Source organism: Aptenodytes patagonicus, chromosome 18 (genome assembly GCF_965638725.1).
Source record: "Aptenodytes patagonicus chromosome 18, bAptPat1.pri.cur, whole genome shotgun sequence".
NCBI classification, from domain to species: Eukaryota; Metazoa; Chordata; class Aves; order Sphenisciformes; family Spheniscidae; genus Aptenodytes; species Aptenodytes patagonicus.
In genome coordinates this window covers 13,513,571-13,655,981 of record NC_134966.1, presented here as the reverse complement: position 1 = coordinate 13,655,981, position 142,411 = coordinate 13,513,571, and the positions used below count along the sequence as shown (strand labels likewise).

At 43.7% G+C, this 142,411-nt stretch overlaps 4 protein-coding genes and 1 long non-coding RNA gene across 24 annotated transcripts; 2 read left to right on the top strand and 3 right to left on the bottom strand.

Moving 5' to 3' along the window:
* Positions 1-25,683: 25,683 nt before the first annotated feature.
* On the bottom strand, positions 25,684-32,771 carry LOC143168640 (uncharacterized). Of its 2 annotated transcripts, XR_012996756.1 has the most exons (5): positions 32,677-32,771; positions 32,104-32,294; positions 31,895-32,005; positions 26,952-27,144; positions 25,684-26,571 (listed from the first exon to the last, which is right to left on the bottom strand). It is a non-coding gene; the product is annotated as an uncharacterized LOC143168640 (long non-coding RNA). The 2 variants fall into 2 exon arrangements; XR_012996757.1 differs by lacking the exons at positions 25,684-26,571; positions 26,952-27,144 and adding an exon at positions 27,681-27,834.
* Positions 32,772-41,186: 8,415 nt separating this feature from the next.
* On the bottom strand, positions 41,187-49,314 carry LOC143168758 (uncharacterized). Of its 8 annotated transcripts, none has more exons than XR_012996773.1 (5): positions 49,020-49,048; positions 48,535-48,610; positions 47,943-48,052; positions 42,913-43,088; positions 41,187-41,571 (listed from the first exon to the last, which is right to left on the bottom strand). XR_012996773.1 is itself a non-coding variant. In XM_076355538.1 (5 exons), exons 1-4 carry the CDS (start codon positions 48,968-48,970, stop codon positions 43,039-43,041), a joined length of 336 nt encoding a protein of 111 aa, XP_076211653.1. In that variant the 5' UTR covers positions 48,971-49,002; the 3' UTR covers positions 41,187-41,571; positions 43,024-43,038. The 8 variants fall into 8 exon arrangements, 5 of the variants coding, with proteins under 5 accessions (XP_076211653.1, XP_076211649.1, XP_076211652.1 ...); XR_012996772.1 differs by lacking the exon at positions 49,020-49,048 and adding an exon at positions 48,871-49,002; XM_076355538.1 differs by lacking the exon at positions 49,020-49,048 and adding an exon at positions 48,871-49,002 and having other exon boundaries at positions 43,024-43,088.
* Positions 49,315-60,317: 11,003 nt separating this feature from the next.
* GARNL3 (GTPase activating Rap/RanGAP domain like 3) lies at positions 60,318-123,359 on the top strand. Of its 7 annotated transcripts, XR_012996787.1 has the most exons (31): positions 67,329-67,474; positions 74,562-74,631; positions 76,981-77,055; positions 78,488-78,587; positions 79,019-79,137; positions 79,948-80,012; positions 82,484-82,547; positions 82,811-82,837; positions 83,246-83,321; positions 83,942-84,040; positions 84,586-84,689; positions 85,825-85,861; positions 85,967-86,071; positions 88,520-88,565; positions 92,923-93,029; positions 93,875-93,996; positions 94,794-94,898; positions 97,373-97,447; positions 98,417-98,528; positions 99,254-99,352; positions 106,693-106,809; positions 107,476-107,648; positions 107,953-108,111; positions 110,110-110,176; positions 112,195-112,302; positions 112,743-112,861; positions 113,274-113,406; positions 114,527-114,736; positions 115,050-115,161; positions 115,911-116,648; positions 123,313-123,359. XR_012996787.1 is itself a non-coding variant. In XM_076355712.1 (30 exons), exons 1-30 carry the CDS (start codon positions 60,517-60,519, stop codon positions 116,065-116,067), a joined length of 2,967 nt encoding a protein of 988 aa, XP_076211827.1. In that variant the 5' UTR covers positions 60,318-60,516; the 3' UTR covers positions 116,068-117,460. The 7 variants fall into 7 exon arrangements, 6 of the variants coding, with proteins under 6 accessions (XP_076211827.1, XP_076211824.1, XP_076211823.1 ...); XM_076355712.1 differs by lacking the exons at positions 67,329-67,474; positions 123,313-123,359 and adding an exon at positions 60,318-60,521 and having other exon boundaries at positions 115,911-117,460; XM_076355709.1 differs by lacking the exon at positions 123,313-123,359 and having other exon boundaries at positions 93,875-93,990; positions 115,911-117,460.
* On the bottom strand, positions 122,874-130,769 carry SLC2A8 (solute carrier family 2 member 8). 4 transcript variants are annotated; one of them, XM_076355723.1, is made up of 10 exons: positions 130,542-130,769; positions 130,171-130,330; positions 129,219-129,425; positions 127,177-127,276; positions 126,821-127,032; positions 125,942-126,085; positions 125,245-125,353; positions 124,352-124,525; positions 123,569-123,714; positions 122,874-123,394 (listed from the first exon to the last, which is right to left on the bottom strand). In XM_076355723.1, the coding sequence occupies exons 1-10, from the start codon at positions 130,598-130,600 to the stop codon at positions 123,257-123,259; spliced, it is 1,449 nt and encodes a 482-aa protein (XP_076211838.1). In that variant the 5' UTR covers positions 130,601-130,769; the 3' UTR covers positions 122,874-123,256. The 4 variants fall into 4 exon arrangements, with proteins under 4 accessions (XP_076211838.1, XP_076211841.1, XP_076211839.1 ...); XM_076355726.1 differs by lacking the exon at positions 123,569-123,714; XM_076355724.1 differs by lacking the exon at positions 125,942-126,085.
* A 113-nt stretch (positions 130,770-130,882) lies between these two features.
* On the top strand, positions 130,883-141,044 carry FBXW2 (F-box and WD repeat domain containing 2). 3 transcript variants are annotated; one of them, XM_076355729.1, is made up of 8 exons: positions 130,883-131,160; positions 131,444-131,535; positions 132,739-133,248; positions 135,451-135,645; positions 136,418-136,551; positions 137,188-137,274; positions 137,908-138,077; positions 139,547-141,044. In XM_076355729.1, exons 3-8 carry the CDS (start codon positions 132,759-132,761, stop codon positions 139,833-139,835), a joined length of 1,365 nt encoding a protein of 454 aa, XP_076211844.1. In that variant the 5' UTR covers positions 130,883-131,160; positions 131,444-131,535; positions 132,739-132,758; the 3' UTR covers positions 139,836-141,044. The 3 variants fall into 3 exon arrangements, with proteins under 3 accessions (XP_076211844.1, XP_076211843.1, XP_076211845.1); XM_076355728.1 differs by lacking the exon at positions 131,444-131,535; XM_076355730.1 differs by lacking the exon at positions 131,444-131,535 and having other exon boundaries at positions 130,886-131,160; positions 132,831-133,248.
* Positions 141,045-142,411: the final 1,367 nt, after the last annotated feature.

The window sequence follows — 142,411 nt, the reverse complement described above, 5'->3', positions numbered from 1 at the left end:
CAGACACAGGCTGGAACTGCCTGGCCCTGCCCATGCTACCATCATGATGACTAACCCGCTCCCTTTACCTTCAACTATTCCTGGACAGTCCTCACCCCTACACTGACTTCATAACCGCTCCTTGCAATTCCCAACCTTGTTCCCTCCCATGCCCTGGTCCCTTAACTTAGCTTTCAGAGGGCTGGGGATCTGAATACATCCTCAAAAAACAAAAAGCTAACTGGGATGTTGCTGCAGTCACCCAGTTCCTCTTCTTCATCTGGGAAAAAAGCCACAAAACAGTGCTGGTATTCAGCATCACACTGGTTACTGCCAACCTCTTCCACAACACCCTCCTCCTCAAAAATGCCACAGTGCTCTGCTCACCAGCTCCATGCCAATTCCAGAGTCAGATGCTGCAATTGTCACTCATGGCACCTAAGATGCCAAGAGACAAAGTTACCATTGCACTTGTGAGATATCACCAGTCCCGTGCTCCTCCTCTCTACTACCCAGCTCACCTCTAATGATTCCAAACACAGCCAGCACAGCTCCCGCAACGCCAAGGGGTAAATGCTTCATCAAGATGCCATGTAATACTTTGCTACTAAATGTTGACCCAGCCCACAAACACCTCACCTTCTCAGACCGCTCCTTAGCAGGTGGCTACACCCCTCCGAGGCTGCCCATGACACGTGGAAAAACTAAAGCAAAAGGCACATGCTGAGATACTGCCCAAAACCGCAGCCTGCCTGCGGCAATTCCCATCTGCCGCTCCTTTACCTTGGCCACTTTAGCACCCAAACTCCATCATTTGGGGCTACCACATTGAAGCTTGTGTACCACCCGTAAAACCCAAACAACAGGCTATGTTTCTAACTATAACCAGCAATACAACGCCTGAAAAATAACTGCTACTTCAGCTCACTAGTCATTGCTCACCTTGCCTGAGTCTGCTCTAGTACCCATATCCCGCTTTGCTCATTGTTTTGCACCTTCAAAAAACAAAAACCATTATGCAGTCATATAGCCACAAGACTCATCTTCCCTCCGACACCACAGGCTGACCCACCTTATTCATAGAATCATAGACTACCAGGTTGAAGGGACCTCAAGGATCATCTAGTCCAACTTTCTTGGCAAAATCACTGTCTAAACAATATGACCCAGCACCCTGTTCAGCTGAATCTTAAAAGCATCCAACGTTGGGGAATCCACCACTTCCCTGGGGAGATTATTCCAATGGATGATTGTTCTCATTGCAAAATATTTTCCTCTTGTATCCAATCGGATTCTCCCCAGGAGAAACTTGAACCCATTACCCCTCATCTTTTCCATGTGACTCCTTGTAAAAAGGAAGTCTCCATCATCTTTGTAGCCACCCTTTAAATACTGGAACATGGTGATAAGGTCTCCTCTAAGTTTTCTTTTCACGAGGCTGAACAAACTCAGCTCTCTCAGCCTTTCCTCATATGGCCAGCTTTCCAGTCCTCTGATCATTGTTCTGGCCCTTTTCTGCACTCTCTCCAGCCTGTCCACGACTTTTGTATAGCAGGAACCAAAGCTGAACACAGTATTCCAGGTGTGGCCTGACAAGCACTGAGTACAGTGATATAAAGACTTTATCTCTGCTGGTGATGCCCTTGTTCATGCAGCCCCACATCCTATTGACTTTCTTTGCCACAGAAGCACGCTGTTAGCTCATATTAAGCTTGTTCTCCACCAGGACCCCAGGTCCCTTTCCACAGCAGCTCCCCAGATGGGTAGATCCCAGCCTGTGCTGCACTCTGGGATTATGTTTTCCCAGGTGAAATACCCTGAATTTGTCTTTGTTGACCTTCATAAGGTTCTTGTTAGCCCACACTTCTACCCTATCCAGGTATTTCTACAGGGTGGCTCTCCCCTCTAAAGTGTCTGCTTCCCCACTCAGTTTGGTATCATTGTCCGACTTCAGAGTACACTTGATCCCATCACCAAGATTACTAATTAAAATGTTAAACAGTGTCAGGCCCAATATCGATCCCTGGGGGACCCTGCTTGTGACAGGTTGCCAGTTTGAAAAGGAGCTATTAACCACCACCCTCTGGGTGGTGCCTGTCAGCCAGTCCCCCACCCACCGCACAGAAGGCTTGTCTAGACCGTAACACATGACTTCATCTAGGAGGAGGTTGTCAGAAATAATATCAAAAGCCTTGGAGAAATCCAGGTAGACAGAGTCCACTGCTCACCCCACATCAACTGAACAGGTTACTTTGCCTTCTATGACAATCAGGTTTGTCAAGCAAAATTTGCCTTGGTGAATCTGTGCTGGCTTGTCTTAGTCACATGCTTCATTTGACTTCTGATAGACCCCAGCAAGATTCATTCCACAGCCTTCCCAAGGACTTAAGTATGACTGACGGCCCTATAATTTCCTGGATTCTCCTTTAAGCCCTTACTGTAGATGGGGGTGACATTAGCCTTCTTCCAGTGTTCTAGCATAACCACCAATCTCCACAACTTCTCAAAGATTATGGAGAGTGGCCTTGCAATGACCTTCTTACAGTGCTCTGCTTGCCACCTCTGTCACTATTCTGTGCATGGCACATACCACTGGATCTGCAAAAATACGAAATGAGTCACCGGTATGTAGCGCTATAGCTTAACAATTCCAAAGGTCTTGCTCCCATGTAGGAATACCCTCTAGAGTCCAACTACAGCCTGCCATTAAAAGCAAACTCACAACCTTTAAACCCCCCACAAAGAAGCCTTAACACTTTGGAGCTGCAATCTGCTTCACTACCCCTGAACAGCCCCTCCCATGTGGCTCTGCTCTTCCCCATACAACACTCCTGAAAGAGCCGTCCACACAACCTGCTGATGGCTACTGGATCTGAGATGACTGTATGCCCTTTGCCTCAACAGTCTAGGCATATCAACATATTAACCACAGACTCTTATCACTATTCCACCTACCCCTGACTCTACACCCCCGGGCAGGGCAGCTCCAAGCCAAACACACACAGGCACAGACCAACACTATACAGAACACTACAAACATGCCTCAAAGAGGAGAGAAAACTCTCGGCAAGAAGAATGACAGCCGGACGGAAGGTGCTGTTTGGCAAGACCACCTCTGAGACCGTGACGGTGACGTGAGGAGGCTCTGTGGCAACCCCAGAAAAAGAGGAGAACTTGTCATGGCCCGTGACAAGAAGTTACTCTCAGAACTGAGGAGACATATGCGCAAGAAGGCTGGCATCAAGACCTAAGAACATGACGATGCAGGGAAGAAGTCCCAGTCAGCGGAAAATGGATGGCTAGGGAGCAGAGCTGCTCACGCAGCCGGGAACAATGCCCCAGAGGAGGACCATCTGGAAAGTTCTGAGATGCGGGACTGATCCGCACTTTAAGCTTGTAACGCAAGAAAAGCAGCACCCGATTGGCACTATGCCGATGAGTACAGGCACTTGAGACCCTAGGGATGGCGCCCGAGGCACCTGCCGTGCTCCTTGAGTGCCAAGAGCACATTGTGACCCGAGGAAGGCCTAAGGCACAGAAGACAGACCACACAAACTACACAACAGACACAGGCTGGAACTGCCCTGCCCATGCTAGCATCACACTGAAGAGTAACCCGCTCCCTTTACCGGCCCAAAGGGGACTGTTCCCAGACAGCCCTCTCCTTTGCACTACCATTAAAACCCCTTCATGCAATTGCCAGCCTGGTCCCCTCCCTCCCCCGACCCCTCTCCAGCATCAGTGCCTCAACTTAGCTTTCAGAGGGCCGGGAGCCTGAATCCATCCTCAACAAGAATAACCACAAATCAGCCCACTAGATTAATCCTGCAGTCGCCGGGTTCCTCTTCATCATCTGGAAAAAAAAAAACAAACAAACACAAAACACCACACAGCCAAAAAAACCCCAAAACACCCACATACAAACCAATACACACACACGCCACCCCCCTGCCAACGCCCTCAGTCAGCATCACATCGGTCAGAGGCCTTTCCCGCAAAAATCCCCCACCTCGGACGCACCGTGGCATTCTGCTCACCTGCTCCATGCTGATTACAGAGTCGGACTCTGTGGCTGTTGTCACTTGTGGCACCTAGGATACCAAGAGACACAAAATTACTGTTGCACTTGCAAGAAGTCACCAGCCCCGTGCACCTCATCTGTCCTACCCAGCTCACCTCAAACGCTCAGCCAATTCCAGAGGCAGCCCGCACAGAACCTGCGACACCAGAGAGAAACACTTCACTGAGTTGCCGTATAATAATTTGCTAATAGACATCAACCCGGCCCACAACCTGCTCACCTTCACGGACCGCTTGTCGGCATGTGGCATCGCTCCTCCGAGCCTGCATGTGGCACCTGCAGAAACCCAAGCAAAAAGGCACAAGGTGAGACAGTGCCCAAAACCACAGCCTGCCCGCACCAATCCCCGTCTTACACTCGCTTCCCTTGACAGCTCAGCCGCCCGGCCCCCATGAGTTTGGGTTGCCACGTTGAGGCTTGCGCACCACCTGTAGGACCCAAACAACAAGGGTTGCTTATAAATTCACCAGCAATTGCAACACCTGAAAAACCACCTCTACTTCAGCCCACCAATCACCACTCACCTTGCCTGAGTCACCTCCGGTGCCCATATCCCACATTACTCCTCGCTTTGCGCCTTCAAATTAAAAAAAAGCCATAACAGAGTGATATAGCCACCAGTCATCTCTCACCTCTGACACCACAGGCCGACCCACCTTCTTACGGCACTCTGCTCAGCTCTCCTATGTCACCCTCAGGCACGCGGCTCATCCCTCTGCATCTGCAAAAACAATACTGAATGAGTCACCCAGATGCAGAGCGAATGCTTAACAATGCCAAAGGCCTTGCTCCCATTCAGGAGTACCCTCTAGAGTCCAACTACAGACTGCCATTAAAAGTCAAACATTAAGCCCTACACATACAAGCCTTAACACCTTGGAGATTCAATGTGCTCAACTAGCACTCTGGCTGCCTCTCCCAGATGGCTCTGGTCATCCCCTCGACACCTACAAAATGCTACAGAAGTGACTCTCCGCACCTGCTGCGGACCTCTACTCTATCCAAGGTGACACTACACCCTTTGCCTCAGCAGTCTAGGCATACCAACATATTAGCCATAGACTCTTATCGCTATTCGACCTACCCCTGACTCTACACCCCCGGGCAGGGCAGCTCCAAGCCAAACACAGACAGGCACAGACCGACAGTACACAGAACACTACAAACAACGTGCCTCAAAGAGGAGAGAAAACTCTCGGCAAGAAGAATGACACCTGGATGGAAGACGCCATTCTGCAAGACAACCTGCAGGACCATGATGGTGACATGAGGGAGGCTCTGTGGCAACCCCAGAAAAAGAGGAGAACTTGTCATGGCCCGTGACAAGAAGTACTCTCAAAAGTGATGAGACGTATGTGCAAGAAGGCTGGCGTCAAGACCTAAGAACATAAGGATGCAGGGAAGAAGTCCCAGTCAGCGAAAAATGGATGGCTAGGGAGCAGAGCTGCTCACGCAGCCGGGAACAATGCCCCAAAGAAGGACCATCTGGAACATTCTGAGATGCGAGATCAATCCACGCTTTAATGCAAGAAAAGTGGCACCCGACTGGCACTATGCCAATGAGTACAGGCACTCGAGACCCTAGGGATGGTGCCCGAGGCATCTGCCGTGCTCCTTGAGTGCCAAGAGCACATTGTGACCCGAGGAAGGCCTAAGGCACAGAAGACAGACCACACAAACTATACAACAACAACAGACACAGGCTGGAACTGCCCTGCCCACGCTAGCATCATGCTGAAGAGTAACTCGCTCCCTTTAACCTGCCCAGAGAGGACTGTTCCCGGACAGTCCTTTGCCCTGTAGTAACTTTAAATCCCCCTCCTGCAAATTGCCAACCTTGTCCCCTTGGCCTACTCCCCAGTGGCAGTCCCCTCAACTTAGCTTTCAGAGGGCCGGGGGTCTGAATCCATCCTTGACAGAAGACACATCAGCCATCTGATATTTTCCTGCAGTTGCTAGGTTCTTCTTCACCATCTGCAAAGAAAAAAAAACCAACACACAACACCAGCAGTAAGCGTCATGACACTAGACACCAACCTCTTCCACAACACCCTCGTCCTCAGAAGTGCCATGGTGTTCCGCTCGCCTGCTCCATGCCGATTCCAGAGTCGCAGGCTGCGGCCACCATTACTTGCGGCACCTCAGGTACCAAGAGACACAACAATTACCATTGCGCTTGCGAGATATCACCAGTCCCGTGCTCCTCCTCTCTACTGCCCAGCTCATCTCAAATGCTCATCCAATTCAAAGGCAGCCTGCACAGCACCTGCAAAACCAAAAGAGAAAAGCTTCACCAAGTTGCCATAAGATACTTAGCTCTCAGATGCTGACCCTGCTAACAACCGCCTCACCTTCTCAGACTGCTTGTCAGTGGGCTGCTCCAGTCCGCTGACACCATGTGCATCACCTGCAAAAATCAATGCCAATAACACATGCTGAGATACTGCCCAAGACAAGAGCTTGCCCACACCGATTCCCATCTCCAAATCCTTTACCTTGGGCAGTTGCGTGCACTGCCTCTGCTGTTTTCAGGTTGCCATGTTGAGGTGCGGGTACCACCTGTAGAACACAAAACAACAAGGGATGCTTATAACTTCACCAACAATATGACACCCAAAAAATAACTGCTACTTCAGCCCCCAGTTGTTGCTCACCATGCCCGAGTCAGCTCCGGTGCCCATATCCCACACTGCTTCACACCTTCAAAATAAAACAAAAAACCCAAAACATAAGCTTCTCATATAGCCACCAGCCAAATCTTGCCTCTGAACACCATGGGCCGACCCACCTTCTTACAGTGCTCTGCTTGGCTCTCCTACATTGCCCTTAGTTGTGCAGCTTATACCACTGGATCTGCAAAAACAATACCAAATGAGTCACCGGTATGTAGCGCTATAGCTTAACAATTCCAAAGGTCTTGCTCCCATGTAGGAATACCCTCTAGAGTCCAACTACAGCCTGCCATTAAAAGCAAACTCACAACCTTTAAACCCCCCACAAAGAAGCCTTAACACTTTGGAGCTGCAATCTGCTTCACTACCCCTGAACAGCCCCTCCCATGTGGCTCTGCTCTTCCCCATACAACACTCCTGAAAGAGCCGTCCACACAACCTGCTGATGGCTACTGGATCTGAGATGACTGTATGCCCTTTGCCTCAACAGTCTAGGCATATCAACATATTAACCACAGACTCTTATCACTATTCCACCTACCCCTGACTCTACACCCCCGGGCAGGGCAGCTCCAAGCCAAACACACACAGGCACAGACCAACACTATACAGAACACTACAAACATGCCTCAAAGAGGAGAGAAAACTCTCGGCAAGAAGAATGACAGCCGGACGGAAGGTGCTGTTTGGCAAGACCACCTCTGAGACCGTGACGGTGACGTGAGGAGGCTCTGTGGCAACCCCAGAAAAAGAGGAGAACTTGTCATGGCCCGTGACAAGAAGTTACTCTCAGAACTGAGGAGACATATGCGCAAGAAGGCTGGCATCAAGACCTAAGAACATGACGATGCAGGGAAGAAGTCCCAGTCAGCGGAAAATGGATGGCTAGGGAGCAGAGCTGCTCACGCAGCCGGGAACAATGCCCCAGAGGAGGACCATCTGGAAAGTTCTGAGATGCGGGACTGATCCGCACTTTAAGCTTGTAACGCAAGAAAAGCAGCACCCGATTGGCACTATGCCGATGAGTACAGGCACTTGAGACCCTAGGGATGGCGCCCGAGGCACCTGCCGTGCTCCTTGAGTGCCAAGAGCACATTGTGACCCGAGGAAGGCCTAAGGCACAGAAGACAGACCACACAAACTACACAACAGACACAGGCTGGAACTGCCCTGCCCATGCTAGCATCACACTGAAGAGTAACCCGCTCCCTTTACCGGCCCAAAGGGGACTGTTCCCAGACAGCCCTCTCCTTTGCACTACCATTAAAACCCCTTCATGCAATTGCCAGCCTGGTCCCCTCCCTCCCCCGACCCCTCTCCAGCATCAGTGCCTCAACTTAGCTTTCAGAGGGCCGGGAGCCTGAATCCATCCTCAACAAGAATAACCACAAATCAGCCCACTAGATTAATCCTGCAGTCGCCGGGTTCCTCTTCATCATCTGGAAAAAAAAAAACAAACAAACACAAAACACCACACAGCCAAAAAAACCCCAAAACACCCACATACAAACCAATACACACACACGCCACCCCCCTGCCAACGCCCTCAGTCAGCATCACATCGGTCAGAGGCCTTTCCCGCAAAAATCCCCCACCTCGGACGCACCGTGGCATTCTGCTCACCTGCTCCATGCTGATTACAGAGTCGGACTCTGTGGCTGTTGTCACTTGTGGCACCTAGGATACCAAGAGACACAAAATTACTGTTGCACTTGCAAGAAGTCACCAGCCCCGTGCACCTCATCTGTCCTACCCAGCTCACCTCAAACGCTCAGCCAATTCCAGAGGCAGCCCGCACAGAACCTGCGACACCAGAGAGAAACACTTCACTGAGTTGCCGTATAATAATTTGCTAATAGACATCAACCCGGCCCACAACCTGCTCACCTTCACGGACCGCTTGTCGGCATGTGGCATCGCTCCTCCGAGCCTGCATGTGGCACCTGCAGAAACCCAAGCAAAAAGGCACAAGGTGAGACAGTGCCCAAAACCACAGCCTGCCCGCACCAATCCCCGTCTTACACTCGCTTCCCTTGACAGCTCAGCCGCCCGGCCCCCATGAGTTTGGGTTGCCACGTTGAGGCTTGCGCACCACCTGTAGGACCCAAACAACAAGGGTTGCTTATAAATTCACCAGCAATTGCAACACCTGAAAAACCACCTCTACTTCAGCCCACCAATCACCACTCACCTTGCCTGAGTCACCTCCGGTGCCCATATCCCACATTACTCCTCGCTTTGCGCCTTCAAATTAAAAAAAAGCCATAACAGAGTGATATAGCCACCAGTCATCTCTCACCTCTGACACCACAGGCCGACCCACCTTCTTACGGCACTCTGCTCAGCTCTCCTATGTCACCCTCAGGCACGCGGCTCATCCCTCTGCATCTGCAAAAACAATACTGAATGAGTCACCCAGATGCAGAGCGAATGCTTAACAATGCCAAAGGCCTTGCTCCCATTCAGGAGTACCCTCTAGAGTCCAACTACAGACTGCCATTAAAAGTCAAACATTAAGCCCTACACATACAAGCCTTAACACCTTGGAGATTCAATGTGCTCAACTAGCACTCTGGCTGCCTCTCCCAGATGGCTCTGGTCATCCCCTCGACACCTACAAAATGCTACAGAAGTGACTCTCCGCACCTGCTGCGGACCTCTACTCTATCCAAGGTGACACTACACCCTTTGCCTCAGCAGTCTAGGCATACCAACATATTAGCCATAGACTCTTATTGCTCTTCCACCTACCCCTGACTCTACACCCCCGGGCAGGGCAGCTCCAAGCCAAACATGCACAGCCTGACAGTACACGGAACATACAAACGACATGCCTCAAAGAGGAGAGAAAACTCAGCAAGAAGAATGACACCCGGATGGAAGATGCATTCCGGCAAGACCACCTACAGGACCGTGATGGTGATGTGAGGGAGGCTCTGTGGCAACCCCAGAAAAAGAGGAGAACTTGTCATGGCCCGTGACAAGAAGTTACTCTCAGAACTGAGGAGACATATGCGCAAGAAGGCTGGCATCAAGACCTAAGAACATAAGGATGCAGGGAAGAAGTCCCAGTCAGCGGAAAATGGATGGCTAGGGAGCAGAGCTGCTCACGCAGCCGGGAACAATGCCATAAAAGAGACCATTCAGAAACTTCCAAGACACAAAACCGATCCACACTTTAAGCTTGTAACGCAAGAAAAGCGGCACCCGATTGGCACTATGCCGATGAGTACAGGCACTTGAGACCCTAGGGATGGCGCCTGACGCACCTGCTGTGCTCCTTGAGCACCAAGAGCACATTGTGACCCGAGGAAGGTCTAAGGCACAGAAGACAGGCCACACAAACTACACAACAACAGACACAGGCTGAAACTGCCCTGCCCACACTAGCTCCACACTGAACAGTAACTTAGTCCCTTTACCTGCCCAGAGAGGACCGTTCCCGGACAGCCCTTTGCCCTGTAGTAACTTTAAATCCCCCTCCTGCAAATTGCCAACCTTGTCCCCTTCCTAGTGCCCTTTGGTGCATGGCTCATCAAGACAATAATCAATGAGTCACCTGGATACAGAGGGATAGCTTAACAATTCCAGAGGTCTTGCTCCCATTTAGGAATACCCTCTAGAGTCCAACTACAGCCTGCCATTAAAAGAAACATAGGTCAAACATTAAGCCCTACACATACAAGCCTTAACACCCTGGAGATTCTATGTGCTCAACTAGCACTCCAGCTGCCTCTTCCAGACAGCGCTGGTCATCCCCTTAGTGTCTGCAAAAATGCTATGGAAATTACTGTCCTCACCTGCTGCCGATGCCTACTTGCTCTGAGATGGGCTGTACGGCCTTTGCCAAAACAGTTTAGGCATATTAAATTAACCATATGCTCTTATTGCTATTCTTCCCCTGACTCTACCATTGCTACACACCCAGGCAGAGCAGCTCCAACCGAGACACACAAGCACAGACTGACCCTGCACACAAACACTACAAACAACACAACCCAGAGACCCAAGAAAACTCTCGGCAAGAAGAATGACTCCCAGCCCAGAGATGCTGTCAGGTGAGATTGAAGGGGCCATGAGGAATAATCTACATCAGCCCCCCAAAATTCAAATGCTGTCACCTGTGATAAAGGGATATGTCCACAACCGGGACAATGGATGTGTGAGAAGCTAGGCTTAAAGACTTAAGAGTGTTAAGACACAGGGAAGAAGTCCCAGAAAAGGGCTCCAGGAAGACAGACTGCTCCTGAGCAGCAATGCTGATGCTGCCTTAATCACCACTGCAAAAAGATGACCATCCATAAACTTCTGATACATGAGACATGCACGACAGGTCTGTGTGTTGGACTTATAACGTGAGAAAGGAAGTGCTCAGTGAGCATTACAGTGATGAGCCAAGGCTTGTGAGACCCTCGGTATTGCTACTGTGCCCACTGGGCACAGAGGACAACAGAGACATCAAGACCCAAATAAAGTATGGTATGGTACACAGAACACAGACTACAAAAACTACACAATACTATAGACACAGGTTGTAACTGCCCTGCCCGGTAGACTCTTGTGTTTTCTGCAAAGAACCCCACACCCTCTCTCTGCCCAAATGTGTCCAATCTCAAACCGCCTTTTTGGCTACACCAATTTTAAAACCCCTGCCTGCCCAACCTGCAGTTTCCCCACCCACCCAACCACACAAAGATAGCATCGGCCCCTCAACTTGCCTTTCAGAGGGATGGGGTCAGAAACCAACCTGTGCAAAGACCACATAGGCTACCTAGGATGTTGCTGCAATCACCTGGATCCTCTTCATCATCTGCAAACATGGAGTGCCATCAATCAGCATCACACCAGTCAATGCTGACCTCTTCCATAACAATGCCCTCAGAAGCGCTGTGGCATTCCGCTTGCTCCCCGTCTAATACCGGATGTTGCAGCCAGCATCACCCATGGCACCTAGAAACCAAGAGATACAAAGTCACCGTTGTGCCTGGAAGCAGTCACCTGCTCACAAACAATTCTACACCTCAAAAATAACTGCTACTATGGTTTGGCATTCATCACTCACCTTGCACCACAAACTCAGGGGCAGACATCCAGCTTTGCATGTATTTTTGAGAGTCATTTCACACCTTCAAAACACGGCGTTAACTAGTCTCATAGGCACTCATAGTGATGTGTTCCCTCCATCGTCACATGCCAACCTACCTTCTCAAGGTGTTCAACTCACCTCCTCCCTTTGGTGCATCTGCAGCAACAATAAAACAAAAGTCAACTGGATGCTGACAAATACCCTAACAAACAGTGAACCAGCCCCATTCTGACTTCTTCGCTCCACTAACCTTGTTAATCCATGCTTTGCACTCTGATCTGCCACGCTGAGTCAGCAACATCAGCAAGTTAAAAAAAGACAAACAGTAGTACCCATAAGAAGTATACACCCTTCCCTCTTCTTTCCTCTACCAATAGCCACACCCCCAACTCATCCTTTCCCCCAGCAGGCTAACATGGGTCCTCTCACCTCCCGTGCCATGCCTCCAGGGTCAGTGACCGCATCAGGCACCTGCTTGTATAGTCAGTCCATCTCTGATGACTTGGGAACAGTAACCTTTGATGCCAAGCCCACCTCAGGAAAATGCAGAGATGCACACAGATGTTATATACTGCTTTCCAAACAAGAGAGCCCACCATGCAAAACAGACTAACAAATCCCTGTGACTGACTTACATACTCGGGCACCACAGACAAAGCACAAAACCTGAACAGTCAACCTCATCCCCCGTCATGGCCCACAACACCATCTGCTTCCTTTATGGATAAATAACTCCTAAATTACTCCATGAACTGCAGCATGGAGAACCCCTCAGTAGACAGCATGCTCAAATGAGAGCACTGACATATACAGCACGGGAGACTGGACTGCCGGAACCTGCTTGCATACAGAACACTACTATTAGTTAACGCTGCACTATAATGTCTTAATCCAAAACTGCATAGCAGTTACAGGAGACCCAAATGCAGACAGATACTGAATATGACTTGATGGTCACAATATCTAATGGGGACAGGTGCCAAAAATCTAACAGAGACCCTTCAGACCCAAATACTTGACGAGATGCTTCTTGCCAAACTACAAGCTCCATGAGGAAAAGCCAAACGCAATGCAGACCAAGCTATTCAAATCTCAGTACAGAAGTATGCATTACTTCAGGTGGCAGGATGGCTCTGCCAGGTTGGTCCAACCCAAGCACCTGGTTCTAATGCCTGTCCAGCAATATCTGTGATCTCTCACAGCCTCCCATGTAGCGGACAGCTCCCCTGTCCAGGACCATGTTTTGCATGTTCCAGCCCCACTCTGCCCCTGTGATGGAAATCAAGCAAAACAAATAAGGACTCTGCTTCATCACCTCGGCCTCCAAAAGAAGTTTCCTTCCTCTACCGACAGTCAACACCGATAACCTTATGCTGTTCCTTGAATGCAGGCTGGCCCTCAGATGCCTGTACTGCCAATGACATACTAGAGCAAACCTCATTGGACACTTAAGGATAAAAGCAAAACTGCAATAGTAGAAAAAAGCTTGCATGCCCAGGACTGCAATAAGAGAAAGACCCCCAGCTGGAGATTGTTACAAGCACAAATAATATGCATCCTCTTCTCCAAGAAATTCCAGCTAAGACAGTAACAAACGTGCGCTGGAAATAAGTGCCTAGTCAATGCCACTAAGTAACAATGACTGACATCCACATAGATGGTGAAGGGATGGATGCAAAAACTAAGTTGGGAATGAAATAAGTAAAAGGCACAGAGAAGCAGAGACCTCAGAGTTCAGGAGGGTGTATTTTAATGTACCTAATGCTTTCCAAGATGAGACTAATCAGACATTCAGCCCTGCATACTGTGATACGGAGGCCTGGGTGGTTTACACTGTGTCTCTAGTGACTTTGTCGTACCTCCCCTCAGCTGCAGAGAGACTAAAACAAAACAGACCTCATTGACACCCAAAACCAACTGCAAAAACAGTCTGAGAAAGGCTGACAAACCCTCCTCCCTTTCCCAAACATCCCCCAGTCCCAAAACTTTTGAAACCCCTTCTCTTCTCCTGAACTATCAGGGAAAGAGTCCCACTCCTTCCTGACAGCTCCTTCCCTGTATTTGCATCACCTGAACCCCCTGCATCGGCCGCTCCTCAGGAGCTACTCTTCTGAGCTGTACCCTACATTCTGCAGGCACCTCCTATCTTCCATCTTCCTACAGACTCTGGGCTCTGCTACAGGCCCACAAGATAAATGAAGTCCTGATGCTTATGATCTACAAGGGGCCTGCCGCAAGCTGCAAAGGTTCTAGAGACAACACGGTACTCTGTGGGCAATTGGAAAAAGGCAATAAGCCATCCCATACCCTGAAAGACACTACGCCTTAAGTCCCTGCCACTTTCTCAAGTAACACTAAAGCTCCATATGCAGATGTACTTAAGATGCTCACCCTAAGCCCTGCTAGATAATCTCACTATCAGTTCTATTAAGACAGATAATACCAGCGGCTTACAGAGTACACAGCAAAACTGGTAAAAAGACAAGGTTCCATCTTCAATAAAGTCAGGAATTCTAAAAACATGCAACGCACCTAGAATAAAAAAAAGCATACTATTAAGCCATCTTGCTACCCCTGAATGCTCAATACAAAATTATTGACCTGAAAAAAGAAAGCTAGACACAAGTATACTTTCCACTATATATGCTGCATAACCTTGGCTTGTCCCGGAGCTCTTATGCAGATGCCTCTGCTTCTCTAAATGTCAAAATACATCTGCCCAACTGCCCTAACCAGCTCAAATCCTGCAATTAACTGAAGGAACAGCAAAGCACTGACACCAGAGAAGCCCAGGAGCAGGATGAGCTCCCTAACCAGAGGCTGTGGCTCATATACCCTGGGATCCACCCACCACCCTTCCCACAATCCACTGGGAAAGGGGAGGGGTGAACCACCCAAAGGCATAAAGGCAGCCGGAAGGGTGGTGGGGCGGTTTCTCATCTGCCTTAAGTTTACAGCATGCAAAGCCCTGAACAGAGAAAGCGACCCTTACTGGAAATGATGATACCTGCTCTCTTACTACAACTGCATCTATTGCATCAGCAACACAACCAGGTACGGAATTAAGCTTAAATTTTCTGGGGGTAGATAGAATAAGATAGATGTTATACTAAGCTATGTAGGAAAGTAGCTCATTAAGTGCAAAAATAGTGTTGTTATCAAAAATTATGTGCTTTAGTTTCCTATAAAAACCCCAAAAAGTCTATGGGGCTACACTTCATTTCTAGCAAGACCACACATGCTACCTAACTTCTCCCAGAACTACGTTCTGGATAGGACTGAATGACAAAGCAGAATTAGATCCTGTAAAAATCCCTTCTCAGAAATATCTCTGGTTGCAAAGTAAATTATTTACTGTAAATGAGCGATGATTTAGAGTCACCTCAACGGCCTCTCCGACTAACTCCCTTAACAGATCTAGATGAGTCTCAAAGGACAGAAAACACAAAAACCCCATGGAAATACAAGAAACTTATCAGAAGCTGTATGAAGCAGCATGAAGCAGCCTAATTAACACCTGAGTAGCTAGAACAAAAGTGAATTGCAAAACATGACAAAAAACACCCCAGGAGCTGCGTCGATAAAAATAGATGAAGGCTATCGCCTTCTCTGAAAAACTCAAGAGAAGGGCTGAGCTGACGGTAGACATCTTTGGGTACCAGATACCACATAGAAACATACTATAAGACAGAAAACAAAGACTACTGTGGAGCACAAAGGTGGCTTCGGAAGAGGTTCTGACAGAACAAGAGGCATCGTCACAGGGATTAGAGAGGTCCCGAAGGGGCCGGAGAGACCAAAGGAGTCTTGGGGATGCAATGAGCGGAAAAGGAAGTTGAACAAAGTACAGATGTTCTCAGGGGACCGAATGGAGGCGCACTGAATGCTTGAGAGGACAGAAAGACCAACCGGGGTGACAGATGTGGACTCGGGAAGGGTTCTGATGGGAAAAGAGGGGTGCAAAGTGCCCTCCCGAGCTAGAACAGGGCTCTGGGATGTAGGGGATGTCTCACGAGAGCTCGGCAACGGAAGCAGAGGAGTCCTGAGGGGGCCCGAGAGACCAAAGAAGCCTCACAGGTAACAATGAGGAATTCTGCAGGGATTTCAACAAAGTACAGATGTTGTCAGGGGGCTGGGGGCTGAATGGAGGCATCCTAAATGGCAAAGAGTAAGATAAGAGTGCTCTGTAGTGCACAAAAAAAAATCAAAAGGGAGCTACAAGAGTGCTGTGGAGTATAAGAAAGGACTCGGAAGACATCGTTAGAGAGAGTAGAGGAATTTGGAGGGGGCAGGGCAAGAAAAGAAGGCTTGGAGACACAGTGGGGGCCTTGGAGTCTCAGGAGGGCATCTAGGCAAACTACAGATGACCGAGTGAGAGAGGAACTGAATGGAGATGCCATCGATGGCAGAGAGAAAGATAAAGGAGCGCTGTGCAGCAAAGAAACATGGCAGGCTCTGACAGAACAAGAAAGATGGAAAGGGAGATGAAGTGCTACAAGGTGCTGTGGAGAACAAAGAGGGTCTCAGGAGGCATCGTGACTGTGAGGAGAGGGGTGTTGAGGGGGTCTGGTGGACAAAAGAAGGCTCGGGGACACAAGGAGGAACTTGGGTGATCATTTGAGCAGAGTACAGATGGTCTCGGGTGGGCGGGGACTAAACACAGGAATCCTAGATAGCGTAGAGGAATAAATGAGTGCTCTACAGCTCAAAGATGGCCTCACCTAAAGTGCTACAAAATGGATGTGGAGCACAAGGAAGGTCTTGGGAGGCACCATGACTAGGAGAAAAAGTGTCTCGAGGGAGCCAGAGAGACAGAAAAAGGACTGGGGACATGATGATTAAATCCAGAGGCGATCTGAACTGAGAAAACATGTCATCAGAGGGCCAGGGAATGAATAGAGGCATGGCTAGAGGGAAGAGAGGACCGAATAACTGGACCGAGTCACCGATACAGACTCAAGAAGTCTTCTGAGGGAATGAGAGGGGTGCGAGGTCCGCTACAAAGCTAAAAGTGTGCTAAGGGCAACCTTGAAGGCAACGATAGGCATCGTGACACCACTAGAGGGGTCCTGAATGGGCCAGAGAGACCAAAGAAGGCTCAGGGACACAAGGAGGAAGTCTGGAGGGGATTTGAACAGAGTACAGATGTCCTTGGGAGGCCGGGGACCGAATGGAGGCATCCTAGATGGCAGACAGGATGATAAGAGCGCTCTGAGGCACAAGCCAACCCGAGGACGGGGTTCAGAGGTAACGAGAGAGGATCAAAGTCCGCTACAGAGCTAAAACAGGGCTGTGGGACACAAAGAAGGTCTCAGGAGGCACGGTGACTGGGAACAGAGGGGTCACGAAAGGCTCGAAGGATAAGAGAGATAGAAAGGGAAGTAAAGTGCTACCAAAATGCTGTGGAGCACAAGGAAGGTCTTAGGAAGCATCCTAGACGGCATAGAGAAGAAAAAGAATGCTCTTTTTGGGGAATGGAGATCTTAGGAGAGGTGTGATTGCAACAAAATGAGTCCAAAGGGAGCTTACGGAGCTAAAAGTGGGCCACGGGGTGTCCCGATCCAATGTCGGGAGAGGTTTCGATATGATCCCGAGAGCGAGATTAAGACACAAAATGAGGTCAAATGCCGTGTACCCAAGACAGCTTTTTATTATCAAAAGTAGAAAAGAGAAGTTAGTAGCGACAGGATAGAATGGAATAAAAAGACAGAAGTTAAGCAAGCATTAGGGACAGAGTTGCAAGGATAGTCACCACCATGGATCCATGGCATCCCGAGGGTCCAAGTCTTTTGATGTTTCGGCAGTGGGCAATCGCGCCGGGCTTGTCTTGGCAGTCCCTTTTATCCTCATTCCAGGGCTGCAATTTCCATGACAACAACACGTACCTGCATATCTCCGCATTCCTGCATATGCGCACATGTTTCACGCAACCCCAGGACCCCAGCCCCACTCTTCACGCGACTGGCGCCTGACTCGGCAGGATGTCTTCAAATGTTTTACAGTTCAGTCTCCCACTTGTAGCCGTTATCTCTGTGGCCTTGTAGCAGCCAGAGGATTCTTCGCTTAGACAAACAATCTTTGAGACAAATGATTTACAGTTCAGTCTCTCACATGGGGAACATCTAAGACCTCAGGAGGCATCGTGACAGTAGCAGAGGGGTTCTGAGAGGGACAGAGAAAAGAAGGCTCGAGGACACGATGAAAAAGTCCAAAGGGGATCTGAACAGAATACGGATGTCCTCAGGGGATCAGGGACTGAACACAGGTATCCTAGCTAGCATAGAGGACACCATGTGCATTCTGGAGATGAAAGATGGCATGTGGAAAGGTTCTCGGGGAGCAAGAAGGGTGCAAAGTGCGCTACAGAGACGAAAGAGGGCTGTGGGGCAGGAGGACGGCCTCGGGAGGCATGATGACAGGAGAAGGGTGCTTAGAGTGAAAGAGAGACAGAAGGTGGCTCTGGGACACAATGCAAAACTCAAGAAGGTGTCCCCCCAACAATGTACAGACGTCCTCAAGGGATGAGCAACTGAATGGAGACATCCTAGATGGCAGTGAATAAGGTGAGAGAGCTCTGGGCACAGAGAAAGCCTGAGGAAGGGTTCTGTCTGAATAAGAGATGCAAAGAGGACTGCAGAGCTCAAAGGGTGCCGTGGGGCACGAGGACAGTCTCGGGAAGCGTTGTGACAGGAACGAGAGGGCTCTGGGGTGTGGGGGGAGTGTGGCCATAGAGACAAACAAAGGATTGCTGCTGCAATGAGGTATTGGGGAGGGGATTTGAACAGAGTACAGATGTCCTCAGGGGACCGGGGACCAAACAGAGGCATCTGACATGGCGGAGGGAAGGTAGAGTGCTCTGGGGCAAAATGAAAGCCTGAGGAAGAGTTGTCTCTGAATAAGAAAGATACAAATCCTGCTGCAGAACTAAAGGATGGCCACGGAACACGAGGATGCTCACAGGAAGCATTGTGACAGAAATAGAGGGGTGCTCAGGTGGCCGGAGAGACAGAAGAAGGCTTGAGGGCACAAAGGTACTTGAGAGGGGATTTCAACGGAGTATAGATGTCACGAGGGAGATGGAGGAGAGGACAAAAAGACTGTTCTGAGGAAGAGGCGTGACCTGAGGAGATGTTCTGACAAACCAACAGAGGTACAAATTACGCTCCAGAGATAAAAGTGTGCCAAGGAGACCCTCTAAAGTCTCAGGATGAACCGAGAAAAGAGGAAGGAAAAAAAAAAAGACACGAAGAAAACTTAAAAAGCGACACAGTATGTGACAAACAAGAAAGAATTGAAAAATAGGGATAGACAGCTTAATAAAAGTAGATGTAGAAAGAAAATCTAAAAAGCAAAAGGGTACAAGGCAGAGGAGAAAAAAATTGGAAAATAGGGCCAGAAAACTAGATAAAAGTAGATATATAAAAAAATTGGGAGAACGAAGGCATTAAAGGAGGAAAAAAATAAAATATAGGGACAGCAAACTAAAAGAAAATTGAAAAATTGAGCGAGTACCCAATAGACAAGAAAGAATTAAAAAATAGGGATGGGAACTAGATGAAAGTGGATGTAGAAAAAAAAAGAAAAACACAACAAGATTAAGGAAATAAAGGAAAAAATTAAAACACAGGAACAGCAATCTAAATAAACTAAGACATAGAAACAAAATTTAAAAAGCGACAGGGTACAGCACAGACTAGAATGAACTAAAAAATAAAGACAGCGAACTGGATAAAAGTAGATATAGAAAAAAATTTAAAAGCAACGCGACGTAGGAAAGATGGGAAATAATAAAAAATAGGGTTAGACATCTGGATAAAAGTATACAGAAAGAAAATTTTTAAAGTGACAATGTAGATGACAGAAAAAAAGTAAATAACAGAGACAGAAAAATACATAACAGTGAACATAAAAACAAAAATTCAAAAGTGAAGACATTAAGAGAGGAAAAAATTAAAAAATAGCAAAAAACCTAAATAAAGACATACAAAGATAATTTTAAAAGCAACTGGGTACAGGACAGACTAGAATGAATTAAAAAATAAAGATGGCAAACTGGATAAAAATAGATGAGGAAAGAAAATTTAAAAGCAACGGGCTACAGGACAGACAGGAAACAATTAAAAAACAGAGAGAGACATCTTGATAAAAGTAGACATAGAATGAAAATTTTAAAAGTGACAGGAGACAGGAAAAAATTGGGAGAGACAGAAAACAAGATAAAAGTACACCTAGAAACAAAATTTCAAAACTAAAAATTATGAGAGTAAAAAGTTGAAAAATAGGGACAGTTAACCAGATAAAAGTAGACATAGAAAAAAAATTTAAAAAGCAATGCGGTCCATGACTGACAGGAAAGAATGAAGAAATAGAAACAGGAACTGGATAAAAGTAGACATAGAAAGAACATTTTAAAAGTGACAGGATTAAGGAAATAAAGGAAAAAAATTTAAAAACAGGGACAGCGAACTAAAACAGAGACATAGAAAGTAAATTTAAAAACCAACAGGGTACACAACAGACAAGAAAGAATTAAATAGGGACCTTGATAAAAGCAGACATAGAAAGAAAATTTAAAAAGTGACGACACTAAGGAAACACAAGAAACAATTAAAAAATAAAGACAATGAATGGGATAAAAGTAGACAAAGAAAGGGCATTTCAAAAAAGGATTAAGAAAATAAAGGAAAAAACCTGAAAAATAGGGACAACAAACTAAAACGCAGGCATAGAAAATTTAAAAAGCAAAGGTGTAAAGGACAGACGAGAAAAAAATTAAAATACAGTGAACTGGATAAAAGGAGAAATAGAAAATATTAAAAGCAACCCGGATTAGGGAAATAAAGAAAAAAAATAAAAAATAAGGACAGTGAACTAAATAAACAGAAACATAGAAAGCAAATTTTTAAAGTGATGGGGATTAAGAGACAAAAAGGTTTAAAAATAGAGACAGAAAACTAAATAAAAAGATGTAAAAAAAGATTTAAAAGCCATGGGATTAAGAGAAGAAAAAATTAAAAAATAGGAACAGCAAACTAAATAAATGGAGATGTAGCAAGTACATTTTAAAAGCGATGGGGTACATGAGAGACAGGAAAGGAATAAAATATAGGGATAGGGAGCTTGATAAAAATAGACATGGAAACAAAATTTGAAAATCCAAGGGATTAAGAGAGGAAAGAATTAAAAAATAGGGACGGCGAGCGAAATAAACAAAGACATAGATAATTTAAAAAGTGAGGGCACTAAGGAAATGCAAGAAATAATAAAAAATAAAGGCAGTGAACTGGATAAAAGCAGATGTAGAAAGAAAATTTAAAAGCGACATGTTAAATGACAGACGGGAAAGTATTAAAAAAAAAAGGATAGGCCTGTTGATAAAAGTGGTCATGGAAAGAAAATTTTAAAAGCCATAAGGTACGGGACAGACAGGAAAACATTTAAAATAGGGACACCAAAGTAGAGAGAGAGAAACAAAATTTTAAAAGCCAAGGGATTAAGAGGTGAAAAGCTTAAAAAATAGGGACAGCAAACTAGAATGGAGATGTGGAAAGAAAATTTTTAAAAGGGTGGCACTAAGGAAGGACAAGAAATAATTCAAAACTAAAGACAATAAATGGGATAAAAGTAGACATAGAACACTTTAAAAGTGACAAGGATTAGCAGATGTAAAGAAAAAAATTAAATAGGGACAACAAAATAAATGGAGACATACAAAGTGAATTTTTAAAGCGACAGGGTACATGACAGGCAGGAAACAAATGAAAAATAGGGATAGGGAGCTTGACAAAAGTAGGCGTAGAAGGAAAATATAAAAAGCGATGAGCTACAGGACAAACAGGAAAGAACTAAAAATAGAGACAGCAAACTAGATAAAAGTAGACATAGAAGCAACATTTTAAAAGCCAAGGGATTAAGATAGGAAACAATTAAACAGTATTGGTAGCAAATGAAAACGCAGACACAGAACGAAAATTTTAAAAGTGAGGCCACTAAGGCAAGACAAGAAATGATGAAGAAATAAAAGCAGCGAACAGGATAAAGGTAGAAAGAAAGAAAGATTAAGGAAATAAGGAAAAAAAATTAAAATGGCAACAGCGAACTAAAACGGAGACGTAGAAAGAAAATCTAAAAAGTGGTGGCTCTAAAGAAAGAAGAGAATGAAAAGAAAAGAGAGCGAATTAAAGACAGCCAACGGGGTAAAGGCAGGAAATATAAAAAAGCAATGGGGAATAGGGAAATAAATGGAAAAAATTGAAAATAGGGACAGCAAACTAAAACAGATGTAGAAATAAAATTCAAAAAGCGAGGGCACTAAGGAAAGACAAGAAATAATTAAAAAATAAAGACAGCGAATGGAATAAAAGTAGAAAATTTTAGAAGCAAATAGGATTAAGGAAATAAGGAAAAAATTAAAAAGTAGTGATGGCAAACTAAAACGGAGTCATAGAAAGAAAATTTAAAAGTGACAGCACTAAGGAAAGACAAGAAATAATTTTAAGAAAACAGCAAAGGGAATAAAAGTAGGCATAGAAAGAACATTTAAAAAGCAATAGTCATTAGAGAAATAAAGGAAAAAATATGAAATAGGGACAGCAAACTAAAACGGAGACATAAAAAGGAAATTTAAAAAGGACTGCAGTAAGGAAAGACAAGAAATAATTAAAAAAGACAGTGAATGGAATAAAAGCAGACAGAAAATTTTAAAAGTAATGGGTTTAAGGAAATAAGAAAAAATTAAAAAGTAGCAACGGCAAACTAAAACGGAGATGTAGACAGAAAATTTAAAAAGCGAAGGGATTAAGAACAGAGAGGAAAAACATAAAATATAGGGATAGCAAACTAAATAAATGAAGACGTGACAACAAAATTTAAAAAGTGATGAAGTAGAGGACAGGCAGGAAGAAATAAAAATCACAGAGAGGGAACCAGATAAATGGAGACATAGGGAGAAAATTGGGAAAGCAATGGGGTACTGGCCATAGGGGTAAGAAGTTAAATATTGGGAAAGGGAGCTGGGTAGACAGCCACAGGGAAAGGACATGGGAAGAGTGACCAAGTGCAGAGCAGAGGGAGTCACTGAAAACAGACAGGTGGCTGTGTAGAGGGAGACCTAGAAATGCAGTTTTCGCAAGCAAGGGGGAAGAAGGCAGTGTGGGAAGAATGAGATAATAGCGGGTGGGGAGCTGGAAAGAGAGAGGCATAGAAAGGAAATGTAATGTACAGGGCAGTGCTACCACAAGAGCAAAAAGCTTCGGGGAGCTGGACAGCCCAAAAGGGAGACGGAGGCAGGGACAGGCAAGGAGGCAGGCAGAGATCTGGAGAAGCATGGCCAGGATACACGCAAGGGGATGCACGACTCACCACAGCGAATGGGATAAAGGTAGAAAGAAAGATTAAGGAAATAAGGAAAAAAAAATTAAAAATGGCAACAGCAAACTAAAATGGAGACGTAGAAAGAAAATCTAAAAAGCAATGGCTCTAAGGAAAGAAGAGAAATAATTAAAAGAAAAGCAGCAGCTGGCAGCAGCTCCTGGCACTGGCAGGAGACCTTCACTGCCCTGATGCTTCTCTTTCTGCCTCTGCCCCTTCCTCCTCCGCAGTGCTGCCTGCCTGACCCTCACCGACTCAGCAGCATGCAGTGGACTCCTTGATGCTCCTCATCTGCAAGGCTTCCTCGATACATGGCGGCTCACACACGCAGCCGATGGAGGCACCAAGCTCCCAGCACCGCACGCTGGTGGTCTGCTCTGTTGGGGATGGCTCAGGGGATCCTTCCTTGCCACAGGAACTGGCCATTCCTTGCTGGAGGCAGCTGCCTGTGGGACCCCATTGGATTCACTCCTCAGCCAGTTCCCCTCCATCAGCTCCCTCAAGCAGGTGTGCCCAGGCAGCCCCCTTTACAGCTAGAGCCCCTTCACACAGCAGGGCCAGCCCCATCCTCAGCCTCACTGGCCACACCTGGGGCTGCCCCAGCTCCAGCCCCAGCTGGAGCCCATTGGGAACAGGGGGCCATTGCCAAAGCCCTGCAGCACATCACCCCCTCCCCTGCACCTGTCCACAGGCACAAGCTCTGCATGCAGAGGCTGCAATCACATCCAGGGGCACAGAGGAGGCAGGAAAAGTTTATTCATTAATGCACCTAAAAAATCCTGGCAGTGAGTTGGCTACAAGGCTCCGTGCCCAAATACAGCAGGACAGAGGGAGAAAAGGGAAGAGAAAAGCAGGAGGAAGGACAGAGGGACATAGAGAAGAGGTGTGGGACAGGGAGCCAGAAAATGGGATGCTGTGAACAAGAGAGGGACGGGGAGCAGGGCAATGGTGTAGAGAGAGGAGAGCAGAGAGATTGCGGGGGGAAAACAGGGACAAAGAGATGGAGGAATAAATAAGAGAGGGAGCAGAAGAGAGAGGTGGAAGGGACCAGCAGGACAAGAAGATAGAGACAAGACAAGGGACGGGGAAAAATTCTAAAGTGATAGGGGAAAAGAAACATAGGCAAGAAATAAAAAATAGAAACAGGGAGCCGGATAGAGGTAGATGTAGAAAGAAAGTGCAAAAAGTGACAGGGTACAGGACAGAGAGGGAAGAATTAATTATAGACAGGAAGATGGATAGAGGGAGACATAGAAAGAAAATTTTGAAAGCGACAGGATACAAGAATTAAAAGATAGGTACATGGAGCTGCATAGAGGGAGATGTAAGAAGAAAATTTGAAAAGCGACAGGGTACAAGAAACACCGGCAAGAAATTAAAATCAGGTCAGGGAGATAGAGAAAGGTAGGAAGAAAATTTAAAAAGCAACTGGGTTCAAGAAACATATGCAAGAATTAAAAAGATAGGGATGGAGAGGTAGAAAGTTTCAAAAGCGATGGGGTACAAGAAACATAGGCAAGAATTAAAAAATAGGGACAGGGAGCCTGATGGAAGGAAACTGTGGTGGGTTGACCTTGGCTGGCCGCTAAGTGCCCACCGAGCCGCTCTATCACTCCCCCTCCTCAACAAGACAGGGGGAGAAAACACAACAAAAAAGCTTGTGGGTCAAGATAAGGACAAAGAGATCACTCACCAGTTCCTGTCACAGGCAAAACAGACTCGACTTGGGGGAATTAATTTAATTTATTGTCATTCAACATCAGAGTAAGATAATGAGAAATAAGAACAAATCTAAAAAACAGCTTCCCCCCTCCCCGTTCTTTTATCTTGGGCTCATCTTCACCCCTGACTTCTCTACATCCTACCCCCGAGCAGCGCAGGGGGACAGGGAGCAGGGGTTGCAGTCAGTTCATCACATGTTGCCTCTGCTGCTCCTTCCTCCTCAAGCTCTTTTCTGCTCCAATGTGGCCCTCCCTCGGGGCCACAGCTGCTGACAGGAGCCTGCTCCGGCACAGGTTCTCCACGGGGCCACAGCTTCCTTCAGGCACATCCACTTGCTCTGGCATGGGGTCCTCCATGGGCTGCAGGTGCATGTCTGCTCCACCGTGGACCTCCATGGGCTGCAGGGGGACAACCTGCATCACCATGGTCTTCACCACGGGCTGCAGGGGAATCTCTGCTCTGGTGCCTGGAGCACCTCCTCCCCCTCCTTCTTCACTGACCTCAGTGTCTGCAGGGCTGTTTCACACTCACATTTTCTCTATCACACCTTCTGCACAGCATTTTTTAGCCCTTCTTAAATGTCCATCACAGGCACTACCAGTGCTGCTGATGGGCTCAACTTTGACCAGCAGCAGATCCATCTTGGAGCTGGAACTGGCTGTGCCTGACATGGGGGTAACTCCTGGTGTCTTCTCACAGAACCCACCCCTGCAGCCCCTGCCCCCCCACCCCAGCTAACAAAACCTTGCCACGTAAACCCAATACAACAGCAACTGGCTACAGGGCAGAGAGGGGGGGATTGAAAAATAGGGAAAGGGAGCCACGGAGAGAGAGAGGCAGAGGGGAAAAAAATAGTGATGGGCTACAGGCCAGAGAGGAGGAAGGGACGGGGAACCAGACTGAGAGAGATGGAGCAAAACAAAGAATAGTGATGGGCCACAGGGCAGAGAGGGAGGAATTAAAGAAGGGGACAGTGAGGTGGACAGAGATAAACTGAGAAATACCAAAAAACCTCCATGAGCTGAATGGGAGAAACAGAGGAATTAAACAATAGGGACAGGGAGAGAAAGACAAAGATGGGCTATGGGACAGAGAGCAAAGAAATTAAAACATAGGGACCAGGACCTGGAACAAGAGAGTCTAAGAAAGACGACATATCTCTAGAATACAGGGCAGAGAGAGAGGGATTTAAAAATAGGGACATGGAGCCAGATGGCGGGGGGGAAATTGTGAAGGGCTAAAGGGCAGGCGGGGAGGAATTAAAAAAAATTGGGATAGGAAGACAGACAGATAGATGGAGAAAGACAAAAATAGTGATGGATTGCAGGACAGAGGATGAAAAAAAAAAAAGAGGGACAGGGAACAGGACAAGTGCAGAGAGAAAAAGGAAACAGAGAAGTAGAACGACAGAGGAAGAGGGGGGCTTGGAGAACGAGAGAGGGAGAGGTGCAGGGAAACAAAAAAATGACAGCGGTGAAAGAGAAGGGGATGCAGAAGAGGGACCGGGATGCAGAAGAGGGACGACACGGCCCCAAGGGTCCAGGACTCTCCACAGCTCCCGCTCCTGGAGTTGTGGGGAGAATTTGACAGTTCCGACATCTCTTTCTCTGTCTCCCCCTCTCTTCCTCCTCTGTAGCTCCGGTCACTTGACTGTCATCCACCTAAGAGAACAGATTGGTGTCTTACACCTCTTACAATATGAGGCTTCCCAGATACATAGTCTCACATGTGCACACACTACATGGCTGTACTGTGCTTTTGGTTATGCATACAGACCCTGCTGTGCACATTGGTGATTGGATCTGCTGAGGACTACACTAAGAGGGATCCTTCCTCACCCAGAGAGGCAGGCTGCCTCCTGCCTGCAGTGGGAGGCAGCTGCCGGCTGGATGCCCTTTATTTTATTCTTCAGCTGCTTTACCTTTCTCTGGCCTCTCCAGCTTCAGCCACGGCAGCTCCTGTCCACAGCCAGTAAGTGCTCCGCCTGTTCCTTTTTGCCCATGCCGCTAGGAGAATGAGGCCAAAGGCAACCCACACAAACCTGAGCCAGATGCAGTCAACAGCATCCCCAGAGAGGAACCGACAACTGAGTCCTCAGTGCTTCCTCTGGGAGAGGGAAAGAACAAGCAACTGCTATCCACAGTGCTGACTGTAGCTCTCCTCAGGCAGGAACACCTCCTTCTGCAGGAGCTGCTGGAGATGCTGCTCCTTCCCCGAACTGATGCTAATGGCACCTGCATTTATGGAGAATAAAGCATATTCAAGGGCCAGCGTGCTGCTGTGAGGACAGGGTTTGGGGGCAGTCTGTGGCTATGGGACAGGCTTCAGGGGAGGTGCTGGAGCTGGGGGCAGCTGCATGGGGTGAGCAGGGCTGGAGGAGCTTTGTTGAGTTGGGGAGGCACCCAGCGCCTTTTCCAGGGGGTGGGAAGGCCTCCAGGTACCCGGGGAGGGGGGGCAGCCATCTCCTGCCACTCTTCCTGCTTCCTCTCCACTAGCTCTCAGAAAATCCCTGGGAGCTGCCCTGATGAGGCCTGACTCCAACTGACTGTGAACCTGTCAGTTGGAAACATCCTTGCAGCTCATCAGCATTCTCAGACAGGCATGCCCCAGCAGCACCATCCCCTGGGGCTGCAGCCCTTTTACACAGAGGGGCCATCACCATCAGCCTCACTGGCCCCACCTGGGGCTCCTCCAGCCCCAGCCCACAGCTGCAGCTATGGCCCCTTACACCCACTATGTAACCTGCTCCCCTAGACTCTCTGACAGCCCCTCACCAAGTACAAAGGACTACAAACACAGCCATGAGTGCAAAGGAGACAGCAAGTGTTTTATTCATTAATGTGTATAAGTCCTACGAGTGAGTCTGCTCCAGAGCTCGGTGCCTGTACACTCACCCTTCCCCTGGGACAACTCGGCAGTCATTACTGGAGCAGCAGGTACAGAGAACAAAAATACAGCGATGGGGAGCAGGATAGACGAACAGAAAGAGAAAAATAAAATGAGGGAGGAGGACTGAGGAGCAGAGAAAGAAAGGTACAGGGAAAAGGACAGTGAGATGGAGAAATCAATAAAAAAGAGATGAGGAGCCCTGCAGCGACGTGGCAGAAGAAAAACAGGGTCAGGGAGCAGGACAGAAGGAAAGAGAGAGAAAACGATGAGTGAGGAGCAGAACAGACGGATCAAGGGAGAAATTGAATGAGAGGAATAAGGAAGGAGCGGGGGAGAGAAAAAGACAGGGAACATGCCAGAGGAATCGAGGGGAAAAAAGAGGGAGACCGATCAGGACAAAGAGATGGAGAAAGAAAAAACAGTGCTGGGCTGCAGGATGGGAAAAAAGGCCAGGGAGCAGGACACAGGGGAATAACGGGGCAGCGAGCTGGACAGGGGGATATAGCGAGAAATGATGGGAGTGGTATGGAGGTGTATGGACAAAAAGTTAGGGGGAGGATGGAGGACAGAGAGAATAAGAGAAAAGGGACAGGGAGCAGGTCAGAGATGGAGAAAGAAACATTCCAGACAGAGAAAGAGGGACAGGCAAGACAACAGATAATTGGAGAAAGAAAGGAAAGGAAACAGCACAGAGGGTCACAGAGGAAAAGAGAGGGATGGCAGAAAGAGAAAAAGAAGACAAGGGAAAAGGACGGAGGAGCAGAGAGAAAAAGGTACAGGGAAAAGGACAGAGCTGGAGAAAACAAAGAAAGACTAGAGGCAGAGCAAAGGGAAAGATTGACAAGGACAGGGAGCAGGACAAAGGGATGGAGGAGGAAAAAAATTGTGATGGGCAGTGAATAGGACAGAGGAAGAGAAAGAAAAAGAGCAAGAAGAGCAAGAGAAGGAGAATGACAGAAGGATGTAGACAGAAAGACCAGGACACGTAAAAGGGGGGGTGGGGGGTGGGGGGACACACATCAGAAGGGTAGAAAGAAAAAAGAGAGGGATGGGGAGCAAGACAGTGTGATAGGGAGGGAGGGAGGGAGGCAGTGGGATGCAAGGACACAGAAAAACGGAGGTACAGGGACGAGGAAAGAATGACAGAAAGAAAGGGGAGCATAGGGAGCAGGAGAGAGAGACAGAGAATGAAAAATGCAATGGGCAGAAGAACAGAAATACAGAGAATTAAAAAAATACTTCTAGGGAGCAGGACAGAGGGATAGAGCAAGAGGAAAAAATCAACAGGGAGAAGGACAGGTAGCACACAGAAGGATAGACACAGGGAGTGAGAGGGAGGGAACACAGAGCAGGACAAAGGGATGAAGAGAGGAAAAAAATAGGGACAGGATGAAAAGCAGAGTAACCAAGAGAGGAAAAAAAACCAGAAAGGGAACTGGACAGAGATGAGCAGCAGGACAGAGAGATGGAGAAAGAAAAAACAGGGACAAGGTCAGGGACAGAGAGACAGAGAGGCAAAGAGAGGGATGGGGACCAGGACAGTGGGATATAAACAGGGAGGGACAGGGAGCGGGAGACAAGATTGCAGAGAGAGAGGTACAGGGAAATGGAAAGAATGACAGAGAAAAAGAGAGGAGTGGGGAGCAGGTGAGAGAGCTGGAGAAAGAAAAAGTACTGCTGGGGAGCAGGACAGGAGGATAGAGCTGAAAGCGATGATGCAGACAGCAAAAATTATGATAGGCAACAGGACAGAGGGATTGACAGATAAGTAAGGGACAGGGAGCAGGACAGAGAAACGGAAGGAAAAAATACCAGTGAGCAACAGGACAAATGGATGCAGAGGAAAAGAAAGAGGGAAAAGGAAGGAGGCGGGGAGAGAGAAAGAGGGGGATAGAGCGTGGGACACGGAGAGACCACAAGCAGGGCAAGGAACAGGACGGAGGGACTGGGGATGGGGGGGAGGGAGGGACAGATGCAGATTAAGACAAAGAGATGGAGAAGGAAAAAAAGAACCGATGACAGGCTGCTGGACAGAGGCGGAGGAAGAAAAATCAGGGCCAGAGTAGGGAAGAGAGAAAGGAAAAAAGGGACAGCTGGCTGGATGGGGTGATATAACTAGAAACAATGAGACAGGCAGTGGGACAGAGGGATAAAGGCAGAATAACCAGGAAGAGGAAGGAGGACAGATGGCCAGCGAGAGGAAAAAAGGGGCAGGGAGCAGGAACCTGACTGAGAGGTGGAAGAAGATGCATTAGGGGCAGACGGATAGAGAGAGGGAAATAGAGGTTGGAGGAAGGACAGAGGGACAGAGAGAGAAAGAGAGCGACAGAACTCAGAGAGCAGGAGAAAGAAAAACCAGTGACAAGCAGCAGGCCAGAGGCAGGGGGGAAGGGGGAAGGAAGGACAGGAGGAAGGAGAGAGGGATACAGAAAACAAGTGCGGGACAGCGAGCAAGAAAATGGGATACAGAGAAAAAGAGAGGGATGGGGAGCAGGACACTGGGAGAGAGAGCAAGCGAGAGCAACACAGAGAATGACAGGCAGATGAAGCCAGAGGAAAAACAGGGACCGAAAGCAGGACAGAGAAATGGAAAAGGAAAATTAGGGATGGGGAGCAGGACAGAGGGATGGAGAGACAACAAGGGATGCAAGGATAATGACAGGGAGGGAGGGACAGGGAGCTGCACATAGGTATGGAGAAAGAAAGAAAGAAAGGGAGGGGGAGCACGGCAGAGAAATGAAGAAAGAAAATACAGTGATGGGGAGCAGAACAGAGGACTAGAAAGAGAAAAATAAGACAAGGGAGAAGACCGAGGAGCAGAGAGAGAAAGAAAGGTCAGAAGGAAAAGGTCAGAGAGGTAGAGAAATCAAGAAAAATAGGGACGAGGAGCCCTGCAGAGAGAGTGAGCAAGAAAATGTCGGGTCGGTGAGCAGGACAAAGGGATAGAGAGATTGTGGGGGCGGAGAGAGGAAGAAGAAAGAAGGGTCAAAGACGGTGACAGGGTGCAGGACACAGAGAGGGAAAAAGGACAGGGAACAGGACAAAGGGATTGAGAAATAAAGAAAGTGTCAGATTTGTACAAAGAGACCAAGAAGGAAAAGAAAAAAAAACAAACCAGCAATGGGCTAGAGGACAGAGACAGAGGAAGAGAAAAAAGGGCCAGGAAGCAGGGGAGAGGAGGAGAGAAAGTAAAAAAGGGAGAGCCAGCTGGACAGGGAGGTATAGCAAGAAATGACTGGACAGGCAGCAGGACAGAGAAATAAAGACAGAAAAAACAAAGACAGGAAGCAGGACAGAGGAAAGAAGGGGCAGGGAGCAGGACAGAGTTGGAGAAAGAAGCATTGGGGCAGAAGGATAGAAAGAGAAAAAAGAAAGGCAGGAAGAAGGATGAGGGATGACGGGGGAAGAAGGATGGTGGATGATAGGGGAAGAAGAAGGACAAGGAACAGGACGCAGATTGTAAGAGAAAGACAGGGACAGGGAGCAAGACAAGGTGACACAGAGAAAGAAAAAAGGGACAAAGAGGCAGGACAAAGTGAAAGACAGGCAAAAATAAGAGGGAGCAGGACAGAGATGGAGGGGGAAAAAAACCAGCACTGGGCTGCAGGACAGAGATGGAGTGAGAAAAAACAGTGACAGGGAGCAGGACAGAGTGACAGAGAACCAAAAAACCAAAGAGGGAACAAGACAGAGAAATAAGGGGAAAGGCAAGGAGAAGGACAGAGAAACGGGGGGGGGGGGGGGGGGGGGGAGGGGTAGGGAGCAGGACAGAGAGATGGAGCAAGAAAGGAAAAAAGGACAGGAGGCAGAACAAAGGGAAAGAGACAAGGACAGGGAGCAAGACAGATGGAAAAAACAGTGATGGGCTACAGGACAGAGACAGAGGATAGAAAAAAAGGAGGTGGAGCAGGACAAAAGCGCAGAGAGAAAAAGAAAAAGGAGCAGGACAACAGGAGAAAGAAAGGGAGAGAGGAAGAGGGAGCAGGACAGAAGAATAGGAAGAAGAGGAGAGGTACAGGGAAGCAAAAAAAAAAATCACAGCAGTATGGGAAAGACAGGGGGACAGGGGAGGGGCAAGGAGGGCCTGGGACTCACCACAGCTCTCGCTCTCAGCGCTGCCGGAAGAATTTGCCCGTTCAGATGCTTCTTGTCTCCTTCTCTCCTCCCTTCCTCCTCTGTAACTCCAGTCGCTTGGCTGTCCTCCACCTAAGAGAATACATGGGTGTCTGACAGCTCTTACGAGATGAGGCTTCCTGGACACGTAGCCTTGCTCGCTTGATGGCCTTTGATTTCTTCTTCTTTACCTTTCTCTGGCCTCTCCAGCTTCAGCTGCGGCAGCTCCTGTCCACAGCCAGTAAGAGCTCCACCTGTCCCTTTCCGCCCCCATGCCGCGAGGAGTGAGGCCGGGCAGAGACAACCCACGCAAGCCTGAGGCAGGTGCAGTCAAACGGCATCCCTAGGAGAGGAATGGAAAACTGCGTCCTCAGCACAGCCTCTGGGAGAGGGAAAGAAGAAGCAGTGCCTGTTATTACTGTACATCATCCCTGGCCAGACCCCCTGCTTCTGCAGGGGCTTCTGGAGACGCTGCTCTTTCCCCACACTGCTGCTAACAGCACCCACATTAAGGGAGAATCACGCACATTCGAGGGCCAGCTTGCAGCCTTCACTACAGGGCTTGGGGGTGGCCTGGGGATATGGGACAGACTTCAGTGGAGGTGCTGGAGCTGAGGGCAGCTGCACAGGGCGAGCAGGGCCTGGGGAGGCTCAGAGGGAGGTCTGGTGAGTTGGGGAGGCGCCCGGCGCCTGCACCTGCGGGGGTGTCCACCTCCTTCCCCTCTTCCCTTCTATCAATTCTCGGGTAAGTCCCTGGGGCTGACCTGACCCAGCTCGCCTGCAGTGGATCGGGAGCCTGACAACAGCAGGCGGATTAAAGCTTCCCGTCGCACCACCCTCGGGCAACCAGCGCGCAGGAGACACACCCGCATCTGCCGAAGGGGCTCGCTCACCACACCGGTAGCCAGCGCGCCGCCATGCTGCTCCCGGGCAGAGCGCCTGGGCGGGACGCCGACGGCGTGCCGGAGGGGTCAGAGCCGGCGTGCGATCGCCGGGCTGCAGTACCGCATTTTGGGCAAGAGGGGGCAGCAGGGAAGGCGGCGGCGGCGCTCCTGGGCAGTGGAGGCACTGCAGTACCAGGCTTCGGCCACGAGGCGGCAGCAGCAGGGAGAACCCACCGGGCAGCGCGTGCTCGGGGGCGGCACCAGCGCTGCAGTTCCGCGATTTGTGCACAAAGCGCCGGCCATCACTGCGCACGTGGGGCGGCAGCGACGTTTTCTTAACGGAAGGCAGCAAGGAGCGTGGCAGCATCACCTCGCAGGCACCGCAACATCGCATTGCTGTTAGCGGCAGACGACAACGTGGAGCGCGGTGGCGCCTCCGCGCACGCGCAGCGCCTACCCGCAGTACCGCTCTTTGGTCGCCGGGCGGCAGCAGCGAGCGCGGTCCGGTGCGCGCCACTGCGCATGCGCGGCACCTGGGCTGCAGTACCGAGTCGTGGTCGTTGGGGGCAGTAGCGAGCGCGGTCCGGTGCGCGCCACCGCGCATGCGCGGCGCCTACCCGCAGTACCGCTCTTTGGTCGCCGGGCGGCAGCAGCGAGCGCGGTCCGGTGCGCGCCACCGCGCATGCGCGGCACCTGGGCTGCAGTACCGGCTCCTGGTCGTTGGGGGCAGCAGCGAGCGCGGTCCGGTGCGCGCCACCGCGCATGCGCGGCACCTGGGCTGCAGTACCGAGTCGTGGTCGTTGGGGGCAGTAGCGAGCGCGGTCCGGTGCGCGCCACCGCGCATGCGCGGCACCTGGGCTGCAGTACCGACTCTTGGTCGTTTGGGGGCAGTAGCGAGCGCGGCGTGGCGCCCCCACCGCGCATGCGCATCGCTCCACCTGCAGTACCACGTTCCGGCCGCCCGGAGGCAGCAGCGAGCGCGGTCCGGTGCGCGCCACCGCGCATGCGCGGCACCTGGGCTGCAGTACCGACTCTTGGTCGTTTGGGGGCAGTAGCGAGCGCGGTCCGGTGCGCGCCACCGCGCATGCGCGGCACCTGGGCTGCAGTACCGGCTCCTGGTCGTTGGGGGCAGTAGCGAGCGCGGTCCGGTGCGCGCCACCGCGCATGCGCGGCACCTGGGCTGCAGTACCGAGTCGTGGTCGTTGGGGGCAGTAGCGAGCGCGGTCCGGTGCGCGCCACCGCGCATGCGCGGCACCTGGGCTGCAGTACCGGCTCCTGGTCGTTGGGGGCAGTAGCGAGCGCGGTCTGGTGCGCGCCACCGCGCATGCGCGGCACCAGGGCTGCAGTACCGACTCTTGGTCGTTTGGGGGCAGTAGCGAGCGCGGCGTGGCGCCCCCACCGCGCATGCGCGTCGCTCCACCTGCAGTACCACGTTCCGGCCGCCCGGAGGCAGCAGCGAGCGCGGTCCGGTGCGCGCCACCGCGCATGCGCGGCACCTGGGCTGCAGTACCGGCTCCTGGTCGTTGGGGGCAGTAGCGAGCGCGGTCCGGTGCGCGCCACCGCGCATGCGCGGCACCTGGGCTGCAGTACCGACTCTTGGTCGTTTGGGGGCAGTAGCGAGCGCGGCGTGGCGCCCCCACCGCGCATGCGCGTCGCTCCACCTGCAGTACCACGTTCCGGCCGCCCGGAGGCAGCAGCGAGCGCGGTCCGGTGCGCGCCACCGCGCATGCGCGGCACCTGGGCTGCAGTACCGAGTCGTGGTCGTTGGGGGCAGTAGCGAGCGCGGTCCGGTGCGCGCCACCGCGCATGCGCGGCACCTGGGCTGCAGTACCGGCTCCTGGTCGTTGGGGGCAGTAGCGAGCGCGGTCCGGTGCGCGCCACCGCGCATGCGCGGCACCTGGGCTGCAGTACCGACTCTTGGTCGTTTGGGGGCAGTAGCGAGCGCGGCGTGGCGCCCCCACCGCGCATACGCGCCGCTCCACCTGCAGTACCACGTTCCGGCCGCCCGGAGGCAGCAGCGAGCGCGGTCCGGTGCGCGCCACCGCGCATGCGCGGCACCTGGGCTGCAGTACCGGCTCCTGGTCGTTGGGGGCAGTAGCGAGCGCGGTCCGGTGCGCGCCACCGCGCATGCGCGGCACCTGGGCTGCAGTACCGACTCTTGGTCGTTTGGGGGCAGTAGCGAGCGCGGCGTGGCGCCCCCACCGCGCATGCGCGTCGCTCCACCTGCAGTACCACGTTCCGGCCGCCCGGAGGCAGCAGCGAGCGCGGTCCGGTGCGCGCCACCGCGCATGCGCGGCACCTGGGCTGCAGTACCGGCTCCTGGTCGTTGGGGGCAGTAGCGAGCGCGGTCCGGTGCGCGCCACCGCGCATGCGCGGCACCTGGGCTGCAGTACCGACTCTTGGTCGTTTGGGGGCAGTAGCGAGCGCGGCGTGGCGCCCCCACCGCGCATGCGCATCGCTCCACCTGCAGTACCACGTTCCGGCCGCCCGGAGGCAGCAGCGAGCGCGGTCCGGTGCGCGCCACCGCGCATGCGCGGCACCTGGGCTGCAGTACCGGCTCCTGGTCGTTGGGGGCAGTAGCGAGCGCGGTCCGGTGCGCGCCACCGCGCATGCGCGGCACCTGGGCTGCAGTACCGACTCTTGGTCGTTTGGGGGCAGTAGCGAGCGCGGCGTGGCGCCCCCACCGCGCATACGCGCCGCTCCACCTGCAGTACCACGTTCCGGCCGCCCGGAGGCAGCAGCGAGCGCGGTCCGGTGCGCGCCACCGCGTATGCGCGGCACCTGGGCTGCAGTACCGGCTCCTGGTCGTTGGGGGCAGTAGCGAGCGCGCGGCGTGGGGGGGTGGGGGGATTAGAAATTTAAAAAAATAGGGACAGCAAACTGAAGGGAATGGAGAAAGAAAGTTGAAAAAGCAAGGGCACTAAGGAAAGACAAGAAACAAAGCATAAATAGAGGAAAATAAAGACAGCAAATTGGATAAAAGTAGACAATTTTAAAAGCACTAGGGAGTAAGGAAATAAGAAATTAACAAATAGTAACTGCAAACTAAAACAGATGTAGAAAGAAAATCTAAAAAGCTACAGCACTAAGGAAAGACAAGAAATCATTTTAAGAAAACCATAAAGGGAATAAAAGTAGGCATAGAAAGAACATTTAAAAAGCAATAGGCATTAGGGAAATAAAGGAAAAAATACGAAATAGGGACAGCAAACTAAAATGGAGGCATAGAAAGAAAATTTTAAAAGCAACTGCACTAAGGAAAGGCAGTAAACAAAACATAACTACAGCAAAATAAAGACAGCGAACAGAATAAAAGCAGACAGAAAATTTTAAAAGTCACAGGGATTAAGTACATAAGAAAAAATTAAACAGTAGCAACAGCAAACCAAAATGGAGATGGAGAAAGAAAATTTAAAAAGTGAAGGGACTAAGAACAGAGAGGAAAAACATAAAATATAAGGTCAGCAAACTAAATAAATGAAGACATTGGAACAAAATTTAAGAAGTGATGAAGTAGAGGACAGGCGGTAAGAAATAAAAAACACAGACAGGGAACTGGATAAAGGGAGATATAGGGAGAAAATTTAGAAAGCAACAGGGTACCGGCCATACAGGTAAGAAGTGAAATATTGGGAGAGGGAACCGGACAGACAGCCACAGGGAAAGGACACGGGAAGAGTGACGGGGTGCAGAGCAGAGGGAATCACTGAAAGCAGAGACAGGTGGCTTGGGTAGAGGGAGACCTGGAAATGCAATTTTCACAAGCAATGAGGAAGAAGGCAGTGTGGGGAGAATGAGAGAATAGTGGGTGGGCAGCCGGAAAGGGAGAGGCATAGAAAGGAAATGTAGAAGGCGACAGTGTACAGGGCAGTGCTAGTGGAAGAGCAGAAAGCTTTGGGGAGCTGGACAGCCCGAAAGGGAGATGGAGGCAGAGGCAGGTAGAGATCTGGAAAAGCATGGCAGGGATGGGCTGCGGGGACGCGTGACTCGCCACAGCTCCTGGCGCCAGCAGGAGACCTACATGGCCCTGAGGCTTCTCTGTCTGCCTCTTCTTCCTCCGCAGTGCTGGCTGCCTGACCCTCGCCCACCTGGGAGGAGGCAGCAGGTGCCTCGATGCTCCTCTTCCAGAAGGCTTCCTGGATGCAAGATGGCTCGTATGTGTGGCCAACGGAGGCACCGAGCTCCCGGCGCCATGTGCTGGTGGCACGCTCTGTTGAGGATGACTGGGAGGGATCCTTCCTCGCCATGGGGACTGGCATTTCCTTGCTGGAGGCAGCTGCCTCTGGAAGCCCTTTGGTTTCACTCCTCAGCCAATTCCTGCATGCAGGTGTGCCTAGGCAGCCCCCTCCCCAGATAGAGCCCCTTGGCACAGCAGGGCCAGCTCCATCCTCAGCCTCACCAGCTGCACCTGGGGCTGCCCTGGCCCATCCCCACCTGCAGCCTTTTTAAACCCTTGGCCCAGCCCCATCTTCACCTCATGGGTCCCACCTGGGCTGCCCCAGCCCACAGCTGGAGCCCATTGGGAACAGGGGGCTATCACCCCAGCCCCACAGCACATCACCCCCTCCCCTGGACCCAACTGCAGTCACTGGCCCCAAGCCCAGCAGCTGGAAACACATCCAGGAGCACAAAGGAGGCATCAAAGGTTTGTTCCTTCGCGCGCATCAGAAATTCTAGCAGTGAGTTGGCTACGAGGCTCAGTGCCCAAAGGCAGTGGGACAGAGGGAAAAGAGGGAAGAGGAAAGTAGGAGGAAGGACATAGGGAGGTAGAGAAGAGGCATGGGACAGGAAGCCAGAAAACGGGATACTGGGAACAAGAGAGGGATGGGGAACCACACAAGGGTGCCGAGAGACACAAATGGAGTGCAGAGAGGAGGAGGATAGCGAGATGGAGTAGAGAACCACAGGGAGATGGAACAATAAATAAGAGGTGGGGGAGCAGAGGAGAGAGATGGAAGGGACCGAGCAGGACAACAGAACAGCACGGAGGTGTAGCCATATGGTTGGGTTAATACCTAGACTGTAGTCTTCATTGTACTAGCCTGATTACCTTGTATAAGGCAATGTATGCCTTACGATGGCTATACCCTTGAAGAACTAAAAGACTGCTAAAAGGGGAACATCCTGCCCTAGAAGGCATCGGAGGCTAGATGATTGCCAAAAAAACAAGTCAGCAAAAAACTGTGGTAACTAGAGGAAAAGTAAAGGCAGCAGGGAGAGATTGTGACCACCAACTCAATTCAAGACTGGAAAGACTTGCCCCCCCCCATGCAAGGAGCATGCATGCTAATTTGTATGGCAAGCGAGGCTAATTTGAACATAACTAATCAAGGAGCATGAACTTAGGTGGGCTTTTACTAATCATGTAACAATATAAATATGTTGTAGTTCTTTTGTGTGGCGTGCTAGCTTTGTGGAATTGCCACCTAGCACCCATCTTTGTGCAAACATGAGATAAATAAATACCTCTGCTCTGTGTGTAAGACTGGCTTATTGCACAACGGGTAGCGGACCCCGCTTGTGGGACAACAGAGGGACAGAGAGAATGAGACACACAGACAGGAGTCGGGGGAGAGGATTTTAGAACGATAGGGAACTGGATAGAGGGGGGGAGAGAGAAAACTACAAAAAGAGAACAAAGCAGAAAGAATTTAAAAAAATAAACCAAAACCAGATAATTCGGATAGAGGCAGTTATAGAAAGATGGGGGGGGGGTGTGTGTGCATGCACCCAAAGAGGCTGGGGAGGGGGCACGAGAACAACCAAACAGGCCAAGGGGGGGGGTCGCACGCATCAAAATGGGTGTGACATGGTGACTCAAAGGTCCGAAATGGACACCTTACAACTACAGAGACTGGTGCTAAAAACCCAATAGACACATAGAAAGAGAAACTAGAAAGCGGCGGGGTACAGGAAACACAGGAAAGATTTTTAAAATAGGGACAGGGAGGAAGACATAGGTAGAAATAGAAAGAAAATTCAAAAAGTAATGGGGTACAGTTCACACAGGCCAGAATTAAAAAATAAGGCCAGGGAGCTGCAGAGCGAGAGACATATGTATAAAGAAAATTTTAGAACCAATGGGGTAAAGGAAAGAGCAAGAAGGAATAAAAAAATCGGAAAAGGGAGCCAAACGGAGGGAGGCATAGAAAGAAAGTTTGAAAAGTGATGGGGTACAGAGCAGAGGGAGGTATTAAAAAATAGGGTCAGGGAGCCAGAGAGGGGGAGATAGAGAAATGAAATTTTAAAAGTAATGGGGTACAAGGCAGTGTGGACAAACTAAATAAAAGGGAGAGGGAGCCAGTTAGAGACATAGAAAAAATTTAAAAGGCAACGAGGTACTGGGCAGAGTTGGCAGAAGAGTAACAAGTTTTGGGGAGCAATACAGGTAGGTGGGCAGGCAGAGAGACAGAAGAAGAGGGGCAGGCAGACATCTGGAGAAGGGTGGCAGAGATGGGCCAGGACACAGAGGAGGGGACACGCGACTCACTGCAGCTCCTGGCGCTAGCAGGAGACCTTCACCACCCTGATGCTTCCTTTTCTGTCTCTGCCCCTTCCTCCTCCGCAGTGCCGCCTGTCTGACCCTCGCCCACTCAGCAGCACGCAGTGGACTCCTCAATGCTCCTCATCTGCAAGGCTTCCTCAATACATGGCGGCTCACACACGTAGCCAATGGAGGCACCGAGCTCCCAGCACCACACGCTGGTGGTCTGCTCTGTTGGGGATGGCTTGGAGGGATCCTTCCTTGCCACAGGGACTGGCCATTCCTTGCTGGAGGCAGCTGCCTGTGGGACCCCATTGGATTCACTCCTCAGCCAGTTCCCTCAAGGAGGCGTGCCCTCTTTACAGCTAGATGCCCTTCACACAGCAGGGCCAGCCCCATCCTCAGCCTCACTGGCCACACCTGGGGCTGCCCCAGCTCCAACCCCAGCTGGAGCCCATTGGGAACAGGGGGCCATTGCCAAAGCCCCAAAGCACATCAGCCTCCCCCCTGCACCTGTGCACAACCATGAGCTCTGCACCCAGGGGCTGCAAACACATCCAGGGGCACAGAGGAGGCAGAAAAAGTTTATTCATTAATGCGCATCAGAAATCCTGGCAGTGAGTTGGCTACAAGGCTCAGTGCCCAAATGCAGCAGGACAGAGGGAGAAAAGGGAAGAGAAAAATTTCTTCCTGATATAGACTAGATATAAGGAAGAGATTTTTTACGCTGAGGGTGGTGAAACACTGGAACAGATTGCCCAGAGAGGTGGTGGATGCCCCATCCCTGGAAACATTCAAGGTCAGGTTGGATGGGGCTCTGAGCAACCTGATTTAGTTGAAGATGTCCCTGCCCACGGCAGGGGGGTTGGACTAGATGACCTTTAAAAGGTCCCTTCCAACCCAAACTATTCTATGAAGAAGCGGGAGGAAGGACAGAGGGATGCAGAGAAGAGGCGTGGGACAGGGAGCCAGAAAACAGGACGCTGTGAACAAGAGAGGGACAGGGAGCAGGACAACAGGGTAGAGAGAGGAGAGCAGAGAGATTGCGGGGGAAAACAGGGACAGAGAGATGGAGGAATAAATAAGAGAGACAGGGAGCAGGAGAGAGAGGCGAAAGGGACCAGCAGGACAAGAAGATAGAGACAAGACAAGGGATGGGGAAAAATTCTAGTGATAGGGGGAAAGAAACATAGGCAAGAAATAAAAAATAGAAACAGGGAGCCAGATAGCGGTAGACATAGAAAGAAAATTTTAAAAAGCAACAGGGTACAAGAAACATAGGCAAGAACTAACAGAGAGAGGAAGATAGAAAGAGGTAGATGTAGAAAGAAAGTGTAAAATTGACAGGGTACAGGACAGAGAGGGAAGAATTAATTACAGACAGGGAGCTGGATAGAGGGAGATGTAGAAAGAAAATTTTGAAAGCGACAGGATACAAGAATCTTACACAAGAATTAAAAGGTACACGGAGCTGCATAGAGGGAGACATAAGAAGAAAATTTGAAAAGCAACGGGGTACAAGAAACACTGGCAAGAAATTAAAATTTTGTCAGGGAGACAGAGAGAGGGAAAGGTAGCAAGAAAATTTAAAAAGCATCTGGGTCCAAGAAACATATGCGAGAATTAAAAAGATAGGGACAGAGAGGTAGAAAGGAAGTTTCAAAAGCAACAGGGTACAAGAAACAGGCAAGAATTAAAAAATAGGGACAGGGAGCCTGATGGAAGGAAACTGTGGTGGGTTGACCTTGGCTGGCTGCCAGGTGCCCACCGAGCCGCTCTGTCACTCCCCCTCCTCAACAAGACAGGGGGAGAAAACACAACAAAAAAGCTCGTGGGTCGAGATAAGGACAAAGAGATCACTCACCAATTCCTGTCACAGGCAAAACAAAGTTGACTTGGGGAAATTAATTTATTGTCATTAAAAATCAGAGTAGGATAATGAGAAATAAGAACAAATCTAAAACACACCTTCCCCCCTCCCCACTCTTTTATCCTGGGCTCATCTTCACTCCTGACTTCTCTACGTGCTACCCCTGAGCAGTGCAGGGGGACAGGGAGCGCGGGTTGCAGTCGGTTCATCACACACCATCTCTGCCGCTCCTTCCTTCTCATGCTCTTTTTCTGCTCCAGTGTGGGCTCCTCTCCATGGGGCCACAGCTGCTGACAGGAGCCTGCTCCAGTGCAGGCTCCCCATGGGGGTCATAGCTTCCTTCAGGCACATCCACCTGCTCCAGCATGGGGTCCTCCATGGGCTGAAGGTGCATGTCTGCTCCACTGTGGACCTCCATGGGCTGCAGGGGGGACAAACTGTGTCACCATGGTCTTCACCACAGGCTGCAGGGGAATCTCTGCTCCAGTGCCTGGAGCACCTCCTCCCCCTCCTTCTTCACTGACCTTGGTGTCTGCAGGGCTGTTTCATACTCACATTTTCTCTATCACAGCTTCTGCACAGCATTTTTTTGCCCTTCTTAAATGTCCATCACAGAGGTGCTACCAGAGTTGCTGATGGGCTCAACTTTGACCAGCAGCAGATCCATCTTGGAGCTGGAACTGGCTGGTCCCGACATGGGGGCAACTCCTGGTGTCTTCTCACAGAACCCACCCCTGCAGCCCCTGCCCCCGCACCCCAGCTAACAAAACCTTGCCATGTAAACCCAATACAACAGCGACCGGCTACAGGGCAGAGAGGGGGGATTGAAAAATCTCCACAGCTCCTGCTCTTGGAGCTGCGGGGAGAATTTGACAGTTCCAGCATGTCTTTCTCTGTCTCCCCCTCTCTTCCTCCTCTGTAGCTCCGGTCACTTGACCGTCATCCACCTAAGAGAACAGATTGGTGTCTTACAGCTCTTACAATATGAGGCTTCCCAGGTATGTAGCCTCACATGCGCACACACTACATATGTGCACATAGTGCACACACTACATTGCCCCTGTACTCGGCACTGGTGAGGCCGAACCTCAAATACTGTGTTCAGTTTTTCAAGGACATCGACATGCTGGAGCGTGTCCAGAGAAGGGCAACGAAGCTGGTGAAGGGTCTGGAGAGCAAGTCTGATGAGGAGCAGCTGAGGGAACTGGGGTTGTTTAGCCTGCAGAAAAGGAGGCTCAGGGCAGACCTTATTGTGCTCTACAACTACCTGAAAGGAGGTTGTAGGGAGGTGGGTGTTGGTCTCTTCTCCCAAGTAACTAGCGATAGGATGAGAGGAAATGGCCTCAAGTTGCGCCAGGGGAGGTTTAGATTGGACATGAGGAAAATTTTCTTTACTGAAAGAGTGGTTAAACATTGGAACAGGCTGCCCAGGGAAGTGGTTGAGTCACCACCCCTGGAGGTATTTAAGAGACATGTAGATGTGGCGCTTAGGGGCATGGTTTAGTGGGCATGGTGGTGTTGGGTTGACGGTTGGACTCGATGATCTTAGAGGTCTTTTCCAACCTTAATGATTCTATGATACATGGCCATACTGTGCTTTTGGTTACACATACAGACCCTGCTGTGCACATTGGTGATCGGATCTGCTGAGGACTACACTAAGAGGGATCCTTCCCCACCCAGAGAGGCAGGCTGTCTCCTGTCTGCAGTGGGAGGCAGCTGCCAGCTGGATCCTCTTTATTTTATTCTTCAGCTGCTTTACCTTTTTCTGGCCTCTCCAGCTTCAGCCACGGCAGCTCCTGTCCAGTAAGTGCTCTGCCTGTCCCTTTTCGCCCATGCTGCTAGGAGAATGAGGCCAAATGCCCACACAAACCTGAGCCAGATGCAGTCAACAGCATCCCCAGAGAGGAACCGACAACTGAGTCTTCAGTGCTGCCTCTGGGAGAGGGAAAGAACAAGCAACTGCTATCCACAGTGACGACTGTAGCTCTCCTCAGGCAGGAACACCTCCTTCTGCAGGAGCTCTTTCCCTAAACTGACGCTAATGGCACCTGCATTTATGGAGAATAAAGCATATTCAAGGGCCAGCTTGCTGCCATTAGAACAGGGTTGGGGGACAGTCTGTGGCTACAGGACAGGCTTCAGGGGAGGTGCTAGAGCTGGGGGCAGCTGCACGGGGTGAGCAGGGCTGGAGGAGCTTTGTTGAGTTGGGGAGGCACCCAGCACCTTTTCCAGGGGGTGGGAAGGCCTCCAGGTACCCAGGGAGGCAGCCATCTCCTGCCACTCTTCCTGCTTCCTCTCCACTAGCTCTCAGAAAATCCATGGAAGCTGCCCTGATGGGGCCTGACTCCAACTGACTGTGAACATCTCAGTTGGAAACATCCTTGCAGCTCATCAGCATTCTCAGACAGGCATGCCCCAGCAGCACCATCCCCTAGGGCTGCAGCCCTTTTACACAGAGGGGCCATCAGCCTCACTGGCCCCACCTGGGGCTCCTCCAGCCCCAGCCCACAGCTGCAGCTATGGCCCCTTACACCCACTATGTAACCTGCTCCCCTAGACTCTCTGACAGCCCCTCACCAAGTACAAAGGACTACAAACACAGGCAAGAGTGCAAAGGAGACAGCAAGTGTTTTATTCATTAACGTGTGTAAGTCCTGGGAGTGAGTCTGCTCCAGAGCTTGGTGCCTGTACACTCACCCTTCCCCTGGAACAACTCGGCAGTCATTACTGGAGCAGCAGATACAGAGAACAAAAATACAGCGATGGGGAGCAGGACAGAGGAACAGAAAGAGAAAAATAAAATGAGGGAGAAGGACTGAGGAGCAGAGAAAGAAAGGTACAGGGAAAAGGACAGTGAGATGGAGAAATCAATAAAAAAGAGATGAGGAGCCCTGCAGTGACGTGGCAGAAGAAAAACAGGGTCAGGGAGCGGGACAGAAGGAAAGAGAGAGAAAACAATGAGCGAGGAGCAGAACAGACGGATCGAGAGAGAAACTGAATGAGAGGAATAAGGAAGGAGGGAGGGAGAGAAAAAGACAGGGAACAAGCTAGAGGGATTGAGGGGAAAAAAGAGGGAGACAGATCAGGAAAAAGAGATGGAGAAAGAAAAACCAGCGCTGGGATGGGAAAAAAGGCCAGGGAGCAGGACACAGGGGAATAATGGGGCAGCGAGCTGGACAGGGGGATATAGCGAGACAGGCAGTGGTATGGAGATAAACAGACAAAAACTTAGGGGGAGGATGAAAGAGAGAATAAGAGAAAAGGGACAGGGAGCGGGGCAGAGATGGAGAAAGAAACATTCGAGACCGAGAAAGAGGGACAGGTAAGAACAGATAATTGAAGAAAGAAAGGAAAGGGAACAGCACAGAGGGTCACAGAGAAAAAGAGAGGGATGGCAGAAAGAGAAAAAGAGGACAAGGGAAAAGGACTGAGGAGCAGAGAGAAAAAGGTACAGGGAAAAGGACAGAGATGGAGAAAACGAAGAAAGACTAGAGGCAGAGCAAAGGGAAAGATTGACAAGGACAGGAAGCAGGGCAAAGGGATGGAGGAGGAAAAAATAGTGATGGGCAGCGAATAGGACAGAGGAAGAGAGAGAGAAAGAGCAAGAAGAGCAAGAGAAGGAGAATGACAGAAGGATGTAGAGAGAAAGACCAGGACACATAAAAAGGGAGCATGGTGGCACACACATCAGAAGGGTAGAAAGAAAAAGAGAGGGATGGGGAGCAAGACAGTGTGATAGAGAGGGAGGAAGGGAGGGAGGGAGGCAGTGGGATGCAAGGATACAGAAAAACAGAGGTACAGGGAAGAGGAAAGAATGACAGAGAGAAAGGGGAGGATGGGGAGCAGGAGAGAGAGAGAGACAGAGAACGAAAAATGTGACGGGCAGAAGAACAGAAATACAGAGAATTAAAAAAATATTTCCAGGGAGCAGGACAGAGGGATAGAGCAAGAGAAAAAAATCAACAGGGAGAAGGATGGGTAACACACAGCAGGACACACACAGGGAGTGAGAGGGAGGGGACACAGAGCAGGACAGAGGGATGAAGAGAGAAAAAAAATAGGGACAGGATGAAAAGCAGAGCAACCAAGAGGGGAAAAAAAACAGAGTGAACTGGACAGAGATGAGCAGCAGGACAGAGAGATGGAGAAAGAAAAAACAGGGACAAGGACAGGGACAGAGAGATAGAGAGGCCAAGAGAGGGACGGGGACCAGGACAGTGGGATATAAACAGGGAGGGACAGGGAGCAGGACGCAGGATTGCAGAGAGAGAGGTACAGGGAAGCGGAAGGAATGACAGAGAGAAAAAGAGAGGGGCGGGGAGCAGGTGAGAGAGGTGGAGAAAGAAAAAGTACTGCTGGGGAGCAGGACAGGAGGATAGAGCCAAAAGCGATGATGCAGACAGCAAAAGTAATGATAGGCAACAGGACAGAGGGATTGACAGAGAAGTAAGGGACAGGGAGCAGGACAGAGGAACGGAAGGTAAAAATACTGATGAGCAACAGGACAAAGGGATGCAGAGGAAAAGAAGGACGAAAAAGGAAGGAGGGAGAGAGAGAGAAAGATGGGGATAGAGCGCGGGACAGAGACACAAAAAGCAGGGCAAGGAACAGGACAGAGGAACCGGGGGTGGGGAACCAGATGCAGATTAAGACAAAGAGATGGAGACGGAAAAAAACAGTGATGGGCTGCTGGACAGAGACAGAGGAAGAAAAAGCGGGGCCAGAGTAGGGAAGAGAGAAAGGAAAAAAGGGACAACTGGCTGGATAGGGGGATGTAACTAGAAACAATGAGACAGGCAGTGGGATGGGGGGATAAAGGCAGAATAACCAGGAAGAGGAAGGAGGACAGATGGCCAGCGAGAGGAAAAAAGGGGCAGGGAGCAGGACCGAGAGATGGAGAAAGAAGCATTAGGGGCAGAGGTTTAGAGAGAGGAAAATACAGGTTGGAGGAAGAACAGAGGGAGAGAGAGAGAAACAGAGTGACAGAACTCAGACAGAGAGCAGGAGCAAGAAAAAACAGTGACAAGCAGCAGGCCAGAGGCAGGGGGGCAGGGGGAAGGAAGGACAGGAGGAAGGGGAGAGGGATACAGAAAATAAGTGAGGGACAGGGAGCAAGAAAATGGGATACAGAGAAAAAGAGATGGATGGGAAGCAGGACACTGGGATAGAGAGCAAGCGAGAGCAACATGGAGAATGACAGGGAGATGAAGCCAGAGGAAAAACAGGGACCAAAAGCAGGACAGAGAAATGGAAAAGAAAATTAGGGATGGGGAGCAGGACAGAGGGATGGAGTGACAAAGTGAAAGACAGGCAAAAATAAGAGACAGGGAGCAGGACAGAGATGGAGGGGAAAAAGCCTAGGATGGGCAGCAGAAGGGATAGATGGAGAAAGAAAAAACAACACTAGGCTGCAGGACAGAGATGGCATGAGAAAAAACAGTGACAGGGAGCAGGACAGAGTGACAGAGAACAAAAAAAACGAAGAGGGAACAGGACAGAGAAATGGGGGGAAAGACAAGGAGTAGGACAGAGAAACAGAGAGAGAGAAGGGGGACAGGGAGCAGGACAGAGAGATGGAACAAGAAAGGAAAAAAGGACAGCAGGCAGAACAAAGGGAAGGAGAAACAAGGACAGGGAGCAGGACAAAGGGATGGAAGAGGAAAAAAATAGTGATGGGCTGCAGGACAGAGATGGAGGAATTAAAAAATACACACAAAGGAGCATGACAGAATGACAGAGAGAGAAAAAAAGGGACAGAGAGCAGGACAGCATTGGAGGAAAAAAACAACTGCGATGGTCAGTGGGAGAGAGATATGGAGAAAGAAAAAAATACTGAGGAAGAGAGAAATAAAAGAAGGGACAGCCACCTGGACAGGGGGATACAGTTAGAAAGGATGGGAGAGAAAATGGGACAGAGAGAGAAAGACAGAAAATATAGTGAGAGGAAGCAGGGCAGAGGGACAGCAAGGAAAAAAAAGGGACAGGGATCTGGGCAGAGATGGAGAAAAAAGCAGCAGGGACGGAGGAGAAGAGACAGAAAGAACGACAGGGAGCAGGGCAGAGAAACAAAAATCAGGGCAGCAGCAGGATGGAGATGGAGAAAAAAACCTGGGATGGTCAACAGGACAGAGGAATATGAATATGGGCAGGGAGCGGGACAAAGGGATATAGCGAGAAATGATGGGACAGGAAGCAAGACAGGCGAGAAAAATGATGATGAGATAGAGAGAAAGACAGAGACGGTAAGAAGCACAGGGGGTTGGAGAAAGAAAGAGAGGTATTAGGAGGCCTGCAGAGAGACGGAGGACGAAAAAAAATGGTCAGGGAGAAGCACAAAGGGTCAGAGAGAGTAAGAGATTAACTGGAAGAGGGACAGGGACAGTGAGATACAGAATAAAAAAAAACAGTGACAGTGAGCAAGACAAAAGGATAGAGAGAGAAAGAGAAGGAAGGGGAGAGAGAGGAAGGCAGGGACACAAGCAGCACGTATAGGCACAGAGAGGAAAAGAACGCCAGGGAACAGGCCAGAGAAATTGTGGGGGAAAAGAGACAGATGCAGATCAGGACAAAGAGATGGAAAAGGAAAAAACAGCAATGGACTGCAGGACAGAGACAGAGGATGAAAAAAAAAGAGGGAGAGGGAGCAGGACAGAAGAATAGAGAGGAGAGGTACGGGGGGAGAAAAAAAAAAATCGCAACAGCATGGGAAACAGAGGGGGCCAGGGGAGGGGCGGGGAGGGCCCAGGATGCACAAGAGGGGAGACAGGGCCCCAAGGGCCCGGGACTCACCGCAGCTCTCACTCTTGGCACTGCCAGGAGACTTTGACAGGTCAGATGCTTCTTTCTCCTTCTCTCCTCCCTTCCTCTTCTGTAACTCCGGTCGCTTGGCTGTCCTCCACCTAAGAAAATACATGGATGTCTCACAGCTTTTAAGAGATGAGGCTTCCTGGACATGTAGCCTCACTCGCTCGTGCACTACGCAGCTGTACTGCACTATTGGTGACACACACAGACCCTGAGGTGCACGTTGGCAGCCTGGCCTGCTGCTGACTACGAAGAAGAATCCTTCCTCACCCAGAGCGGCAGGCTCTCTCTTGCCTGCAGCAGGAGGCAGCTGCCGGCCGGATGGCCTTCGATTTCTTCTTCTTCACCTTTCTCTGGCCTCTCCAGCTTCAGCAGCAGCAGCTCCTGTCCACAGCCAGTAAGCGCTCTGCCTGTCCCTTTTTGCCCCCACGCTGTGAGAGTGACACCGGGCAGAGACAACCCACGCAACCCACCCTGAGGCAGGTGCAGTCAACGGCATCCCCAGGGGAGGAACGGACAACCGCGTTCTCAGCGCAGCCTCTGGGAGAGGGAAAGAGGAAGCAGTGACTGTTATTACCTGTAGCTTGCCGAATCCCCTCCTTCTGGAGGCTTCTGGAGATGCCGCTCTTTCCCTGCACTGCTACTAATGGCACCTGCGTTAAGGAAGAATCAAGCGCATTTGAGGGCCAGCTTGTCACCTTCACGACAGGGATTGGGGGCAGCCTGGGGCTACGGGACAGGCTTCAGGGGAGGTGCTGGAGCTGGGGGCAGCTCCATGGGGCAAGCAGAGCCGGGGAAGGCTCGGGGGAGCTCTGGCAAGTTGAGGAGGTGCCCAGCATCTGCGCCTGGGGGGGTGCCCGCCTCCTTCCCCTCTTCCCTTCTATCAGCTCTTGGGTAAGCCGCTGGGGCTGACCTGACCCGGCTTGCCTCCAGCAGACCAGGAGCCTGCCGCAGAGGGCGGTTTGAAGCTTCCCGTCCCCCGGGCGGCCAGCGGGCAGGAGACACCCCCGCATCCACCGAAGGGGCTCGCTCGCCTCACCGGTGGTCCCGGCCCTCACTCACCGCCGGGAACCGCGCCCGGCACACCGCCATGCTGCAGCACCAGCCAAGGCGGCAGCTGCGCACCCGTGCCGTGCCTGCGCTGCAGTGCCGCACTTCGGCCACCAGGCGGCAGCAGCAGCAGCGAGCACCCGCTGAGCGGCGCGTGCCCGGGGTCGGCACCGGCTCCGCAGTCCCGCGCTTTGCCGAGAGCCCGGCGACACCGCGCACGTGGGGCGGCAACGGCATTTCCCTACCGGGAGGCAGCAACAAGCGCGGCGGTATCACCCCGCAGGCACCGCAGCATCGCATCGCCGCTACCGTCGGACGGCACGTTGAGCACGGGGACGCCACCACGCATGCGCCGTTCCCTGGCTGCAGTACCGATTTTTGGTCGCCGGGCGGCAGCAGTGAGCTTGGCAACTCGCGGCACTGCGCATGCGCGGCTCCCGAGCTGCCGTACCGACTTTTTGTCGCCAGTGTCACTTTAACTGCCCTAAACTGGGTATTAGTAGGATAAGAAATGACTGACTTCTCAGCTCAGTTTACACCACCCGAAGACGGTAACGACTTACTGGGAGTACAGGGGTTAAATTTCTCTGCCCTTCTCCCACTCGCGGCCGAGGCAGTAATATTCATTGCCTCTGTACCGAAAAGCATCCAAGCAGCTCAGGCACGTCAGCGCTTTGCATTTGGCTGCTTTAAAAGTCTGGCAGTTGTTTCTGTCCATGGTCTCCGCCCCATTACCTAGGGAGGAGAAGCAGCCCAGGGAACCCGTGGAACAGGGTTTTTTTCATCCCCCAGAGTAAGCCCCAGGGATTGCTGTATGGGTCCACATGCAGCATCAGCAAGTCAACAGATGCTGGGTAGAGATTTAAAAAAAAAAAAGCAACACGGATGACATCCTGAAGGCAGGAGAGGGGCAGCTATGTTTATTTGGAAACAGCACATCTGAACAGACCAGATGCAAGTGACTGATCTGCAAATGAGCGATACACTGGTGATCCTTGGGCTTTGTTGTGTTGTTTACACCTTTCCTCATTTCTGTGCTATGAGTACTCTGCTCTCCTAACCCTGCATACACACAAGGCTTCCTGTGCAGGGCTTGTCACTCAGATAAGAGACACTGCAGGATGTTACTCACCACCCTGCCCTCGAGCATGCAAAGTAATTAGCCATGAAGCAGGGAAAGCAAAGAGGCATGTTGGTATATTAGAAGTCCTCAGCAGATGACCGCAGAGCCCTGGAGGTTCCACCTTTGCTCTGTACAGGTGCGTAGCTCTGCACTCCTTGCCGCTCCTGCCAGAAAGCATCACAGTTGCACTTTGGTGCCTGCAACATGCAACACTTAGTAGGCTGGATGGGCTGTTATGCCAATGTGTCGGGTGAGTAGCTCAGTTCCTTTGGCTGCTTAATTCACCTCCTTAAAACAACCACTTCGACACTCGGTTTCTTTATTTCAGACCCCTCTAAACATCTCCTGGCCTGGAAGCCATTCTCAGCTAGCAACACAGCTGAAATACAGTGCTGGTAGAAATCTAGCTGTCATCTTGCTTTGATGTCAAAAGGCTTTTGTAACTTGAACCCCTTATTGTTTTGGCATCAAGGCTGCAAGGCAAGAAATATGACTCTACTTGAACAAGCAAGACACCTGCCAAATAGCTGTGCACAGTGATATATGACTGCCCGTGACTGGCACCTTTTTCTGCTAAAACCAGAGCACAGTTCCCTTGTGAAGGGCCATTGGCAGTGCAAAATGTACCTCAGCTTTCCCTGCACCGGGTCTCCAGAGAACAGCATCTTAGACTGACTGGAGTGTGCAGCAGCCTGTTGTTATCCCAGATGCTTGCTCTTGAGAAAGTGTCTGCCTGTAGGAGACAGGAATGACTTGGTGTAAAGCTCTCCAGGCTGCTTGTGTCCCATGCAGAGTCGATGACCTCGGCAGCTTGTACACAGGGCAAAGGTAACAATCTGAGAAGCAGACACAGTGTAGCAGTTTCCGCAACAACTGCACTTTCCAGCCTAGCTGGACAGAGTAAGAGGCAAGGGAAAGGGGCCTGCTGGGTCTCTTGAGAGGCAGAATTGCTGTAGATCGTGCCGTGGCTGTTTTGCTCTTTGTCTTTGGCAGAGTTACTTCCCAGAGGTTGGGAGACAGGTACATTTGCACAGCATGAGTACTGCTGTTTATGGAGCAAAAGGCACTATACAGCAGCAATGAAGAACAAGGATGGCCTATCAAGATGGTAGGAATAACATGGAGAGCCTAAAGCATTAGCCAGGCAGGGCTTGAAACTAACCTTGTGTCATGGTTTAATCCCAGCCAGCAACCAAGCACCACACAACCACTCACTCACTCCCTCTCTGCCCAGGTGGGATGGGGAGAGAATCAGAAGGGTAAAAGTGTGAAAACTTGTGGGCTGAGATAAAAACAGTTTAATAATTAAAAAGAAACAGCAGCAACTTGTAAGGAAAAGAGGAAAAAAATAACAGAAAAATAAAACCTGCGAAAGACAAGGAATGCAAATGAAAACAATTGCTCAGCACCAACCAACCAATGCCCAGCCAGCCCCCTGAGCAGCCCTCTCCGCAGCACAGACATAGCATTTGCCCCTCAACTTAGCTTTCAGAGTGCCAGGGGGGTCAGAACCCATCCTTGACAAGGACTACATCGTCTAACCAAGATGTTCCTGCAACCACCAGGTTCCTCTTCATCATCTGCAGTAATAGAGCACCATCAGTCACTGTCACATCAGTAACCACAGACCTCTTCCTCAGGAACACACTCCTCAGAAGCACCATGTCACTCCACTCACCTCCTCTGCTCTGATTCCGTGGTGAGATGGTGCTGTCGGTATATTTCCTGTAGTGCCTAGAAAACTAGAGTGACCATTGTGTTCAAAAGCAATCACCAGCCATGCCACTACTCTCTCATACCCAGCCTCACCTACTCTTCGCTGGGTAAAAAAATGGCTGGACGGTCAGGCCCAGAGAGTTGTGGTGAATGGAGTTAAATCCAGTGGGCGGCCGGTCACGAGCGGTGTTCCCCAGGGCTCAGTTTTGGGGCCGGTCTTATTCAATATCTTTATCGATGATCTGGATGAGGGGATTGAGTGCACCCTCAGTAAGTTTGCAGACGACACCAAGTTGGGCAGGAGTGTTGATCTGCTCGAGGGTAGGAAGGCTCTGCAGAGGGACCTGGACAGGCTGGATCGATGGGCCCAGGCCAATTGTACGAGGTTCAACAAGGCCAAGTGCCGGGTCCTGCATTTCGGCCACAACAACCCCATGCAGCGCTACAGGCTTGGGGGAAGAGTGGCTGGAAAGCTGCCTGTCAGAAAAGGACCTGGGGGTGTTGGTCAACAGCCAGCTGAACATGAGCCAGCAGTGTTCCCAGGCAGCCAGGAAGGCCAATGGCATCCTGGCCTGTATCAGAAATAGTGTGGCCAGCAGGAGTAGGGAAGTGATCGTGCCCCTGTACTCAGCACTCGTGAGGCCGCACCTCGAATACTGTGTTCAGTTTTGGGCCCCTCACTACAAGAAGGACATTGAGGTGCTGGAGCGTGTCCAGAGAAGGGCAACGAGGCTGGTGAAGGGTCTGGAGCACAAGTCTTAAGAGGAGCGGCTGAGGGAACTGGGGTTGTTTAGCCTGGAGAAAAGGAGGCTGAGGGGAGACCTCATCGCGCTCTACAACTACCTGAAAGGAGGTAGATGCGGCACTTAGGGACATGGTTTAGTGGGCATGGTGGTGTTGGGTTGACTGTTGGACTCGATGATCTTAGAGGTCTTTTCCAACCTCAATGATTCTATGAAATCCTCAGCCACTTCTGAGGACAGCGCTCCACTGCGCCTACAAAACCAAAGGGACAAACATCACTAAGTTGCCTCATGCTAATTTGCAATTTGACCCCAATCTGGCCAACATCCTTACCTCCTAGGACTGCTCATCAGCATGCAGCTTTGCCCCTCCAGGACCATGTAGCACCTACAAAAAATAGAGGAAAAAGCACATGCCTTGTACATCCCCTACTTCCTTAGGATACAAAGGAACTGTGGATGCAAGTGTAGAGAACATGCTTGCCCTTACTACCACTATGTTCTCTTGAGTCCTACAGAAGATGTTGATGATCCCTGCTTTCATCACCTCCAACAGATCCAGTAAGAAAACAACATTCATTCTACAGTAATCTTTGAAGTTCAAGAAAATATAATCTGTATTTGTAAAAAAAAAAAAAATGTAGCTGTAGCATCCTCCATCTCAAACATCCTTTAGTCATTTATTGACTTGCAAAAACAACTGTACCCTATAAGCATGCTTTGTGCTACACCCGCTACTCAGCCTTAACTCATCCCGTTAGCCTTACTTCAAAGAGGAGCCTCTGCTTCCCTGAGCTTGAAAACATATCTTTCCAAATATCTTGATTAGCTTCAAAGACTGCTATTGACAAAAGACAAACCCAGACCACTAACCCCTTTGAAAGCCACAAGCTGAATGAGATCCCTGGGCTGAGACCTGAGGTTGATATACCACTAAGCCCCACCTACCACTCCACCTAAAATCCCTTAAGAAAGGGGAGGGGAAAACCAGCAAAATGCATGAAGACAGCTAGCTAGGCAGAAGTAAGTCTTTTACTCTGCCTTAGGTTTACAGTATGCCAAGCCCAGGAAAGAAACAGACTGCTGCTATGAAAGACTATATCTGCTCTTTTACTATGACTGTGTATATTGCAGCAACAATATAAACAGGTAGGTAATTTAAATTTGCTTTTACTCTGACAAACACAAACCTTTCTTTTAAGCTGTTAAAAGCATTTGGGGTTCTTGGAGGCTATGCTGAAAAACAGTTGATCTAAATTTGTAACAGTACTAGCAACAGAAGCATGAGGCTGCCCTTCATTTCTGTTAGGCCACAAATGGTACTAAAGCTACACCAGGAATGCATTCTGTATAGTGTTGAATAAGACAACAGAAGTGTGTCTTGGAAGAAGCCTTCACTTCCTGGGGGAATTGTTTTCTGTATAGCACCTACAATTCCATGTCACCAAGACTCCTAGGATGTCTTTCTGACCTAGTCACTGCAGAGAACTAGAAGAGTCCTCAAAGGACTAGACAGGCAACAGAACACTCTGGGGCACAAGGGGGCCTCCAGACAGCTTCTCTCTGTGCAGCACAAGAGATCCTAGAGGCCAAACCAGGGATCTCAGGTGGGGTAGAAGGCTAACAGAGTGCTCTGGGGCACAAGGGAAGCCTGATAATGAGTTGTGAGGGAACTCAAAGGGTCTAGAGGGTGCTACAATGCCAAACAAAGGCTCAGGGAAGAGACTTAGGAACTTGGGAGGGGGTTAGAGCAGAGCACAGATGTTTTCAGAGGGCCAGGGACTTAATATGGGCATCCTAGATGGCACAGGTGAAGAACAGAATGCTCTAGGGTACACAGGCAGTCTCAAGAGGGATCCTGAAGGAGCTACAAAGACTAACAGGGGCTACAGAGGTAAAAGAAGGCTGAGACGCACAAAGAGAACCTCTGGAGGGGATATGAGATGAGTACAGATATCATTGGGGGAGAAGGGACTCAACAGAGACATTCTAGATGGTGTAGAGGACAATAAAAGTGCTCTGGGGCACAAAGGTGGCCTCGGGAGGGGTCCCAAGGGGGGGGGGACTGTGGGGATTAAATGGCACGGACTCTGGCAAGCATCAACCAAAGACCTTTATTGCTCTTTGTTAGCATCTTTTATAGCAAGCAGAAGTATACACGTGCTACCTGCAGCTTGCAGATAGGTTATAGCCTTGTGTTCACACACATCTATGCTCTAGCAGATTGGCCTGTTCTTCCTGATCATGCGAAATGCCCTCATAGCCTTTATCTTGTTTTTCTCCTTCCAGCTGCACGCTCCTTTCTCTGTTATCTTCTGCTTATGTGCCTTCTTATGCCAGGTGGTACAGTGCTTGCTCATTAAAATCAAACTCAGGAATGTCTGTTAGTGAGATTCTCACCCCCACAGGGGACTAATGTGGCCCAAAGGGAATAAGTGAGTAAACAGAAATCTCTGAGACAGAATAACAAATGCAGGAGGGGTCGTAAGAGGACTATGCAGGCAGCAGAAGGCTGGGGGGCAATCTCCCAGCATGCTGCACAGAACAACATGGCCGACCGGAAGCTCTGCGCAGTACAGAACAACATGGCAGGCTGGAATCGTGGTACCGGAGGACTACAACTCCCGGCATGCCGCGGTGCGTACTGCTGTGTGAGGTGTAACCCTACATAGAGGTGGTTTCTTCTGCCCAGAGCCGGAGCCACTACGGGAGGCAGAGCGCCACTCTGTGATCCCCAACACTGGCCCGGGGCTCCATGGCAGTGCTGCTACCGGCCTGTGGTCTAACAGTGCTCGAGCTTTGCTGCCACCACCCACCGCTATCTGGCACTGTGCTGGGCTTCCAGAACGGCCCTGAACTGCTCCAACCCTCGCCCCCGGGACCCTCAGCTTTGACACAGCCCCGACCTGGTCTGTGTCTAACTCAGCCGGGGCTACTCCAACTCCCGAGTAAGCTTCTCGCTGGCTGCCTCTGGCACAGTCCCAGGGCTCCAGCAGCTTTGCACAACTCCAGTGTGGCCTCACCATGACTGCAGCCCCTCATTGCCACTATGCACGCTCCCTGCCACCTGTGGACCTGGTACCACAGCCTCCCACACTGCCCCAGCCCAGTTCTCCCTTTGCCCCTTGCCTGCTGGGCTCCCCACTGTGTATACCACAGGACTGGCAGCCCACTCACACTCACCTTACTCTCTGGTTGCAGCTGTAGTTCTGGTGCCAACTGGTGATGTTTGACTCCCCTGCATGCAACTGCCCCCCAGGAGCAACAGAGCACACGTTCATTTACCCCCAGTTGCAGCCTGGCCCACCAGCACCTTGGTTCACAGCTGCAGCCTATCAGGAACACGGAGCCCGTCACCATTATCTCCATCAGGGAAAGCTGGGCCTGACAGGGCAGCAGAGGTGTGTGCCAGCTCCTGAGAACAGCTTGCTGGAAGCTAAAGAGAGCACCCGGGAGTGTGCAAATGGGAAGGAGAAGTAGTCTTAAGTGGGCAAGAGAACAAATGGGGAGCCTAGCAGTGCAACAAAAGGGAGGAAAAAAAAAACCAAACACACACACACCATGCAGCGATGGGTCAAATGGATGACTCTGGGAGTGCAGAAGGGCAAATGGAGGGCCTTGGTATGCACCAAAAGGTTCCTAATGTATGCAGTGGGGCTCAGCGGAGCCAATGGGAAGTCAGCTATCATCATGGAAACTCCATTTCCCACCCCTGCCAGCAAAGGCTGCACCCCTTGCCACGAGACACACCAGGACCATCTCAGGATGCTAATAGCAAATCCAGGGGCAGCCTCAGGACCTCACACAGCACTGAGGAACCCTGGTTGCCTCCAGGATGATGCAAGCCATTTCTAACAGCTGAACGTTGGATGGCACTGTGAGAAAAATCCCCTGCAGCCCTGTGAACAGCACTGGGGTTGTCCTGGAAGGTTGAGGAACCTTAAAGTGGTCCAAGAGCCCTTGGGACTGGTCCCTAGCCTCTCAGACACAATGTGTAACCTTCTCCCTGGAGCACTGTGTTGAGGCGCTTTTTACTGAACACAAAGGGACATGGTACAGTGGTCATGGTCATGACCTATGAAGGTTACCTGACCCACAGGTGTGTACAGATCATGACCGTGGGGTTCTCAGGATTCTGCAATACACAAGGACATGGAGGTCTGGGTTTCTGAGAATTTCTTATTACAAACTACTACAAAACTACTATTATTAAAAACAAATATATATACATATATAGAAAAGTAGTATAGATATAGTGTGTATATATATACACACACTACAAGTCACTACAAAATTACCACTAGGAAAGCAAGTATATATATTACAAGAGTAAAGCAAATATATGTATACTATAAGATATTGCAAAATTCCAACTAGTGAAGCAAGTATATATTTATAAACCTTTACCTGTGTGCATGCCTATAAATATTTTATGTGAGGTGTTACCGGTATGACACTTGCCAAACGGCTCCCAGGAGTGAGGCTAATTGATGACGGAAAAGTCTCACTTGAAAGGTGATCTGCATCGCAGAGTCTGGAGCCAGCCATGTGTCCCTGGTGAGGGTCCGGTCTGTCCAGAAGATCTTGTGCAAGGAAGCTCTGGCAGAGCAGCTCATTTTGGGTAGGTAGCGAGTTACTTTTTATACCTTTTTGGTGTGGATACATAAGTGGGTATAGGACATCAGTTCCTAGAATTGTTGTTGCTGACTCCTGTTTTCCTAGAAAGTCGGATCGTTATCACAGTTTCTTTGTCCTGCACCCATCAAAGCTTCTTTTGTCCTGCCGACTACTCCCCATCAAGGGTTTTTTGGCTGAGCTTATCAGGGACATCTTGGGGAGATATTTTTCTTTGTCAGTACCGGGTCACCTTTGTGGCAGCTTCATCATATGGACAAGAGTTGAAAGAATAAAGCAATCGGTTATTAATAAATGCACATAAATGACACCTGGGAGTGAATGTATCACATGGCTCTGTGCCAGCATGCTCCCCCTTCCCCTGTGACACCTGAGGGGCCATTGCTGGACCACTGTTCATCAGTCCAGTAGGGAAGGATTGCCTCCTGCTCCTGCCCTTGGCGAGGCAAGAAACTTAAGTAGCTGTCAAACCCACCCCCTTTTTCCTTCAGGGACAGGATTCAGCTCCAGTATTTGAGAGGAAAAACCCTGATTTCACCTGTCTGTACTCTGCCCTACTTCTACAATAAAGCCCCACAAGAAATTTTTGCAGCTCTCAGCTCACACGTTACCTTAGCAGTCCAATTTTGTGTGAGGTGACTGCACCATATCAAATCCAGACCCTAGATGAGAGCACAGAGCTGAATCCTGGTTGGCACAGGAGAAGATTACAAACCTCACAGAAGCGTTCACAGCCTAGTGTTTAAGGTTCAGGGCTTACAGTTTATTATCTTAAGATTTAGACATTTCCATTTCTGTAAGTCATCAATCCTGAATCTAAGTTATAAACTTCAAATCTTGGAACCAAAATGGTTGTTGGGGATTTAAAGTTTATGGATGATGACAGATTTTAAACCCTGATGCCTGATCAGTAAATGAGTAAACTATAAACCCTGACAAATACTGAGCCTCACAAAACAAACTACAACCCCTGAGTAAGCAACCCTCAGCTACAAACTCTAAAAAATAAACCATAAGTGAAAGACTCTGAACCCCAGTTTTTAAGTAATAAACACCAACGTATGAGCAGGAAAACAGTAAAGAGAACCTGAGGAATTTTTGCCCACAGCTTTAAAAGTTTCCCTGCAGCGGAACGGGAAGACCCACATGAGAATGTACTTCCACTGAACCTACCTGCAACACCATAAGCACTAATTCATTCGCATTAGGGACAATTAACAATTTTTTGGGGTCCTCTCAGCTCCACAGGCAAACATCCAGAGCCAGTGACATTTATTACCAGCAACCAGCCTTTCCTTAAAGAAAGCAGAACCTGCTAAGAGACAAGCATTTGTGACAACTGGTAATATTCCTCCTGCAGTCACTAACAGCACTTCTAAAACCTTTGCCCCTGGCCAGTAAATCCCACCCTAAAGACTAACCAGAAAATGCCTCACAGAACAAAGGTAAAATATTGCAGCTGGGGAAATATTTCTTATGATGTAAAACAGTAATTTTTTTTAGCCTGTAACCCACTTCTGAACACTACCATTTGTAGTTCAAGCTGCTTAACTACTTGGCACATCACTCAAATTGCCACTGCTCGGCAAACGTGTATCCTGCTCAGTACCCGCACTCAGCTTTAGTCCCAACCTACCCCCCCCTCCAGCTCTTTCCACCCAGCAGCACACAGACTGTCACACAGTCTTTCCCATCCCCAACTAGGACACAACCACCTTCCACCCATACAGCCTCCCTCGTGTGCAACGCAGCTGCAGGACTTAGCTGTGCCCAGGGTGCAAGTCTGAGCTTGTCCTCCATGGCTGGGCACAGATCTCTACAGAGCTCCCAGCTGTGATGCTCCTTCAACTGCCAAGGCTATACGTCAGCACTTGCAAAAGGCAAGAACAGTTACTGAGCAGCCAGGCAACTGCACAACCCCCCCAGAACTATCCCCTACTCCGAGTCCTGTAATTGTTCTCACAATTAAGATTGACTCTATGCTGCTTTGGTCACCTCCTCCAGCTCCATTTCATTACCAGGATGTCACATAGCCGTCAAGGACCGTCAGGCTCGCTTAGGTACTCAGCTAACTCCAGCCTTCAGTAGATGGTGGTACTCAGAGAAACTGCGGCAGACTGAGACTGCAATGCTAGAAGTGTTTCTCTTACTTGGCACAAAAATACATGCACCCAACACAGAAAGGAGGAACAGTCATCTCTCACCTGCCCACCCTCTCACTTGCCACAAGGAGGAGAAGGAAAGCCAGGGGACCATCTGTCACTGTGCCCGACCATCACCAGAAGCGTGCCTCTCATACGAGAGCTAGGAAGACTGCCCACCCAGTGCCACTTCCCCAGCCCTCTGTCACCCCTACTCCATTTATGCTTCTGCACTAAGTGGAGCCCTAATCCTTCCTCCGTAGCGAACGCTGACACGTAACTGCCGCAGCACCCAGTATTTGCAGTCAGACCTTCAGACCACTCAGAAAGCTATGTCCAGCCAAGAGAGGATAAAAGACATGGCCTCTAAAAACTCCAGATACTGGAGGGACCAAGCTAATGGGAAACTGACCCTGGCGAGGACAATGACAGAAGCAGGGCTTTGCTTCCCTCTCTCGAGCTGCCTAAAAGACAATGCTGCGCCCTCTCCGCCGCCGGCGCCGTGGACCCGCGGGCTCTAGGACCCGGCGACCGGCGTGGGCCGGGGCTCCGCGGCCTGCGCCCTGGTCCGCTGCCGAGGGGCCCCGGGCTGCCGAGGCGCTGCGCTGCAGCGGAGGGGGCGAGAGGGCGGGAGAGCCGCAGCGTACCCCCAGCCACCGTGCGCTCGCCTGGTCCGCGTCAGCAGGGGAGCGCCGAAATCTACGGGAGCGTGGGGGCGCCGCGGCGGGAGGGCGTCCCGATGCCCTTCTCAGGTGCGCCGGGCAGCTTCACCGCCAGCTGCTGCTGGTGCCCGGCGCCTCTGAGAGTCCTCTGGTAACTACCTGGCTCGGGAGCATCCGAGAGAAGCGGGCGCTCGGCCGGCGGGGTGGCGCTCGGAACCACCGCCGCTGCGGCAGCGCGGGCGGCGGGCGGGCCGCGGCGTGGCGGTACCGGGCGGCCACTCAGCTGGGCTTCCTGAGGGGCAGCAAGGCCGGCTGGTGCCGAAGCCGCCAGCCTGGGAGGGGCAGACGAGGTGCACGCTGTCCTCGGCCTTTGGCAGCGGCCTGCCCGACCTGATGGTGACCCTGAAACATGCGGAAACAGAGAAAACGCCTTCAGAGATTTGTCTTAAATAAACCAACAAACAGAAAGTCTCTGAAGAACTCTTCCGAATGAGGTCTGGGTGAATCTCCAACCCTTGATAAGGCTACATTTTCTTTTGTTGACATCTGTGTTCTATATATATTCGACTGTACTTACGTCTTTGTGTATATGTACAGATAGGCACGCGCACGTATTCTCAGAGACGTAAGAAAGTCTTGCCTATGGGAAAAGAAATTCTTGTCCTTTAACTTTGCCTTAAAAATCACTCAAAACTGTACTAAGAACTGTACAGATTAATTGTTCCATTTGGGAAATTTAGAATTGTTAGAAAAGCAAGGTGTTCTATGTTTTCTTAAAAACTGGTATTTTTTTTCTTGAACCACTGCTTTGCTGAGGTATTTAAAATATTTTAATTACTGAGAATAATTGTTTTTATGGAAATGGGTGGCTCAACCAGTTACCTGCAAAAATAGCTAGAATTCAGTCAATCTTGTGAAGTTTCCAGTGTGTTTTAGAAGATAATTACTTTAGTTCTAGCTATGTAATATACCTTTTTTTTTCTGTAGAAGAAATACAGTTTAATGGTCCTGTTTTTTTTTTCTCCGTAAGTTACACATTTTGTGCATTAGCCTTCTTAAAAATATTCGCTGAAGTTTTATCCCCATGTTGGAGTTGCCCTTGATTGTTGGTGTTTTTTTCCTAACAGCTAGCATTCTGGTTTGGGATTTATTGGCTTTACTGGATTTTGTTTGGATTTTCACCCCTTTTTGCATCAGCTGTGTCATTGCAAGAACTTTTCCCTCGTTTCTAGTAATCCAGAACTGGCATTCATATACCAAATTCTCCACTGCACACAGATTCTGCCTGTCTGTTTGGTGTGAAACGTGATGCTGACTACACTTCAGAGAATGCTGTTGTGGCGCTTCTAGTTTCTTACTTCTAAGTAAAATTTTTATTTTAGTGTTTCATCTGTGCACAAACTGTGATGACTGGCTTTTCCTCAGTATTCAGTACAATGCTGTCTAGATGCATCTTGAATTCCATTGGTTTTCATCTGGCAGGCAAGTCACCATGCGAGCCCACTATTTTAGTTGCCATAGTGTGAATGGAAGTCATTCTGGCGTGGCATCTTGACTTGAGAGCAGCATTCCACAGCAAATCTGACCTACCTGCTTGGCTGTCTTGGAACTGACTAGTTTCTGCTACTTGCAGGCATACTGAATAGGTGTACTTTCCACAGAAAACTCTCTGCAGATGGCTGAAATTATGTTACACCTTTACAATCCATTAAATGATCAGTGCACAGCAGGGTAGTAAGAAGCAGCTGAGGGTCTGCTCCTTCTTGTCCCTTGCCTTGCTAATACTGTAGTTTTTTCTGGAAATCTCTTTCACTAAGCATGAACTATTTTCCTACTTCCTCTGTGCCGATCATTGTAATTTTTAAGGTCTTCGTCCATTTTGTCACCAAGCAAATATATATCCATATATATATATCTCTAGTTTAAGAGCTTAAATGAAGTACTTTGTCTCTCATTCTGTATGGTTGTTTTGCAAGCAGGCTGGACTTTGGCCTTGTGAAAGCCTTCAGAGCTGGCAAGTATGCTACACTGGGTGTAGAATCTCAACCTTGCCCAGGCAGTGGCCAACCCATGCCACTTCAGGTCTGCACAGGTCCATTGAGTGCACAGTGTGAAGGGGAAAGCTTGGAAGTAGTAATGGTGAGTAAAGTTTGTCTGTGCACTAGAAATGTTTATGTCTGGATGGAAGGTAATGCAGACCTTCTGGTCAAGATTCAAGTGGTCTGAATTATACCTAAGTCCCTAACTGGCTGAATACATCTGAAGGTCCAAAACCAATGAGATAATAGAAAATGCTGGCTATGTGGACTTAAGTAGAATTTGAGCCATCTTACTCTAGTCCTGTATGTGCCCAGGGTTTTCATGACCTCATTACTTCTTTTGCAAACATTTAAAAAAAAACAACTTCAGACTTCAATTTTTGTGGCTTAGTCTGCTTTTGAGAACTTTGCTTCTAGACTTCTCTGGTTTTTTGTAGCTATCCAGTTGTGAAAAAGATGAGTGGTTCTGATTTCGTTCAATAAAAGGAAATTGAACATATCTTCTCTTTTTGGATCATTGTATGTTATGCAAGTACTTTTTACTGCGTGCTTCAGAAGAACATGAGAGACACATCACCAGTGGAGAGTTACAGAATGGTTTTGCTATAAAGGGAAAGTTCATCTTAAAGAGTCACTAAAAGCGAGTTTGTGGTCTTTTGGGAAAGTCAAGGAGATAAAATGGATTGATAGAGTTATTTTGAAATCTTAATTGTAGTATTACTTGTCAGGCTGAAATAGACCAGCTGTATTCCTGTCTAAGAGTCTGCAGTCATTTTCAAAGTATATTCCTTGTCTGCAAGGTGCTGAGGATCTCATCTGTCCTGAAGTTAGAAAGTAAACTTGTTTTACAATGCCTTAACAAAAGTAATGATGAAGAGTCCTTGTTTTTAGAGAAGAATAGCCCTATTTGAAATTGCTGACAGTACAGATATCACAAGTCTGGTGAATTGAGCTCTTCGTCGGTCTTTATATAATCCTTACAAAATGGACTTGAATGACCCATGCTATTATAAAGGTGGAAGCAGATTAAGGGAGGTGTAATTCTGGAAATTAAACAAAGAAAGTGGAGGTTCATTTTGATGAACCTTCAGGTTTATTACCATCCTGTATCTTTTCCAGTGAATAACGTCTTTTTCTTATGATTCCCATAATTCTATTTCTCGCACTTTCTTCTTTATAATTCATAGGCTGTGGGCTTTTTTGTCTGTCCCTTTCTTCAAATATTCTCTCTCTGTTTCTCAGCACATATGCTTATAAAATCCATTTTTATGTATTATGTTCGTTTTTTTTTTTCTTTTGGGGGAAGTATGGAACTTGACATAGAATCAGCAGTAATTACAAATAAAGCTAAGGCAATTCTGCTATTTGTGTCTCTGCCAGCCTCTTACTGCAGAGACACGCTGCATCCTGCAACAGAATACTAAAAACATCTATCATTGCTAAAAGCTGTCAACAGGAATCCCAAATTTTAGCTAGACAGCATCCACGCCAATGCATTTGCAGCATACCTCTTCAGACACTCTGTTTTCTTAATTTGCTACTACCTTTCTCATTTCCATCTTTGTGTGCTTGTGTTTGAGAAAATGGGAAAGAATTGCTGACAGCATGTTGTAAGGGAGGCAGCCCTTTGTGTAAAGAATATTGTGGTTTTTATCATGTTCAAGATTTATTGCAGCATGGAAATTACAGCATACTACAAAAATGCTTTTTTTTTTTTTTCCCAAACATTTAGAAAAACCAAACAAACTTCAAACTTCAATTTTTGTGGCTCTTTTTCATGCAGAGGCTCTGTGCTTGCATTCCACCCTGGCTGGAATTTTAGCATGCTGTTAGACTTCAGTACGGCGTAAGACAGGCCCAGAACTTTTTCAGGGTTTCCATTTCAGGAGGCATACTTAGAAAGAAATTGACTGAGAAAAAGCTGTTGTTGCAATGCTAAGATCTATGCAGAAGCAGGGTATGTTTCTTTGCTGATTGAAAGAGCGGTTGTGTTTTAAAAGTTGGTATTCTTCAGGATGACAGAGGGGCTCCACAGAGCAAATACTTAGGTTTGAGTGAGTGCATGTATTCATATTAACTGTGTTTTATACTTAGTGCACAGAAGGGAAGAGGAATGGGGTAAATGACAACTGCGTTAAAGTGGAAATTAAGTACTTTAAGTGGAAGGTTCTTTCTGTTTCATTATTTCCGTGGAAGTAGGTTCTTCTGAAGGAACAAGAGAAATGAAGCCTCATTTTTGGCAATCTTGTAAAGCAATCCAAATATTTGGAGAGAAGGAAAGTTGTGGCCGAGTAGAGTTTATTGTTGGTATTTCTTTCAATAAAGATTTTTGTTTCTTTAATGTAGAAGTTCCTTTTAAGTTATTGTACTGGGTATGCATACTTATGTTTGTTAGGGTGTTTCTTGATATATAAGCAGTCAACTTTGAGTTTACATTGTTGTTAGTTGAAATTTACTTTCAAGTGGCACATGGTTGGATTTGTGTTCGGACATTTCAGTTATGATGTAATGAGCTCTATACAGGTAGTCTACAAACAAATAAGATATTCTTTACAGTGTATTATTTTACTGGGCTAAAATCAATTATTTCCATTGATTTCCAAAACTGGAAGATCTTTTCCATGCATGGGAGATAATTCTTCAAAACCACAAACAATATTTAGTGATACAGTTAACTAGTACAAAGGATTGTTTGCAGTAATTAACCAGTTATCTTCTTGGAGTTTTTTGCCTGTAGACTTAGCGTTTTTTAGATTTAATTTTTAAAAACAAAGGTGTAGTTGCTAAGGTGCAGATTCCTATCTCCTGTCAGCTTTGAGGATTTGTCAGGGGACAGACTGTAGAGGATTGACACGCGTCCATACATTTAACATTGAGTAAAAGCACAATAATATCGTTAATGAAGGAAGATTATTCCAAAAATTGTTAAATGTTTCTGATTTAAATTTGATGGCATTATTCCTAGCTGGAAGAACTATGAAATGCTGCAGCTGTCTGTATGAGGAAAAAGGCAGTGCGCAGGAGAAAACATGAAGAGATGTTACTCCAAGAGTGCCCCATGCATGGAATTCTTGCTGTGTTTTAGCACTGGGGGTAAAAACTGGGGGGGGGGGAAAGGCATATTTAAATTTTGCTCATTGAGCATTATATTACAAACTTAGATGCGGCCATCAACTGCCTGTGGACAGGGATACACTTCTCTAGGAATAACTGCCAGTTTTTGGTGAGAGGCTGGGTGTATGGGTATGATTTTTTGATTTGGACCTGAGGCGCCATCTGCCATACTTGAGCAGCTGTGGGACATATAACTTGTAGGTGGTCCTATGTGATGATGTGAGGTTCAGAATAATAGTATGCTGGGTTCCAAACGCATTTTATCACTTTATTCATACTTGCACTTTGCTCAAATCAATCTATCATTAAACTCACAATTCAACTGTATCCTGTTAATTCCTGGGTTAACCAAAAAGAGCCTCTCCCTACCATTTTTGAAAGACTTTTTTTTCTTTTTTTTAACCCCAAGTTACTTTATTGAGCAGCTGATAGTGTGACTCCTCAAACACAATGGCAGAATTGACAGCAAAGGGTGATGCTGTGACATAGGAAGAGGAGTAAGTAACTGGTGGAGGGTGCAGACTCACTTAGGCAGAATTGCTGCCAGAGGCTCCATTGTGAAGCTATCATCAGGTGTCAATATGTTGGAAACTTCGCTTATAGAAGATCCAAATGTGTCTTAACTAACAGGCTTTAGCATTCTGTGGTGTCTGGATTCTTTAAGGCAAGACCAAAGCTTGACAGAATTCCTCGGCAGTACATCAGCAGCTTGAGTCCAGCCCAGATCAGCATTAATTAAAAGTTGCTCTTTGGTGGCTTCTACTGCATAATGGGTGTCCTTTGCGCTCTTGTGTCATGCTTCATTTTCTAGTGGCTGACAGAATAAGCAGAGGCACCCAGAATTAAGTGAATTCTGGAAATTGAACTGTCTTTTAACACTAAGGAAGCTTTTCATTAAATTCAAACCTCAAAGGAGAGTTTTCGTGTATTACCTGACGTTACTATTTTGTAATAATTGTTGTAAAGAAAGATAAGAATATATACACAATCACATCATGTAGAACTCATTACAGTTTACTACATGGATGGCCGCAGTATTTAATTATACAGTAATGCAGTACAGTTCATTACAAAACATACAAGCAATTGAAATTACTGAAGAAATTTGTCTAAATGGAATACAGTCATCCAAGTTATGATTACCCAAGATACAAGTTGTTACTCTAGCAAAACATTGGTTCATCTTTAGTCATAGTAGTTGATTGTAATAATGGTTTCAGCTCCTACTGAAAAGTTTTAAAATAAGTCAAAAAATACTTAGGTCACCTTGCCATGCTTTGATCCCCAATGGAAGGGTTCAAACCTCGCTCCAGGGTTTACATCACATGACGAAAATAACTATGTTTACCTCCTGAAAAGGTAGGGAACAATAGGCTGTGTCTGTGTAAAAAGAAAAATCAGAGGGAAGAGCTTCACACCCTTGAAAGCGCTGCTGTTTTGTTATGTGTTAAGACTTTCAAAGTCACACAGGTGGAGATCGTTTAAGACTCAATGGCGGTGAAGTGGGCTGGTGCCGGCTAGCAAGCCAAAGACTGCCCACGTGCTGTCTGACTTTTCGATTTTGTTAAAGAAATAATACTGAATTGATCTGTCATTCCACCCCCAGTGATGTTTCACCCTGCTGGCCAGTTGCGATTGAACATGATAGAGAATATCAGTCTGTGAGACGACTGCACTTCTAAAGATTCTGAGCTGTAGGTTGAGAAAACGTTTTATGTGCCTTTACCGATGCCACGGTAGTAGCATTAGGCCTGACTTCTAAAATGCAGCAGAGACCACAGGTGGATGGAGAGCCGGCGAAGGGTTTTGCTCCTATTAAATAGCAACCAGCTCCGAGATAACGACTCCACGGGAGCCAGCTTCCCCACCTCCCCGCGTATTACCAAGCCGGCGTTCGCGAGGGGCGCTACCCCGGGCCCGACCCTTCAGAGCGGTGCCGGCCAAGGCCCCTCGCTGCGCTGGGGCGCAGGACTCGTTCGCTCCCCTCGCGGAGCTCTGCTTCCGGCTGCGAAGGACGGGCCGCTCGGTCGCGGCCCGGGACTACAGCTCCCGGCGGGCCCCGGCGGCGGCGCGGCGGCCGGCGCGGCGTCTGAGTGGCTCGCGGACCGGGGTGGGCGCGCGCGGCGGCCGTGCGCCGGGGTAGCGGGATGTGTGCGCGGAGCTCTCGTCGCCTCTCCCGCGCGGGACGGAGCCGCGAGAGCGACGCTGGAGGGGTGAGGCCTCCGGCAGGACGCCCGCATGGAGCTGAGCAGCGCAGAGGCGGCCTCCACCCGGTTCCTCGGCCTCACTCAGCGGTACCGGAGCCGGGGAGGCGGGGGCCGAGCTCGGGCGGGGCGCGGCGCGATGCGGTGCGGGCCCGCGCTGTCGATGGCGGAAAGGCGGTGCTGTGCTTCCACCGGCCGGGGGGCTGGAAGGGCCTCTGGAGCGGCGGCGCCGGAGGCTCCCGCGCGGAGGGGCGGCTGGCCCTCGGGCAGCGGAGCAGCGGGAGTCCCGGAGCTGCAGTCGCCTCTCTCGGGGGCTGCTGTAGGTGGCGGGGGCGGAGCCGGAGGAGCGTCTTCAGAGTCGATTTCTCAGCTTGTTCAGCGTTGCGCTCGTGCAAGTGGATACCGCTGGGATAGTAACTGCGATTACCTGACTGCTGAGCGCGCTTGTACCTGTGCCTGCCTCTTCAATGAAAATAAGTTAACCGATGCTGGCAAGTAAAGGTCCAGGTAGTAAGGAGAATGGAGAGCCCAAAAGGCATGCAGGCTGTGTCCTTGCGATCACACAGGTGCAATCTGCAGACTCGCCCCCTTCTGTCACTACCCCTCAGCCCCCCAAGTGAAGTGCTTTCCAGTGTCAAACTCCTAAAAGACAAAACTGATTTGACACTAGGATCCTAAAAATACGTGCCTAAGTTTAGATTAGCAAATATATTTAAACTGGGTTTGTTGTTCGACTTTCAGGACTGTTAAAGTTTGTAGGAGCTTCTGTTGAAATGGGAGGAAGCTGGTCCTCTCTCCTCTTCCTCATTACTGTACATTTATACAACAGCACCTGTGTTCCCAAACAAACGGAAGAGGGAGGTGGAGTGTACCCTGGGTGCTGTACAAATGTTAATAAGCTGGTTTTTTTTTTCATGTGAATAAAAGCTCATCTGTATTAAAACACTTTGCAATATAAGTACGTTTTAAATTATTAAGCCAAACTGGTCTGAGCCACTGGTAAACTAACCTAGGTATTTCAGTGCTGGCAGTTCATCTTAATAGGGTGAAAACTACTTTAAAACTGGCATAACTGGAGCAACGGTGTTTTTCTGATGTAGATCAGGTCAGGACTGAGGAAGGATGTAATCCAATGAAGAAAATTAATAAGAAAAGCTAATACTAATCACAACATATTTTTTTAAATTAAATAATGTGATATTGGTGGTAACCAAGAATGGATAGTCAAAGAGGTATTCAGGCTAGAATTCATTGGGGAATATGTGCGCTTATGCAAATATCATGACAATGTAAATCTTACCTATGCATAAATTGAGGATAAGATGCTTAACTTTCACGAGGTTGTCTGTGTAGCATTTATGTTGGTGTGAGATTCTGCTTTAAGTGCTTGATACGAAGCAGATGACAAGTATGATGTGAAGTAGAAGTGCGATATGAAGTAGTTAGGTTCAGAAGAAGCAGAGATTAGCTCTTGGGTATAATTCTGTTTTTTAAAAGGACTGCTAGTGTGTTTGAAAGTTAGGTATGTTTTAGGTACTTTGAATTGGGACACAAATGGATAACAATATTAAAACACTTGTTTTAATCAACATTTTTCTCAGATGTACTCCTGTTTTTTAAACAACGAGAGCGGTGTCAGAAAAATGCTTTTGATACCAAAGGGTGTGGTTTGTGGTGAGACAATGTACTTCCTTAAATTATTGGAATGTAGCTTGTGGAGAGGATAGGAGCATAAATCCTTCAGGCGCACAAATTGTTCTTTATGCTTTTTCTGAGCTTGTCTGTGTTTTCCATCTATATCGTGTGGTCTAAGAAAACAGATTATTTCTCCCATTAAACTTGCTTGCTCTTGGTGTTCTCTGCATCATTTGATGAATATACCCTGTCTCGCTGCATCTGTGAATCTCTGTACCCTTAGTAGAGATAGATCTTAGGTATTTGGGCTGGAATGGAGTCCTGTGGGTTCACCTTACAAGGCACGCATGGATATCACGTCTTTCTTTTTCACCTGTGTCGCCATAGGTGTCTGTGACTATGGGATTGCACTGGAAGCTGGCTGTGGTATTGCAGTAACTCTTCTTCTCAAGACCTGATGAACAGTGGTGCAAAGCCTCTGCCAGTTTCCTTGCAGAATGTGACAGTGCTGTCTCCTTGTTATTTTACGTATACTGCTGTTGGCTTACTGTCTGCATGCTTATCATTGTGTCTATCATGCAATGACAGAACTCTGAAACAGCCGTGCTCCCTGTCATTCTGTGGCCAGCAAAGCTGATGAAATGTGAAATGTTGGAGTATGTTGGAGTGCCTCCTAAAGGCAGCTATTCTATGGCTTGTTATTATAGAAATGCTAAAAAAAAAAAAAAAAAAAAATCTAATAACCATACTGGGATTGTTTAGATCAAAAGTTTTTCTGGAGAATCTGGAATAGAGGATATATTTATGTGATAGAGAATATAGTTTTGTAGACATCACACTGGTTGTGAAGAGCTTTGTATTTGCAAGTGCAGGTAAACCATAAGTTTGTAGATCAGATGGTCTCCTTCAACATCCTCTCTCTCATGGACATCAGGGAGTCTTTATGGTGAACCTTTCTTTGGGCTAATCAGCCTCCAGAACGTTGCTAGAAGCAATGTTGAGTACACCTGACAGAGTGTGGAGGACAATCATCTTTTCCATGTCGAGGAAAAAAAAGATTGGTATGGTAGAACCCAAAGCTAACTCTGCACCTCACTTTGTCCTTTGTTTTGTTGTGACTCTCTGGTTGGGAAATGTTACTGCAGTAGTCGTTGTAGGGATGTATCTTAATGATCTTAATTAAGATCAGACCGGTGGATCTGGTTTGCTCTTAATTCTGCCACCATGTTTTGGACGTTACTTTCCAGGCTCTTTACCTGGGCTGCCAGGCATATACCTTAATATACATTTTGATTCTCTGTTTCTAAATGAATGGCTTTCATGTCGTGTCCTCCTTTAACTCGATAACCTGTATTTTGTTACATTAGTGCATTCATGTGTTGTATACCTATATCCATTTCTTAGTTACACAGTGTTTGGTTTTGAATACTCTTTTCATATTTTATTTTTTAAAGCTTTTTGTTAGCTACTGACTTTGTTATCTCTGCAGCATTAATATGCTGAGATCTCAACATGCTTTTCCTGATAGAGTTTGACTTTCACTCAGCTGAAATATCACCAAATTAAGGTATAGGACTTAGTTTGTATGTATGCAGATAGTTCTAAAATGCGTTCATAACTCCCTGGGCTTATCATGCAGGTAATTCACGAGATGGCATTTTCCTCTGGTATCATGCATTTTGAGGTTAGCTTTGCCACAAAGCAGAAAGTAGTTCAGTTTTATAAACCTCAGCTTGCTTTTTCTTCTGCTTTGTGGAGCTATCGCATGACTGATGAAAGTTGCTAAAAAATTATCCAGGTGGAGATGGTTCCGTTCAAAGCGCAGTAGGCCAGATGCTCTTTGTGGTGACTTTCTAATTTGTATTATATTTGTGTTTGGGGTTGTCCAGGTGTCAGACACACAAAACAGTGACCTGGCTTTCCCTAGACTTGGAAAGATTTATTGTGCTAGTGACTATTGTTGGATTTTTTTATTTTATTTTTTTTACCCACTCCTTGAATTGTCATCTTACATACATTTCTTCATTTGATCAAAGACTGAATTTCAGAGTTCAGTGACAGCAAAATCTCTCTTGACTGCTGTTTCCATAACATTCTGCCACCAGTACTGACGATGACAAGTGTTCATTGATCGGAATTGCTTTTACAGTGGTTTCTAAGGCAACTAGCACACCTAGCCACAAAAATGAATTTTGTAGAACAAAAGTAGCACACAAAGAAAATGCTAGCACTACCATGATTACCTGATTTTTCTGTAAAAGTAAAAAATATAATAGAAACCCCACAGTGTCTTAAAATATATTACAGATGAGGCATTCCATTTGTTCTGTGAAGCATCTGCCAAATTTCATGTGTATCTCAAAATGCAGGAACTCTAAAAATTGCATTCGATGCATTATTACTTTTTAGGTTTTATCTGAACTTTCCAAATTCTCTCCGAGATGTGTGAAGAGGCGAAAGATCACTTTTACAAAACTAAACTTGGGAACTCTTCGTTCTATCTGGAAGGGAAAAGAAAATCTGATGTCTTTATTTTTGTCTGTATAGATGCTAATCTTGAAATACTTTTCTTTTATGCTACCCAGTCTTAATAACTGCAGAGAAAATTTGTTAGCCAGATTTATGTGTGTTTCCTTCTGAAAGAAAAGATGAGAACTCATGAGTAATAGCTTCAAAATTTTTCTTTACCTCAAACCATACTGAAGTAAAGTTTGGGTTTTTTATACTTCCCTTCAGATGATGGAAAGATGGGAGAAGATGATGCATTTGCAATAAAATGTAAACCATGCATGATTTCCTTGTAAATGTCATGTAGGAGCAGCGTGAAAAGAGACTGTCCAAATACACTTAGAATGAGCATGTCAACCCACATAAAGTAGCAGGTAACTGTAACAGAAGTTATTTGAGATGTGCAGCTCACAGGAACATTCAGTCTTTTCACTACTGTGGGCCATCTTCTCTGTGTTGCAGGCTCAGAAGGAGCTGTAAATGTGTGGCGCTACAACTTCTGTGCAACAACGCGGCAGTATTGCATGGCAAGGTTCATTCAAAGGTTCAACAGCAGTAGTAGTAGGTGTATAAAAGTATTGGACGTGAAGTCCTTGTGGTGAGTGATCGCTTAAGATTTGAACCTACTTCTGGGTGCTCAGACTTCCTGACTTAAGAACAGTTTCTTCTGTTGGTCTCCATTAAGATTGTTTCATCTTTGTCCAGTTGATAAGGCTCTGAAAATTCTCAGTGTCACAAATGTGAAAAGATAGAGATGTACTGCCACAAACTTTGAAAATTCCATCTTCAGGGCATGCTTTTTTCAGGTAGCAACCTGAAGTAGCCTTACTCGCTGAACTGACTCTTGTTGTGGCTCATTTGTAATTTATGTATCTCTTAAGTTTTTAATACTGTTTCTCTTCTCATTTTGTCTCCATCTACTTTCTGTCCTGCTGTGGGGAAAAAGGAGGAGTTATTGTTGTTACTTTCAATTAGAGTACAAACGGCTTGAACTGCAGGCTTTAACATTTATTTTTTTTGATCTCAAGTATGGTAAGACTCTGAAATACTTATGTCTACAAACAGCATATCATAAGTAAGATCAAATTGTAGCTGCTTTGATGACAAGGGCTTCTTAGATCAGGACCCAAGCCCAGTTTCTTCTTGTGTGACAGACTTTTTCCATCTCTGCTGTGCAGATTCCTGATATGGGAACTTACTGTTTTCCTGGAAGGTATTTTGCGCCGATTCTCAGGAAAGTTAAGATTAGTAACTGTCCCCAGTCAAACATAAGTTTATTGTGCAGGCAGCCACAAGCTGAAAGCTTGAATCATTGTATTTGTGTTTAGGTCATAATACTTCCAACTGACTGATTGTTTTGGAGCTTGTAAAAATTGCATTTAATGTGGATTAACCTTGGTTCTTGAAGGCAGCTTTCCTCAAGTCATTCATGTTACTGCTGCTGTGGCATGTATGCATGTGCCCCCATAGGTGTCAGAACATAGTCTATGGCTTCACTGCCTTCAGGGGTCAAACTGGCTGTATACTGTCATTTTTGCTTAGGAAGCAGTATAGATGTGTTTGTGTGACAAGGGGTCTGGCTGAAAGGCAACTGACCGAGAAAGTACAGGGTATACGTTACCAAAAGCAATAGTGTCATCCAAAGGTTTTATTCTCATGAAGTTAGAAAGGCAGCTCTGTTGTTGTGGCAGCTAACATTCCTGCTTCGGCGTGTGGGTCATTTAAAATGACTATTATTGTCATGTTCTTACCCTTCCTGCGTAATTTACATACTGGAAGCCAATACTAGAACTATTTTGGTGAGTTTTAACGTTTTATTAGATATGTCTTGTTTGTATTGCTTCTCCTTGGGTAAAGACATGGAATCCAAGTGGACAGAACTCAGAAATATGAATCATGTTTAATAAATTTTAAGTACAAATACAAATCCAAATAGAAAAGCTGTCTAAAAATTAAAATGTTTTGGAGTCCAGTGTTGCAGTATCTCCTACAGTCAAGAAGCACGTATGAGGATGTTGCATTAAAATTTAGATATTTCATCTGTTTGTCAATGTAACATGGCAATTTACAGTACTGATAATTCTCAGAAAATTCAATCTCTTATTGCTGGATGGAGGGTTTCTTGTTGTTTCGTTTGGGTTTTCTCCATTAAAATTAAATGACTTTATTTTCATTACTGCTGACTGAAGGATGAACTGTAAGTTTGGAGTATGATGGAGGGATTGAGCTGCTAGCCCTGGTACAGACTGGGTAATCAAGGTTTATGTTAAATTTGCATCTAAATCTTTATTTAGGTTGTATTTGTAACACTTATATCCTCATTGCAAAGGCAGGAGGCTTAGTGTTTATGGTTAGAGGATATGTTTGCTATCAGTTTTGACCTCATGAAGCATGTAGTGATGTGCTTAATGTGACATGATGGTATGAGATTATATGTGATAATGCATGTAGATTTTGAACTTTGCATTCTAGGATTACTTTCGCTTGCTTGAAAATTTTATCTTTGTTAAGGTTGGTAGGGGGGAAACCTATGAAATGCTGTTCTTTCCTTACGCTTTTGAATTAAAGTAATTGTTTAGTTTCTCTTTGTGTGTAGGCTAAAAAAAGACTCTGAAAAAAACAGTAGCAACATACTAAGTGTGAGCTTATTGAGCATAGTGCAGTTGTCCTATTTGATGCATTAAGTTTACTGTAGTTTTTCTTCCCTTAGATTAAATGCAGATTTCAAACGTGGTTATAAGCCACCACCCGCTTTGGAACTCTGATCACATCATGACTAAATATTTAATTTAATCATAGCTTTTGCTTCCAGTCAGTACACAGACATTTCTTTTCCTTTGGGGGTAATATAAAAGCCAGACTGCAATGGCTGCTAGAGATTGTGCGCATTGTAAGGAGTGTTTCCTGCAGTAATGAGTTTATGCATTGTGAACCTTGTTCAGCAGGAATGATATTTGTTAATGGCAGGATATAGCGTTGCAGGAGATCTAAGGCTAGTTGACTTGTGTACACTGATGAAGTGTTTCTATTCCAGCTCTGTCTCTGAAGATCTGGGTTGCAGACGTGGAGAGTTTAGCAGAAAGCATTACGGATCTGTGGAGCTAGTAAGTTTACATAGCCTGTCCTCTGATTTTAGCAGCTTATAATGCAGAGCTCAAATCCTTTTCAATTCCAGGTAAAAAATTGGATCTAGTTTGGAAAATGTGCTTTCTAAGCGGGACTTGAAAGTTATAGGGTAATAAAAAGAGGCTTCGGAATAGATATATTAGACCTGTGCTAGGAAATCTTTTTACTACCTTATTTGTGAATATTTCATCATAACAGGACAGGAAGTGTTATATAAGTATCGTGTTTACCCCCAGATGGCAATTGAGCCTTTTTTCCTCTTATAAGCTGAAGATTGCAAAATATTAGGGTAGTATTTGATGAAGTACTTGCAATTATGTGAATTAAAAACTGTATGCGTGCTTGTGGGTGTACATATATATGTGTGTATGTGATTTTATGTGTACAGGCCTCAAAGTAGTGGGAGAGGGTTTAAAGTTGAAAGAACTAGTCAGATAAGGATATTGAAAACTGTTTCCTAAAATCTGTCAGTTATTCTGCATTTTCTTCAAATTCAAAGATTAAGTTGGCACTTCATTTTTCTCATATATATAAATCTCGTCTCTGCTGTGAAAATAGCAATATGTCAGTAGGTAAAATAACATCACTCTGTATACAAGGCCATAATGAAATTACATAAATTTACTATAGGAAAACAGAAGTGGGGAGGGGTAAAGAAACTGAACTCCAGCTCTCTTACTGTGGGAAGAAATCACTAATTTTCTACTAGGTATAGTTGTAATTTAAAGTTCTGGGATAGTATATTTATTAATATGTGTGTAAATTGGTGGCTTAGTTGCTGGAAGTTGCATTGCAAGAACACCAGGTATCTTTCTTTTCTTTCCATACGTTCCACTTATTAGATGTGGTGTTTTAATCAAAAAAGCCAGTGAACTGCTTTCTGCTAAGAGGCTCTTTCATTACTAGTACTTAGATTCTTTTGCTGGAAAAGAAGAATTTATTGGTAATTACAAATTCACAGTAAGCTCACACAAATGGTCTTTTGATTGGTTTTCTTAAAATTCTGCTAGTATTTTATGAAAGTGTCTTTTTATCTTTTGGAATACAAACGTATAAAGGTGCTTGTTGCCTTCTCAAATTTCTAAATGTTTAATATTGAACATTTCTTGCTTAATATTTTCCACAGCAGCATCTCAATTGCTCAATTATTTCCACCTTTTATTTATTAAAACACAATTATTTTGTCTCTGCCCTAAACATTTTTTCCTGTGTCTTTCCCACTGGTGTAATACAACCAGTTGTCCGTATAATTTCTCTTACAGTTTATACAAGGCACCAGGATGTGTTGGAGTTTTTGCCATGTTAGTTTATTCCTGACATAGCCTCAGATCACTTCAAAGCAAGGAGCAAAGAGAACTTAAAAATGTTGTGATAACTCTTCCACCAAGTAAAGGGAGAAAGTATTATCCTAGAATAACATGGATTGCTAGAGGGAAGCAAGGAATGATACACCATTGCAGTATTGTTGTTCAGATCCCATTTCATAAGTCTGGTATGATACGTGACAATCTCGTTTTTTATAGTTTTGACAGGAGTAACATGCAGTATCATTGCCAGCATTCTCCTCCCCTTCTCTTGTAGGGTTCCTAAGCAGTGTTGCTGAACACATCAGTATTGTTGTGTTATCCTATGTTTTTACTGACTTCTCAAGAGCTTTTCTAACAACAAAGAGAGTTTCAGTGTTCTAGGAATCCCTAGATTCCCTTATAAAAAGACCAGGCATTTATGAAACTGTTGAAGTCTTCAGCTGGAAATAAGTTGTATTTTCTGATGTTAATGCTGGAAGCAGACCAGGACATCTCCTGTACCTTATGTTCTTCAGTATAATCACTGAGTATTATGTTTGGAGATTCTTGCTGCTCTCCGTCTCTGGAAAACATCAATAAATAAAATGCAGTAAAAGACTGCTAGTCCCGGTAATACTGCCAAAAAGTAGAGTTTTACGCTTAGCAAGGCTGAGAGGACAAGAATCATCATGTCTGTAAGATCCATTGTTTTGAAAGGAGCAAGCTTCAAGATCAGTTTCTGGAAAGCAGACAAGTCCCTCTGTAGGCATTCTGTGTGTTGATGCAGCCAAAATCTGAGACAGGAGAATTTCTGATTAGTACTGGGATCTACCAAAAGAGTGAACAGCTCTCCTGCTCGTGCCTCCTTAGAGTTATAATTGGGTCATTCCAAATCCATAGTCGAATTAGTAAATAGCTATGCTGATCCCTTCTCTGTGGGTAGTCATATGGTGCCTGGGAGAAGAAGAAACCGTAGTAAGCTTTGATTGCTGATCATACGGCTATTTTTGGAACTAGAACCTGTCTTAAACTCTCTTATAGCTTATATCTAGTGATGCTGATGGAGCCATTCAAAGAGCTGGACGGTTCCGCGTGGAAAACGGCTCCTCTGGTGAGGTAAGTGGCTAAAGATACTCATAGAAAGCTGAAGAAATAGTTCAGCTTCAGTTATTCTTCACCACTGAAAGATGTATTTGCAATCAATTGCTAAGGAAGGGGACTTGAAAAATGCTAAATAATATGAGAATGTAAGAATCTAAGAGGAGGGAGATGGTGGGTTCCCCCCCCCCCCAGTCTAGCCTAGCTCTTCTTTCAAGAGTATGTAATCTTGACAATTTAAGTTTTTAAGGGAAAAGCTGGTATTTCATTTAGTTTTGGTAACATTTTGCTCACCTGATCATGTTAGAAGAAAAATACCTATCTTATCCTCTGAATAACATTTCACAGTCTCTAGTTCATCACTTTATATTGGTGTCCTGATGATCTTTGTGCTTGTGATGAGGTTATAGCTTCATTTTTTTCCCCCTTAGTTGTCTTTTGGCAGCTATGCTTATCTTTAAATAAGAGATAAAGAAGCTGAGTGGAGCCTGAGAGAGTCATTCCCTCCAGATTCCTGTGCTGCTAAACTCGTGGTGTGTCCCTGCAACCAATCCAGTGACACTTAGGTTTCTGCTTATCTTCATTTTTTTATCTTTCTTTGCAAAACTTTTTCAGCTGTAAATATCATCTTAATATTGAAAGAAAGAAGACCTTATATTCTTGAAATATATGTAAGGTCTTGGTAAGCTTGTAATGAACGAATATTAACGGTAAACTATGACTGATAATCTGTTTGCATCAGCACTGGGTGCAGAGTTTAAAGCAATCTAACTATTCTGCATTGATTCTCTGTGGGGTCATGTTCTGTACACTGTCTTTTTAGTTCAGTTTCATGCAGTTCACAAGCTGATTAGCTTGTATCACAGAAAGATTTTTCTGAGTGGGTGATGAATTGCCACATGGTGAATGGATATGGAGAATGGCTTTTTCTCTGCATATGTTAATTCTTAGTGGAAAAGGACTTGAGGGGTGCTTGGGAATTTAACTTAACCGGCCAAGCCAGAAACAACACTGAAGAACTTCCAGTGCATGCTGTGGTCTAGCAAGGAGTCCTTGAGGATTGTTTTGGGAAGAACTGAGCAAATGATAACCCGGAGGCAGAATTCTGTTTATTAATTTATTTACTTTTAAGTTTTAAAACCACTGGGCTTCAAATTCCACATTGAAATACATTCTTTTCACTGGAATACTAAGCTGTTACCAGTAACAGTGGTACCACAGGAAAAGACTGTAGTTACTTAGAAAGAAAAGAGGAAAAAAAGGAGAGGGAGAAATTTTAATTTCAGCTGCGCAACAACTGACTTCAGAATAATTCTTTGCTTTTTAAAAAACAGTGTACAACTAAAACTCTTCTGGTGAATCAGCCACTCTTGATTGGCTTTTGCCTGTGTTATGGTCTCCTTTTCTTTCACTCGGCATTTGATCTGACAGTCTCCCTATTCTATTTCAGAATACAGACTACGCTCCGGGTACATGGCACAGAACGGATGTGCATTTGGAAAACCCAGAGTGCCATACAAGATGGTATTTCAAATATTTTTTAGGGAAAGGTAATTATCTCTTTGTGAATGGATTGAAGTTTTGATCAATGAAAATGCAATGTAGCTTTGAATTGCTATTATTTAAACATGGAAAAACATATGGTATTAGTTTAGTATTAATACATTTTCTGTCCTATACAGAAAACAAGTTATTGTTTCATGTATTTTTTTTAATCTGAAGACAGAGGATGGGTTTCTATAAGCAGTAGAACCCCTGCTACCAAAAAGGGATGTTTTGAAACCCTTCTTGGCCTTGAAGGCTGTACCTATCTCTTGTTTTTTTTACACATCTGTATGTAGATAAGTATATATTTGACATATGAATGCATATATTTACATATTTATACGTCTCTGTGCCCGCGTGTGTGTCTGCATGTATGCATGAGTGGGTGGGTGTGTCTTCCTTATGGTTGATAATGCTTCTTGTTTTTCCCTAACAGTTCATCAAAATTATATAGGTACAGATGCAGAGAAGAACCCTTTCTTTCTGTCTGTTGTACTGTCTGACCAAAATAATCAGCGCGTTCCTCAATACCATTCAATACTTTGGAGAAAAACAGTAAGAAACAAATATTTAATTGCTGCTCTGACTTTTTTTGTTTGCTTGTTTGTTTTGGATATGTTTATCATACACTTTTTTGCTTTCTTCAGAATTTCAGTATTTATTTTTCATAAATACTGAAATTTTCAAAAATATTTCATATTTTTCATTTAATACAATAAGAACATGTAATTCTACCATAGTAGATAAAACTAAACGAGCTTTGTAGATAACATTATACTAAACTTTCTGACAGAAATCTGTGATACCAGATATTTTTTAATTTTTCTTGCCTGCAACTGTTATTTTTAGAAATGTTGCCTGAATTGTTCTTGATTATGTCCTGTGATGAATTTAGGCAACGACTTTATGCTGCTTTTAGGATTTTCTTATACAATGTTAAGAAAATAGGCAGGTGTGATACTGGTTTCATTAATATTGTTTAATGAATTTTTTTTTCACTTAATGTTCCATAAGAGCCTTTTATCCAAGCAATTGATTTAAAGCTTTCCTGTATGCATGCATGTTTTTGTTTTTGTTTTTTTTTAAAAGAAATAGTTTGTAATGTCTGCTCGTTACAGCAGCCCTCATACCGCATGCCAAGGTAGTTAAAACTAAGTAAAAATTTTGCACCATCCATGAGGTTTCACATTCAGTTTTTCTTCATCGCCCGCACCCCCCCCCCCCCCCAGTAGTAAATGTGGCTAAGTAAAACTAGCACGGTTTTGTTCTTTCTTTTTTTACTTATTGTTTTTATTAATATTCCTATTTGAATATACAGAAAAAGTCAGTATGTCCTGTAATATTTCCTAGTTTTTTTTTTTATAGGGTACTCAGAAAATATGTCTCCCTTATAGTCCCACAAAAACATTATCAGTGAAATCTATATTAAGGTATGTATTTACAAATAAGTTACCAGTTAAGATATTTGTCTGTAGGCCTTTTCCTGTAATTCAGAGCTTGTGTTGCATGGTTTTCATGATAGATTTATAAAAACAGTAAAAACAGGTTTAAAAATCTTAATCATTGAAGGCAGCAAAAAGTGGTTTTAAAGCCTGTTGTGGAATAGACAAAGTGACAACTTAAAATGGAGAAAAACTCCTAGCAGAGGGACTATTTTCAAGTTAATTGGAAAACAGGTGCTAAGTGGAACTGCAGTGGTTGAGAAGAAATATCTTTTTAAATTAGATAGACAATAAACAGACCTAAGAAACAGCAGATTTTGACTAGAGAGGTGGTTATTATGTGGCTCTAGCAGCAGTAAGCAAACAGGGAAGAAACCAAGAATTATTTCTTCAGTTGCTTGTCTCCATGTAAGTCTCACTATGGGTGAGTTATACACGCTGTCGGTGAAGCCAAGAAAATTTTTTCCCCCAGCCAGAGTCTGTATGGGCATGCTCATACTCTGTCCTGCCTCTTTTGTGGCAGAAGAGAATATAAAGTGGGCAAGCCCAACACCATTTCTATTTCATTCAAGATTATAATCAACTGAAACGTCAGAGCACGTGTTTGCAAAGTGTTTATCCAAATTTAATCTGCAGTTTTTACGACCTAATCATGTGGTGTGTTTTCTCAAATCCCTCACTGACAACATCTTCAAATGCATCTACTGTAAGGATTTTACCTCCTCTAGAAACCCATAAAAAGTGCCTTCATTTACTGAACAGGTAGTGTGCACCAGATAAATGGGCAGTCTGCAGGTCTTCAAAACCTTTGATCCATATAGAGTACTAGCAAATGTCTCTTGCTTGGTTGAAGCCAGTCCACTGGATAACACTGCCAGTGCTGATGTGAGAGGAGAATTCTGGGAACAGGGCATGTGTTGTGATGCGAAGTCAGTACCACCAGATCTGGATTTTCCTACAACTGCAAAAGATTTCTGAGGGGTCCCAGACCTCTGAATTTGCTAGAGAGGCAAGCAGACCATTGAGCCTCACTTCTTAATTCTGATTTCCTGGGCTGTGGTTCTGGTTTGGAGTGTCAAGATGGTGAGTTGAAAACACTTCAGATCTCTTTCATCTTCTTCATCGAGATGAGCTAAGTCCCCTCTTCTAACTCCTACAGCACTGGCTTGAATAGTGTTCCTAGTTGTCAGTACTGCATGCTGTACCTGCATAAGCACCTGATCGTCCATGTCTGCCCACCAATTGCTGAAATATCTCTTCCTAACATCCCTTTCTAACCCAGCATCTCCTTCCACTCTCACCCACATATACATTTTTGCTCAGGCATCCCAGAGTGGAGAAACTTTGTCTCCTGTTAGCTTGGGTCATAACTCTTTTGCTGAAACACGCTCATGAGTCCCATCTTGTGATGCTCCAGTATTTTACAGAGGAAAATGCAGGCTTGTTTCAGACCTTGTTCCCCACTTCTCCCAGGATCTGTGCCACCTGCGATCAGCTGGATAAATGTCATCTCCTTTTGCCGACTTAGGCTTGGACTAAAATCTCTTCCCTGACTATTCTTTTGCTTTTATGGTCCTTGAGCCTTCCCTCAGGCCTGATTGATATTCCTTTGACATTTCACCCTGCTCACAGCCAGTGTGAATCCAGGTGCAGACTGTCTCAAAGAATTTTGGTTACAGTAATAAATCTGTTTTTTCTAAATTAATTGGAACATTAGAATCCCTTTCAAAAGGAACTAAAGCAAATCGTGTCTGCATTGTCATCAAGCATAAGCAATGATGGAAAGGTGCATCAGATTTGACCTCTCTGATAGTTCACTGTGCCCCAGACAGACTGCATTTGGCACTCTGTGACATGCTGCGCAGTTCTATAAATTAACACTGGGGGAAAAAATGGGCAAAAATAATAGTAAATGCAGAAACACGAGTTAAGAAAAAATGCTATAAATTAGATATTTCTGTTTATTGAGGCGGTTGATCTTGCTTCTTATTTAAATACTTTTTTCTGTTCTGTTTGTGGATCTTTGGCATGTGAATTTGATGCTGAACTGTTCATTTTTCAGTTGACTTGCCTTGAATTATTTTAGAAGAGAGAGCAGAAAAGCTTACAAAATAGGATAGGTTATTGGGTCCTCTTAAAATGCTCACAATGATTATGTATAAAGCCAAAATGAAGGGTGATGGAATAAAGTTCTGTGCTTTATAAGTAAATACAGTAAATTTAAACCTGATCTCTGTGCAGTGTCTTACTAATCTCTGTTTTTAAAATCCAAAAGAAGTTTAAGAAGTGTCGGAGGTTAGTATTGTGGGAAAGAAATGGCTATTCCACAAAACTTTCCATGTAAGAGAGTCTCTTTGAACAATTCCTTTTATAACCAGTTCTAACTGCAACCAGTTAGTGGTTTAATGTTGAAATGTATAGTTGCCCTTCTATGAACGAGTATTTAATTTGCATTTCAGTGCTATGAGTCTTGACAAATTTGAGAAGAGCCCAAGGGAAATTTTTCATCCTGAGATACAAAAGGTAGGAGGTGACTTCTTTGTTTACTTGGTTGTTTTTCTTTATTATTTTCTAGAAAAATAAGTCATTAAGTATAAACGCTACTAGTTTGTTTCTTTCAGTAGCAGGATAATAATGATGAGTAGGGTTACATGATACTACAAAGTAAACTGTCTTTATCAGTTGAGCTGGCCACTTCAAAACAAAACTTAAATATACAAGGATGTTACAGTTTTATTTGTGTTGTCTTTAATACCAGTGTGCTAAAGATACTGTTTTGTTTACAGGATTTATTGGTTCTTGAAGAGCAAGAGGTAAGTGTAAACTTATCACTCCTAGCTCACAGACCTGCTCAACAAATACGGCTTTGTATTTGGAATATTTGCACTGACATGCTTGTGACAACTTAGAAATGAATTGCTTATTGCAGTTAAAAATGTATTTCTTGGCAACATATGAGATCAAGAATAATTTTAAGCACCAACTTAATATATCATATTAATAGATCACCAACAGTATATCACAAAATTCATAATCTATGATCAAAGGTAAATTATTAGGTATCCACTACTTGAGCATGTAATGGAGTTGGTATGAAATGTATATTCCCATGTGTAGGATGTATACAAAAGTACATATATAAAAGTCCTTAGAGAAAATATTATTTTAAGTCTTTTCTTTGATTGCCTGTTTATCATATAATATCTGGTTTTATTTCTCAGGGATCTGTGAATTTTAAATTTGGAGTCCTTTATGCTAAGGATGGGCAGCTTACAGATGATGAAATGTTCAGCAATGGTGAGTTTTTCACCTTTTTCTTAATTGTTTTATTCATCCGAATAAAAAAATGCAGGATGGTGCCTACACGTGGAAGCCGGAAGGGAGGTAATCGTTATGTGAACAGTAGTTTTGTTAGGTTTTCATGTTTGTGTTGGGTGAAAAATTGTAGCCTAGAATCTTCTATTTCTATAAAAGGTTGCTGTAGGAAACCTAGTATTATAACTTGGAAGATACTGAAATTTCTTTTCTAGAAATAGATTATACAACATAAGATGTAGAAAAAGGAAGCAGCTGAAGGAGGCGATTCATGTTACCTGCAAAAAGTCACTGTTTCTAGTTCTTTCACTCTTGGGTTTTTGTAGCATGATCACGTTCTTCTATGCACTTCAACAGTGTCTTGGAGTTAGTAAAAGAAGTCACTGTTTAATGTTACATGATGATGCCTATTCTGCAAGGCTGGGATGCTGTTTCTGTAGAGGTAGAAGGCTTGGAGGACGTGAGGAGAAACTAATTCAGCTGAAACTTTTGGTCCTCGTGTCCTGGGAGCGGGACCAGTTCCTGTATTTTGATTATTTTTTATAGGTGTTCTGTTACTACATGTGCTTTTCTGTTGTAACGTTTCTCCCTTCTATGTGTAGAAACTGGAAGTGAAAGCTTTCAAAGATTTTTGCATCTCTTGGGTGACACAATTACTTTGAAAGGCTGGACAGGCTACAGAGGAGGACTGGACACTAAAAGTAAGAACTCATCTGAAGCAAAAAAGTGGGCGGGCTGCAATATAAATGTTTTTGCTTATTGTATACGCATATTGTATATATTGTGGAAATAATACAATCCCAAAACAGACTTCCTCATGTGCATGCTAAATGCTCTGCTTCACCAGGAAAAAGTCAGGTTAGCTTAAATCACTGGTATGGAATGCAGTTGAAGAGAAGTATTTATATGACCTCTATTTTCAAGGTTTCATTTTATGTTGGAATGGGGCGAAGAATAACCTGACATTTTACTTGCTTCACGGTAGTAGGGCATCATGACTTGAAGAACCATGCGTGATTTCAGGAGGCTAAGTGAAGGACGTCATAGGTTTTAAGTGTGTGAAGATGCAGATTAGGTTGCAAACTTGGGTTTGGACCCACGTAAAACATGTGGCGTGGACATTTTCTAAAAAGGATCAGAAAAAAGGATGACTAAAGGAGGTTTGGTAGAAGGACCTGAAATATCTTTTGATCCTTAGAAAACTTAAAGGACATATTCCTGCTGAGAATGTTGTCTTCCCTTGCAGATGATACAACAGGAACCTGTTCCATCTATACAGTTTTTCAAGGGCATGAAATTATGTTCCATGTTTCAACCATGCTACCATATTCTAGAGAGAACAAGCAGCAGGTACATGGTTCTCTCTTTCTTTCTTTCTTTTTTTTTTTTTTAAATTTAAATCTTATTTATTAAACCACAAACTCCAAAACTTTAAAAGAAATTAAGGGATTTCTTGCCTGTTAATATTTTAGAAATGTAAGTCTTAAGACTTTTGCTGTATTTTTTTCCTCAATATTATACCTAATGCTGAAAATTTCATGATGTTTGTTGGAAGATAATACCTCATATCATCTCTATTAAGCTACAAAAGACACTTGCGAAGGACAAAATTGATTGACTGAGAAGCGATTGAGTATTCTGTAATTCAGATGACTTGTAGAGCTTCACTGCTGCAATTATCATTACCTCAAAGAATTTAGGAAGGCTGGAAATTAGACTTGTGTGTGAATTGTCAGAATACTCACATATGTAACACACAACTCATACTCGGGTACCAATTTGTGTAGCTTGAAAGAAATTCCCCTTGTGAGCATGTTAATGGCAAGCTTTGTGCATTTGCTCTAAAGCACTACTGTTGCCCTCTCATAGATGGACTAAGTGAGTTCTTGGGTACTTGTTCAAATGTGCTGTCATCCATTGCTTGAACCTTTCTATGTATTATATGATGGAAAAAATACTTTATAAGCACATACATTTACCTATACATCACACATCCATAATGATTTACCTAAAATTACTCACAAATTACTTGTTTTACTATTTTCTTATTTAAGCAATAATTATATATTATGTATTATTATAATAATATAATTAGATGATATAATTTTATTGTCCTTTTTTTATTTCTGTGTCAGTTTTCTCATGCTTTTGCCTTGGATTGATGACAAGATCACAGCAGAAACCAGAGGCCAATCAGGACATTTATTGTTTTTAAAGAATAACTCAGCATCAGAGCTTTTTTCCTTTTATTTCAAGTGGTGGATTTGGGTTTTTGGAATGCTAGGTGTTCCTTGCCCAATTTATGAATATTAATTATGGAAATTATGGAAATTGAGTGCTTTGGTAACTTAAAAATATGCAATAGCTGCTGTTTTAGCAGCTGCCTTGTGTGTGCACCGTGGTATTGCTAGGTTTACTTGCTTATAGTTAAATAATAATTTTATATTGGCTTCAATCATATTGACCATAATTTTTCTGTTTGCAGTTTAGGAATATTGTTTTGCCATTCTCTCACAGAATTGGTAAGGTATTTATTTATGTCTTTTAAGTCATTGTGTCTGTCTCTTCCCCCTCCCCCCCCTCCTTCCTTTCCCTTTTTTTCTTTTCTTTTTTTTTTTTCCAGGTAGAAAGGAAGCGACATATTGGAAATGACATTGTCACTATCGTATTTCAGGAAGGCGAAGAATCTTCTCCAGCATTCAAGCCATCCATGATTCGCTCTCATTTTACACGTATCTTTTTCCTTACATTTTCTAGTGGTTTTTGTTTTTTTTTAAAAAGATCAATGTTACTTTTACTTCTACCCTAAGTCCTTCCTGCATGCTGTTTATGGAAGTGAAAACTATTTTAGAAAGACAGTTGCATTCTTGCATTCTTTACCTTCAACTGCTTGACTAGGAGTCTCTAAGTCTGCCTCATAAAACAATTTTTATGTTGAACCACTTAGAAGATAAGGTCAAAGAAGAATGTGCTTTTTAAATTGTATTTTTATTGAAGACATTTATTTGGGTCACTTCACATATTAAATTTCATACATTTTCATAAAACAAATTCATAAAAATATTTCTGTTAGTGATATGAATTAATTTGGCATTAACTACTGAATATTGCCTTTTAATGTTTAGATGCTGTTTATTTTAGGTATTTATGTATTTTAGATCAGTGTTTCTCAAATCTTTCAGACCATAAACCACATATTCTCCAGATTTTTGGCAGCCTGTGTTTTTCAAACTTTTGGTTGAAAACATTGTGAAGACAATATGATTCCAAAAACCAGCTGCCAATCGCTTGGGATTATCATGGGGTCACACTAGTGGTCCATAGATCCTAAGCTGGCATCTCTTAGGCTAGATGGAATGGAATGAAGAAAAATGGATGGAAAGAAGAAAACTCTTATTTCTATCCATGCTTTGTTGCTGAGTTTTTAAAAATGATCGCAAAGCTTATGACTTCTAAACCTATTTCTCAGGCTGACTAACTGTTGTTAGAACTTTCTTTCTAGTTTCGTCCATGGCTGGTCTTACTTTTTAGATTTAAGCTCTAATATATTAACCTCTTTTACTCAAAATGGAAGAATTGACTAGAATAAAAAGAATTCCACAACTTAAAAAAAAAAAAATCTTTAGATATCAGAGGAACCTAAATATTGTTAATAAGAAATAATTAATAAGTTAACTTATTAACTAATGTTAATAAGTCAGTGTAGCTCTTCAGAGTGTCAGTGTTAGTAAAAAATGAATAATTCTTCCCTTATTACTGTTAGGAGGACTTGTGATGTAATTGATACACCCCACTCTTTTTGATTTTTGACAAACATTTTGAGGTTCAGCTGTCCTTGGTGTCATAATGAGTTGCAGGGGCAGATGTGCCCTAAATCCATAAGGACGTGTTATCATTTAGGTCATTTTAAGTAATCTACAGCTGGTTGATGGAGTCATATCACCTTCCTGATGTTTTCACTTGACAGTAGCCAGGGATAAAGGTGTCCGAAAGAAAACTGGGGATTGACACTGATCTGTGTCAGATGTGGTAAATCTCAAAGCTCATTGAATCTGTACTAGCACTTCGTACTCACTTTCTTACATACTATAGCACCCCTTTTTTGTTACTTCTACAATGGGAAAAATTAGCATACATATATCCCACTGTGCTGTCCTATACAGCAATGATAGCTGCTGTAAGGGTTTGCCATGTGTCATCTGTGGGGTAGGATTGAGTTACCCAAATAAAGGCATGCAGCACCAATTTAGATGTCCCAACATATCTGAAATGTCTGTACAGGTCTGGCAGATGGGACTCAGGGCCTACAGGAGATCTGTGCTCCTTTTGGAATAGCAGCTGGAGACTAGGTAACATACTCTCAAGCATCTTAAATAGCACTGGATGCTTATGTTGAAATAATTGAATCCCATTGTAAGTCTTCTTTTATTGTGCAGTCTTCAATAGTGCTGATCACAGCTACTGGGAAAGGTCTCTTCATTCTATCTGGAACAAACCCATACCGCCAATGAAGTTATTCAGACTTACACTTTCTTTGACACTGTTTATAAGGACTGAAAACTTAGAGATGGTGTTAAGGAAATCTGTCAAAGCAAGAAGCCTCTAATTGATTCCATAAAAATATTTTGCAAGGCAACCATAAGGATTTCTCTGACACACCCACCCCCCCCCCCCCCCGCCCCGATTTGCCCAAAGTTATGAATCAAGACTGGTAATACATTTTTGTGTACTTGCGCTTTAAATCCTCCTCTCTATTTTCTTATAATTCTGTTAGCTAAATTATTTTATTGGAATCCTTTCTTCAATGGAAGTTTTGGTGGAAGTGAAGTTAAGAATCTGTACTTTTTTTATCTACTAAAAGAATTAAAGAATTTTTAATCACAAGTCTATCAAACACACACAGAACTATATGGCACGTTTTATGCGTCATATAACGGCAAGAAGTCTGTATTTGTGGTACTAGCTCAATTTTTAAAACTGTTGATCAAACACAGTAAAATTTTGTATGGGACCGCCTTTATAAATAGTAAAATGTGTATAGTCTAGAATATTTTACATATTTACATTGATTAATATATTTTACCTTTATTAAATCTGCGATCTGCTGCAGGAAAAAAAAGTATGTTAAAATACATGCGAGCTTTATTAGTACTGGATTAACTTCCTTAACTTCATGGCAGATATTTTTGCCCTAGTGAGATATAATAAGCAGAATGATAGTTACAGGTAGGTGCTGATTGTAACAAATAACTTCACACTGAATTTCTGATGGTTTAGAGATAACGGGAAAACATTTTGTTTGTATGCCACACCTGTCTGTATGCCAGGAAGCCAAATGAACTTACAAAATTGAAGAGCAATATGGACCTGGATGCAGATGGCTGTAAACCGGCTATAAATAAGTTGCATTTTTCTAACCATCAGAAAAATGAAATTCTGGAACAGGCATAAGCTGAGGGGGCAAAACAAAACTACTTTTTAGATGAAATGTAACAAAAGGATGGAAGATATGCCTGGAACATTCTGACCTGGTGAGATCAATGACATAGTGAACTATATGTATGATGAAAGTTAATCAGATGTGATGTTGTGATAGCCATGGACTGCAGATCCTCACAGGTCTGGGTTCGGTTGTAGCTAAGCAAACCAGTTCATTTTTAGGGCTCTTAATAGAGTACTTGTACAGCTGGACATCATGTACTTAAAACCTAGTGGAATTTTGCTGGTAAATAATGTGTTCTTCATTTGTTTTTCAGTTAGCCTTCGGACCCTCACACTTGGAGGCATATGCTCTCCAAGTCTGAGTCTGTTAGGTCTCACCAGAATCTGAAAAGCAAGTATTTCTGCAGCCTCGTGCCTAGGCTTTAATGAACAAAGCGGCTTTAACCAAATAGTTAATCCCAACTATTGTCTTGAGATTAATGGTGAGATGCCAGAGATATCTGTCAGTCTTGAAAAAGCAGAGTGGCAGTGGGATGTCATTGTCCGAGCCCATGGAAGGGATTCACCTTGGGCTTGAACCAAATAAGCAGTAAAGAGAAATAAAAGAGCCACCCTTTAGCTAACAGTGTGTGTGCTGGAGTTCTCAGTATAGGATGTAGACTTGCCACTGTAATTTCTCCTTTACAAAGTACTAGCAATGTCTGTAGCGATCCCTCTTCTATTGGAAGTGTGCTAAGTCATTTACTACTTAGACTAGGTCAAAAAGAAATGGGAGAATTGGATTCTCTTTTGCATATGTGCCTGAGGAGAGAATTGGTTAGGTTTGAAATCACTGCCAGCTCAGATGCTGAAGTCTCTCATGGCTGAAGAATTTATATTAGGAACCCAAAATGTTTGGTTTATCCAGCAATAGAAAGGAAATTTCAGGGCGTGAAACTAAAATTATTCCTCAAACTGGAATGTGTGTGTGTGTCTACAACACTCAAAGCTAAAAACTTTGCAAGATGGAAGGGTGAAGTCAATGTGTTAGGCTTTGAATGCAAATTTCTAATGGCTGTGTGAGCCTGCATGACATTAGTTATTATTTAGCAAAATTGTTTGTAAATTACTCTACCCCACATTTGCAGGACGAAGCTGAAGTTGATGGCATTGGGTCTGCTCCTTTGAGGTGAACTACTAGTTAGCTTGTAGTGGAAAGAAAGAAACTGAACTTGGAAACGGCTTCCAGGAATACAAGGTCCTTAGGTAGATCAGTTTTGCTTCCTCCTTCCTTGACAATTCCATAACTCTGAGGACTCGGGCAGATTGTGAAGGAGACCAGCAATATCCCTGGAACTGATCACCTGGCACTAGTGCTTTTTTTTTTTTTTTGAATGACCCATATCACTTTGACAGCTAAAAAATATAGTACAAGTGTAGCAGGCACTTTTTTAGTCTCTCCCTCAATGCACAGTACAGACCACTGATACCAGCCATGGTCCATGGTTTCAGAAGCCGCTGCTCAGATCCAACCACATGGTTCCAACGTATGTAAATTCTGGCTTGCTTTGGAAGCTTTTTATACTTCATAGGCTGAGCAATCTTCACGGTCATCTAAGAATCTGTTCTTCTTGCTGCAATATAGGTTACTGGAACTTTTTGTATCTCAAAGATACAGGACTGACTAAGCCGTCTTGCCTAGCTCCAAAACTTGATTGTTAGCAGTAAGAGTTTGGTGCTTTTTGTGCAACTGCAACTCCACCTACTCATTTATGAATGTTAGTTGAAATCATCTGCATTGCAAATGTGGAAATGCACAAGAATGAAAGTGAGAAGAAAATGGATTAATATTAACTAGATTTCTTCAAGAGAGCTTGCTGATAAATGTGTGCTTTCTCCTATCTTAGCTCTTTCTTCAAGTCCCTTAATACTTGGGAGTCTTTATTTTGGGCCATGCTGGAGGAGAAGGTTCATACCATCCTTGTTGCTCTTGATGTGAAGTACGAGATGAGACAAAGCATGTGTACGCCAAATAGGTGCAGGATTTGAAAGTCTACAAACTTGGGTGCTTGAGGTGCATGTATATCCACAGGGGGGATATATATGGACAAGTATATCTCAAAAGAATTTTTCACTAGAAATAACTTTATTTTTCAATATAGCTAAGAAACTTAAATCTTGATTCAATAAGATGAGAGAAATCTACATTACTATGTTTCTCCAGCATGCCATTCAGTCTAGCTCCAGAGAAGAATCCAACAGCATGATACTTCAGTTTGCATACGTGGGTTCCCCCCCACATTTATAGCTAAGGTTTGTTTTGGAAAATGTCTGTAATGCAATTAAAAAAGGAGTAGTTTTATTTTGCTCTAAGATTTTGTGAGCACCTTCTTGTTTGTTTGGTTTTTTTTCCAATTGATTGTCCTCATAGATTCTGCTTTTCAGCATTTCCAAGTTTGTGAGAGGCACAGAACATGTTAATGATTCCAATGAGCAGTGAAAGCTCAGTTACTTCTTCTTTTCTTCTTGTTTTGGGACAGAAACCTGGGCATACATCCCTCATTAGCCTTTAAGAAGTGAATGTTTTCCTAATTGTAAGCTAATAGTCAGTAGATGGGCTAGCCATGGTAAATGCTTTTTACATTGCTGTTTACTTGGGAAAAAAATGAGTAGCAGTAAATAAGATAAATTTGTCTCTCTCGCTCTGAATAACTGACTGCTTTTACTAGATCAGTCCATCTTATTCCTTAGCTGCTTCATTCTGCCAGTCTTAACACATATTCCCGTACTGCATACCACAGGGTGTTTTTACACTATATGACAGGCTTAATACATTATTGTATATTTCACCTTGGCCTAATTACATTTCGTTTTGTCCCTTCACCTTAGGCCCGCATGGGACTCTTGTTCCTTCTGTTATTTTTTTGTGAAGACAATCTTCCAAGTGGCCAAAATTTCAGTCAAAAGAAACAGGGGATACTCTAGACTTTTGAGAGAAATTTTCCTTGTTTCATATGCAGTGCCACTGTGAGGTCTGACACTGAACTTCTGCTTAGAATGACTTTATATTTTATGTCGCTCAAGAAGTCTATTGTTTTGTTATGGTTTTCCCCATCTTAACTCATTCTGCTCCAGCCAAGGAACATTTCACACCCTACGTAGTGATAAATGATTATTTTTTACCTGGAGATAGACATAGGGCATCTCTGAAATTGTGTCTTGAATCTGTGAAACTGGTATTAGAATGATCAATATTCATGCAACTGTAATACTGCATTTCAGATGTATGTGCAGTTTCTAAGCTTTCATGAAAAAAGACCAGATGAATCCATTAGAATCCATTTGACTCAATACCAGTCAATCACTGCTGGTTTTTTGAGCAAGCAAATTCTGACTGCTTTGTGTAACAGTAGAGATAGGTTGAATCTATAATTCTACCACTTAACTTGCTGTGACCTGTGTCAGCTGCACATGCTGCTTGGAAGATCTTTGTCCGACTGCTATCTTACAGTGAAGAAAATTGTGCAGACTGTCACCTGAAATACCAAGGAATGATTACTTACCTTAAAGAAGCTATGGCTTGCTGAGCATGTTGTATGCACGGGTTTTGTACCTGCCATTCATTCTTGCTATGCCGGATTCCTTATGGATCAAAAGAACTCAGCAGGTCCAGCTGTCATGGAGGTCATTCTGACTCTTTCTTCCTCAGTGAAAATGAATTTGCTGTTCCCGAGCTACAGATTCAGCTGTAGTAAGCCATTGTTATTCAGAAAGAATCAAATATTCCATGTGTGTGGTGAATGCATAGGTAAGGTGGAAATCTATAAGGAGAACATATTTTGTAGGCGAAGAACTGTTCTTTTATGCTTTTTTGAAAAGGACTAGATTTTGCTAGTGCCACTAAAAGCATTGCTCTATGAGTAGAACTGCAAAGTTCTGTTGTAATTGTTAGTGTCCTAGTGTTAGTTTGTGTAAAGGAAGCAGGGTTTTGCTCTAGTGAATAATTACAAGTGATTGTTTTTTGTTAGACCCATGGGAGTTCTTACCTAAGACATACCCAGATAACAGTTTCCAGTTCTTTCTTCAGTTTTGAATAGTGTCTATAAAAATGGTGGGTTTTGAATGTGATTTTCAATATAGATAAAGATTGTTCTTTCAATAGGCTGAAAATATTTTCAGAAGAAAGTGTTCCTCTCTTTGGGCCTCCCCTTCCATCCCCACCTGTGTTTACAAATCACGAGGAATTCAGGGATTTTGTGTTAGTGAAATGTAAGTCAGATTTTCTTTTGCTAGAAACACTTTTTTAATAAGTGATTTAATAAATTGAAATCTGTGATGTTTAAAATGTAAATGCATTTTCTTGTGTATGCTGCTGTTCTGTATAGAATTTTTTTCCAAATCTGTAGCGTAGGTGGGATGTCAGTTCCATCAAACTGTTCCAGTCAGATTAACAAAAAACTGAATTTCTATGCAATTATGCTTCTCAGGCTACTAGATACAAACTGACTTTTACATTTGCACAATGTGCAGCCATATTTAGCTTTGCATTTTCTTAAAGGACTTGGAGATCTGGAATGATTTATAATGCTGCTCGATATTTAGTAGTAGAAGGTGTTAGGTTAGCAGCTCTGAAAACCTGAAAATATAAGCTTTTCTGAATGCATGCCGCATAGGTGCCTTTCAGCACCTTCAAGAACTTTTTAATTCTGTAACGATTCTGTTCCAGTTTTCATTGACCCTTACTTGCCCTTCTAAATTAGCGAGAAAATCTTTGAGAACTGATTGTGATGATTACAATTAGATGCTTACCTGACAGGAACTTGACTAATAACTTATTTTGCATATTTAAGTTGGTTTAGTACTTAAATTGATTAGCAGTTTGTCTTAATTTTTTTTAATTGGTTAGGAGGCTATTGGGATGCCTTGTAGAATTCTATTACTAATTTTTCTCTTTTAAGCTTAAGGGATCATTAGTCACTAAAAAACGTGCAAAAAGGAGGCAACTCTAAATTACTAAGGGGAAAACAGGTATTTTTGTACAGAGGCAAACTAGAGTCAGTGGAAATTGTCAAAGTTCATTTAGGTAATGTATCTTCTTTTCCATAATATTTTAGTAATAAATGGGGAAAAAGCCACCTTGGAAACCCCAACATTTTCTCAGAAACGTCAACGCACTCTGGACATGCTGATCCGCTCTTTATACCAAGACCTGGTGCCTGATCTACACAAGGTAAATGTAAGTCAGAAGTCCCTGCATCCCTCACATGTGCTTTCCTGTTCTCACTAGCAGGTTGAATGTTGCATTGCTTTAAAAGTCTGTAATCCTAATGAGCACTGAATTGCATACACTAGGCTAAATACCAATTGTCATATAACTTGTTTTACAGTTATATGAAAGTTGACAGACAGTCCTTTCAGGATAGGACTTTTCATGCATTTGTTTAAACCAGGTGTGAGGAGAAGCATAACAATGTCATACTTTGTATAAGCTTACCTGCAGCAAGGGAATAGGAAATTTAGGCTCTGCAAATACAGGTGTTAGTCTTGTCACCATAAAAACTGCACTTACTCATTCCATTATGTGTAAATTTGGATCATTTTTACCCTTGGGTAACAATGAGATAACTTCATTTTAGATGATGAAGACTTATTCTTAAGGTGATTCTTAAGTAACTAAAAAGAAGTTCAATACTTCTAAAATTAGTGAGGTGCTATTTTTTTCCTACTGTTTATTTCTCTTAGCCAAATATATCTGCTTAAACTTTTTTGTCCATATATTCATGTCTGTGGTCTTTGTTATGATTGTATAGAATATGACAGTGATAAACTATGACAAATTGGAAAGTAAAGCACTCAAGGATTGGGAGAGTTGCAGTTTCTGTTCTCTGAGAACCTATACAGTTAGATTCATCACTACAGGAAAATATCAAAAAAAAGACAGAAAATTTAAATGATACCATGTTAAGTTAACTCAGATTAAAAGATTATGAAAACTTTTGGTTCAGTTTAAAAAAGAAACGTTTTCTGTTTTAGAACATGCTCAATAGAAGGTCCTTCAGTGATGTGTTACCAGAGTCCCCAAAATCAACACGGAAAAAAGAGGAAGCTCGGCAAGCAGAGTTTGTCCGGCTTGGTCAGGTAGGGTCAATTTAGGAGGTATGCACCTATGTTTACAAAGACTGCGTCACCCCTTTTGTTAGGATTTGATTAGCTTGCAGAGTTATGTCAGGACTTAATGCAGTTCTCTGTGGTCAGAAATAGTTTTGTAGTATTGCATTAGTTTAAGCTACGTTAAGGTAAAATATGAATAGAAGTATTTATCTGTAACACCTGAGGTACACAACACAATTACAAATACGTATAAAATACATAAGCTAAAGGAAGGTTGGAAAAATAACACCTTAGGATCAAACCTAAAAGGTCTTTCCCTACTTCATGCAGCAGATGCTTTCTGCCTCCAAGCAGAAGAGTGCTCTGTCTTTTTCTGTGCTTGGAAGAAACATAGTCTTTCATGGGTTTCCTCTATATGTTTTATTAAGATTGAATTTCTTAGAAATTATTTACCCTACTTTAGCCAGGAAGAAGTTTCAACAGTCTTTCTGCTAAATCAGAGGTTGCCACACCTCTTTGAACATACCAGATGCTGACTCCAATCTTCTATGGGCTTATTGACATTTTGATTCAGTAAGGAGTAAAACTTCCTGATGATTTAGATAGTCTGGTTTGATCTGACAGTTCATTGCAGCAGAAAAAAAGACAGTGTCTATGCTCATCAGTTCCCCTGTCCCTTCCTGCTTGTCTTGTCTTGATCCTGGACTGGTGACATGGTTCTGCTGCTTATCTTAAGAATACCTTTGTATTCTTATCTTAAGAATACCAAAACAGGAAAAAAAAAAAAAAAGAAAGCAAACAAAAAAAACCACACCACCAAAAAAACCCAAGCCTCCTCCCTTCCCTCCCATTTTTTCATCTGAGTTAGCAAGCTAAAGAGTGGAAGAGTCTGAGAAGTTCCAGGTCTGGTTAAAGGTAGAGAATGGAGCCAGGTGGTTGAGAGCTGGTGCAAAAGAATCTTAGGGCTGTTAAAGCTTGCATTGGCAGGGCTGCAAAGTCTACTCCTCTGTGCTTTGCTCACCCTTTCCCCAACCACCTTGAAATAGCTAGTCACTCTAGGCAGCTGTGGAAAAAAAAATAAAGGAAAATAAAAAAAAAAAAAAAAAGTGAATGTGTTTGTAATATTCAGACAGAAGTAACCAATGATTTATTCCCCAAGTTTACTAATTACTTTACAGAAGTTAAAGACAAACATGGTTATTGAAGGTATAAGCTTAATCCCCTCCACCTCCCCCAGGTTAAACGCTGATAAGATACTCACATAACAAAACTAGTTAGGACCCATTTCTTAAACAAGACTTCCATCCCTGGCATGGTCTTCATCAAAGGGAAACCTAATATGTGGGTTAAAAATTCATAGATACGTTAGTTTGTGTTTTTCTTGGAGGTTCTTTTCACTTTTAAATCTTTCCCTTCCCTAAAAGAACTTTCCTCTAAGTTACAAAACTGTAAGCTTGAACACATTTCAACATGCCTTCCAAGTAGCTCTTAATTGTTCTTGCCAAACTCTATGAATGTGTCTGTCCCTTAGCTACAGTCAGTTGAGTTTTTAGATGGTAAACAAAACTCACTGATGACTGGCTCAGCAGTATATTTAAATAATTTATTTATTGTCGATGTGATCTCTGCTGACTGGTGGGATGAAATTAAAATCTTAATGCAATGAAGTATTTTGTGCGTCTTTTCTAAGCTGACAGCCGTACTTAATGCAAATGTGCAAATGGTGCATGCAGCTGATTACTGCCACTTCACAGAGACCGTGCATGATGGTAGGCAAACTTTAGGGCAGTAAAATTGGTTTAGGTAATTTCTAAACTTTGCTTTAAAGAATGCTGTGACGATTCCATGTGTCATCACTTTATAGGAATGCTGCTGTAAAGGTTAGCAATGAAGGTATATAGGATACCTTAAACAGACTTATTGTGTATCTCACTGAAACTATGTTTATACAGTATTTCTCTAGAGTTCTTAGCCCTTTCAGAATCAGCTCATTTCTAGTTACTTCTAGTTGAAGAATTTGTGATACTGTGACTGCGTGTCCTTGGCACCCCTGGCAATGTGTATATATATATAGTTTGACTTAGTGGTTTGTTATGAAGTTTTGCAAGTGAAAAGCCAGCTTGTATAATTGATAAAAGGATCCTCTATCCAGCTAGCTTATAGAATGAATTGTGTAGACGACTAGCTTTTATGATTTGAGGTGGAGGCTTTTCTCTGTTATTATTTTCTGATTTTGAGTTTCCATTTAAAAAAACAAACAAAACCAAAAAAAACCCAACCAACATATATTTTGGTTGAGAAGATTCCTAGCAGCCCTCTGGTGATTCCTGCAGACTTTCTTCAGGATATACAGAATTCCACTTCTTTCCTAATTACTCAAAATGTGATAGGAATTCCAAACTGGAGTTACTTTGTAGTCCTAAATTGTCCTTTCTTTATAGTCTTTAGCTTGGGTATTGCTGACAAAAACTCAACTTAAATAAAACATCTGTTTGTATTAGGCATTGAAATTGAAAACCACTGTGAAAGGGGATGCCACAGCTAACTTGGCAACCACAAGCTTTTGTAAAAAGGAGGTGAGTGAACTCATCTGTCTGAGGAGAGTTATGAAAAAATTAAACGCTGTTGAGTATGGCATTGCATGTCAGTTCTCCATACTGTTTATTTACTTTTGTAATTAGATGCTGTAGCAGCAAAGATGAAATGTATAGTGTCAAAGTGATTCTGTAGCCAATATCAAATTAATAAAGGGTGAGCCCTTTGAGAAGCACTTTTCAAGTTGAAGCACTTCTCAAGTTAAAGCAAGTGTGGATATTTTTATACCTGAGAATATTTGATGAAAATCCCATTTTCCATAGGCAGTCATCTTTTATTTTAACTTCTGCAACAAGTTTAAAACAAAATTCAGTTGTGTCTTTATTTCCTGTAGTACCAGGTTTTGTTCAAGGGCATTAGGGAGTGAAAGATGCAAACCACACTCTTCTGCATGCATTTTATATACAGAAGCTTCAGAAGCGCTTCTAGAATTTCAGACTTCAGCTAATATTTAAATTGGGGGAGGAGGGGCAGACTCTGGGAGGTAAGTACAGAGAACACGTGACGAAAGAACAATTTGGCAGAAAGGCAGTTTTAACTGTACCATGTGCTAGTGACTAAACATCACAAACTGAGCCATAAAATGTAAGCAAATTGCATATGCATGGTGGTACATATATTTTAAGTCTATAGGGTTTTTTTAAAATAAAATACATATTGAGTATTTCCAGGGCTACACTGAGTATCAGCTGCATGTGTTTTAATTCCAGTGTTTCAGGAATGTGTCTTACACTTATTAGTCTCCAAACCCAATTAATACGGAGAGTATTTCCTCTGCAAGAAAATTAACTAAATTTTGATTATTTCAAATTCAAAAAATATACTGTTTGGAAATGTATCCTGCCAAAAGCATTTACGTGTTATTGCTTGCCATTGTACATCACATTCTGTGTCTGTATGATCTGTATTTCTTAGTGTACTTAATATGTATCCCCTGTGTTATTTCATAGCCTTGGGAATCTCAATCTTTCTGCAGTAATTTTCCTCATGAGGTTGTCTGTGCAGATTCTTGGGGCCAGTCCTTGCTGGTTTCTACAGATGCTGGCATCTTGTTAGTAGACGGTTAGTAAATGATCCAGTGTGTTTGTGTCAATTTTTATGTATCTGACCATTTTCTTGAAAACGTGTGTTCATAAGCTCTGTTCAGGTGTTGGTAGGTCTTCACCTACAGGGATAGTTACCAATCCAAGTGAATTTATTACATTTATGTAACCTAGTTGCAAAAATTCTCTCTGCACCAGAATCAAGCCGTATTGGGGAGCCAATGTTAATGCAGATTTCTGAACGTTTTGTTATTTCAGATGTTGTTTTCTTGATCATCTGAAAAGACTTATGAAGTCACATCCAAGCTCAAGGAGTGTTTAAATGGCTTGTCTGGATTTCTTAGCCCTTGATGATAGTGAGCACGAAGCTAAAGGCTTATGTGACAATGAAAGCCTGCTTCTTCCATAGCAATGATATTGCTAGTTTGACCTCTTATCTTCTGTGTACCACATAAGGCCAGCGGGACTGAGGGAATGAAGTCAGTTCTTGGTGATAATTCTCAAACTTTCCAAAGGAAGGTCCCTTTTAGGCTTCAGTTGCATAATCTGATGCAGGGCAATGATAAAGCTGTCCCGTGAGGAAGTGTTGGCTATGATGCTGTGGTATACGTAGCAGCTTTGTGCAAGTTTTCTCATCTTTGTAAGAAAAAAATGAGGCTTTTTTTACAAGAAAGAAACAGGTCAAACCCAGTGATTAGCAAATTTTAACAGGATTTTTAATAAATATGTGTGTTTCTTTTTTAGATGGTCAACCGTCAGTGCAAGTATTTGATAAAACTCTCCAAATAAAGCAGATGCATGTGTTGGAAGCTCTGGATCTTTTGATTGCCCGAACAGACAAAGGTAGGAGAGGTCCCTGTTCTTTGATTCTCATATGAGTGTGGCTGGTGCTGGGTACGTCTCATGAGGCAATCGTGTCTATCAGTGGCAAGTATATTAGATGCCTCATTTAGAATAAGGGAGCACATACAGCAACTGCTGTTATTTTCTAAAAGGCTGAGCGGGGGGGAAATCCCTGAATGCTCATTCATGCTTCCTTCAAGGCAAGCCTGAAACTGGTCATATGGTCTTTCTTCAGCCACTGTTGGAACTCGACACTCTTTGGAAATCTCCTTGACTGAATTACATGTTTATTCAGTTGTGCAAAAATGTGGGGGAAATTATGCTGTCACTGTTTTACCAAATGTGTTAACTGTCACCGCATCCTGGTGCTATAGAATGTATTTTCTTGACGTTTCTGGTATAAAAGAACTTAAATGTTGTTTGGACTGACAATGTTTCCTTTTTAGCCTCATTTGGAAGCATTAAATGTGCATAAAATATGCACTTTTTCAGAGGTACTTTTTACCCAGTAGTCTGTGATTGAATTTCACAGAGTGAACGTACACAAAGCAAGAACAGGATCTTTGTGTGTAACAGAGAAAAGAACTACAAATATGATCGTTTTATTGTTTTTTACCACATTAGATGAGGCACTTAGGGACATGGTTTAGTGGGTGGTGGTGTTGGGTCGACGGTTGGACTCGATGATCTTGGAGGTCTTTTCCAACCTCAGTGATTCTATGATTCTATGATTATGTCTGTTTGCTCAGTATTGGCTGAAGTTACATTTACCCAAATTTAGGGTAAAACATGGTTCCTTTTGTATCATTGGGCGTTGTCCAATTTGGCTGCACCTGATGAAATTCACCCTGAGACCTTACAGAACTGGATCAAACTACCTGATAGCCATTTGCAGTTCTCTCTCAAGACACCTGGAGGGTGGGTGACGTTTCTGAAGATCTGAAAAGGGAGGTTGTATCTGAAGCTTAATTTGTGAAGCTTCTAGAAAAGATGATTACATTTAATTGTCAAAACATTGTACTGTTTGATTAAACCTGAAGAGAGAGATGTAAGCAGGCATTTTGAGGTAACAGAACAAGGTATTACTGGCATCAATTCATTACACTTCAAACGTAGTCTGATAAAGTCTTACTCATGTAAAAAAATTGCAGAGATTTTTAGCTCTTGATAGGAATGCTTTGTGAAGCATTTAGGAGAAAGTTCTTTCATACTTGCAAGAACTGTGGCCTCCTGTTTTGTATTTGTGTGCCACATTGAAATTAATATCTGGGATGGAAGAAAAATCATACTTGCCTTTCATTTTCAGATTACACCTCAGCAGCAAAAATGGGAAGAATAATGAGTTAGATGAGCAAAAGCATGCTCATACTGGGCTCATAAACTGGGTTCAAAGACTTTGTGGGTTTTTAGGATAAAATGTTATATACTACAAGGTTAATTTTTTAAGCTTAACTATCAGCAAGAGCTTATTCAGGTCAACACTCCAAGAGAAGGCGTGTGTGGTTGTTGTTTGTTTTTTGTGGGTTTTTTTTGTTTGTTTGTTTGGGGTTTTTTTGTTTGTTTGTTTGGGGGGGGGGGGTGTTGTTTTTTTTTTTTTTTCTCCTCGGTCTTCACTGGCAAGTGCTTGAGCCTCACTGCCCAAGCTGCAGAAGGCAAAGGCGGGGACTGGGAGAATGAAAAGCCACGCACTGTGGGAGAACATCAGGTTCGAGACCATCTAAGGCACCTGAAGGTGCACAAGTCCATGGGACCTGATGAGATCCATCTGCGGGTCCTGAAGGAACCGGCGGATGAAGTTGCTAAGCCACTATCCATCATATTTGAGAAGTCGTGGCAGTCTGGAGAAGTTCCCACTGACTGGAAAAGGGAAAACATAACCGCCATTTTTAAAAAGGGAAAAAAGGAAGACCCAGGGAACTACAGGCCAAGTCAGTCTCACCTCTGTGCCTGGGAATATCGTGGAACAGATCCTCCTGGAAGCTATGCTAAGGCACATGGAGGACAGGGAGGTGATTTGAGACAGCCAGCATGGCTTCACCGAGGGCAAGTCCTGCCTGACTAACCTAGTGGCCTTCTATGATGGAGTGACTGCATCAGTGGACATAAGAAGGGCTACATCTGTCGTCTGTCTGGACCTCTGTAAGGCCTTTGACACAGTCCCTCACAACATCCTTCTCTCTAAACTGGAGAGGTATGGATTTGATGGGTGGACTGTCTGGTGGGTGAGGAATTGGTTAGATGATCGCATCCAGAGGGTAGTGGTCAATGGCTCGATGTCCAGATGGAGATGGGTGACAAGTGGCGTCCTGCAGGGGTCCGTATTGGGACCAGTACTGTTTAATATCTTCATCAGTGACCTAGACAGTGGGATCGAGTGCACCCTCAGCAAGTTTGCAGATGACACCAAGCTGAGTGGTGTGGTCGACATGCCAGAGGGACAGGATGCCATCCAGAGGGACCTGGACAAGCTCGAGAAGTGGGCCTGTGTGAACCTCATGAGGTGCAACAAGGCCAAGTGCAAGGTCCTGCACCTGGGTCGGGGCAACCCCTGGTATCAATACAGGCTGGGGGACGAAGGGATTGAGAGCAGCCCTGCCGAGAAGGACTTGGGGGTACTGGTGGATGAAGATCTGGACATGAGCCAGCAATGTGCACTCGCAGCCCAGAAGGCCAATTGTATCCTGGGCTGCATCAAAAGAAGTGTGGCCAGGGGGTTGAGGGAGGTGATTCTGCCCCTCTACTCTGCTCTGGTGAGACCCCACCTGGAGTACTGTGTCCAGCTCTGGAGCCCTCAGCATAAGAAAGACACGAACCTGTTGGAGCGTGTCCAGAAGAGGGCCACGAAAATGATCAGGGGGATGGAACACCTCTCCTATGAAGAAAGGCTGAGAGAGTTGGGGTTGTCCAGCCTAGAGAAGAGAAGGCTTCGGGGAGACCTTATCCCAGCCTTTCAATACTTAAAGGGGGCTTATAAAAAAGATGGTGGCAGACTTTTTAGCAGGGCCTGTAGCAACAGGACAAGGGGGAATGGCTTTAAACTAAAGGGGGATAGATTTAGACTAGGTATAAGGAAGAAATTTTTTATGCTGAGGGTGGTGAAACACTGGCACAGGTTGCCCAGAGAGGTGGTGGATGCCCGATCCCTGGAAACATTCGAGGTCAGTTTGGACGGGGCTCTGAGCAACCTGATCTAGTTGAAGATGTCCCTGCCCACGGCAGGGGGGTTGGACTAGATGACCCTTAGAGGTCCCTTCCAACCCAAACTATTCTATGATTCTATGAAGAAGGCACCAATATAGCAGGTATCAATGACAGCAGCACAAATTGCTTTGGTAGCAGTGGCCTCTGTTCTAATGCAGACACAGTTAAATCTAACGCTACAGTGGGGTGGTTTGGGACATCTGCTGGTTAAATTTCTCCTAGTAAGGAGAGGCAGGGCACAGAAGTGGATCTGTTTTGTCCTCCAAACACATACTTTTTTTTTTTTTTTTTTTTTTTTTTTGTTCCAGCTTCATTTTGTGAAATGCCTAGGCACGTGAGTTGAGGGAGGATGAGAAAGAGCTGCTTTGCTTGGATGAATCAAGTCTGTAGGAGGTTAAGAAAAACTAAAAAAGCTCTGTCGTGGTTTAACCTCAGTTGGCAACTGAGCACCACACAGCTGCTGGCTCACTCCCCCCCCCGCCCCGGTGGGACGGGGGAGAGAATCGGAAGAGTGAAAGTGAGAAAACTCTTAGGTTGAGATAAAAACAGTTTAATAATTGAAATAAAATAAAATACTACTACTAGTAGTAATAAGAAGACTATATAAAGCAAGTGATGCACAACGCAATTGCTCATCACCTGCCGACCGATGCCCAGCCAGTCCCCGAGCAGCTGCCCCCCCCCGGCCAGCTTTCCCCCAGTTTCTGTACTGAGCATGACGTCACATGGTATGGAATATTCCTTTGGCCAGTTTGGGTCAGCTGTCCTGGCTGTGCCCCCTCCCAGCTTCTTGTGCACCTCCAGCCTTCTCAGTCAGTAGAGCATGGGAAGCTGAAAAGTCCTTGACTAGTGTAAGCACTGCTCAGCAACAACTAAAACATCGGTGTGTTATCAACATTATTCTCATACTAAATCCAAAACACAGCAGTATACCAGCTACTAGGAAGAAAATTAACTCTATCCCAGCCGAAACCAGGACAAGCTCGGATGATAGTCACTTTTATAGGCAGCCGCAGATAAATCTAACACTACAGTGGGGTGGTTTGGAACATCTACAAAAGAACTAATATCGTGAAAGAGGGATGATGCATCCTAGAGGACACACCGGTCAAAGAGCCAGAGCTATTTTAAACAACAAGGAAAGGTGAAGATTTATGTCTGCTGAAAAGCAGGCTTACTGTCAACCTGTGGGGTGCACATCTCATGGCCTATGGGGATTTAAACCCTAGTTACTTTTTAAAAGGATATCAAACCAATTTCAGTGAAGGCAGTGGTCATTGTTCTGCCTTCATAGTGAAATGCCTGCCCGGGAAAGAAGTTATCATATGTGTTATTCTTTGCTGCACACACATAGCACCTTCACAGAGGTAAATATGGCATGTTTGACGGAAGCATAAAAGGTCTTCTGAAGTTTGGCATAACCTCCAAAAATAATAGCGCTTAATTTAGGTGGTAATACTTGCTCCCCCTATGTTTACAACCATTTATTGATTTGAAGAATGCAGACATTCAGTTTGGCCAGAAAAAGTTCTTGAGTTTTGCTATGGGTACACAGTTGTGGCGTTTCGGAATTTACTCCATCACCAAGAATGTCTGTAAAATATCTAGCTGAAATAGTAGCTCAGGTACGAAGACTGAACACTAGTTATCACTGGAGGAGCAACTACTTAATCAGAAGCAGAATCTAGGAGAAAATGGTAATAAATTTAAAATAAACTTCTTTCAGTCTTGAATGGCTGCACTAAAAACCATCTCCGATGTCAGTGCAAGTGATGGTAGTTATAAGAATTACAGCTGATGCTAGATCAGGAAAGATGGCCTTCCTTCAGGTTGTGTCAATAGCTGCTTTAGCTTAAAATCAAAGTTGGTAGAAATGGAAGAGCATTTTAAGGTATTTGGTCATGTGTAGGTTTTTATGTATGTGATCACTCACATGCAGCAGCAAGAATTGTGCAGTAGCATAAAACAGTGCGTGAACATGCAAGTCCTTGATGACATTTCTCATTTCATAGCATTAAAATGTTCCATGAATTTGAGAGCCGCTCTTGATTCCTTTCCTAAATAAAGATGCCACAAACTTGTTAGGGACTACAGATTGACAAAAACGATCAATTAGTTGCTAGGCAGCAACCACAGCCGTCCAGTTTTGGGCATGGATTATAATTTGCACTTTCCAAGAGTTGGCAACAAGCTGTGAGACTTCTGAGCAGATACTGCATAATCATAAGCAATTATAAGCAGTTATTGCAAAGGTTGTTGACAGGGCTAGTACTCAGTTAACAGAAAACTCTCATGATACGATATTCATCAAGTCTTGGATTTCTAATACTGACTCTGCCTTATGCCTTTTCTGAAGTGAAATCAGAGCCTCCTGTATGTTTTTGTGTTGATTTCCCTAATCCTATGGGATTCTATCAAAAGTCACTCTTGTTTACTGAGAAAATTTTGGGTTACAGATTGCTACAGAGGCCCGTTCAGTTGCCTCTGCAGCTATCTAGCTGAGATTTTGCCATGTCACTATCAGATGATCATCACTAGCCAGGCCCAAAATTATTGCATCTAGCATGGAAGATGTTAGCTGGGCAAGTGCCATGGGCAAGGATGGTTTCAGAAAAGTCGAGGAGATTCTCGGATAGAGTGGGAAACGCCTTATAGGCAGCCTTCCTCATCAAAAGGAGAAAGGCTTTAGAAAAGAGCAGCCTAGTATTACCAGGACTTAAAGCATGGACTCATTGACTCACTGTAAATCTACAACGTAGTTTATCTTTTGGCAACTTGTTTGACATTACAAACATAAGATGTGCGTTTTCTATGCCTTGCTGTTTGTCTGACACTAATAAGATTTGGCCCCACCACAGAAAACTGTATTTACAATCTTTGCTTATTTGAGGAATTTGCCGAATTCTGATGCCAGATTCTTCAGGTTGTTATGTTTGGAATAACTTAACTGAACACCAAAGGCAGGAGTAAGACCAAAGAGAGCCTGAATTGATGCAAGCGGTAACACTGTCCTTAACATTTGACTTAGCTCATGTTTTTTTGTGTTCCCTCCAAAAGGGTGTGAATGTTGCTTGCCATTCTTCTTCCATGAACTTGTTCTTCTGTGCACGCATTCTTGAAAAGAGAAGGATTGCATATATTTTATTTTCCTTTTGTCAGTGTTGACAGTAAGAATTTGCTCTCTGAGTCAGGTTACTCAATGTTTCAAATTGTGGCAGACTTGGAGGCATTGCATCTTCTTTTACACTTGCTGTGGAAAAAGAAGGTCATGCAGGGGCCAGATGTCCTGATTCATGTTGCTGTTTTCTCAGAATTGAAGACAGCACCCATGATTTTGCTTTTGCCTTTACAGTGAGATCCACACCAACTATATATTAAGAAAGCATGCTTAATTTTTTCCAGCCTTACCAGCTAGTCCAGTAAAAAAGTCCACCTTTGTCAGAAAATCTTGCCTTGCTTGCATTTTAAGAAACTTGGTTTCTTAGATAAGAAACTACTCTTAAGTCGCTTATTTTCCAAATGCAAGTAGTAGTGCATGATTTATTTATTTGTTTTAAATTTAGGGGTTGTATATTCCACTCATATCTACCTCTGTGGGAAACAGATTTAGCCATGGAAGTAGATACTGTATTATTTTTGCAGTTGGAATATGCCTTGAACGTAACTTGCCTGCCTTTGAAGAACTGATAAGCAAAACTAGTCTGCATCCTGAAGGGTTTCAAACTCTGTTAAGGATCCAGTTGTTAGCTGCTCAGCTGGATGATTCCAGCTTTTAGAGTTAACCCTTTCACTCTTGCCCTGTAGTTTATATCTATTATATTTTCGCTATCTTGAGAAATTTTGTATATTTGCAAAATAGCATACATTTAACTATTTTGAAGCTCTTATATCATTCTTTGCTGCAGTATGACCTGATGGGAAACTCAGCTACTGAACTGAAGGGGTTGGTTACTAGAATTGTAAAGCCTAGAGAGTTCATAAGCAGTCTTGTATGACGTTGCAGCTCATCCCCAGAGAAGCAGTATGCTTTGTTTATCTTTGCTCTGTTTGTTAGGTGCTGCTTCTCTTTGGAAGTATTAATTTCAGACTACCACCATCTTTTTTTAACTTGTTGTTTCCTGGCTGTCTTCATCCTTCAGGGAAAGACTCTCGTCTCCTTGTCTTCAGACTCAGTGCTGTCCAAAAAGATATAGAAACAAAGCAAATGATAAGAAGCAAATACGACTGCAGAGAAAATAAACTGGAGAGAACAAAAGGTGATTTTATTATCCTGTGTTAAAAACATCCACTGTGGTATGATGCCTGTAGTTACCAGGGACTTGTTAGCTTCCTCGAGGCAGTTGTAGGTGTTCACCTTTATTTTTTTCTCTGGACAGTCAATTCAACCTTTGTTACGCTTATATGTGAAAATAAGTCTGGTATAGTCCAGCATGACATTTTAGAACTTTGTTACTTGGCAATCACTGCTGATGAAAAGCTCTAGAGAAAAATAGATATGTTGCTTTCAGGATTGAGGGGTATAAGAAGAATTATGCAGGGATGTGAGACTGAAATAAAGGACATTTTAAGGTGACGGAACACTGGCAAATCTCCATTAAATAGTAGTGCTTAGATTAGTTTGGGCGTTGCCAATTATTTTAGTAGACATAAACATTTTCTGGTCTTCAGAAGCAAGCTGCTTTGGAAAGCAGCAGAATAGTGAAAATCCATGTGTTTAGTCTTCACTTGCAAAAGGAGTAAGGGGAAAATAGATTTCGAAAGAGTCATAGCCTTTTGTCTTTTTCTAGAAGTTAATGTTATCCTATTGGGAGGTTTGTAATTCTGTGTTGCCAAGTCATGCATCAGAGCCCCGTTGTACTAATCAGAACAAAAAAAGCAGACCCTACCCCAAACACTTACAATATAGAGCATTATTTCCTCAGGCTGCCATTTGTATGCCATTAATACTCACCATGGCAGTGAACTGAGGATTGTTGTGGCTATTCGGAACAAACTACTTCTCGTCACAAAGAAATATAATCCACGCAACAGTTTAACCAGCAGCTCTCTGCTATCGTCATCTGAATCTCCAGTAGAGGAGTTCCAGTATATCCGGGTATGTGTAATCTAATCGCTAATTACCTTAACAGACTGGGCAGCACTCAGCTAGTGGGGGGGGGAAGGCAAAGAGCATGCGTTTTTATCTTCCTGAACCTCCAGACAAATAAAAGTGAGAAGCCATATGATGGTGTTCCATCATATATATGCCAAAGAAATCTTTCAGATTTTTTTAATTAAGTTTCTGCTTGTTCTTTATCATGTTTCTGTGCTTAGAGCATATCCCTTTAAATTCATGGAGTACCTGCAGCACCCACAGTAGGAGCTTGAAAAAGAGAATAATTCTTTTATTTACATTATAGGAAATATGCCTCTCTGACCCTCCAGTGATTATGACGCTGGTGGATGGACCTACTGGAGACAGTGACAATATGATCTGTGTAGCGTATCGGCATCAGTTTGATTTAGTTAATGAGAGTACTGGGGAGTCCTATAGATTGCATCATGTTGAAACAAACAAGGTAAGTTTTCATCATTGAAACTATTTTCTAGCAGAACCACAATGAATGTAATTTCTTGCAGACTCAGTGCATCCTGTGCTGACCTCCTGGGAGTGTAATTTATGGAGATCCTCATGTCTCTTCATTTCTATAACCTCTGCTTTAGGACACTCTGAGATATTTGTTCCCTTTGGGATATGTGATAATAATCACTCCCAAGAGAGGCAGTTATAAGGTATGACACGTTAGGAAAGAGCCTGTGTTTCAGGATCTGGAATATCGCTGTCAGCATAAATTCATTTTTCTCCTTTCTTAGTCAATAGTTTGTTTTTTGCTTTTTCGTTGTGGTCTCAGTGTTTTATTGTTTAAGAAATTGCAGCAAAATAACTTCCGTTGTTGGCCACCAGTATCTCATTCAGATTTGCCTACTTGCATGTACTAAGGCTAAAATATTTGCACATAGCTTATAGTTCTATTTAAGAAACTGTTGCCCAGTCAACTAGTAAATTAACTGAATCTTTCTAACTAGGACATAGGGTTGGAATTTAAGCAAATGTCCTGATTTTCAGAAAAGAGTATTTCCAGTATTTCCTGCTGCTGGGAAGATAATGATCTTCAGCATCTCTGAAAATCAGATAATTGTTTCTAAATATGGATGTGGACATAGAGCTTTAGATAAAAAAATGGAAGATTTTGCACAGTTAATCTTTTGTTCTTGTTGTTGTTAACTGACTCCCTTCCTCATAGTGAGATAAGGGACTGCTCTTTTCATTTGATGGTTCTTGTTGATAGGTTATTTTCTTTTTAAATCATCTGTATTTTTATTCAGATCTGATGAATCTGAGGTTTGGTACTCCTAGCCTGGGTGATACAGTGTAAGCTTCTTCACAGCACTGGAAATCTGTCTTAATCTGGATGAGAAGGAACTACAAGTAAAGAATGGGGATGGAGAAGTACACCACCATCCCACCCCACCCCCGTTCCTTTTCTCCCCAGGAATCCTTATTTCCTTTGAGAACACAAATAAAGCAGACAATATGAGCTGAGCCAGTGACTTTTGTGATGTTGAAATGGGACACCAAATTATTTCCACGGGTAACAGAGCAGAAATGGCTTTCAGTCACTACAAAGGATGGGTCCAAATGTGTTTGGTATAGATATATAAACTTCCAGGTCTGTTTAACAGTTCTTGACCTATACAGTAATCTTAAATCAAGAGGTGAACATCTAGCTTATTGTACAAAGGAAAGTCAAAGAACTGCTTTTCATGGAATGTGTCTCCAACCCCTCTCCCTGCCCAAGTAGTAAACGTTGTGGTCTGGGAAGCATTTGTCTAATGTTATCTTACATATTTCACTAATAAGGTTTCATTTCCTGAACAGATAACCTACTTTTTATGGTTAGTTTGGGTTTTTTAATCTAACTGTAAAAGACAAATACAGAGTTGAAATATGAGAATTTATGTAGCCTATGCTATGTAAAAAATACTGTGGTTTATCCAGCACTGGTTCTCAGTTTCTAAATTCAGCCTATTCAGTAATCCTTAAGTACATCCCAGTCGACCTCTGTAAGTGTTAGTGGTTTTGAACCAGTAATTGGTGCATCTGATCTTTTTGCTAGTTATGATGTGCAATGGAGCTTTTTGGATTTCACTTTTTGAAAAGAATTGTTATTTTTAGCATATCATGTTGATTCACAGCTGTCCTGAAATCACCCCATTTCCCAAAATTTGTATTGCCAAATGAGTTATGTAAGTTTTTATTGCTTTATACTGTGGGCGTGGTATTGAATATTCAGTACTGTACAGAACAAAGAAATTGATTTCCATCCTGAGAGCATCCTGAAAATGATTCACAAAAGAGGCTGCCTTTGAAAAATTACTACTTTTTTTTTTCTTTTTTGCTTTTATCTGTAGTTGTGCACTCCCCCAACTGATTGTATGGCTTGTTAGTCAAAACCTGGTTGTAATAACCTCAGTATCCTCTGCCTGTTCATTACCATTTCCCATTATCATTGCAGGTTAATTTTGTTGCAGCTATTGATGTATATGAAGATGGTGAAGCTGGTCTACTGTTGTGTTATAACTGTAAGTGTTTAGGGAAGACCGAAAACGGTAATACCTCAATCTGCATATGTAATTCTTTTTTCATTGGAGTCTAGATCTGTATTTTAAAATAAATTTCAGTGTTTCATGGAAAGTTTGTCAATATACGTTCTTTTGAATTTAAATGCGTATTAGAGAGACTAGAAATTGAAGTAGTATTTTATTGCAGGGCATGTTGAATTTAGTCGTACTAGCTGTTAGGTTTTAATTTCAGGTATATGGATGTGTATCTATATATTTATAGATGTTACCACCTTACTCACAAAAGTCCTATTTCTTCAGATCTAGCTCATTCTTTAGGTAGTTACACACTTACTAGGAGTTTTCAAGACATGTACAATTTAGCATTCCACCCCTTTTTCCTCTGTGTGCTGTCCCATTCTGTCTTTGTGCTTTTTCTTCCGCCTACTTCTTGGCACTGTTTCATTATTTCATTGTAATTCTCTCAATCTCCTTTTATAAAATGGCCTTGGATATAACACACATATGTTCTTCTCTGCGGTACACAGGTACTTTTTCTTCCGATCCTCATGAAAACAGAAGCTCTTAGCCTGAAGCAGCCTTTATGAGGCTGTGCTGAAGGACAAGGCAAGGCTTTCTCTGTTGCAGAAGGCGTGTCCTATTTGCCTCTCCAAAGTGATCATTGATGGAGACAGGATAAATACACCTGTGTTCCAGCACTGTCTATCAGATTGGTACCACGGAGCAAGTTTTAAGTGTCTCTAAACTATATCTTTCTACGCTCTGTGAGGCCTTACTGGTTCTGGTAGCTTGCCAGATCCTACCTGGTTCTGGTTCACTTAACACTGCTTCAGAACTAAAAAGCTGTCTGACAGAGCATAGTGAATTCCCACCTATATTTCTGCAAGGAATCAGTTCCCCTCTAGTAGACCCATCGCTGAGCCAAAGCTAACAAACTTAGCTAATCTTGAAAGTTACAATAAAGGTGCTGCACAGGCTTGCAGCAACTTGAATTCCTATTTCTAGGACAGTGTCACAGGGAAACCTGCATTTGTTCTTTAGAGAGTTTTATAATTCTGAAAGTATCGTCATAGAACAAACGTGAAAACACAGGATTTGGCAGTGTCCTAAGTTTGTATTTAGAAGACGACTTGCAATACATTTCTGGATATAAACTTTGATTCAGTCTAAGGACATGAATTACAGGAAAAAAATAGAATTTTGCCTAAAAAAATAGGAAAAGAGCTGGAAGCAGCACGTATTTGAGAGGGTCATAGATGTTTACCTGGAGCCCCCAGTGCACTCATATGAGCTTGTGAAGAAAAAATTGCAATTGCATCTCGTCTTTAAGCTTTCTTATTGTTTGCTGATACGACTTCTCAAATCCTGAACTTCAATAGATGTTTGATCAGCACTAGTGCATGTGTTTAAAGAAAAATCTGTTGGTAGTAGAAGGTTAAGTTCCCCGTTACCTAGGTCTATCAAATTAAAAATTCAGAACTGCATTGCCAGTAAGAAGCTGTATAAGCCAGCATTCGTGTCTGACTCGTAGAAAAGACTGTTAATTTCAGAATCAGTGGACGTAGAGCAGCTAAGAAGTAGGTTCACAAGTTACATGATTAATGAAATCTTGTTGTCTGTAGTATCCCCTGTGTGTAACAGTCTTCAAAGAACACAAACTGTGCTAGCATATGGCTGCTTGAAGGGCAGAGAGGTACAGTTCTGCTGACACTGCTTTCTGAATTTTTCTTGCCTATTCCTCTATCCATAGACAAGGTAAGGAACTGACAACTGTTGAAACAGAGTAATACTTACTTTGTGAAATATGACAACTTACTAAAATGTAGGTCTTCTATTTTGATCTTTCAAATGCTGTGTTCACAGAAGCAGCACATTTCCCTTATCTGTTTAGATGTAGAGGGACTTCTACATAAATGTTTGATTATGTATATAATGCCCACACTTCTGCAAAATCTGCCTATAAAGTTGGTGTTTGTCACTTGCAGTGTAAGGTGATGGATGCTTCTTTTTTGTTATAGATGTTTGCCAATACAGAAAGGTATATCCTTTCAATGGAAGTTCTCCGCTGATCCAGCCATCAGCTTATGACTTCCACTTCAGCTGGAATCAAGTTCCTTATGCTGTTGGTAAGAAAATATCTCTCTTTACTAAATGACTGTTTTTTTCATTACCGTTTAGGCTTGCACTTGGCTGTTAGTGGAATTGCAGTATGTGTGCTAGGAATAAGCATGTTACATTCATGATGCCACTTCAGCTAGGTTTCTGCATATGATAATTTTAAAAAGTGGAGCCTTGGTGGCAAGTTCTTCCTTTGCTGAACTTTTTTTCCTTTCTCTTTTTTTCTGTTTTTCATTTTGCATTCAGTCTGCGTTCTGCCAGGCATGGAGAGTGAAGTTTTCTTCAGACTTGATGTAGCTCAATGTCCATCAGTATGTTAGACAACCCTTTTCATAGGAAAGGGAGATGCCAGAAGAGGTCAGATACTCAAGAACAGTTTTCATGGAGCATCCAAGAAACATTTACATTAACCATTTTTCCTTGCCAAATATTTTTTGTTTCATTGCAGTCTGTGCTTTCCCTTATATCCTTGCCTTCACTACTGATTCCATTGAGATCCGATTAGTGGTGAATGGGAACTTAGTCCACACAGCAGTTGTGCCTGAGCTTCAACTTGTAGCATCAAGGGTAAGACACGGGAAAATCATGTTTGACTATTTCTGTGATATGTTGGGATCTAATTCACATAAAAAGTTGCTGCAGCCAAAAACCAAACAAAAATTGAAACATGTGCTACTTGATCTGTGGTAACTGTTCATCTGTGTGCTCTTAGTTTATATCAGGTACAAAGAGAATCAGAATTGATCTCACTGTAATGCAGATCTGAGATATTTGACTTTATGGGGCAAATGCTATCCTCAACATCACAGAAGTTCCCTCCACTTATAGTGGGATAACCTTTCCATGACCAACTCTAGTTGCCTTAGCGGCAATACAGCAATAGTGGCAATAGAATGTAGTGGACAAACATTTGAGCTCTTACTCAGAAGACGGTTAAGAAAGCCTCGTTGTATTAATGATGAGTTATTTGTCATTTCAGTCAGATATTTATTTTAAAGCTACTACTGCAGTAAGTGGATCATCTGACAGCAGCTCTAAGGAAATGAGTTCAAGTTCCCCTCAAACACCGACAGCTTATGAAATGCCAGAACGTCCTCTTTCTTCTCTAGAAGGTAACATGGTTTCCAGGCAGCTTGAATAACGATCTCTGATCATTCCAACAGCTATCACATCTCAGTGCAGCTGATCTTTAGTAAGATGAAATTGATCAGGTAAAAGATTTTGAGTTCCTAGCTGGGAGTCTGGAAGATAGAGATTTTCTGTTCATCCACAGATATGAAGCACCTGGCTGAGTTTTTGTCCCATAGTATCTCTTCTGAATGCATGGTAGCACTGTTTTGAAGAAATCATTTCTGTAGGAGGGGAGGAATTAAGCTTCAGTAGCTTGATGAATGTTTGGCAATATGGCCAAGACTAATAATGCAAAAGGAGTTATAAAATGTTGGGAAAACTTGAGATTTCACATATGCCATTCCTTTCATTTAAGAAAAGCTAAACTACCACTGGGTGGTTAAAGCTGTTTCGCGAAACAAAAGTAAGAAGTTCTGGCCTCGAAAGAGTTGCACAGTCAATTTAGTGTAACATGACCTGTGAAAAAATCAGTCTATAGGGGAACAATAATGGAGAAACAAGGGAATGCCAACTAGGTAATGCAAGATGTATATCCTTACTTAAATCTGCTGCTGCACTGTTGGCAGAAGGGGAAAGGAGAAAGGAATCACAATTTCAGTTTTTAAAAGGCAGTGTTATTTGATGGTAAGTTGGCTTCTTTTTTTCCTAGGAATTAGGAAAATGTGTGGTATTTTATGTCACCTAAGAAGAGGAGCCATGATTTAAACCACTTGGGATCCAGGCTCCAATATACTTGCAAAATATTAAAATACATGGGGAATATTGCACAGAGTGCAGAGTCATGGTGTAATAGTCAGAATACCGGCCTCAGGACATTTAAATTTACTTCCTGGTTCCACTGCTGATTCATCACATTGCCAATAGTCAATCTTCTTTTTCTCTCTAAGTCAAATTGCACGTCTGCACAACGTGGTTGTATTTATTCCTCCTCCTAGCCTATTTATATTGAAAGATCTTGGGGGCAAGAAAGATCTTTGTTATTTGGGTTAAAAAGCACCCAGCACAACGAGTATAACTTTTCTGTGTAACTTTTCGTTTGGAAGTATTAAGAACTGATTCTATTGTGAAAGTGTAACATTCTTTTTTCCTTCTGTGTTTCAGGTGAAGTTCTGTGCAAAAACCTGTACAAAATTCCTCTCAGTAATCTGGTTGGGCGAAGCATTGAACGACCTCTGAAGTCACCTTTGGCTCCCAAGGTCATCACTACTACAACATCCAGTGGCATTGCCTCTCTTCCAGTTACTCACTCGCTATCCTTATCTCGTATGGAAATTAAAGAAATTGCAAGCAGAACACGTAAAGAATTGTTGGGTAAACTCTCCTCATTCTTCAGTGTACATATCAATTGCCAAGTGTATAATTTCTAATCTTTGGGCCATCACACTCAGATTTGTAACATGAAACCAGTATTCATAAATAAGTAGCATAAACAAACAAATGAAACTGTGAGAAAACATTATTTGCAAATAGTCGAGCCAGTGTCTGATCACATGTAAGGTGACCATATTCTAAGCTAGGTAGAACCTATATAGTTAATAATGGAAACCAGCAACAGATACCTTAACGTTTTCATGAATGCTTTATTTTTTGTTGAAAGTATTAAGTCTTTTATTCCTTTATTGAGGCCTCTTGGATGAGCCTATACCCAAGACAGAAAGTGCACAGAAGCAAAAAAAGGTTCCTCGAAGACAGTCAGACCCCAAGCAGGGAGCAGTAAGATCAACTAGTAGTGACAGGTAAATATACTCGCTTTAGAAAAGAACCTAAGTTAGACTGTAAATGTTTTCAGAATTGATTGTTTTTCAACCTGTTCATGCTTACCTCAGTTGGCATGGGGCTGACTGAGACCTTTGTATACCAATGTGAATTTCATGCTAATGTGTTTGTTAGAGTATCTGAATACTGTAAGTACTGAAACAATTATACTTTTTGCTAAAGACATGTTAATGAGCAAAACAAGACTAAATGGGATTTTGTGGGGACCTGCTGCAGTTGAGCCTGTCGTTAGGATTTGGACGACTAGATCTGCACTGTGCAGGCTCACTTGCTGTTTTCTTCATATGCTCTTGTGTTGGTATTTCCAGAATAAATTTTGCGAAGAAACACCATAGCGTTTGTCTGTTTGGCTCGGCTTACCTGACCCCACTGCCATTCTCTTGTTTTCACTGTTTTCATAACCTGTGTTTGTGTAAAGTAGTATCAGAATTCAGCCAAGATACAGTAGACTGAGATTAACAAAGCAAACAAAAAATCTGCTGCAATGTAAAACCATATTTGATTTATTTCACTATTTGGAAATTATTTGGGCGGGGGGCTTCATTAATATTGCCTTTTGATGATTTTTCAGTAGAGTAAAGCAGAAATTCAGTTTTAATGGTCTGTCTCTGTCTTTAGTATTAACTTGATTGAATCTAGAAATAGCCATTGATCCTTCTTGCCCTGATCTGTGTATTTTTTTTCGTAACTTTTGTCTTCCTCTTTGCAGGATAATCTCAAGCTCTTTTGAAAGCTATTCTGAAGGATGTCATCTTTCCACTAGTTCAGATCCCGATACTTTAGCAAACAGGGAGGAGAGCTCACCATCTAGCTATCCATTTCAGCTGATTTCTTTATATGATGAAGACATCATTGACTTGAAGTGAAGACAGTCTTAAAACCTTTCTTCCTTACTTCACATTTTCTTACAACTCTGTGAGCTCTATGGGAATGTCACAAACACTGCTTCTAGTGGTAAAATGTGGCTGGAAGTATTGGTGATTAATCTTTATAGAACCCATGTTGTTCTGGCTAGTTCAGCCTGATTTGGTGATGCTTATATCTTTGACATAGGTATGTTTTCTTTTCTCAGTTAATGAGCCATTACTTTTTGTGGCATTCTAACAGTAGGTAATCAATGAGAGATTTAGGCTGAAACTGAAGTAAATAAAACGTATTACTTGTTCTGAGCTTCTAATAATTTGAAGTACCTGAATGACACTCAGCTAAGGTAATCGCTGTTACTACTATCATGAGTTGTTTTACAACAGTGTATGTCATGTGGGAAAAGGAATTTTATATCATAAATCACTTCTTTTGGTTTTTCAGTCTTTAAAAAAACAAACAAAACAAAACAACAGAAAAAAAGGCTTGCAGGCAAGGTCTTTCCAAACAGTGCAGTCTGTCCTTGAAATGATGCAGCTGTGGTATGCTCAGTGAAGAATCAAGGATGTTCTATAAAGATCAGGTAAGATATGAAGACGCTGCTTTCTTTGCTCTGGCCTGTCCATGCACATTTGTTAGAGAAACTGGAAAACTGTTTTGGCATTAAGAGTCCTTGAGCAGAGAGACTTTTTATAGAAAACACAAACTTTCAAAATATTCCTTAAGAATTGGAAGTTTAAAAAAAAAAAAACCAAACCCAAACAAAAAAAACAACTGTATTTCTCCATCTACTGGAAAACTATTGCTGTAGTGCGCCTACAGATTTTTCCATTACAGGCAGAAGAGCCAACCCCTGATTTTCTTTCTGACTACACAAAGATTCCTATGCAGGCATCAGCATTGGCTGTTGTCTGCTCTTGCGCCAACAGCATAAGTCATTATTCCAGATAATCATATTTTTCTAACCGGATCCAGACTGAAACTTCACTGCTAAGAAGCTAGTTTTCTATGATGAAATAATCACCTTAGATCTCTTGTTATGTTAAAGGTCAGGGTTTCATGTTTAAAGCTTTATTATTTTTTAACCCTTTCCTCTATGCCAAAAATAAATTTTAAACAGTATTTTGAAAGGGTTTTGTTTTGTTTGGGGTTTTTGTTTTGTTTTTTTTTTCCTTTTCATGAAAGTGTGCTGCCTCCAGGCTTTTTATATATGAAGATTTTAGCTTTATTAGCAAGTATTTCTTGTTCTATATGTAGAAATACTTCTGTATCCTTGATTTTATTTTGTAATACCAGTCATGTGTCATGATTTCACTTTCTGTCCGAGCATGACCATCTGGAGATGTGTGCCTTTTGCTTTGGTCTGTCTGAATGTAAAACTGTTTTTGCGAAGTATTTTTTGCCCAGTTTATTGTATATAATGGCTTAATTGCTCCACCTAAGAAAATATGCAAGGCCTTATCTGAAAGGATCATTTCTTACTCTCAACTGGAGTGGCTGATCAAGGAAAGAAGCAGTATTTTCAACAGCAATTAACCTAGGAGCAGAAGCAGTATAAACCAGTGGCTACTATTATTTTAGTATTTTTGCATCCATAGATGTGCGTGGTGAACTTTAATAAGCATCTAAAAGGAAGTGCCAGCTCAAAGTCTTTGCAAGAGCTCGTAATTCTTTTTGAGGATGTTATTTCCAGAGATTGTGTTAATTTACCCTGTCCTATTTATCTGGGCAGCTAAGGTTTAAAAAAATCAATCTGAATTGATTGTGCTTATTCTCCTGGAAGTTGTAAACACTTTCGCGGACTTACTGAATCCACTTTAGGGAGCACTGCTTGCACTTAGATATTCTTAGAAAGCAAAAGCACCACCTTTTTCCATAAACAGATTTCCAGATGTAGTATTTAATTTCTGTTATGTGGGTGTTTTTGAAGACGGTACCAGTGTGTTGCAAAACTGGGGCTTTAGTTAAAATACAATTTTAACTGGAAACTTCGCTTTGCACTGTTAGGATATCAGATTTTAAATATATTGCAGATGTTCACCTGTGCTATTCTAGGATGATGTAACATGACTAAACCATAGTTCAATAGCAGTTGAAGCAATATATGGAGATTTTAAAAGTTGTTTTGAAGAACCTGAACAAACACCATATTTAGGTATCCTGAAAGACAAGCCTTAGAGATGGAGCACTAGGGCAATCAAGAAGAATGAGGAAAGCGTGACAGAAAGCTTGCCCACTGGCTATGATGGTAGTCAGGATGCATATAGATGTGGCATTTGCACCATAACCAAGACATGGTTATAGAAAGAGGGGCCATATAGCAAGAGTTACTTTCTTTAGCCAGAACCACAGTAGTGGCTATGAAGTGATTGCTTAAGCTAGACAAAACCAGATCAGACTAGCTTCATGGTACTTTCTGGAACAGGATGTTGGTATCATTTGAAGAGGGAAGCCCAGCAACTGCCTCTCCCCCCACCTCCCACCTGAATTTTATGCTATAGCTTGACTTAATGGGTCAGGCGCAAGCTGTTACGCAGGTCACAATGGGAACTACCAGACCTAACAGACTATTGCTCATATAGGACAGGAAGGATCTGAACCCTGGAGAAAAATTACCTGTCTTCATTCCTAATGTATGCAGTAAGTGCCTTAACAAGGCTGCTACTTCTTGAGTTTTTGCTTCTGTAATTAAACACCATGTCTGCAGGGATGTAGGGATAATATTAGACCTAGCAAAAGAAGTTGGGAGGGATCATGCAACATTAGTTTGGTTTATATGACACCTAGAGGTGGTAGCTGAGGGTTTAGGGTCATTTATATGTAGTGTACTCATACTTAGTGTGGGAGAGCAGCCCAGAGTATAGGTAGAAGGCAGAGAACATGATAATAATGTTCCAATTTTGTTTGACACAAGCCACAAGAACCAAATTCTGTGAAGGTCTTTATCACATTTATTGTATCAAAAGACAAAATATCATACAATAATGTGAAATTGCTGGTGCAACTGGACAAATATCCACTGTACAAGGATGTGGTTTCTATAGGCTCTTAACAGTCTCATCAGACTGCTGTGAGTTACATGCTTCTTAGTGTGATGAGTTGGCATCCTCTGAACTAGCTTCTAGCCATTTTTTCTCTCAATATTGTCTGAGATCCATACCATTCAGACTGCTAGTTTAGTTAAAATCAAAACAAAAGCCAGCTGGTGGTATTGACATGCAAGCTTTTGTGCATCATTTATAAAGGGCAAGGTTTTTATACATCTGTGCAACCTCTCCTACTTCAGACTAGTGTCAGATGACAAGGCTTGTTGGAAGGCTACTGGCATGGACAGCTATACTGTCATTCACTCCGGCCTTAGAGCCATGTTGTTTCCCTTCTGCTTTTCCAGCATGTGCATGCATCTACTCATTAAACCTTAGAAAGTAGTCTTGGGCACAAATTGTAGCCATGTCCACCCTAAGCATGACCCTTCCTACTTTCGCATCTTATGTTAAAGCTGCCTTTAAGCCTGCATTCTTGGTGTTGGCTGACCATCTCATGGATGAGAGAAAAGATAATCTTTGAATCTACAGCTATGTAAGATTGGTAGTGTTCTAATAGAGAGGAATACTGAAAAATCTTGCTATAGATGGAAGATATTTTTTCTGTGAAGGAAGAATTGTTACCAAGTTGAACACTTGCTATCAAGCTAAGCTCAACTGAAGGCCCATTCTGGACTCTTGTAACAGACAAGTTTCTGCAAGAAATGTTTTCTATCCCAACATGCTGGATTTGTTGGAGGAGGCGGGGCTCTTAACCCCTTCTGGCTAATGGTATTGTCATCACTTAAGCACTGTGCCTTAGTCTGACTAAATTATAGGAATGTCATTTACTTTGGTGCAAGCATTAGACTGTACAGGCAGTTAATTTGTAATGTACTTGTACCTCCTCACCAGCATGGGTAATGACGCATGGAATCACAGAATAGTTGAGGTTGGAAGGGACCACTGCAGATCATCTAGTCCAGTACCCACACCCACGCACCTCCAGTCAAAACAGCATCAGTGTCGGGTTGTTCAGTGCCATGTTGTTGCATTTTGAGTCTGTTCAAAATGGGGATGCAACATTTTGAGCTACTCATCATCTTTGTTCTGCATTTGCATTACAGCATGCATATAAACCAACACCACAGCTTTGAAGTGTGGCTAGGACTCAAGAGCCCCCGAGACACATGAGCTAAGTTAATTCTTTCACACTCACATAATATGCAGCTCTTAAGGCTGAGGCTTTGATGAGCCCTTCCCAAGGTCTATACAGTTTGGGCTTCAGGAACTGTTGCAGACTAACAATCATTTTTTGTCCGGCTCTTCTAGTGGCAATGCAGAACACATAAATTTTATAAATGTTTGAAAGTAACAAAACACTTCCTTCTAAGGAGAGATAAAGACCCACATGCAACTTGAAAGGGCTAGGTGCTATTCATAGTAGCAAGAGATCTGGACTGGGGTTGAATGGATGTATGGAGACCTTCAGTTTCCTGGTTTGCAAAGAACAAGTAGGGCCTGTTCTGATTACTGTCCTTTCCTGGTTTGGGGCTGGGGTGGGTTTCTGTTTGTTTGTTTATTTTGCTTGGTTTGGTTTCTTGGAGTTTTGGGGGGGAGGGGGGTTGGGGGGTGGTTTTGTTTGGTGGGTTTTTTTGTTGTTTGTTTTTGCGATGCGTAACATACAGGATGCAAGCAGCACCCAGAATGAATAGCAGGTTTGCTGCCTGCCTTCATGTGACTGTTTCTATACATGTGCAAGCATTTGTAATTCATTGGTAGATTCAAATTTAAAATATGTTTTTTTTTTTGTTGGTTTTTTTTTTTTAGTACTAGGCTAATCAACTAAATGAATATTTAAACAGTTCTTCATAGGGTAGGGGACAGGTACCACCCACATGAAGTGTAACACTATTACATAACCAGTTACATATGGTCAAGGTTGCTGCTCCTGACATTTACTTTCTGCTGTTCTACGGATATTTGACCAAGCCACGAATTAAAGCTCATGCATGTTTTCCTAAAGGTGTGGATCTATAACTTGTGCTTGCAGATGCAGCTTTCCCAGAGCTGTTGGCTTAGTCTGCATTTGAGATCTAGGATCCTTTGGGTTTGGATTTGATTTTTAGAGAGAGAGAGAGATATACACACACACACACACACACACACGTGTGTTATGTATATACATATGTATATATATTTGTAATTTCTACAAGTCTTAAGGGATTAAAAGTCCTAAGCATATATAAGAATCTAAAGTAATGTGATCTTACAAGGGCGGAGAGGAAATCCCTTCTGCAAGTGATAAGGTATTTCAGAATCATTTTTGTTGCCTTCTGTGTATGAAAATGAGTACCATACTATTGTCATTATTAACAATCTGATGTCATGGTTCATATGCACAGTGCTTGCTAATTCTGTTAAGGTAACATTTTCTCAGATAGGCTTAGCCTGATTTTGTGGAATAAATTGCACCCTGAGAACCTAATATTAACAATATGGGAAAGCTCATATGACAGTATGCAGCAAACATCTGTACTTGCATGCAGGTTAGAAAGTATTTTTATACTTACTAGTTGAGTACAGCAACTTCACCAGCGTGTATACCAGCTAGCTGCTTCACTTTGTTGCTGACCTGCAACTGACTGACTCCTGTTTGCTACTGGAAATCATATTAGCACATGATTTGAAGAGAAAATTTAAGAGATTATTTTCTGCATCTTTATTTATAGCTCTGTTAGTATTTATCTTGAATGGAAAATGTTATGTCTCTAAAGGTTTATGGAATGTCAGTTTTAACTAAATCTTTGAATGTTAGCAGGCTGCTTTGTAATTTAATAACTGCATACTTTTAAGACTGTTGCTATGTTTGTGATCAAAAACTCTTTATCTACCACTTGTCTTAAATGCCGATGTATTACCATTGGTTTTAATGTCATGTGATAGTGTATAAGGTTTGTGTTTTAGATGTGACATCCAAATAGAAACAGTCCTATTGCAGCTGGAACTGGTTTAAGTGCCATTTATCACCTTTGTGAAGGAGTAACAGATGATTTATTCCTTCATATGTAATAAACCATAAATTTGACCTCACTTCTTTCTTTCACACATGCAGAACTAATGGCTTTTCCAAATTTGGTTCATCAGACAAGAAATTAAAAAGACAGGAGGTAGAACACTATTGCAGACAGCTCTGGATTACTGTTTCCATTTGCATTCGCTAGGAATTTTGTTTCAGAGATGTCATTCATTTAAGCACTCTATCATATCTGCAAGATTGGTGTTTGTGTCTTAAGCATTACCCATCTTTGACAAAAACTACAATCCAGCATTGGTTTATGTTTCCAGGCATCTTTTAGACTTTCAGAGACCTGCTCTAGTTGGACATCTTTACCCCTTAAATTAACACTACCAAAGATAGTTTTTTCCTTTTCTGGCTAAGAGTATATTCTCACTTGCCTCCCAAGACCTTGTAATGCCTTTTCAAAAGCAATGCTCTTTCCTGAATTCTAAAATGCATTTTCCTAAGAGCTACAACCCTTCTTTTGATTTAAATGCATTCCTTGCAAACTTAACAGCAATAGGAAAAATAATGCCAACTTAACATTAACACCCATAAAAGCCCAGCATTCATCTCCAGTTGGGACGAAGACTTATTCTGTGGTCAGGCATCCCAGAAATAGTAGCAGCAACACAAAGGTAAAGTACTGCAGTCTGAAATTAATGTTAGCCAGGCTACATCATTCATTTCTTCACTGTAATACATGCCATAAGGGAAAGGTAAAGTGGAGCAAGGAAATTTAATTTATTTACAAAATTAGAGCTTAATTTACATCTTAGAAAAAAGGTACTGGCCAATACATTTAACATTCTTACTTGGCCATTATAGTCATTCTGCACCAGGTGAAAAGAACACAGGAATCAACAAAAAATAATATGTTGAAAGAATATAAGAAAAGGGAGATTTACTACAGGGAATATGCAGAAGTGTATACAGATCCCCATAGATATTTTTTTAAAAAACAGAATTCAGATTTTACAAAATTCATTAAAACAATTTGATAGCAAGTTTAGTAACAGAATGTCTACCACATGACGCAGTTAGTTTCAACCATAGCACCATAATTTATGATATGAAGGTTTCATATCAACATAAAAAGCCTTAGACTTAAGATCTTCTGTAGTAGGCCTCAATTTGTTCCAGGGTCTGTCCTTTTGTTTCAGGAATGTAAAACGCTGTGAAAGTTACATTGAGGCAGCAGAAGGCAGAGAAGAGCCAGAACGTGCCATAGGATGTTAAGAAACCCTGAGAGGGGAAACAAACAAAAAAAAAAAAAAAAAATCACATTATTACAGCTCACTACTGTACACCTACAGTTCTGTATTGCCAGAGAAGACTGTGGTTCAAAGCTTTCTCAGGAGCATCTTTAATAAATTTCCCTATGAAAAGAAACTTCAGATTGTAATTTACAATGCTTACTATAAAATCGTTAAATTCTTTGGTTACCAAGAAGGCCATAACCCAGTTTGTTAACACACAAACACCACTCGATATGCCTCTAGCTTTAAGTGGGAAGATTTCAGATATCACCAGCCACGGAACAGGACCCCAGCCAAGGGCAAAACCTGCAATTACAAACAGAAGAGAATAAATGCAAGTTAAGTACATATTAAAGGGAAGACTGAATGATGCCCAAGTTAGTCAAGTAAGGGGATGCATTTTTCACTCTAGATTCTTGGATGATTCCAGTAAAACAGTACCTCTACCAGAAGGAAAGAGAATAAGTTATTTCAGAGCAGCATGATAAATGCTAGCACGTTTTACATCAAATTAATTACAAGAATATTCTTAACAAGCAGAACATCTTGCCACAAAGTCTCTGAAGTGGTAAGCTTAAAAACTGACCTTGTTTCTAACTGCTGCTGCCTTGTACTATCACAGAATTCAGTGTGGCTCAGACACTAACAAAGACCATTTTTGCCATTAGCAATTGTAAAGCAGTTTAACCTGAGCAATTGCTACTTACTATTAGCACAAGGAGGTATAAATTCATTTTCCAGGGCATTGGCTTAACTAAGCTGCTAGCTCTATCACCAGGGTTGTGAACACTCAGCCCAACTTTGCATTATACACTGAAAAGGTCTGTCAAAGACATAACTCATTTCCATTCATCAATAATGTGACAAAATGGAACAAAATTGTCACATTTATCAGAAAGTTTGAGTTTTGTGTAATGGCTACTTAGAAGCCTGTTCCACTTACCAGCAACAAAGAGCCCTAGGCTCACTACTGCAAGCCAGGATATGCTGCTTTCTGTTCCTGGGGATGCTGAATTTAGAGTGAACCATACATCAGGATTTGATGAGTTGTTTCGACTGGGAAGGACCATTTTAAAATAAAGCCCAAACAATGCAGTACTGAGAGCCATGATTATCCCTGAAAAGTAAGCAATAACCAAGTTGTCACTGGTTGCCACTTGGGTATTCTGAGAGACAGAACATAGTTGGTCAGCCAAATAGAAGATATGCTGGCCTTTTTCTTAAAATATACTGTTCTTGGAAATAAACACTGGCCGTGAAAGATGCTAGACAAGCATTCTAAACTAGCCAAACAATGTAGTCTCGACAGCAGTCATTACTATTGGGTATGCAGCACAACAACTATATCAAACAGAATTAGTTTTCTTCAGCACCTTTACTTGTAAAGTTAAAAATTTTAACTATTGTCTTGTATAACTAAACACCACAATGCACCATGAAAGTAGCAGCAGCCACAGAGAAATTACTTTGAAATAGCCATTTGTTGACAACTTGGGTATGACAATGTATCATGACATTGAATCTTATTAAGCAGAAAAATTATCACAGTACTAAGAACTGTCTCAGTGACATAGCTATTTCAGAATAAAACTTGACCTGGTAAGAAGACAAAAAGATAGCCATATGTAGTTTCAAGGGGTTCCACCTACAATGTGTATGTAACATGACAGTTTCTTCTTATGAGTTTAAGTCTATAGTTATACCAAATTATAAATATAAAGCAAACCACTTAAAATGCATAAATTGCAATATGTAATTCCCCCAACAGTTAAGACACTTTTTGGTACCATATATAGTAATTTTCCTTACTGAACAAAATTCAGTAACGTGTTTTACCAGATATGTAAAGCAGCACTTTTCGTCCAGTTTTATCTATGATAAGTGCAGCCACAGCAGTGAAACATACTTGTATGGAACCCACAACAACAGAAGCCATTCTGCTGTCCTGAAATAAAGTTAGAGGTATGGAGAATTGGCTCTTTCAGGCTGATAAGAGGATCACTTATCAAGCATTAAAAATGCATTTGTTTCTTGAATCTGAAAGAAGACAAACTATGCCACAGAAATTGATGGTGGGGGGGAGACAACAGAGGAGGGGAAAAAAAAAGAAAAAAAAAGATCACCAATTAACACAACATACTGGTCTCTTAATAAACTTTAAAATAAGCCACAACTTCTTCCTAGAGTTTCACTTGCTCTGAAACATTGCATTTGCAACTCTACTAACAAAAAATTATATAGGAAGATGACTATAATAGGAATTTCTATCAGTATCAAAGTTTCAGACCAGCAAACCACAACATACTCCCCCCCCCCCCCCCCAACCAGAACATGCAGGTATGCCAGAGTAACACAGTCAAGAGGGTATCTAGAATCCAAACCAAAAAAGCCCACTAAAACCCAAGCCCTGTTATTTATGACACAGGCAGGATCATTATCAAGTCAGTTTGTTACGTGTTTTAGACTTCTTGTAGCACTGACTAAGCTGAAACTATTATAGACATCGGTCAGTTTGGAAACACACCCGGATTACCTTGAAGTCTGCATTTTCAAAGATAGTTTCTGCATAAAACATAACTGCATTAATGCCTGTTACTTGCTGGAAGAACATTAGAGCCACACCAATAAGAAGTGGCCTGTAGATTGAGGGGTTCTTAAATTCAGAGAGATTCAGTCCCTGTTAAAAAGATTAAGCAATGATTTGGTGAAAAATTTCATGTTCTAAATCCAAGAACAAAAACAACAACAAAAAACCTCCCTCCTCAGAAAATCTCAATCTGATCAAACTCGGGAAGTTTCCCACCCCTCTTTTAGCAAAGTGCCTTAGCAGTAAAAATGTTTACATTTGAAGTATCTGAGAACTCCAGAAAAGCATTTTTCCCCTTTTCTCATGTTCTAGAGACAGAAATTAACAGTACTTTGTAGAGAAAGTTAACATGAATGAATGCCCAGTTTGCAGAAATGGAACTTCAATGATTAGACCTGCTTATTTAAGCACACATCTCACAAGAGGCTAAATGATGCTATTAGAGACGCAAGAGAAAATGCATTCATACAACACAAACAATAGGAAATTAGTGTTAGAGGTGTTGAACAATCCTTCAAGATTGCTAAATAAAGCAAAAAGCCAGACAGCTGTCATAATTAACAAGATCACGAGCGCAACTGCTACTCATGTACACTGATGGCAGCCAACAGTGATAGCAGTTGCAGCTGAAAGGTAGAGGAAAAAGATTCAAAGAATCTCACTTGCTTCTTGAGTATCATTTGTATGAGGGAACAGGTTTGGACCACCGTTTGTAGAACAGGCTATTAACTAAGCTTTGGTAAAACCCTTTTAATTACACTGTATGCTTTCAGATGTTATCTCCATACAAAAAGTTTTTTTAAGAGTAAATCAGATTCTCATCACCTCTTCCTGAACACTAGCTTCCATCTGCCTACATTCCCATTCATGGTCCGCATGTGGTCCCCGCAGAAAGCGCAAAGAAGCTATGGCTTCTGAGCGTTTGTTCCGATTCAGCAGAAATCTCGGTGTTTCAGGCATGAAGGACATGAACAATAGCATTATGCAGGATGGAAAAGCGCACAACACTGCCAGCCAGTGCCATTTTAGTGTTATTCCTGGGTAACAGAAAGGAAAGAAAGAGGACTATGAACATCAATTAGTTGTACAAACAAATTAACATTTACTTTCAATTCTTCAGTGTAGTTCTTTCATTACACGTACTAATTCTTTTTTGTAACCTAGAGCCCTAACCCCAATACCTGCAACGTAGGCTCCCAGTATGCCAGTCACCACCATCAACTGAACACAAGAGCCAAGCATACCACGGACTTTAGGATGAGATACTTCAGATATGTACATCTAAAACACGGGGAGAAAACATCTAATAATTAATTCTATCCAATTTTGGATCAAGGACTTCATAAGTAAGTAATTTCTGAAAAAACACAGATGTATTTCCTAGTAACTCCTCTCCTTAAAAAAAGCCTTAATAAAATGGAGTGAGTAGAAGAGTACCATCTCAGAAATGTATATTGGCATTATGAAAAACGCTGGAAAAAAGGGAGGACCTGAGCCAGAAGAATGTTGATGTAGTATCAGTATCCCAAAGGTGAATAAACTTGCATTAGTAAGAGCTGCTTTTGTTAGCCATATTCAACAAGAAACACATCATCACAAAGCAGTCTAGAGCTTGGAACAGTCTTTGCATAAACATGTAGCCCAAGCCACATATAAAACTGTTCGCAATCAAAGTTTTAAATTTTTAATTCAACACAAAGAGTGCAAATTATTTCATTCTCCATGAAGTTCAAAATTGACAGCTCATCTTAACACAGACTATATGAACAGCATCACACCTCATCCAATATTTGGGATCAACTTAAACTTTTCAGCTATTTTTTAATATATTGATCCCAAGTCAACAGCTACAGTTTAGCTGTACACAAAAAAAAGAAATCCCTCATATTTATATATACAATTCTTTCTAAAGTCACAATTCTTACTTTTTCTGGAAGGAAAATAAGTAATCCTTATTTCAAGAATAATTTAGAGCTACAAAAACTTGGTATTACATATGACGCTCTCCTCCCTCATCACTGCAGTCACACAGATCTTTTACTGTTGGCTGTGGGTTAAAGCCTTCACATACGGGAACTTAGAGCTCAGCTCCGTGAAACAAAGAGAAAGCAGTCATTTGTAAAGCAGACAGAATTCCTCCAAAGACATTAACACAACCAAGCTTCCAAGAACAGAGAAAATTGCACAATATTATCATTTAGACCATACCACCCTGAATCTTTTTTAGATTTTATTTTTATGACCATCCAGATTGATAAAGAACGAGCATATATTCCATACTTCATTACGAGTACTTCTTATCCTTTCATTTTTAGTTTGCATCTCACTTCAAAAGCTAGAAATGCTGGAACTACCAGAAAAGAAAAACTTGAATTCTAGATGGTTTATTTCACACTACTACCTAGTCAGCCAGATCCAAAAGGTCAAATAATACCAGAGAAGACAGACAACAAGAGAATGAATTATCTCCATTTCCCTACTGCACGTATATTCCTGAATGCATGGGAAAAGTTAATATTCAGAAGGTAACAGTTAAATGGAATTCTAGATGGTTTATTTCACACTACTACCTAGTCAGCCAGATCCAAAAGGTCAAATAATACCAGAGAAGACAGACAACAAGAGAATGAATTATCTCCATTTCCCTACTGCACGTATATTCCTGAATGCATGGGAAAAGTTAATATTCAGAAGGTAACAGTTAAATGGAATCAGAAGACACTATTTGGCATTACTCCAGGATGAGTGAGCAGCCAGTTTATTTGCAAAACCAAGAAGTTTGGTGAAATAGAAAACTATTAGAAGCAGCTGGTAGTAGGGAAAAAAACCACCCACAAAAACCAAACCTCCCCCTAATGTTATATATGAGGAATTTGAAGAGGTAAATATTACTGTAATGTAGCAGAACATAAACAGAAGCAATCAAATAAAGGACTAATAATCTGAAAGATCACATCACTGTATCAGGAATGCATAGTACAGAAGTGCTACTACAAAAAACAAAATGTATTTTATTTATATTTTCTTCATGATTAAAAACAAGCAAAACACGATTCTGTAAAAATCAGTTTCTTCTAAATCCACAAACTGCCTTGGCTACAGTTATTCAGTTACTTCATCCAAGCCACCTATAATACTGCTATGGAAAAAGAAACAAAAAACCCACGAACAAACAAAAAAGCAACCACACATGCACACATGTCCAGAAAAATGTCTTACTTACCGGAACAACAAGTGAAGTAATTCCACTGGCCAAGCCTGTCAGCATTCGTCCAAAATAAAGCATCCAAACATTCTGAGCAGATATAATAACTATATATCCAAAAACATATGGTATCGAGCACAGCATTAGACTCAGCTTTCTCCCAACTTTATCCACAAGATAGCCTCCTAGTATTCCTCCGGCAGCAGCTCCTAATGTTACTACTGACTTCAAAAAACAAGTAAAAAAAAATTATTTTATATATATAAATAAATATAAAAATAAATAACAGACAGCAATTTCTTTTAAAATCCTGAAAAAAGTAAATGGCAGCTTCTAAAAAAATGTGCAAGACTACACAGGTGTTTTGAAAATCAAGATAAACATTAACTTCTTAATCAAAACATAGTCAAGAAGCACTACTCACCACAACTGAACAGCAAGTAATTTTCATATTTCCCTCAATGAAGGAAAAAAAAAAAGCAGCAGTAACTGTTTCTTAATCTGTCTACAGAGCTGTCCGTTCATAAACAGGCCTTTCAAACTGCTTTAAAGCCCTGAAGAATTTGTTGTTATCTTGACTAACCTGAAGTCCAGCCTGCATCCAAAAAGCAAATATTCCCCATGTTGATGGGTTGCACTAATTTATTAAGAAGTTTATTTTCTGTAGTCCCTTAACAGGGTCAATTGAGAAACGTGAATGGTTAGAAGACATTTTAGCACCAAAAATAAGTTCAAATAATAGGGGCATTTATTAATATATACTAACGGAGTTATCAGAGCATAACAGCACCATTACTCAGGAAAAATTTGAATCAATCACTGAGTTTAGGAAAAAAATTGATTTCATTATTAAGATCTGCATTTACCCTCATTCTTAAGAGGAGTAAGACCCCATCGTACAAGCAACATCCTCTTGACCTATGCTTTCAAGTGAAATCACATAATGGTAATGCATCATACGGAGACTCACCCCAAACCACGAGGCTTGATTGCTGTCCAATCTTAATTTAGGATCGTTGATTTTCCTCAACTCTGGAATAACAGGTGAGCTATAGCCTAGCACGAAGCCAAAGCTGAGCGGTCCCAGGACAGCAGCGAACGTGGCCAGGTACAGCTTCTTGTTCTGCACTCTGAAGCAGAAGAGGCCAACAAGGATCATGCCGCCCCCACCTCCCGCTTCCGGCCCCTTACTAGGCCCGGTAATGCTCGGGCGGGCCTGGCAGAGGGCTCGACCCAGAGCTCATCTCGGCCGCCCCCCGGTATCGGCCGCGGCCGAGCTCCGGAGCAGTCGGCGCTGTCCCCGAGCCCGCCAGAGCGGCCGGTCGCGGCGCCCGCGCTCACCTCGGGCAAGAGTCCGAAGCGGGGTAACCCAGCAGGCAGCGAGACTCCTCTGCAGCCATGCCCCGCCTGCGGGGAGCGCCTCAGCGCGGCCAGCCCCGGCTACTTCTCCACGGGCAGCCGCTAACGAGCCGCGCGCCCGGCCGCAGCTCCCGTCCGGGCAGTGCGGGCAGCAGCAGCCAGGCAGGGCTTCAACCGTGGTGCCTGCCGCGGCGCTCTAAGAGTCCAGCCGGGACGGAAACAGCAGGAGCGTGGCAGCGGGGAGTGATGACGTCTAGGGCTTGCGCCGGAAGCTGTCTGACTACGGAGAGCATCGGGTTCTGGGGAGCGCCTGCCCTCCGGGTGCCGGCCGGTTCGCCCGGCGCAGGGGCCGCGGCGCGGGGCTCGCCCCGCCCCTCCCCTCCCGCGCCGGGCGCGGCTGAGGCGCACAGTCCCGCCCGAGGGCGACCTCTCGCCGCGGGTGCCCGCGGGTTGCGGTGCGGGCCGCGGAAGCGCTGGGAGCCCGTCCTGCTGCGGGAGCGATGGCCGCAGGGAAGCCCCAGCCCGTGCTGGGCTCTGGGGGGCCGCGCGAGCCGTGGCGGCTGCCTGCCGAAGGACGCTCCGCGCCCGGCCGCTACCTGAGGTGAGCGCCGCGGCCCACGGGACTCGGGCGGGCGGCGCCGGCAGCTGTCGGCAGCAGCGGCGCTGGAAGTCCCCAGTCCCCGCCGCGCTTTTTGCGTGCGGAGGTATATGGGAGTGGGCGGGGGGGCGCGGATCGGGCTGGCTGGGTAACACCTGGGAAAGAGCCTCGTGCACGCCGCTCTGAGCACCAGTTTCGGGGACTCACAGCAGCCCTTGATTTCGGTATTAGCTTCATGTATTGAATACAACAAACGCCTTGGAGCTCACCTATTCTTTATTCATAGGGAGCCTCTTAGAAAGTTTTGTTTCTTTTAAAAGAACTCATGCCTGTTAGAACAGCAAATATATTCTCTGCCATATGTGCTGAGGAAAGCTGGTAAGTGCCATCAGCAGTAAAAGTTACTGTATGAACTTGTGACTTGGTAGGAGCAGCTGTTTCTGTGCATTTGACACCCAGTACACCTTTTTGTGTTTTTATCAGCAATTGCATGCCATGTGCAGCCTTTCATAGTGAAGACTGTACTTTTCTGTACTGCTATGCCATGTTAAGAGGTGTACTCTAAGATCTTATTCTATGAGGTAAAATGTCTGTATAGAAATAAACATGTTACTGACTCCCACTCAGATTCCTAATTCACAGAAGCTCCCAAACCCAAAGAAGGGTTTGGGAGCTTCTGTGAATTAAATTCAGCCAGTTGTCTAATGAATGGAATTAGATCTTCCAGAGGAGATAAATAATTATGGCTTTTTAACTATTTGCCTGATATTTATCTTGTTAATCACTTGTCCAAGCTTATTGTAGGAACTTGAGATGCCACAAGATAGTATAAATGCATACAGATCACATAGTTCAGGAGGTAGTATTTCAAACCTTCAGTTTCACAGTTAATTCTTTTCATTGGAAATAAACTGAGAAAATAGGAAAAAACCCAGGAATTAAAAAAAAAAAAAAGTGTTTAGGTCAAAGTGGTGCAAACATGTCAAAACCGATACTAGACCAGCACAATCTACAGTCTTTACATGAGCCAAATAGAAAGATGGCTAACATATCCTTCAACACAATTTTTCAGACATCTCTCTGCATCTTTTTAAAAAAACTCTATAGTTACCTGCTTTGTGTTTAAAATAGTTCAGGACAAAGGTATGAATAAGTTCTGTCAGTAACTAGCTTATCACTCTGCTTATATGCTTTTGTTTTTTCCCTTTATCAGTATAATTCATGAGTAAACTGTAAGACTGTTTATTTGCTATAATAGGTTTAAAATTTGAACTAACCCTTACCTTATTGGATTTAGAATTTGAAAGCGTTAACCTGGAACAAGAAAGATGTTAATATTCATAATGAATGCTAACATTCACTAGCTCCATACAATTCACTTCTAAGCCTGATGTGGGACAAATGATAGTTTAACGTGCATGCAAATGCTTAGTCCTAACCTAATGAATATTTTAAAATATGTTTGGTCACTTCAGTCTATGTGTTAACATGCCATTTGGAATACTGATGTACCAGTAATAAAGATGTGATGCTTACCTTGTTTTCTGAACAGAACTAATACAGTATTTTGATGTATCACAGGTAAATTTTTCCATAACCTTATGGAGAAAAAGGACTTTGAAGCATGGCTTGATAACATTTCTATTACATTTCTTTCTCTGACGGACTTGCAGAAAAATGAAACTCTGGATCACCTGATTAGCTTGAGTGGAGCAGTCCAGCTCAGGCACCTCTCCAATAATCTAGAGATTCTCCTCAAGAGGGACTTCCTCAAACTTCTTCCATTGGAACTTAGTTTTTATCTATTAAAATGGCTTGATCCACAGACCTTACTCACATGTTGCCTCGTCTCTAAGCAGTGGAATAAGGTTATAAGTGCCTGTACAGAGGTGTGGCAGACTGCATGTAAGAATTTGGGTTGGCAAATAGATGACTCTGTTCAGGATCCTCTACATTGGAAGAAGGTTTACCTAAAGGCTATTTTAAGGATGAAGCAACTGAAGGACCACGAAGCCTTTGAGACATCTTCTTTAATTGGACACAGTGCCAGAGTATATGCACTTTACTATAAGGATGGACTTCTGTGTACAGGTAGGAAGGACAGAAAACTTGGAGTCTTACAATTCTTTGTTTTCTCCCCTCACCCATATGATTAATGACCATTTGCTTTTCCTTTACCAGACAGATTATTTTCATAGTGCTAACACAGTTTAATATGATTCAAGATTACTTCCCCCCCCCCTTCAATTTCTGAAACACCTGGCACACTAATAAACTCATTAGTCCCTTTAATAGGAAAACAAGGAGACAAATTTCTTTGTTGGTAAAAAACCCCAGTAACAGCAGGTATCATGCTTCAGATTAGTAAGCCCATTTGAGAAGTATGGATATGTTAGTTATCCTCTTAGAGGATAACTTCCAGTTAAAGGGATCTTGTTTGGGCTATGTGATCACTGCAGTCCCCCAGGGTGTGGAAGGAAAAGTCTGTCTTCTTCCTTGAAACAAGACAATTTCTCTGATACGGTCTGTAAGCACCTTCAGTTCTTAACATAAGTGCTTGTATGAAGACCTGTAAACTAGATTTAACCTTGCTACTAGTCTGACTTGCACATTGTAATGATAATTTCAGCTTCCTTCCTGAAGACTGCAGACTTCAAGATTTCAATTTGAATTTAAAAATACAGCCAGAACAAATATGAAACCTTAAGTATGAAAGAATAGTAACAAAGTTACAATGAACTGCTGTCAGAGCGTATTCCAAGGATTTCCCAATCACTTGAGATGACAATGCTAGAGAATAAGTTGGAAATGCTGGCTAAGTACTCCCACATTTGTTGGTACATTAAGATGGTTACTAGAAACCAACAACTAGACTCTAGCCAGTCTTTCACTTCCCTAGTCAGCAAGGAATGTAAACATACAGTAAGGAACATTTTCAAAACTTTCTGAAAAGTGGCACACTTTTGTGCTGAAACCACCAGGAGAAACAACAGGTGTAAGGGTCTGGGGTTTTATTCTGCTCTCCAAAGCCAGCAGTCTGGACTTACTGTGATGAGTTTAAAAAAAAAGAAAAAGAAACTTTGGGGAGAGAAAGGAAACTGGCAGGTGATGGAGCCTGGTATTCATCTGCTGTCTTTTGAGATTTGGTGGACTCCTTTCCTACCTGAAACAAATTAAAGCTTGCAGTATAGTCAGTGGCTCTGCAAAACTAAGTGATGTATCATGTAAAACTTCCATGCGTCTGTTTCAGTAGACACTGTCAATCAGAGGCAGTGCTGGAATCTATGGAAGGTGCTAAAAGGGTATGAGGAAACTGGAAGGCCAGACATCTAGTAGCTTAACTAACATGAAAACAAGAGGCTTTGCTGTAGTGCTGAGACTTAAAACTAGGGCTTATTCCCCATTCAAGCAGCTTGAAAGTCCTATTTAATGAAAAAAAGTTCAACAAGGGGAAATGCAAAGCCCTGCACCTGAGGAGGAACAACTCCATGGCACCAGTATATGCTGGGGGCCACCCAGCTGGAAAGCAGCTTGGCAGAAGAGGACCCAGGGGTCCTGGTGGACACCAAGTTGAACACGAGCCACCGATGTGCCCTTGCTGCAAAGAAGGCTAACGGTATCCCGGGCTGCTTCAGGAGGAGTGTTGCCAGCAGGTCAAGGGAGGTGCTCCTTCTCCTCCACTCAGCACTGGTGAGGCCACACCTGGAGTACTGTATCCAGTTCTGGGCTCCTCAGTACAAGGGAGAAGTGGACACACTGGGGAGTCCAATGAAGGGCCACGAAGGTGATGAAGGGACTAGAGCATCTCTCATATGAAGGAAAGCTGAGAGAGCTGGGACTTTTTATCCTAAAGAAGAGAGGGCTCAGGGAGGATCTTACCAATGTATGTAAATACCTGAAGTGAGGGTGCAAGGAAGATGGAGCCAGGCTCTTTTCAGTGGTGCCCAGTGACAGGACAAGAGACAGTGGACACAAGCTGAAACACAGGAGGTTCCCTCTAAAACACTTTTTTACTGAGAGAGTGATTGAGCACAGGTTGCCCAGGGATATTGTGGAGCGTCCATCCTTGGACATATTCAAAAGCCATCTGGTCATGGTCCTGGGCAACCGGCTCTAGGTGGCCCTGCTTGAGTAGGGGTGTTGTAAGAGTTGACCTCCAGAGGTCCCTTCCAACCATAACCATTCTGTGATTCAATGAAAATACTATATTTAAAACAAACATGGAAGACGAGTATAGGATTGGAAATACTATTTACTCTTCGCTTCCAATTACCCTGTTCTTTTATATTCTAGGATCAGATGACTTGTCTGCGAAACTGTGGGATGTAAGCACAGGTCAGTGCATATATGGTATCCAGACACACACTTGTGCTGCAGTGAAGTTTGATGAACAAAAGCTTGTAACAGGATCTTTTGATAACACAGTAGCCTGTTGGGAATGGAGCTCTGGGGCAAAGACACAGCATTTTAGAGGACATACTGGTGCAGGTATGTTGAACTTTTCAATTTGTAATTTCACCAGTCAAGTAACATACATCATCATCAAACAAATTATAATTTAAGTTAGCTCTTTGCACGATAGCTTTTTTTTTTAGGCTCTGTCCCATGTCACCTTTTGGGGTGGGGGGGCAAGCAGCCAGAACAGATCTAGATCTGTCTGCCCTTGAATAATGCCAAAGCTTAGCCATGTAATGTTTTGCAGTTGCATGGAAATAATACTAAATGCCATGGTTATTCAGTACTTTCGAGTCTACCAAAAAGATGCAAACCCTAGGTAGCAGGGAGCACATGGCAATAGCAGTTCTTTATATCCCCAGACTGGAGATGGGCTTACAGCAAAGAGCACAATAGGACCTGGGAATCTGTATTTGCATTTCCCTCATAATTAACTTCTCTGTCCTCTACCGCAAAATATCCTCAACTCAGCTGTAGTTCTGTTCCCCTCTAAGTAATGAGATGTATCAAATGTAATAATCCTCCTGGAATTGACTTACTAGAACTCTTAAAATAGGAACTAGCTTAAGTTATACTTTGCCATAATCAAACCATAAAGGAACCACTGATGTACATGCTCTTAATTTGGACAAAAATCAGTAATTTTGCAATGTAAGCTTAGGAATCCAGAGCAACAATTCACGTATACAGTTCAAGAACAACAGTTAAATGTTTAGAGGCTACATGACCTAGTTAGTGTCTCACTTACAGAAAAACGCGTACATAGAGACTAGTATTCCTTATTTAGTACCCTCTTTGCTTGTAGTTTTTAGTGTGGATTACAATGATGAACTTGATATTCTGGTCAGTGGCTCTGCAGACTTCACTGTGAAAGTATGGGCCTTATCAACAGGAACGTGCCTGAATACCCTTACTGGACACACAGAATGGGTCACTAAGGTGGGAATATTGATTTTTAATTAATCTTGCAAAACACTTTCTTGCAATAAGTTTGTAACGTGTTCTAAATTTCTATTTCCTAATCCTAACCCTGCACCTAGGTGTAGAATCTGAGGAACATCAGGAAATACTGCAAAATAACATTTCAGCAAAAAAAAAAAACGTAAAGAAGCTATAATTAAACCTTTCAGACCATTGAAGATATTTCTATTCCAAAGCAGCTGGAATAATATTAGGAATCAGTGTTTGATTCAAAGACTGAATAAAAACAATGGTTCTGAAAGAAAGCTACTTTAAAAATTATGTAGAAAAACTAATGATCTTGATAACCAAAATCTGAGCATAAAAAGTGTTCTGAAGTCAAGAAACAGTATTTTTCTTCTGAATATTTCAGAACTTGGAAGGTGGGGGGGTGATTCTAGAGGTGAAGTACATATCTTCGCTTATTAATACAGTAAGTTGTCACTAGTAGGAACAAGAAAAGTGTAAACTGTAGTTTCCCTTCAGCTGCAAAAAGTATTTGTATTGCCTTTATACAAGAGTACAGTATGCAGGTTGTCAATGAAGTGAAAAATGCAAATGAAAGTTTGGTTATTTAACAGCATCAACATAAATCATTACATCCTTCAACTACAGGTAGTTTTGCAGAAGTGCAAAGTCAAATCTCTTATGCATAGTCCTGGGGATTATATTCTTCTAAGTGCAGATAAGTACGAAATCAAGGTATGTACCATATACATATATCATTTCGGTACCCAGGGAAATAAAATGCTTGAGTGCTTCGCTGAAGTTTACAAATCATGTAAGATTTTCTCCCATATTCCCTGCTTGTAAAGTTGCATACAAGACATGCAACTCTTTGGAAGCTAACTTTTCAGTGCTTTCCTTCATGTTTCGATTTAAATGATAGCTCTACACGAATGGTAATGCAAAAAATAAGTGCTTTCAGTACATGCCTAACGTGCTAACTTGACAGTGAAGCACTTAACTGCAAGTACCGTTACTGTCGGGGACTTCCGGGTTGGAGAGTGCTGTAAATAGTTTGTGGCTATGGAAGTGCTTCGTAACTGAAACATTGTTACATTTCTGTCCTCTTGGATGGTTGGTTTTTTGGCCGTTCTTTAAAGCACCCATTTTCCCGGGGATTTTTTGGCCTAGAAACAACACATACTGCAACAATACTGTAAGACAAGTCACTTACAGAATTGATGTACCTACCTAAAGGAGAGAAATATTTCTGAAAAAAACATACACACATTTACCTGATACTTAAAGAGAGACTGTAAGGCTTGCTCTCTTTGTGTAATGGTTTATAATGTGAATGTTTTATGGTCTTAAACTGTATTTTAATTGTAGATTTGGCCTATTGGAAGGGAAATAAACTGCAAGTGCTTAAAAACACTGTCTGTTTCTGAAGATCGCAGCATCTCCCTACAGCCCAGACTGCACTTTGATGGTAAATACATAGTGTGCAGTTCAGCACTAGGATTATACCAGTGGGACTTTGCCAGCTATGATATTCTCAGGTAAATCTTTCAGTTTAAAACTTAGTCTTTAAATAAATAAGTAGAACATATTAGTTTTAATAACTTACTTTAGATGTAGGCCAAAAGAATCTTGATAAAAATTCTGTAAACATCTTACTTTACACATACTGCCAGGTTTAATTCTAATTTAGCATCTGTTAATATGAATCATTTGATTGCTGTTTTGGTTTCTGGCCACAGGCTAGTCCTCTTTCATATTTTCATTCCATAAGCTGAAGAGTTTCAATATAGGCTTAAATCAGACTGCAGTGCTGTAGTTGTGAATGTGAAACTGTAGTGACTGGAAGTTAATGTTGCCATGGAGACCGCTCTACAGAGAACCAGGTGGCCATTTCTGGGGGTCCTTTGATGAGACAAATTAAAAAGGCTCCTTTTCCTTGTAGCGCTACTGATCTGTCATTCTCGATAACACTGGAATGATAGTGAAATCTATCAGTCTGCAGTAAGGGATCAAACAGGATTGCATTCCGTTTCCATAAAAAGAACGATGCTGTATCTGTTAGAAATGGTGGCATCAAAGATTGTAACTTATTAAAGAAAAAATTGCATTTTAGAACTGTTAGCAGACTCTTAATTGAAATGGCCCAAATATTTGTAGAGTATCGACCATAGGAAGATCTAGTCCAAAAGAAGTGCTTCTTATCAGTAAGAATAACTGAGTAATTTCATCTCTCAGTTTACCCTCCCATCTTTCAAAAGAGAAAAGATGTTCTCTTACTGCTGAGAACAGCTTTTCATCTCCATACATTTTTGTGCCTCAGTTCTGTGCTTTATGTAATGCTATGATCAAATGCTCAGTCAGTTGTGGAAAACTTACTGTCTTCAATTTCTGTTCCAAGTTTTATTTATTATGGCAGAAATATCCTAAAGGTGTAGGGGACCTAACAAATACTTTTATTTCTCCCTAAGATGAAAATGCTTAACTTAAACTAAGCATCAGTAAAACAACATTCTGTTAAGGACCAGTCTTGAATGATTTATCTTATCTTCTTATCACAGGAAGGCATTTCTGTGTTTTATTTCCAGCTTCTAGAAGAGTGGTCAAAAGAATAATAAGAGGTTCTACCTCTTAATTTAAAGATATTGAGGCATGAAATCCCTATGGAAATTTACTGTAAAACACAAGTACATTTGCTCTTTTGTGTGTATCTGGAAACAAGACTTTTTTTTCCTTGTGCTGTGCAGAATCCCTTTCAAACCCTAACCTTTACTTACGTTCAGAAGGGTCTGTCCTGAATGCACAAAGCCAGAACTGAAACCACAGGCCTGACTGCAGCGAAGTGTTCAGTTGCTTAATTTGCAAAATTTGCATCCAGTTCTTTCTAAATCCTTTCAGAATGATGAGTTTAGACACTTCTTTTCTATAGACACATAAGGATTTGTTTTAGTAATGCAGGTTCATGATTACATCGTGACAGAGTTTTTAACAACGTTGTCTTGTCTTCTAGGGTTATCAAACCTCCTGACTTCTCAAATGTGTCCTTGCTGGGCTTTGGAGAGATATTTGCTCTACTGTTTGATAGCAGATACCTGTATATAATGGACTTGAGGACAGAAAAACTGATAAGCCGCTGGCCTCTACCAGAGTATAGAAAGTCAAAGAGAGGTTCAAGCTTTTTGGCTGGTGAAATGTCTTGGTTAAACGGACTAAATGGCCAAAATGATATGGGCTTGGTTTTTGCCACCAGTATGCCAGACCATAGTATCCATTTGGTGTTATGGAAGGAACATGGCTGACAAGCTCACATATGCAGAATCTTCAGGAATATATGGACTATCAGCAGTGTGTCCATAAAATGAGACTTTGCATGAACCAAAGTTGCACACCTAACGGTATCATCATGCAATGCACAATCATTTACTTTTATTTGGGCATTTGGGAATGGGTTGTTTTGGACATAATGCAATACAGCATGCTAACAGTATTCACCACAAAATTTTGTCTGTACTCATGTTTAAGCATACCTGTTTGGGCTCTGAAGCATAGCTTGTAACTTTTAAACCATTCAAATCCACCATCGTCTGAAATGAAGTAGTGCTTGACCTGACTTCTGACCTATTTTTTGTTGTTGAAACAGAAGGTGGAGCTACTATTTTAGAACCGTAGGCTTTTGTACATGTAACAGCAAATACTGGTTACAGTGCATGGCTGCTTAACTCAAATGAGAAGACAGCAAACCCTTTCTCTCTCCAGTATCATTCTCTTCAAAATGTTTTTTCTTATGATAGCTTTAAATACTTAGCCTTTGAAGTAGAAGAATCAAATGAGTCCTTTAACTAGAATCAGATGCTAACAATAATAATTTGTTTAAGTTCAGGAACATGTCAATATGAACTCTCCTCAGCGAGAATGAGCCAACTTTTCATCTATTTGATAGAGCTTGCCATCGCAATTAACATTAGAGAACCTCTGACAGTATTCATCATATTTGCTGATGGTAACTCAGAATGGCTTGATCAGTATTTTGTAGTCCATATTTCCTATAGTTTGTGTGAGAACATAACTTAGTTCACAGGTAGGTAGAAATATAATGAATGGGAAGATGATGTTCAATCTCTACAGCAAGAGTCACTCTCTTCAATTAAATGATGTCTAGCAGCCATTCACTTTTTCCAAAAGTTGCAGTTAATATAATCATGCACTTAAAGTACTTGCTACATCTAGATTTGGAAAGCAGGGGCAAGTAACAGTGAGAAGGCCACACCTCGGGGGGGAGAAATCAGAAGTCTGAAGAAAAGCATAGGAGTAGAAAAAGGTCTTTTGCTTTTATCATCGTAGGAGACCTGATGTACACAAGTTAACTATTGAGTAGCAAATACCTATCCACATACTTTTGTGGTATTTGACATGTACTTAAAAGCTGTATCTATGACATCACATGCTTTAGAAATGCTTTAGGTTGGTTTCCCCTCCTCCCTTACAATAAAATTTCCCCTTAATGTCTATTTATTCTTTTTTTTTTTTTTACACAACTTGAAAACATGAGTTTTCATGAAGATTAGCTCATGTCCTTGAAAAGATAAAACTGCCTAGCATTACTATTGTTAGTATGATTTTTTTTTTCTTCCCACTATCCCAGGAGACCTAATTTCATACTTAGTACTGAACAAAGGACAAGGTTCCCAAATGTATGCAGTATGAATTACAATAATGGGAGTTTTCATATGCAAGAATCAGTATTTGAGTGATGTGGTACGGATTGCATGAAGTCACAGTGGAGCAGTGTCTCTTGAATACAAGGCTAGAGTCTTAAGTACTTGGTTTTTCCACCTTTATTCACACAAACTTACTTTGAAAATGTGTTTGTAGTCAAGGATTTTATCAATTGGAAGCCAAATTCACAGTTCTCGATTCAAACCACACTGACGGGGGCACAAATGATGATGTCTTAGAGCTTTTGTTGTCTCACTCAGAAGTGAAGAAAACTTACATGAAGCAGAAAGCTTTCAAAAACTTGTCTTGAAACCCAGTTCTCATCATTCTTAATGTGGTAGTAACTATACTGCGTATGATGCGTGCGGTAACTCAGCTTACTCTGAAAGAGCCATGTGATGATGGGCCACCTATAAAACATTGCATTAGCTTTGAAAGATTTCTTCACAGCAGGAGTTTAGACAGGAGCACGCCAAAAATGTCCTTGTACCCAAATCAGCAAAATATGGAGTGAATATTTGGACTGCAAGATGAGTAGAAAATGGGCTGGCCTGCCAAGCTCAAAGAGTGGTCATCAGTGATACAAAAATCTAACTGGTAACCAGTTAATAGAAGTGTTCTTCAGGGGCTAGAATTGGTTAATTACTTTATTAGTGACCTTTATGATGCAGAATCCACTCTCAGCAAGTTTTCAACAATACTAATTTGGAGGAGAAGGGGAAACCATGGGAAGGGGAAGCAGTCAATATGCAAGAGAACAGGGAATGCTATCCTGAGGGTCCTCAACAAACTGGACAAGTGGGCTGACAGAAATCTCATGAAGTTTAACCAAAGCAAATGCACCATCCTGCACCTGAGACACAATCACCCCACGTAACAGGGTTGGAGCCAACTAGGTGGAAAGCAGCTTTACAGGAAAGGACATGGGGATACTGTTGCACAGCAAATTGAACAGGATTCAGCAATATAGCCTTGTGACAAAGGTGGCCAACAGTATACTGAGCTGTACTAACAAGTTCATAGCTAGGAGTTCAAGGGAAGGGATTCTTCACCTCTGTTCTGTGCTCAAGGCCACATCTGAGTCCAGTGTTGAGTTCCCCAGTACAAAACAGACTGACACACTGGAGCAAGTCCCGTGAGAGGCTACAGAGATGGACTG

Bases quoted from the DNA above. Each gene is read 5' to 3' on its own strand.
- LOC143168758 (XM_076355533.1), bottom strand. From the start codon at position 48,970: ATGCGGGGGTGTCTCCTGCCCGCTGGCCGCCCGGGGGACGGGAAGCTT. The intron at 48,611-48,870 runs GTCAGCCCCAGC...TCCTTAACGCAG, and splicing joins CTGGAGGCAAGCCGGGTCAG to GTGCCATTAGTAGCAGTGCA. The intron at 43,881-47,942 runs GTGAGTCCCGGG...CTGCTGCTCCAG, and splicing joins TGCCAAGAGTGAGAGCTGCG to TAATGACTGCCGAGTTGTTC.
- GARNL3 (XM_076355708.1), top strand. From the start codon at position 67,419: ATGGAGCTGAGCAGCGCAGAGGCGGCCTCCACCCGGTTCCTCGGCCTC. The intron at 74,632-76,980 runs GTAAGTTTACAT...ACTCTCTTATAG, and splicing joins ATTACGGATCTGTGGAGCTA to CTTATATCTAGTGATGCTGA. The intron at 93,997-94,793 runs GTAAGTCAGAAG...TTTCTGTTTTAG, and splicing joins CTGATCTACACAAGGTAAAT to AACATGCTCAATAGAAGGTC.
- SLC2A8 (XM_076355723.1), bottom strand. From the start codon at position 130,600: ATGGCTGCAGAGGAGTCTCGCTGCCTGCTGGGTTACCCCGCTTCGGAC. The intron at 123,715-124,351 runs GTAAGTGGAACA...TTGTAATTGCAG, and splicing joins CCTAGGGCTCTTTGTTGCTG to GTTTTGCCCTTGGCTGGGGT. The intron at 123,395-123,568 runs GTAAGCATTGTA...TTCCCCTCTCAG, and splicing joins AAGAATTTAACGATTTTATA to GGTTTCTTAACATCCTATGG.
- FBXW2 (XM_076355728.1), top strand. From the start codon at position 132,759: ATGGAGAAAAAGGACTTTGAAGCATGGCTTGATAACATTTCTATTACA. The intron at 136,552-137,187 runs GTGGGAATATTG...CTTCAACTACAG, and splicing joins ACACAGAATGGGTCACTAAG to GTAGTTTTGCAGAAGTGCAA. The intron at 137,275-137,907 runs GTATGTACCATA...TTTTAATTGTAG, and splicing joins CAGATAAGTACGAAATCAAG to ATTTGGCCTATTGGAAGGGA.